The sequence below is a fragment of the Pezoporus wallicus genome, unplaced genomic scaffold (assembly GCF_028554395.1).
Source record: "Pezoporus wallicus isolate ANWC-B61680 ecotype Strahan unplaced genomic scaffold, APGP_CSIRO_Pwel_v1 contig_7502, whole genome shotgun sequence".
NCBI classification, from domain to species: domain Eukaryota; kingdom Metazoa; phylum Chordata; class Aves; order Psittaciformes; family Psittacidae; genus Pezoporus; species Pezoporus wallicus.
The window spans coordinates 33,138-177,316 of record NW_026635625.1 but is presented as its reverse complement, the minus strand read 5'-3'; the positions used below and the strand labels follow the sequence as shown (position 1 = coordinate 177,316).

Below are 144,179 nucleotides of genomic sequence, written 5' to 3'. Positions count from 1 at the left end.
AGACCTGAAACGTCAATTAACCTAGAAGTACACATGAGCATGCTGTTGAAAAAGTTACAGAAAGTTACAGAAATTTCAGATAACCCTGGCAAAGCAACTATTCAATTATCTAGCCCTTTCCTGTTTCCCTGCACATGTAACAGTTGTGTTCTCAATAACTGCCAGCATAGTCCAGAGTAACCAAGAGTTTGTTTTGAGTTACACCACACTTTCCATTTCTGTTTTCACTGGTAGGGGTAAGGCTTTGTCATTTTAGTAGATTTGACAGCTCTAGATTTTCACCTCATTGTTACACTTAAAATGACCTGAGAGCTGATTTTCGAATATCAGTGATATAATACACCAAAGTTTTAGCTGTTACTCAGTGGTACACTGTCTAAAGACTTTTCACTCTCTCATGCTCTGTGAGGAGGGCACAAGAAGCCGGGAGGAAACAGATACGAGATACCTGACCCAAACTAGCCAAAGGGGTTTCATTCCACAACACATCAGGCACAAAATGTAGAACTGGGGGGCAGTTACCTGGAAGGTGGACATCACTGCTCAGTCGGGCTGGGTATCCGTCAGCGGGTGGTGAGCGGTTGTATTCTCTTCCCTTGTTATTTCCCTTATCACTATTCCTGACATCTGAAACTCCCATTCTTAACCATACAGTTGGGTTTTGCTGAAGTGGTTTTTTTTTTAAATCCTGGGCTGTGTGATCTACTGAAAAGCAGTAAGAAAACGTTGATTCAGCATGGGACTTCTAAGAACTGCTTGACAGTAAGATTTCAGTAATTCCAGACTACAATGACAGGGTTCATGTGATTAAAATTAATCACCTTTTAAGCGATTTTCTGGGTGCGTTATGTATTTTTAACTCATATGACTCAAATCTATCAACATAACAATAGCTCTAGAGTTCCCCATTATTGCATTTACTGAAACAAAAGACAAGTCTAAAATTGCCAAGGCTAGTTAATTGCCCAGATTATGTTTCTGAACTTCTTTCCTTCTGTGTAATAAACTCAGTATGCTACTTTGCGTAGGACCTCTTACTAGTGCTGACTACTTGTCTTTCTGTAGAAAGTTCCAAGGGATTTAATTAACTTATTTAAATGTGCTTGTAATTTAGACTGAGAAAGGTCTTCTCATTATTGCCAAAATAAGGAAAACAATTACGGTTTACCCTCCTAACTATCATGCTGTTGCAGGGCATTGTACAGCTGCAGAAACAAGCAGCTTTCACAAGGACTTCAGTCAGAATAATTCATAAAAGTCATACACTACCTTTGCTCAGAAGTGCAATTTTTGGCATGGAGTGCTTCGTTTTCCTTTTTTTAATGTTTCACTGGCCCCTTGCCCCCCAAATCCAAGGAGATCTGAAGGCATCCCTATGTGACATATAAAGGTAAAAATGGATGAACTATGGTGTGTGACTGATTCATGGAAAATTGTAATATTTTTTAAATGTGTGGGCTTATTCCACTTGCGTGATATTTATGTACACTTCTTGAGCTGAATAAAAGTCTGTCTTTTGTTTATTTTTTTAATTTAGAAAGTTATCCGGACTATAACCGCACTTGTACAACAGCCTTGCTACAACCACTGTAAAAGCATTGGTTATTAATATTTACTAATTTTTAGTAATAAAATGAACAACTTTTTAGTTTCACACTCTTTACATTTGTATTCAGCCACCATAGAATAGTGTCACAAAAATGTTTCATCCTGCGCAGCCACCTGCATAATTCATTTAGTGCCACTTACTTCCTCTGGAGTATATTTGGGCTGGAAACCAGAGAGATAATGTCCAGAAACATCTGTTTTTACTGATTCCATGTTCTTAAAATTTTTGAGTGCTAGTCTCCTCACCTGGGCACCTTTTGTCACAAGACCCTGTCTACTAAATTCTCTGTGAAACTTCAGCAGTGTGAAATGCATGCAAATGGAGACACGGGCCAACATTTCACAACCTGTATGAGTCAGTCTAAGAAATGGTCAATCTGCCCGTGCCCACCCCAACTCGAAAGCTGAGATGTTGCTCCTGGGTTCAATCTTCTCCTCTGTGTTGTGCTGTCTTCTGCTTGGAAGGCTGGAAATGTTAGAAGTCTGATAGGAACCCAGATGAAATCTGTCAAGTGCATCACATCCAACAAAATCAGGTGTCAGTCCTCATCATAGAATATTATTATTGTTGTCACGTTTCTTAGAAGTTTAGTGTCTTCACCATATTAACCTTAAATTTTGCCAGCTTTTTATCCTAATTCTTCCTCACTGAAAAAGGAATCAGAGGGTAAATCATCTAGAAAAAGAAAGAAAGGATTTTTTTTCTAGCGCATATAAACCCCAAAGTGTTCCAATTAAGATTAAGAGAATTAAGCTGCACATATTATGTGCAAAAGTAATTAAGGGGTATATGTTACCATACAAGGGAAAATACTCATGAATCAGCTGACAAGCTGCCTTTCCACAAAGGGTGTCTGATCAGCGTGTATTCAGCACTGTTCTCAGGCTGAAGACAAAAAAACAGCACTGCACCCAGCTACTAAGACGGAGAAAAATAACTGCTACTGCTGAACCCAGGACAAGGAAGCATATAGAGAGTGAACAATTTTATTTTGTGTTAAATAATAACTTTAAAATAATTTGAACACTACAGATTTGATTAACGTACTTTTTTAAAATACAATCAGCAATAATGAAATAGCAATATAAACTATTGTTCTCAGTGGACAAGTACACTAAAAAAATGACACAAATAAATTAGATTTTGATCCTATTCTTCCTACTTTTGGCAACAGGCTGAGAAATGATTATGTTTTTGCTTTTTTCAGTTTCTTTGAGCTTCTTGGTGGTCCGAGTGTGGCCAAAAAAAAGCCCAGTACCCGATTTTGCTTTTTAGTTCCTCTACAACAGACTCTGCCAAGAAATGTCCCTCTGCCCTTGCACATCCTTTTAAGGTGTCTGGCCTATTGAGATCATACGGGTCATGCTGAATGTGTGTCATGTCAAAACTTCAAATCCAAAGCATTTTGCTACAGTGACCAATGAGGAGTAAGTGAAAATCATTTTGATAAATTCCTTTTTTTCCAATGACAGGGAAAGAAGATGCAGTGGGTATGGACTGTAGCTCAAAAAGCACAGTTTATTTTGGTCCCTTAAATGGATTACTAAGAGAATGTTCATTGAAGGATCATTTTACAAGGACATGCATGACATGACAAGGCGGGATGGCTTTAAACAGGTGATTTAGAATAGATACTAGGAAGAAATCTTTTACTGTGAAGGTGGTGAGGCCCTGGCACAGGTTGCCCAGAGAAGCTGTGGCTGCCCCATCCCTGGCAGTGTTCAAGGCCAGGTTTAACATGGCCTAAAGGGACTTGGACTAGTGGAAGGTGACCTCATCTATAGTTCAATTTCTCTTATAATTATTTCAGCTGCTAATACTAATAAATATTGCATTCATTTACAACAGTAAATGCATCTTAGTGAGGTAATTTGTTCTCTATTAAGATATTTCCAAATTAATGGTTCTTATTAATGTTAATGGAATTGCTATTTTGCATGTCAATGGCAATGCATGTCAATGGCAGCCTTGGCAAAAATGACAGCCTGTAGATGTCATATACCAAATATACCACTTCACCATATAAATATGTATTCAAATTTAAAAATGCAGTTTGAAGAGCATTTTTTAATTAATTATAAAGTTTCATGATTCTCTTGGGTTCTTTGCTGCACAGTCCTCACACAAAACTCAACTTTGCTGAATTTATTTGTTCATCATGTCTTCACATGCTAAACGATATGAAATTAGTTTGCCTCTAGTTGCTTAAGGGAAGATTTTAGCAATTGTGAAAAGCATGAAGTAGTCTTGCGTATAGAGATAATGCATAATAAGAATATGTGAATGAATGAAGACGTGAGATTTCATAGAGAATTACGTTTAAGTTACTTGCAATAAAAGGCGTTTTAGTCTGGTTTGGTTTTCTTTGCATGTTTTTGAAAAAAAAAAAATCATGCTCTGGTTTTTAAGTACAGTCTCAGAACTTCAAGCCATGCCTCTGAAATCTGCATCTTTATGTATTATTTGTATGACACCATTACACACAGTTTAAAGCCTTTTTTTCCATATGTCATCCTTTAGTTGTAGAGTAAGTCATATTTCACAACAGTCTTGATACCTCTGCTTTGGAAGGAGTCTGCAGATGCCTCATGGTCTGACTGTGTGTAATGGTAAAGCTTTGTATTTACTGGCTAATATTCACTGCCTGTATTTGCTGATGAATTTAAATATTTTACAGTTAAAAAAAAAAAAAAACAACAAAGAACTCCAAGGATGGAAATTACCTATAATATTAGAGTATCTGTCCTTTTGCCTCTGAACATATAGCACACCTGACTGCACAGTATGTTATTCAGTATCATGTTTTGTTTAGGTTTGAAATTCTACCATTTTGCTTGGGTGCATGTTCTGCACACAAGGTAATGAAATGTCATGAATTATCTCTTGTATGTCTTACACTGTTTTCCTCATATCAGCTGACCTAATAGCTTGGAATTACTTTCCTCTATACTATTTTAATTTCATGTCTGTTTTTTGCAATCTAAGCCATTCTCAGACAAGTAGATATGAGGATTACAGGCAACTTTGCCCATCAAAATAGTGAAAAAGTGCTTATTTTTAAAATTCTTTGGGGGAAAGGTATTTTTGGCATTTGTTCTTTCAGTGGCAAACATGGTGAGATTAGACCATAGGTGAGTTCCTACGTAATGCTGCAGTGCAAACTAGTTACCTAATAAACATAACAGTAGTAATGACTTTCAAAGTGGATAGATGTGTAACACAAACAGGAATTTTCCACTGAAATGTTTTTTACATTTCTCTGAGAAAGTTTGACATTAGTGAGTAATACTCAGTCTACAGTGTATATAGCAGAGATTTTGTCTGTCTTTGTGTCGTGGTTTAAACCAAACCAGACAACTCGTTCACTCACTTCCCCCCCTTCTTGCCCTCCCCCTACTCCTGGAGGGACAGAGAGGAGAGTCAAGAAGAATGCAACTCCCACGGGTTGAGATAAGAACAGTTTAGTAACTAAGGTGTAACACAAATCACTGCTGCTACTACCAATAATAACAATGATAAAGGAAATAACAAGGGAAGAGAATACGTCACCTCACCACCAGCTGACTGATAACTCACCCCCCCCAGCCCAACCAAGCACTGACCCATACCTCCTGCAACCCTGCAGTATCCCAGCCCTTCCGGCTAACTCCCATTTACATCCTGGGCATGACATGCTGTGGTATGGAATACCTCTTTGGTCAGTTTGGGTCAGGTGTCCTGTCTCTGCTTCCTCCTGGCTTCCCCTCCTCCCTGGCAGAGCATGAGGCTCACAAAGTCCTTGGCCAGACCAAAACATCATTGTTATCAGCTCTGTTCCCAGGCCGAAAGTCAAAACACAGCACTGCACCAGCTACCAAGAAGGAGAAAAATGACTGCTACTGCTGAACCCAGGACACTTTGTTATTATCCTGAATGTTCAACTGAAGTGCACGAAATCCTACCCAGTGATGTTTGACTGCTGAAGCAAAAAAGTGGGCATGGGAGATTACCAAAGTTCTACCCTTACATTATAAAACATTAAGAGTTCTATGTTAAACCAAATCTCTTCTCCAGTTCTTTGATAATACCTATAATTTACTCATAAGATCACTGTTTTCATGTACTGTCTTTCAGAGAGATGTAATGGTTGTAATCTGTAAGAGGTTATCCTAGATGTGAACTGCTTGATTACATCTGTATTTTTTCTGTAAGAATTAACAATATTGATAATAACAATTATATATGGTATGTTATAATAATATCTTATGCTTTGATTCAGCAGTGACTCATACAATGTTTCCTTTGAATTAATAAGGAACAAACATACAGAGCACATTAAATGTTCTATTCTTTATGATGCACTTTTAAAAAAAGATAACTATATCCTGTAGATAAATGTAGATAAATTATTTCTGCATAAGATGAAATATTATTCCTATTTGATCTCTAAAATAAGTCTAGATTTTTTTCACCATTCACATCCAGAAAATCCTGTAGATATGATAACATCTGATTATACTTACTGCAAAGCTAGATTTACTGCAAAATATAAGAAAAGATTTTTTTGAAAGTATATTTGTTTGACGTAGTAGAATACAGGATAGAGACTTATTTGTCCTAGCTATTAACCCTTATTTATAAGATAATCGGTAAGCTATATATTATAAAGACAAGATAGGCTTAATGTCTGCTTGCGTAAAAAATTCTGTTAAGGGAATGTTTAATAATTGAGGCTTCTTGAGAATGCCTGACACTTTGCTATGAGAAGTGGAAAAATTTGGATATAAAGGGACAGAGTTTATCTTCAGTTAGAACTCCTTTTAAAAGATTCTCCTTTGCTTTCATTTATTTCTGTCTAGACCTTCCTTTAGATTGCCTATTTACTGGTTCTTGCTCCCTTCCACTTTGTAATATAAAAAAAAAAAAGTAAGAATTGGTAAAAGCAAGATGTTATAAACACAGAACTATTCTATCACTGTTCAATAATCATGCAACAAAAATGAACATTTTGGAGATAAAATTTTCTAAACTTGTGGTGACTTGGTTCAACTGTTTCTATAATGTTTGTCCATTTTATTGCAGCCTTTTGGGCATGAATATCTTTAAGTGTTTTTAAATGGCATCAAAACTCCTTGCAAAAAAATTTCCATGTAGATTGAAATTATTAATTTACTCTAGAAGCTACGTGTGCACCAGGACCCCTAGGGTGTTTTTACAAAACTGCTTTCCAGTCGCGTTGCCCCAGCCACTGGTTGACTCCTGAGGCTATTTGTCCCCACGTTCAGGACTTCTTCCCCTTACTGAACTGCAGGAAGTTCCTTTCTGCCCCAGCCTCATAAGTTCTCTCTCAAATATTACATGCCCTGCTAAGGGGTCAGGTCTTGCCAAGAAAGTCTGTTAGAATTTTTGTTCAAAAACCAAAAATTTAAACCAAAATTTAAATCAAAATGGATCTTTAAGGAAGAATTAAAATAAATCCTACAATTAACTGAATGGTCAATTTAAATTCAGTGGGTTCAAATCGACAGTGTTGAACTTGATTTAAAGTGAGCAATACAACTACTCAGTAATGTGCAAAACTATTTTAAATAAAATATTTAACTGCGTTAATATATATTTGTATAATATAGTATAGATTTTTATATATAAATAAAAAAAAACAGTGTTTTAAATAAAAGTTCAAAAGGCTGCTCTTTATTTTACATTCCTTCCCCTCTTCAGAACATATTTAAACTTTTCTTTCCTATTCAGCTGTCCATTTGGCATTCTACTGAATTAAGTCAGCATCTGCTATCTGTTAATTGCAGATATTTTTCTATCCTTTAGAATTTTATCACTCATTCTTTAAAAGGGTTATCTAGGTAGAGGTTGGAGGTCCTTGGATTCTTTTGTTCAGAGAGCATAGAGATCCATCCTTCTGCAAAAAGCCATGTGAAAATCTTGAAGCATTGTGATTAGAGATCTCAGCCCTGCAATCCAAGTGGTTCCTGCATCCTGCTGAGATAAGGAATCTCACCACAGGTGACAGAACATGACTAGCAGGAGGCGGAGTTCATACTTTCCTTTATGTAACAAGTAGTATGCCTTTAATTATGGCTCTGTACCGAAAATTCTTCTGAAATGTAGTAAACATAAGATTTTCGGGTATTTTTCCTGCGAAAGAAAAGGAAGCCTTAAAGGAAGTGAAAATGAAGATGCTATGCTGCAAACTTTTATTAAGTACAAAGATAAACATTAATAACAAATTGTTAAAATGCTCCTAACTGTCACAGAAATTTCCAGTAAGAAAGTGGCATAGATCTTTTCCCCTTAGAAAATACCTCTGGAACATAATGTTCAGATGTTCTTAATGGCAGCTGGTTTGCTGTGGAAAATTCATGTAGACTATTTGTTTCAGTGCCACTTTTGCTAGACAAGACTTGCTGATATCCAGGAAGGTGAAAGTTTGGTGTTCCTGAAGCTAGCTTGAGCTCAGCTCACTCCTAGGATATCTCCCTCCCAGGCTTTTCTTTAAAACTGTTGAGGGTATGATTCTTGGCTATAAGTGGGGCTTAATGTTTCATAAACTATTTATTCCCTTCCCATCACAAAGATTCCTTAAAATTCACTTCTTGCTCCATGATGTTATTTTAATACTGATTGTCAAGGTCCAACTGGAGAAAACCCCAGTGTCTGACCTGATTTACTCATGATCCCAAAAGTGATATTAAGATGCAAAGAACGTCAAGTAGTGTAATCGATTTATTACAAAAAGACAATTATTATGAAAAGGAAATTGTTATTAAAAAGGGGATTGCGATAGGACAGATCAGACAGAAGAAATGAAGCAAGAGCTTGCAGAGAGACATTATGACCACTGTTGATCCAGCGGTGTCCCCGTGGATTCCTAGTCATCACCAGAGGTAGTGGGAGTCTTTCAGGGTCCGTAGTTGGTATTGGAGCACAGATACCAGATGCCTGAGTCTGTAGTAGTAATCAGAGGTGTGTGTCCTCATGGAGATGTCCTTCTGGAGTTGTCCTCTTAAAGGTGTGCTCTTGGTGATGTCTCTTTTGGGGATTACTTTTCCCCCTTCTATAATGAGTTGGGAGACGTACTCTGTTCTTAATGTTGTGTACTACAGGTTCCTGGTGGACCAGTTTAGCTGGCCTTGCAGCCAGATCTTCAACTGCACATGCCTGCATCAATTCTTGGGATGATGGGCAGCAATTTCTCACAACAATCCTTGAAATAATGGAAGGAAGAATCTTAGCTCCTTCCAGCCATCTGTCAGCCAATGGATTAAGAAGTCCTATTTCAACTTCTCACACCCATCTCTCAGACAATTGACATTGGGGTCTTAACTCCTGCCACCCATCTCTGAGCCAATGATCACTGGAATACCAATCTCAGCTTCTCATAGCAGTCTTTGAGGCAACGGACAGTGGAGTCTGATTTCAATTCAGTCTTTTACACTGGTCCACAGCCTATTTTGTCATAAACCTTATTTTTTTTTATTTTTCTAAACTAATATTTATAAAAAATAATGACCTTCAGATTTTCTCTAAAGACTCTCCTAAATTAAGGATTTCTTTGAATTCCGTATTGACAATAACAAAAGAGAACTACTATATAGAACTATATAGTAGTAGGTTTCCTAAACATAGTAACTTTTTTCCCAGTTTTTTTTATTTCTCATTGAAGCACACCGAGAAATAGGTCCTTGAAAAAATAAAAAATCTTAACAAGCTCAGAACAAAGACTTTAGAGATAATTTCATTCATTACCCTAGCAGCGAAAAGGGTTTTTTCGTTGTGCAAAAGTAGTGCCCTGTAAACCCTAATTCCAAATCCTCAAGCACATTCCTGGTTTACTGCTGTATGAGTTGTGATATGCATTTTCTTTCTTATTTGTTACAATTTGCCATTATTTTAATACAAGAAAGAATCCCTTGGAGGAAAGACAGGCCCAAGAAATCTTGATAATATTCAAGGACCACCTCTTCCAGGCTCAGACGCAATGGATCCTGACAAAGAGAAAGTCAGGCAAGAATGCCAGGGGACCTAAATGGATGAACATGTAGTTCCTGGGCAAACTCAAAAAAAAAAAAAAAGAGGCTTACAGAGAGTGGAAACAGGGATGTTTCCATCTGAAACATTCCAGCAAGGGAGGAATACAGAGAAATAGAACAGCCTTTTTCACCTTGGTATTCAACAAGAAGAGCTCCAGTCATGCTGCCTAAGTTGCTGAAGGCAAAAGCAAGGACTGGAAGAATGAACTTACCTACCTCCTGTATGAATCTCCTACCTGATGTATCAATCTCCTACGTTCTGTAGGAGATCAGACTCAAGACCGTGTAAGTAATCTGAAGGTGCACAAGGCTATGAGACCATTAGAGCATCTGAGGGTCCTAAGGAACCTGGAGGATGTAGTCCCCAAGTCATTATCCATCATATTTGAAAAGTCGTGGCAGTCCAGTGCAGTTCCTTCTTCGTGGAAAAGGGGAAACATAACTCCCACTTTAAAAAAATGAAAAAGACCCAGGAAACTACAGGCTGGTCATTGTAACCTCAATGCCCATCAATATCATGGAGCAGATTCTCCTGAAAACCATGCACATGGACAATAAGGGGGTGATTGGTGACAGCCAACATGGCTTCACTAGGGGCAAATCATGCCTGATGAATTTGGTAGCCTTCTTTGATGTGGCCAGAGCATTGATTAGTAAGGAAAGTAACGGTATACTACAATAACACCAACAATTTGAATTTTTTGTTGCATTGGTTGTCTGTTTATTGCATTGTGCTACACACCACTGAAAAAAAGACAGAGTTTTTAGAAATTCAGCTCTGGAATTCCAGGCAGGAACAAAACCACACAAGTTCTTTATAGAAGAGCTATAAAATATGATTAGGAATAAGATCAGGATTTCAGTTTAAGGCATAAGTTAAATGTTACCGAGTTCTGTGGGGGAGCTTGTGATAGTTTTGGGTGTGGGAATTACATTTAAAGCAAAGGCAATATAAGAGCAAAGACAAAGTCCTTCTTTCCTGAGCAAGGGAAATACACTCTTACTATGAGAATTATGCACCATGGCAGGTCACCAGTTTGGCCTCTCTATGACTCTTAAAGTGAAATTTTGAATCACCTCACAGAAAAATAGTTGAAATCTTTACACCTGAGGCAAAGGACTTTGAAAGCTGTAGACCCCAATCCTGCTAACATATGGGTGAGGACCTTGAATTGCAAGGCAACTATTTCCTGAGATTTGTGAAATCCATGTCACAGAGTGATGGCATGGATGTGAGAGGAAGAGTCAAGCATGAATTAAAGTAGGTCCACAGCAGAAGGGTGGCCAAGGCCCAGAAGAAACACGTATGAGCAGTTTACAGGACCTTAATGCATTCCCTTTAATCTCTAGGGACAGATTTCACAAGGGAAGATCTTAATGAGAGTTGCAAACCCTGAAGCTTAGAAAGGTAGGTGTTGAAAAGACAGCAGTACACCTATGTAACAAGTGACCTTGTTGATGGCTCCTTTTTACTTTCCTTTAAATCTGAAGATGTAAATGGAAAAAGGATTATACTTTCACCTTGGGTGCTAGCATATGTTTGTTTTATTGTTACTGGCAAATTTGAAGATGACACTCCTGAGATCTTCTTATAATGCCTGTATTGACCCATGAGGATAAACTATGCAATTCTAGACCATAAGGGATCCTGCCTAAATTTCAGTTCTAATGTTTCTTTATGTCTTTAAGGTGAGCTTAATAAAGCATCTCCCATTTGGTTTAAAATAATATTACAGTAAAAGGCAAATAAAAGAAATAGGAAGAATGTCTTGCTCTGCGGAGCAAGATCTTACATGATCTACATAATTTCTCTTTAGCCTGCCTCCTTCCCAAAGGGTGTGATAGGAAAGGTAATTCCCTTCCCTCCCTGTTCACTGCAGAACTGAAATGCTACTGTATCAAAGCAATTTCTCACAAAATGCACAATAATTTTAGCAATTTAGTGAATAAACAAAAAATATTAACTGGCTCATATCAGTGTCCAGGAGAAGGATGCACATAATTGAGTTGACTGTGAGGTAAAGCTGAATAGAAGTCATAGAGCTATAATCAATTCTATACTGATTTCTTTTGGAAAACCTGGTTATTATTACTTTTTGCTACCCTTATTTCTTTCTTCAAGTACTGACTAATATTGAGGCTACTGAGTATCCCGGAGGAGAAGATCAAGGGTAGTGGTGACTTGATTGCCATGGAATGAGTAGAAACCCTCAAACAGATGATGATGAAACATTAGAAAATAAAAAAAATATTTAAGCCTAGTGAAAAAAATTACTATAAGCACTAAATAAAAACTTACAACTAAAGAGAACTAAATCCCATGCTAAAATCCGCAACCTGCGGATGAAGGACTCTATAGACAGATCCTCACGCTTGCAGGCCCTTGTTCTCATGGGTGACTTCAACCACCCTGACATCTGTTGGAAGGATGGTAAAGCCCAGCACAAGCAATCCAGGAGGTTCCTCGATTGTGTAGAAGGCAACTTCCTTCTGCAAGTAATAGAGAAGCCAACAAGGAGAGGTGCCGTGCTTGACCTCGTGCTCACCAACAGGGAAGGACCGTTGGAAATGTGACGCTCCAGGGCAGCCTTGGATGCAGCAATCATAAGATGCTCGAATTTGAGATCCTCAGGACAGTGAGAAGAGCGTGCAGCAAGTTCACTGCCCTGGACTTCAAAAGAGCAGACTTTGGCCTCTTTGGGAACCTGCTTTGGAAGGTTCCATGGGATGCAGCCCTAGAGGGCAGAGGGGCCCAAGACTGTTGGTTGATATTCAAGGATCACCTGCTGCAAGCTCGGGAGTGTTGCATCCCAACCAGAAGGAAGTGTAGCAGGAGGGACAGGAGATCTCCTTGGATGGACAAGGAACTCCTGAGAAAAATTCAAATGAAAAAAAGAGGCTTATAACAAGTGGAAGCAAGGACAGGTGGCATGGGAAGACTACAGGGATGTTGTCCGAGAAGCTAGGGACCAGGTTAGGAAAGCTAAGGCTCAGTTAGAATTAAACTTAGCTAGAGGTATTAAAGATAACAGGAAGGGATTCTACAGGTACATAGCAAATAAAAAACAGACTAGGGAGAATGTAGGCCCCCTCAGGAAGCTCTCAGGAGAACTGGCTACACAGGATTTGGAGAAGACTGAGGTTCTAAATGACTTCTTTGCCTCGGTCTTCACTGCCAAAGGCTCTGACTGCACCACCCAAGTCTTGGAAGGCAGACGCAGGGACTGTGAGAATGAAGACCTTGGGCCGAGTGTAGGAGAGGAACTGGTTCGAGAGCATCTTAAAAATCGGAAGGTGCACAAGTCCATGGGTCCTGATGAGATCCATCCGTGGGTCCTGAAGGAGCTGGCAAATGAAGTTGCGAAGCCGCTGGCCATCATATTTGAGAAATCATGGCAGTCAGGTGAAGCTCCCGATGACTGGAAAAAGGGAAATATAACCCCCATTTTCAAGAAGGGGAAAATGGATAACCCGGAGAATTACAGACCAATCAGTCTCACCTCTGTGCCTGGCAAAATCTTGGAGCAGATTCTCCTGGATGGCATGCTAAGGCACATGAAAATCAACGTGGTGGTTGGTGACAGCCAGCATGGCTTCACTAAGGGGAAATCCTGCCTGACCAATTTGGTGACCTTCTATGATGAGGCTACAGAACTGATGGACAGGGGTAGAGCAGTTGATGTCATCTACCTGGACTTGTGCAAAGCGTTCGACACTGTCCCACATGACATCCTTGTCTCTAAATTGGAGCGACATCAATTTGATGGATGGAGCACTCGGTGGATAAAGAACTGGCTGGATGGCCGCACGCAAAGAGTTGTGGTCAATGGCTCAATGTCTGGCTGGAGACCAGTAATGAGTGGTGTCCCTCAGGGATCGGTGTTGGGACCAGTCTTGTTTAACATCTTCGCCGGTGACATGGACAGTGGGATTGAGTGCACCCTCAGCAAGTTTGCCGATGACACCAAGCTGTGTGGTTCGGTTGATACACTGGAGGGAAGGAATGCAATCCAGACGGACCTTGACATACTTGTGAGGTGGGCTGATGCCAACCTCATGAGGTTTAACCATGCCACGTGCAAGGTCCTACACCTGGGTCGGAGCAATCCCAGGCACAGCTACAGGTTGGGCAGAGAAGAGATTCAGAGCAGCCCTGCGGAGAAGGACTTGGGAATGTTGGTCAATGAGAAAATGAACATGAGCTGGCAGTGTGCGCTCGCAACCCAGAAAGCCAACCGTATCCTGGGCTGCATGAAAAGGAGCATTACCAGCAGGTCGAAGGAGGTGATCCTGCCCCTCTACTCTGCTCTTGTGAGACCTCACCTGGAGTATTGTGTGCAGTTCTGGCGTCCTCAGCATGAAAAGGACATGGAACTGTTGGAACAAGTCCAGAGAAGGGCCATGAGGATGATCAGGGGACTGGAGCACCTCCCGTATGAAGACAGGCTGAGGAAGTTGGGGCTGTTCAGCCTGGAGAAGAGAAGGCTGTGTGGAGACCTCATAGCAGCCTTCCAGTATCTGAAGGGGGCCTGTAGGGATGCTGGAGAGTTACTCTTCATTAGAGACTGTAGTGACAAGACAAGGGGTAACGGGTTAAAACTTAAACAGGGGAAGTTTAGATTGGATATAAGAAGGAAATTCTTTCCTGTTTGGATGGTGAGGCACTGGAATAGGTTGCCCAGGAAGGTTGTGAATGCTCCATCCCTGGCAGTGTTCAAGGCCAGGTTGGACGAGGCCTTGGGTGATATGATTTAGCGTAAGGTGTCCCTGCCCACGGCAGGGGGGTTGGAACTAGATGATCTTAAGGTCCTTTCCAACCCTAACGATTCTGTGATTCTATGATTCTATGATATGCAATGGGATTAGAAAATGTTGCTTATTGCCAGACCGTAACATTGGAAAAACAGACATCTCAGAATTTGGCACTAGTATTTGCCTTCATGATACCTGAATTTATGAGATAAGATGAAAGTCGTAACATCCAAAAGCAAATTGACACCAGTGAGGTTAAACACTGTCATAAGTGTTTCAGTGTGGTGCAAGGGAACTCCAAGAATCCAGTGTCCTTAATGAACAAAATTAACTGTGAAGCATGTACTTTTTACGTGTCTCTAGCCGACTGCCAGTGTCCAATTAGAAAAGTTTTCATGCAACTATTATTTGTTACTTTATGTCCCTATCTAAAAAAATACCTTGAAAAGTTTAGTGAGAAGTTCTAATAAAAATCACAACCTCACCTAAGACTCCTGGAACATAAATTAAAAAGGGCAAAAGAAGGACACAATTTAAAAGCTGAAAATAGCTGAAATAAAAGCAGAAGCACTAGTTAACTCTGGGGTAGAAAAGGAAATTGACAAGTCTGGGGTATGATCAGGGAGCTAACATTCTGCAGGAGATGTTAGCTGAGGGTGGTGGGGAGGCCAGCAGGGCTATGACTGCCAAGGTACAGATCCACTGTGGACAAACTGCACTGCAATAAGGAAAGCGGTGCAGGGCTGGGACAACGACTGGACTGGCCAAGGGATCTGAGGCCGCTACACCACCCCACGGATGAAGCAGATTTTTCTTGCCACACAGCTGTTTTTCCAGCAGTCTCATCCAAGGCTTCTCCTTGGCAGTGCTGAGCTTGAATGTAAAGCAACTAAACTCCCGTGGCTTAGGGAGAAAACATCTGAGCCTGTTGGTGTGCTTGAGTGCCTGACATATAATGGCTTTAAAAATTTCAGGACATGAAGCTGTTGTCAATTTTCTCTACGTATAAATAGTACAGTCTTGTGTTTTCTAACATTAATGCAGAAGATCCAAGACAAAAGAACTGGTACAGTTACAAAACTGAAAACCCAAAGAAAGATACTTAATGAAGGTGATGGAATTGTTTATCTCCCAGTAACTTTTAACATGCTACACATGGAACAGAATTTATTCAGAAGTGTAAGTTTGTTGTCTTATAAACCTCTTTGTTCTTCTAAGGTGATATTTCCACAATCATAAAACTGGATCAACAGAGTACCAGGTCACTCAGTGATAAAAAACTGACATGAATCAGTGATTGCACTTTTGTAGAATTTGAAAAGAATATGGTAAAAAAAAAATTACAAAATATTTCTTTCATTTTCTTTCAGGCAAAATAAAACTAGCTTTAAGCCTACTTATGCAAAATCTGCAAGAATGTGTTCTATTGGGCCACATACTACACAACTCCAGTATCCTCTGGTCCGGCACAGAGTCTGAGTGATGAAGGAACCATCTTCCTAGCAAGTCAGCATTAACTCCTTTGTTAACCACGGATTTGATGCCACCAGAATCACAGGTAGGTCTTCTTATTCCAGCCTAATGTTAAGTGCCTGTATTTCATTAGTATTAACTTATTTTTTCAAGAATGCATTCTTTTCATTCATATTTTTCTTTTTTCAGTTTTCTGGGTTTTTTTTTCAGTTTTCTAGTTTTGGTTGGGTTTTCTTAATTATTATTATTTTTAGTTTTTAAAAGTTTCTCTTAATTAAGTGTAAGACTTCAAACCTTTTGCAAACCTTTAATCTTAAAGGATGTTGCAAGATGATATCTTGGAAACCACGAACCTAACACATCATGTGTGGTCACTACCATGATGGCTGCATTCCAGTGTAAGAAATATGTTTTATTTCAGCTACTCGTACATTTTATGTATGCTACAAGCAGTGCCGAATGCAACACCAAAGACGCCATTCAGAGTGTGGTGGAAAGCTGTGCTCAAAAACTAGCAGAAGCCTAGGCCCAGAAAAGTACTATTAATATTTATACCTCTTAAAGGCATGGAGCCTCAAAATCTCCTGAAATGCTGAGTCCTTCTGTATTGGCATGTAGATTTCAAACCCTAATTGTGGAGGTATGCAAGGGCATGAAAAAGATTTCAAGATCAAGGTACCTCAGTTTTAATATCTGGGAGGGCTATAAGAAATTCTAAACAGTTTATCAGCGCAGATTAGATACTGAAGTGGGGGGAAAAAAATCAGTGCTAACCTCTGTAAAGGCTGAATCTGTATTAGGCAGTGCCTACCAAGAACTGGTATTGTAAGGAACCAAGACATAGTTTTTTTCCCAGTTGAGTTGATGTCCTGGGTTCAGCAGTAGCAGTCATTTTTCCCCTTCTTGGTAGCTGGTGCAGTGCAGTGTTTTGACTTTCAGCTCGGGAACAGAGCTGATAGCGATGTTTTGGTTTGGCCAAGGACTTTGTGAGCCTCATGTTCTGCCAGGGGGGAGGGGAAGCTGTGAGGAAGCAGAGACAGGACACCTGACCCAAACTGACCAAAGAGGTATTCCATACCACAGCATGTCATGCCCAGGATGTAACTGGGAGTTAGCCGGAAGGGCTGGGAGACTGCAGGGTTGGAGGAGGTATCGGTCGGAGCTTGGTCGGGCTTGGGGGCCGAGTTATCGGTCAGCTGGTGCTGAGGTGTTGTATTCTCTTCCCTTGTTATTTCCTTTATCATTATTATCATTGGTGGTAGCAGTAGTGATTTGTGTTATACCTTAGTTACTAAACTGTTCTTATCTCAACCCGTGGGAGTTGCATTCTTTTCAATTCTCCTCTCCATCCCTCCGAGAGCAGGGGGAGGGCAAGAAAGGGGGGGAAGTGAGCGAACGAATTACCTGACTGGGTTTAAACCACGACAGTTGATGAAACTCAGCGTGGGGTTGCTATTGCAAAGAGTTAAGGAAGAACTGCGTCTTCGTATCATAAGCCTCTGCTTCTCTGCAAAAAGCAGAGAACTGAAGGGAGCTCCATGTACATGCACAGACTTAGGTCTTCATGCTTCTGAGCTAACTTCTGATCAGTGGTTTACTCTTGTGTCAAATTCAGTGTACAACTGCTACTTCTATGTTTTACTGGTGTGATGTTTTGAAGTATAGAAAGAGATTTGTTGCACAGCAAGGTAATTCAAGGTAAATGCAAACAGAAATTAAACCAGTGAGTAAAAATAAAGTAAGAAGGTCCTTACTATCAAAGGTATGAAGGAAATTGCCTTGGTTGAAATTTCTCATAGGTAGAGTAAGGAAGTTGCTCAAAAAATATAAAAACAGTCCATTCTTTCCTTGTCTAATGTGTTTAAGGAACTTACCTGGTCCTTTCCATTCCGCTGGGTCCCTTCCTTTTAATTTTAATGGAGGAGTGTAGACATACCTATCACAAAATTGCCAATTGAAAGTCATCAGCTAATTGTTATTTTGCCTCCCTTACTTGCCTCCCTTACTTTTGCTTCCCTTAGTGTCCCTGTTGTCCTTCTTATATCTACTCTGTTTTTATTTAGGCAATGCTGAAAGGAGACAGAACACACTAGTAACCTAACCAAACCAGAAAATTAACGTGGATGTAACCCAAATTCCTGGTACCTTCAGGATTGCAATGTCTTTATTTGTTTCCACACACAGCTATTGTAATCAGATGTTCCTTTGTTCAACAATAAATGATAAGGTCAGGAAAAATGTACTTAGTATGTATTGGAACTAGAGATATAGTGGAGAGAAGTAGTGCCTAAGTAAGTCATTGTTGCAAGTTATTTTCATCTCTTGAAAAATAAAACCAGCCTTCTGTTGTTAGTACTAAATTTTGTGACCACAGCAGTTGATTGTTCTTCCCTTTTCCTATTCCATTTTGTTGGGAAGTCTGTTCTCAAAAAGCAATAATAGGTTCTGATTAAAATTTCTAGTAGTACAGTACGATTACAGAGAACGGTAGCAAGCGCCTCAAACACAAGTAGAGGCTATATAGCTGTAGGTAGAAGTGCTTCTGTTTCTTTTTTTTTCTGATTTTTCTCTGGGGAAGAAATTTGATGGTGGCAGCTCTCACCTCTAAAGCTGCAATTTCAGCTAAATTGCTAAAGTAGGGATGTCCTCGTTAATTTGCAGGCATAAATCCATTCCCAAATGTAAGCTTCCAAGTGTCTGACTTATTTTGGTATGTAACCCACCAGGGGTCTGACCAGGAAAGCAGACTCTCTGTGGTTCTGAGATTCTGCATATTTCAGGGAAACTGGAGAAACTTCTGAAATAAAGAAAAACAAACAAACACTCTTGCCCCAAGAAGTAGTTTGCTCTCTGCAGCCACACTCAGCATGCAACACTGGAGCAAAAAATATCTGCCTCTAATTTTTCTGATTTTATTTATTTCTTAAGAACAGGGTGAGGAATGAAAGAGAAAAGCCCTTTTTTTTAAAGTTCTTGTTTGCTTCAGATAGGATTTACCCAAGGATACTGAGGGAGCCGGTTAGATGTTATTGCTTTGCCGCTCTCCGTCATCTTGGAAAAAAATCATATGAGAATGGGAGAGGTGCCTTATGGTTGGAGAAAAGCCAACGTCACTCCCATCTACAAAAAGGCAGGAAGGAGGACCAGTGAAATTACCAGCAAGACAACCTTGCTTTCATCCCTGGAAAGGTGCTGGAACAATCATTCTGGAGGTCATTACCAAGCATGTAGAAGAAAAGATCATCAGGAGTAGTCAGCACTATGAGTAAATCTTGCTTGACCAGTCTAGTAGCCTTTTATGATGACATGGCTAGATGGGTCAATGAAGGGGAGAGCAGTTGATGTTATCTATCTTGACATCAGAAATGCTTTTGACACTGTTTCCATAACATTCTTGTAGGTAAGCTTATGAAATGTGGGTTAGATGAATGGACAGTGAGATGGATAAGAAACTGGCTAAATGGCAGATGGATGTAATCAGAAGAGTAGAGTCCACCTGAAGGACTGTAGTCAGTGCTGTTCCTCAAGGATATGTACTGGGTCTTGTCTTACACAACTCCAAATCTTCAATCTGCTCGACCCTGGTTAGGACACATCTGGAGTACCGTGTTCACTTCTGCCTCCTCAGTACAAGAAAGACAAAACTCTCCTACACTCTGTCCTCTGTAGCAGTGGAGATGAAATATAAGGTGCTTCAACTTGCATGTAAGTAATCCTATCTATATTAATTTTTAGTTTTAAATATACAAAGTCAAGTGCTGCAACCCTGGTAGGCAGCAAGTTCGCTGCTTCAGTTACTTACAGGTGAAGAAAATCACTGTCAATTCTGGAAAGTTTGGAGGGGTTAATATGAACAAGAAATCAAAAGGGGTACATAAGTTTTCTGACCCAGGGATGCTTTAAAAATTCCTCTGACAATGGTATCAAGAAAATTCATTCGTGAGGCTGGAAGAAGTTCTCTGCACATTGCTCACAGTTTGAAAGAACTGAAGCTGAACTCCTTGGGCACAGCTGCTCTTTTACAGGCTATTTTATTTCACATTCTTGCCTCTGTACAGTTCAAGTTTCATGGTGACTTCAAGAAGCCTTTATAAACAGCTGCTACATTTTAATAAAAAGGACTCCTTGTTTCTGAGGTAAGACAGACAGCTAATTAAAAAGAAACAACCAACTAAACAAAAAAAAACAAAACAAAAAAATCTCCTAAATAAAGATATGAATTTTGAAACCAGTCTGAGCTAATTGAACTTCCCTGGTACAACAGTGGTATTTATAGCAACCTAATTTTACTTTTCTCTTACCCAAATGGATTCACTCATAGGTTTAGAGAAGTTCATGAAACTCCCAGCAGACTCAGTTTTCTGGTCTAGAAGGCTAATGTATGCTGCTGGAAGACTGGTTTGTGCTCTGAACAGTTCAGTTGGTGTTTGCTTTTCTCTTTTCTTAAATAATTTGCTTGTTCTAAACTGCTCTGGCATTTCAGTCTCTTGGCTGAAATGAATATGTGCTGTACGGCTAGAGGTCTGTGAAGTTAAATAAAAGTTTTAGGCGCCTTGTCACCTTCTCTCTTCAACTACTGGTAAACTTTCAGCTGTTTCAGAAAAGTAAGTCTTGTTGACATTTGATATTTTCAGTCTAAACCAGGAGATTTTTACCGAGTCTTCACAAATTTACAGAAGAACTTTTGAAGTGAAAAAACAAAATAATTCCAGAATGCTCCAGAATAATTCCAGAATGAATGCGAAAGATTTTTATTTAAACATCTTTTCAGCGGTGTTGTGATTTAAGCCCAGCTGGTAACTCAACTCCACACAGCTGCTTTTTCATCTCCTTCTGTTCTCCCTTCCCAGGGAGGGATGGGGAGGAGAACTGAAAGAATGCATATCCCATGGCTTTTATATTTTAGTACAGTAACTAAAATATAACATAGTAGTATTAATAATAATAGTCATAGTGACAAAGGAAAAACAAGGGGACAGTATATAAAACTAAAAAGGGGAAAGATAAACAGAATAGGCACAAATGATGCACAGCACAGTGCTCAGCACCCAATGATGGATACCCCGCCAGACCTGAGCAGGGATCTGGGCCTTCTGGGTAACTCCATCAAGTTTATATCCTGGGCAAGATATGCTGTGATATGGAATAAACCTTAGTCTAGTTTGGGTCTGGTGTCCTGTCTCTGCTTCTTCCCGGCTTCTTGTTCCTCTCCTTACTGGCAGAGCATGAGAGATTGAAAAGTCCTTGATCAGGGTAAGTGCTACAGATCAACAACGTTATCATCACTGTTCTCAGACTGAAGCTCAAATACAGTACTGAGCCTGCTACTAGGAAAAATATTAACTCTATCCCAGGGCAAACTTTTCAGTACTATCTGTTCTAAGGCACCAGTCATGCTTTTTTATTCCATTTTCTTTAATGCTTCCATATTAACAAAGGAGAGTGAAATGGCCATAGTCAATGGTTTAATGATAGTCTTTGTTTTAAGGCAGGGTGGATTACAGTATCACAGTATGCTAGAGATTGGAAGGGACCTCAAAAGATCATCTAGTCCAATCCCCCCTGCCGGAGCAGGAACACCTAGATAAGGTTACACAGGAATGTGTCCAGGCGGGTTTTGAATGTCTCCAGGGAAGGAGACTCCACAACCTCCCTGGGCAGCCTGTTTCAGTGTTCTGTCACCCTCACTGAGAAGAAGTTTCTTCTCAAGTTTAAGTGGAACCTCTTGTGTTCCAGTTTGTACCCATTACCCCTTGTCCTATCATTGTTTGCCACCGAGTAGAGCCTGGCTCCATCCTCGTGACACTCCCCCTTTATATATTTATAGACACTTATAAGGTCACCCCTCAGTCTCCTCTAAACTATAGAGACCCAGCTCCCTCAGTCTTTCCTTATAAGGGAGATGCTCCACTCCCTTAATCATCTTCGTTGCCCTGCGCTGGACTCTCTCCAGCAGCTCCCTGTCCTTCTTGAACTGAGGGGCCCAGAACTGGACACAATATTCCAGATGGGGTCTCACCAGGGCAGAGTAGAGGGGAAGGAGGACCTCTCTCGACCTACTAACCGTCCCCCTTCTAATACAGCCCAGGATGCCATTGGCCTTCTTGGCCACAAGGGCACAGTGTTGGCTCATGGTCATCCTGTCGTCCACTAGGACCCCCAGGTCCCTCTCCCCTACACTGCTCTCTAACAGGTCGTTCCCCAACCTATACTGGAACCTGGGGTTGTTCCTGCCCAGATGCAGGACTCTACACTTTCCCTTGTTACATTTCATCAAGTTATTCCCTGCCCAACTCTCCAGCCTGTCCAGGTCTTGCTGGATGGCAGCACAGCCTTCTGGCGTGTCAGCCACTCCTCCCAGCTTAGTGTCATCAGCAAACTTGCTGATAGTACACTCAATTCCCTCATCTAAATCGTTGATGAATATATTAAATAATACCGGTCCCAGTACTGACCCTTGAGGCACTCCACTAGTTACAGGCCTCCAACTAGACTCAGCCCCATAGACTACAACTCTCTGGCTTCTCTCCTTCAGCCAGTTCGCAGTCCACCTCACTACCTGATCATCCAGTCCACACTTCCTCAATTTAGCTGTGAGGATGCTGTGGGAGACTGTGTCAAATGCTTTGCTGAAGTCAAGGTAGACCACATCCACCGCTCTGCCATCATCCATCCACCGTGTTATTTCCTCATAAAAGGCTAAGAGATTGGTCAAACATGATTTCCCCCTGGTGAAGCCATGTTGACTGCCCCTCATAACCCTCTTATCCTTGATATGCCTTAAGATGGCACCAAGGATAAGGTGTTCCATCACTTTCCCAGGGATGGAGGTGAGGCTGACCGGTCTATAGTTACCCGGGTCCTCCTTCTTGCCCTTTTTGAAGACTGGAGTGACATTTGCTTTCCTCCAGTCCTCAGGCACCTCTCCCGTTTCCCAAGACTTGGTAAAGATGATGGAGAGTGGTCTAGCAATGACTTCCGCCAGTTCCCTCAGCACCCGCGGGTGCATCCCATCTGGACCCATGGATTTATGGATGTCCAGATTGCTCAACTGGTCTCTAACCCATTCCTCATCGACTAAGGCAAACCGCTCCGTTGACCTGACTTCATCTAAGGTCTCAGGGGTACAGGGCTCTTCAGGACTGCCCGCAGCAGAGTAGACAGAGACAAAGAAGGCATTCAGTAACTCTGCCATCTCTGTATCTTCTGTCACCAGGGCACCCATCCCGTTCATCAGTGGGCCTACATTGCCTCTGGTGTTAGTTTTGTCTGCCATGTATTTGAAAAAGCTCTTTTTGCTGTCCTTGACCCTTCTCGCCAGGTTTAATTCTAAGGATGCCTTAGTCCTCCTAGCTGCCTTCCTACATCCTGTAGCAGCGGCCTTATATTCCTCCCAAGTGGCCAGCCCCTCCTTCCATGACCTGTAAACTCTCCTTTTCCACTTGAGCATACCCAGCAATTCCCTATTTAGCCACGCAGGTCTCCTGGCCCTCTTCCTTGGCTTCCTATGTGTCGGGATGCTCCGATCCTGAGCTCAGAAAAAGCAATCCTTGAATGTCAACCAACTATCTTGGGTCCCTTTACTTTCAAGCAGCCTTGCCCATGGGATTTCCCCTAGCAATTGCTTGAAAAGGCCAAAGTTTGCCCTGCTAAAATCCAGGGTTGCAATTCTACTTGGTATTCTACTAGTCTACTAGGATTGAGGTGTTGTACCGTACGGTGAACCGACAAACATTGAAAACCAGCATTGACAGCTAAGGTCACCTTATGTTGAGTAGAAATAAAAATATCACTGGCAAATGTGGGCTGAGAGCAGAAGGTAGACTCCATCTGTGTACCTAAGCAAATGATGGTGTTTTTTAATACTTACATAGTAAGTATTGCTCTCGCTTGAAAAGCTGCGATATGCCAGAGGGAGTCCGAGGTGTCCCAAATGCTGTGGGCTCCAACTCTGAATGAACTGCCAATGCTTTCTGAGTAGTTTTGCAGTTTATGCATGAAGCATATGTTAGGAATCTTCAGGCAAAAAAATCTATTTCTTCCACACCTCCACACACTAGCTGCCTCTCAAAGGTGGCATGCACATCATGAACATAGGTGAGCCAGGAGCTTTAATTAACAAATACCTGCCCAGGAAAGAAGCCTTGTGGAGACATCAGATCTAGACATCCATTTTAGGATTCTCTGCAGTTATAGGATTACCAGGTTTTGTGGCTGAGGTAGTGATTCCCTGTTAGTTACGTGTTAGCAACAACTGTGCAGTAGTGAGCTAGGTAGCTAGTTTTTGTAGAGATTACTACCTCTGTGAGTATATAAAGTGCTTTGACCTAAAACACTGCTTCATAAAGCAGTGATGCATGCAGGGTTATGTAATAAATCAGTGCCTTCTTTCCTCTTGAAAGAGTAGGCTAATTTCAGAAAAATTTAACGATGAAGAAAACAAAACAAAGAGTAAACCAGAATTTTTTTACAAAACCTCTAGCCTGGGACACAGAGGATACATTAAAATACTGCTGGTGGCAGGGCTGTAGTAAGGCAGCATCCATGCCACAAAACCTGGATACTTTGCTAGGGTCTGTTGGACAGCCAGTTTTGTACTTTCTCCACTCACAGAACTGTTTAACTGTGAGTCTTTATGAATCACAGAAAGAGTGCTGTGTTGTGCTTGAAGAAAGTTGATGTGTCTTTGAGTGTCTTTTTATTGTTGATGGTGGTAGTGGTTTGTGGTTTTGGATTTTTTTTAATGAGACCTCTGGTCTACAGCTCTACACTTTCTTGCAATAATCTGAAGATGAAATATTCAGGTAAATTGATTTTAGAAATATCTGGGTTTTTAATCTTAATTCTTGTAAACTGGTTTTCTACAATCTTGACTTTTTATTTAGCTTTTTTTATTTTAGATAGCATTCTTCAAATGATTATGTTATTTCGTACCCTTCCAAGTTAGTTGTCATGGCCAAGGAAGTTGCAGTGGATTTGTAGTCAAACTCCAAACCCAACAAAAAAACTTCAAAGGCAACATAAAATGAAAACTGAAAGGGAAACCTCAGCAAGAGCAGGACAAGAATCCAAAGCCTTAGTAAAACAGTTTAGAATTTTTGTACTATCACTTGCTAGGTTAAAAGAGGTTACTTTGGGAAAAAGGTATCTTGGGCCAAAGGCCAAGATAGGAGGTAAAAGTCTTACTAATAAAATTGATATGCTGATTTTACTTACAGATGCTACAGCTGCTACCCTGCCTTTCCACCTGAAAGTAAATACTAACACTGTGTCTGTTTACCAAGCTGTGGCATTGGAAGGGGTCCATATTCTGTAGGGGGAAGTTGGCCAAATGTGTTTTAAGGGAAATTAGTTTTCTCATTGAGGACAGATTGTTTAATTGAAGAAGTATTATTCTCTTCATGACTTGAAAACACTGAAGAAAACTTATGCTGAATTGCAAATGAGTACGTGGCTGAAATGTATCTAAAACAACCTGTCCTGGGTTCATCGGTAGCAGTCATTTTTCTTCTTCCTCGTAGCCAGTGCAGTGCTTTTTGACTTTCAGCCTGGGAACAACGCTGATAACACCAATGCTTTTAGCTGTTAAATAACAACCCGATCAAGGATTTTTCAGTTTCATGCTCTGCCAGTGAAGAGCGGCACATGAAGCAGGGAAGAAGCAGAGACAGGACACCTGACCCAAACTACCTAAAGGGGTATTCCATATCACAGCACATCAGTTGTTACCCGGAAGGCCCAGGTCGTTGCTTGGGTTGGGCTAGGTATCAGTTGGCCAGTCGTGAGCAACTCTAGTCTCTTCCCTTGTTATTTCCCTTATCATTATTATTGCTGGTAGCAGTAGTAGTTTCGTATTATACCTTAGTTACTGGACTGCTCCTATCTCGACCAGTAGGGTTTACATTCTTTTGATTCTCCTCCACATCCCTCTTGGAGCAGGGGGGAGAGGGAAGAAAGGGGAGAATGAGTAAGCAGCTGCATGATTCTGAGTTACCGGCTGGGCTTAAACCACGACAAAACTATAAACTATCACTATTTGATTTGTAGGAAAATGCTAGCCTTATGTGTGCTGAAAAGCAGGATTGAGCCAGCATCTCCAGGAACACCCAGATGCTTACCAGTATACTGTGGAATCACTTTATTATGAATACATTTGAAAGGCTTCATTTATTTTTTATCTTTGTTCCCATACAGAACCAAATTAAGTGTTAAAAGCTGATGTGGTGCTGAACAATCTCACTTGTGTTTAAGATTCCTGTAGTTGATGATTTCACAGCTGCCAAGATAGCAGCAGCAAGGTGGCAGGACATATGTGCCATCCCCTACTGCATCCCCACAAAAAAGCCACTGCTTTGATTTCTTTTCCTTGATGGCTGTTATTTGCTAGAAGCTGCTACAGCAGTGGAATTCTCTTCTGTTCTCCTGGGGAACAAATTATGCAGCCAAATACATTCTTTGCTTTGGAAGTTGTAACAGGTCATGAAGGTCTAGGATATAAGAAATGGTTAATGCTAGCCCAGAATTTATATACTAAGGGAATTGTCCTAATCTTACAACAGTAAGTGCTTCAGACAGTTAAATCTTGAAACTATCCCTTGACTGATTTATATGTGTGTGTTTATATATGTAAAAATTGACTTTGGGTGTAGCATTCTCCATTAATTTTTATTAATTTTCTCTCCATGAGTGTCAGGGCACAGCTGCTTTCTCTTTGCTTATAACACAACCAGGCCATTAATTAATCATGCCTACCTAGGGTGCCAGGTGTTTGATGTTTCGGCATTCTCTCCCAACATTACATGACTTTCTCAAAAGTCGATAAAAACTGTTTGATTTCTAGTTAGCAAATGGGAAGCTGCTACTAAAGTTAACCCTTTGCAACTTGTGGAAACAAGGCAGTCCCTTTGAGAGAGTAGTAAAGGCGTTCACTGGTGGATGGCTGTCAGTAGTTAACTAAACTCCCAGCACAGCTGAGAATGGACACTCTTACTCATTATGAATGAAATAGGCTATTTTACAGAAACCAGTAAATTTTTTCAGAGCTGGGAGGCTGCAGCTGCTGCAACAGATGAAACAGCACTGGGCCTCAGCCCCCAGCCAGCAGATGACTGTAGTATTCCTTCCTTCCAATCCCAGTAAACCACTAAAGATCTTTGCTTAAAACATTCTGAAATCTTTTTAAAAGGCTGTCATTAATTTAGACTAATTTTGATTTCAAAATACTGCTGTGGGGTTTTTTGTTGCTTTGGTTTTAATTATAATCTTTTTAACCTTTCTGTAAATCTATAACTTGTCCATTGTTTTGACATACTGGATATTTTTCATATAGCTGTCTTTGTTACAGAACTGAAAGGAATTGGCCAAAGTTAGATGAATGTGAATTTTCTGGAACCCATTGCATTGAATTTTCTTGGCTGGGTAGATGACTGAGGTGTTGAGTAACAAAAACATGACTCCAGATCAGTTCATGTGCCACTAGTGCCCATATTAGACTTATACCTATTTGTCTACTCAAAGAAAATACTAATGATAAGCATGTGAAATTCCAGAAAAAAGCTGATCATCAACAGTGAAGCAGGATCCATTTTTTGCACAAGATTTGAAACAAATATCCATATTTTAAAACAAATTTTATAATTCAGCATCAACTTTTTTCTTCAAACCACAGGTCTCACCCCTTGCCAGTAATTCAAGGAATATTGAAATAATGCAAATATGAATGAAGGGAGAAGCATAACATTCAGGTTATTCCATGTACTTCTTTCAGAGTCTAGTATAGATGAGAACAGTGATGTTGCATAAATATTTGAGAAGGAAATCATCATGCAATTCTTTTTAAGCTCCTGGTTAACACCCAAATGGTTGCGTCTTAACAAATTACATCTGAAATTGTTGAATATATTGAAAAAGAAATCATGGCATTTTACATATCATTAAATTCTTGTACTGTTTAAAGTAACAAGTGAACAGCCTTGACAGTGCTGGTTTAGCTCTTTAGCTTTATTTAACATGTAACCAAGTATTCTACTGGCTTTTTTTTTTTTTTGGTGTGTGTGTCTACTGCAGAAATTTCTATGTTATGCTTTGGGAGTTTAAAAAGACACAATTTAACTGATGGGAAATGAAGTTTAAAAAAAAAATTCATAATATTTTAGAACCAGGGCTCTCAAAAGAGTTAGGGTATTTTACCTCCTCCCAAAATAGTCAAGGTGAGCAGTGGAATACTCAGAACTTACGTTGGGATCCAAAGCATCTTGGAAAATAACAGAGAGAACTAACTCATTGTAAAAAGATGACAGAATCATAGAATCAAAGACTGATAAGGGTTTGAAAGCATCTTAAAGATCACTCCGTTCCAAACCCCCTGCCATGGACACAGATGCCTCACACTAGACCAATTTTTAAAGGCCCCCTCCAAACTGGCCTTGAACACTGCCAGGGATAGAGCAGCCACAGATTCGCTGGGCAACCTGTCTCACCACCCTCACAGTGAAAAATTCTTTATATCTAACCATTTATCTCCCTCTTTAAATCTGAACCAGTTCCCCTTGTCCTTTTGCCACAGTTCCTGATGAAGAGTCCCTCTCTGGCATCCTTTTAGGCCCCCTTCAGATACTGAAGGCTGCTATGAGGTCTCCATGCAGCTTCTCTTCTCCAGGATGAACAGCCCCAAGTTTCTCAGCCTGTCTTCCTAGGAGAGGTGCTCCAGCCCCCTTATCCTCCTCGTGGCCTTCTTTTGGACAGCTCCATGTCCTTTGCATGTTCAGGACACCAGAACTGCCCCTCTACTCCAAGTGTGGCCTCACAAGAGCAAAGCAGAAGGGCAGGATCACCTGCTTCGACCTGCGGGTCATGCTCCTTTCGATGCAGCCCAGGATATGGTGGATTTCTGGGCTCTTAGCACACACTGAAGCCCAGCCATATTTAGTTTCTCATCAATCTATACCCCCAAGTCCCTCTCTGCAGGGCTGCTCTGTATCCCTTCTCTGCCCAATCCGAAGCTGTGCCTGGTATTGCCCTAACCCAGCTATAGGACCTTGCACTTGGGTTTCTTGAACTTCATGAGGCTGGCATTGGTCCACCTCTCAAGCGTGTCAAGATCCCTCTGGATGGCTTTCCTTCCTTTCAGCGTGTCAACTGCACCACACAGCTTGGTGTCATCAGCAAACTTGCTAAGGGTGCACTCAATCCCACTCTTCATGTCGCTGACAATGATGTTGAATATGATTAGTCCCAATACCGACCCCTGAGAGACACCACTTGTCAGCAATCTCCAATTTGACATTGAACTGATGACTGCAGCTTTCTGCGTGTTGCCGTCCAGCCAATCCTTTATCCATTGCGTGGTCCATCCATCGGATTTATGTCTTTCCATGTTAGAGACAAGTGGGTCGTGCATGACAGTGTAAACATTTTGCACAAGTCCAAATAGATGACATAAGTTGATCTGCCTTTCTCCATCATTTCTATTTCACTGCCGGCTTCCTATGGAATTACTTGCTAAGGCACAGAATCATTCCATTATTTCTGGGGCAGAAAACCCACACCAATATTTGTTTATTCTTTCTCTTATAGAAATTTCAAAGCAATTTCCTTTCTCTTTACAAACGTTAAAGTCCTTTTTTTTTTTTCCTGCAAAACCAAGGTGGGGGATAAAAAAGCCCAGGTTTTACTACACAAGAGGCATTTAACAACAGCACTAATTCTCAAAGTGTTTCTGCAACTTGCATGATTGAGTTAGTTTCTGTCTGATTTGCTTCCAAATCCTGCAGGAAACAGTTCCAATTTTTTTTTTAATATTACACTTTCACAGTGTTGCCTGCTGCAGAAGTTCAGGCTTTTTCTGACTCCAAAGAGGAAAGAGCAAAACACTAAGTTGCCAGGACTACATCCCAGCCAGTAAGACCAGGAAGAGGCTGCAGGGAAATATGTACTTTCTGTGGGGATCTGAGCCTGGCCTTTCCGCTTTCAAGGGTCATGCACGCTGTCACAGGGAGAATGAAGCTGATGGATGGTTAGTCATTACAGCTTGCAGCCGGAAAAGAGGAGAATAAATCTGCATGCCAATTCTTGCTCTAAGTATCTTTTAGATTTGAGTCATCTGAGCACATACACAAAACTAGACAGCTGAACTAAATCATCATGCAGAAATGACAACCTTTTTTTTTTTTTTTTCCTATTAGTGTTCTTGTTACCTTCGTTTTGGATTAATTCAAATATTTTTCCTAAAAAGTTCCTCCACACCACTCCAGGTGTAGATAATGTACATTCATCCCTCAGGGCTTGAAATCAAGCCTTAGGGAAAAGAATGATATTTCCTATAATTAGGAAATTTATTAATTTGGATAGATAACTTTATTTTTCACAATGACTTCCCTTCCATGGAAGATTAATCTAGCAGAAATACTTGCAACAGAAATGAATTTTTTTTGCCATCAAGATTTTCTGAGTGTCATCTTGGAAATTACTTGGAGCAGTAACACATACGCAGCTTCAGCAAAGGTTGTGGTTCTGTTCAAGACAATTAGAGCAACGAAGCAGATAGTGCTCATTCACAGGACCAAAATCACCATATCCTTTAATGGGCTCCTTTTCACAATTGCCCTATACCTAAGTACAAGGTGCCTTGGTGCTCTGCCTATTTATCATGCATTCAGCTGAACTGAGCCACAACTGCTCAAACCAATGTAAAACAATTTGTGGAGCAAAAATGGGTGTGCTATTCTGTAGCTCCTTGCAGGGCAAATAGCATGAGTCAAGGTAGGTGTAACTTTATCTCTTAAATTATGCATTCAAATGCCACCAGCAAGTAGCTGGTCATTTCATACACATGTAAGAGGCATTCACTCCACCAGCATAAAAAGTTACAAAAGGCCTCTGCATCTGACAATGTCTTTTTTGCATCCACTAAGCAAAGATCAAAAGGGGGGGGGGGGGGAAACGGCTGTGAAAACAGCTTTAAAAAGAAGAGACTTTGCCAATATGCTTGTAATTTAGAAAAAGCTTAATGTATAAATGTCATGGAAACAAGCTATTCTTTCTGAATAAAAGCAGTACTGTGTTGTTTTGTTTTGTTTTTTTTCTTTATCTTTTCAATGCAGAGGATAAAGAAGGCAAATGTTATACAGTTAAAAGCAAGTATTTCCTATTGTGGCAGTCTAGCTATATGCATTTTTTTTCTTTTCTTTCTTTTTCCCCCCAGTCCTCTTTGAATATTGTATGCATTTGTTGCAGATCTTTGAGCAGAAAGCTGTTCTGCCCATCTACTTCAAAGGGGAAGTAGACGTTCACATGGGTGAAGTGTAGGACAGGTGCCTGCCACCTAACACCAGACCACACTTACACTGCAGAGATGACCCATGTCTTCTCCATGGCAGATGTGGACATGGCTTTCAATGGACAGATGTACCCACTGACCACTGAAAGAGAGTCCACAGGCTATGCCAGCTGAGGATCAAGCCCACTCTCTTGTCCTAATTATAGCTCTCTGAAATCTGTGGCAATACTTATTTGGAAAGCCTATCTGCTACTTGCCCCTCTCTCTTCTGCTTCCCTTCAGCAGCAAAAAATATCTGTAATGATGGAAATGCATTTATTTCATACTGCTGTGTTATAGCAATTGCTTCAAATTGAAAATAAATATAGCTGAATCACTGAATACATTTTATAGGCTGGTGAAAACAGTAGAGCAAGGCAGTGAATATAACTGAGAGCACTAAAAGTCTATTTCTTACATACAATCTTTATGTTTCGTTTCATGCACTTGATAATAGAAATTAAGTATGGCCTCATTTCCTACCACTGCACATTTGATATTTATTTAGCTTCCTCTGTGTGTAGACTGTAACTAAAAAGTCTGCAGGAACAGAAAAACTTCCAGCTATTCTTGCATCTTCAAAAGTACCTTGGGAAATAATGGGAAAGCTGCTTCTCTCCATATCTGACGGGATAGTTTGCTGAGCAGACAGTAAAAGGTGTTAGAGCACCTGCTGACCAGGTTAATAGCCAGCAGGGCACAACCTGTGCCACATTCGATGGGCACAGACATTTTTTGGCACATCCATGGGAGCAGCCACGGATAGCTACCCAAAATAACTGCAGATCTCCAAGTGTGGGCGCTCCGCCCAGCAGAAGGAGGCGATTTCACGCTGTGGTGAAACCACAGGTAATGTAATGCACTTGTTTAAGATCATTAGCCAAACTGTGCTTCAAAGCAAGCTAAGCTAGGTGGCTTGCTCATAGTCTCAGGGCTGTCTTCTGAACTCACATGCTCAGGAGCTGATCTGCATTTCTCACTGTCACACAGCACAAGGGAGACTCTGAACTCCATCCAACATAGATATCTAGAAGGGCTGATTGATGCCTCACCTTGCATCAATTTCCACCACACTCCGCCCCCCCTTTTTTTTTTTTTTAAGTAGACTGTAATGTTTAACCACTTAGAAGCTTAGCTCCTAAGCCCCATTGCTTAGCCAAAACACCTTACTAAGTTTTATCCCCCTTGAATCTGGAGAACTTGGGCTGGTGGATCTCAAAAGTAGGCATTTATCAAAAAGGGTCCGAGTGGCACAGTGTTGTCCTGTGCTCACAGCGGAGCAGCAGACTTTGTGCTTTCCTCGTAGCAGGGGCACAGCCTGTCAAAACGAGAGAGGTCTTATCACACTTGAGATTATAGAATCACAGAATGCTTTAGGTTGGAAGGGACCTTAAAGATCATTTAGTTCCAACCTCCTGCCATGGGCAGGGACACCTCCCAATAGACCAGGTCACTCAAAGCCCTATCCAACCTGGCCTTCAACACTGCCAGGGATGGGGCAGCCACAGCTTCTCTGGGCAACCTGTGCTGGTATCTCTCCATTCTCACGTGAAGAATTTCTTCCTAATGTCTGATCTAGATCTCCCCTCTTTCAGTTTGAAGCCATCCCCCTTTGTCCTGTTACTGTCTGTCTTATAAAAAGTCCCTCTCTAGATTTCTTGTAGGCCCCCTTTAGGGACTGGAAGGTTGCTCTAAGGAGATGGGTTAGAAACACATTTTTTTAGTCTGTAAGACCATTTGAGAAGAACATAGTTATACAGTGACAGAGAAGAAGAAGAGTGGTTACATGCCAATGATCTGCTACAAGAGCCATGATCCCCTTCATATTGCTTCTGGCTATCTGCTCTCTCCAGTTAAATGCCCCGGACCAGTGGTCTGTCAAGTGCTCCGTGGACACCTTCATCTTCTGATTAGTATTGGTGGCTTTGTACCATTGTTGCTGACAGAGAAAGCCATTGATCAGCAGCCGCTGGAGGAAAACGCATAGACCAAAGGGCTGCAGGTGGATTGCAGCAATGGAGGGAGTGATGGTGGCATGCACTGTTGAAAGACCTTCTAACCAAAACACATGTGGGTGTGGTGACGTTTGCAAAAATAAAAACTCAGAACTCTGATCATTACTGCAATACTACCCAGTGTGCCACAACTATTTGAAACTGCAGGCAGCTTTTGTTTTTCAGTGATTCTTAAGGCAGATTTCTTGTTCTCTTACACACCGCAGGTTCATCTGCTGCCCCCTGGACATCTCTAACTTCTCCAGCAGGTATCTGGGCTCAGTCACTTTGAAGAGCACTGCCACATGTCATTTTGCACAGATTTGTGCCGCTCAGTACATTGTATAGTTGTATTTTTGTTTGGGTTTTTTTTTGGTAGGGTTTGTTTGGTTGTTTTGTTTTTAAGGGAAATAACGAGTCTGCAAAACTGCTCCTGAAGTATTTTTTGTTTGTTTGATTGATTTTTGCTTGAGACCACTTGAAATCTCATTTCTTTCAATTTTTCTGGAGGGTAGGTGCAGGTCTTTTGAAACACTAATCTAGCAGAAGCTCTTTCAGGTTTCTCCTAATGTCTCCAAAATAATGGAGTTCATTCTTTGTTAAAAAAAATCCTACTTTATTTCTGTGTGATGAACAGCTCTCATATTTCTGTAATTGCTTGACAAGTTCTCCATATAATGTGATAGTATTAAACACAGTGTGTCCTAGTATTAAACACAGTGTGTCCCTATTATTCATTGTCAGAAAATGTAATTGTAGAGTCTTTTACTTCTCACTGATACCCATGACTTTCAGATCTGGAGTGAGGCTTCACTTAAACCTCTTTAACCTCTTAAGGCTCTGAAGCCTGTAGCTTCACCTACTTTAATGTTTTCTTTTAAGTTACTATTCCTGGTGCTACCTGATGTTTTGATCATTTATCTGGACTGGAAACGTTCTTCCACTCAAAAGACCTGCTTTGTTCTAGACATGTAGTAGAACACGCAACTCCTCTTTAGACTGACTTGGAAGTGCAGGTTTGGAAGGCAACAAGAGATCAGAATAGGTGTAATTTTAAAGTAAAACCTTTTAATCTAACTAAATGCTTGTTGCTTGCTTGCTTCATGTATAATTGAAAAGTCTAGATTCTCCTAAATATTTGAAGATATAATTGATTTAAGTGAATCTGAAGGTAAGGGAAGTTAGCATAAAGCATTTTATACTTCACTTTGCCACCTGATGTGGTTACTTGCCTTGCAGCAGGTTTATGTTTGCAGCTTACAGTTTTTCTCACATTGCAGCTGTGTTATGCATTATGCAGAAAGACTTTGAAGTCCTCTGTAGGAGAATCTTCTTTATATAAATGCCTAAAATTATTGGCTTAATGGAGTTTCACTATCATTATAGTCTAGTATATGTTTGTGCTAATTCTGACAACTGCCCCCATTTTAGTTTTCTCAGAGCACATCTACACACCATAGTCCAGACTATGCTGCACCTGCTCCATCCATATACCGTACTACCCATATGCAAGCAATATGGCAGGGACTCAAGTGTCTGCATTGAGCTTGGTGCTATGCTAAGCCATGAGTCTTAAGCAAGAGTTCCATCAATTAACACAACTCTCCTGTATATTGCAATCATCTTGCACATCAGGCTGTTCTTTAGAGGTGGTTATTTTCTCAGTGCTGTGCTAATACAGTGAATGAAACTTGTGCACCAGAGATGATATGCAGATGGTAACGTACTCAGGTGGGTCAGAGTCATGCCTGTACGCAGTTGACTGCAAAGTATCTCTTAACCGTATCTTTTTCTTTATGCTCTCGCTCATGGAGATGGCAAAAAACCTCACAGATACTCACTACAAGGTTTGGAGAAAAAAGGCTACCAGGCTTTACAGCTCAGTCTTCTCTGCACTTTTGATAACAGGTATAGGATGAGATTAATAAACCCTGATTGACAGATGCAGGTTAATTTTATTATGCATCAATAAAGTTCCACAAACAGAAATGGTTGGGTCTGAATTTGTGTAAGCTTCCCCTCAGGACTGTACTGATACAGCAGCACTCTTCCTGTGCTACAGCTGGCTTCTATCTAGGTAGCTAGGAGTGCTGTTAGAGAAAATTTGTGGCCCTTTCTACCTGAGCATTTAGACAGGCTGATGCAGGGTAGGTTTCTGAAAGTGAGATATAGCAGTGCTAGCTCTTTCCTCCTTTCCCCTCTTTATCTGGCTTCTTTTTACCACTTAATACTGTTTTGTGAGGGGGGGACTAAAAGGTCAAAAGGACTTTAAGGACCTTATTCTAGAAAAAGAAACAATACGAGCAACAAAATATTTGGCAGATGGTGAGAACAGACTTACTAATCAGAAAATCTTCCTTCCATAGATGAAACTTACTAAGAATTTTTAATAACTTTTAGTTAGGGGAAAAGAGCTTTCAGAACATTTCCATCTGTAGTACTGACATGGTAATAGATTTTATTCTGAATATTAGACATTCATATTTAACCATTTATTCTTTTATGCTTAGATATGCTTTTAGTGTGTGGCATATAATTTAAATGTTCACATATGATCTGACATGGAAAGAGTCTTACAAACTGAGAGGCAGTATGCCTATTACCTAACTTTGACCTCTAGTGATGATCCAGTCTGGGAGAGCCACAATTTTAAATAGCTCACAATGAAAGGTATGGACTTCCAAAAGGCATTTAAAGTTTCTAAGCAGGATGCTTAGCTTTTATATATTGAAGCTCTTTCTGTATCAGATCCATCTTTATGGGGAAGCAGCAGGCAAAGAAAGGCTGAGTCTCACAAGTATGTCTGGGAAGATCTGCAGCCTTTCAGTAGATAATGATTTACAGAATAAAGAACTGCAGATCATTTGCAAGTATAATATCTGTGAATATATTATTCCAATCCTGCAAAAACTTAAATGTAACTAAAACCTACTGTTTAAATCAATGTACTTAGATTTAAGTGTGGTGAATAGGCCTGTTGGCAATCTTAGATTTCAGTCCTTTCACACAAGGTATCTTGGCTAGGTGTTATTAAAAATGCAGTGATTAGCAACAAGACTCAAAGTAACTGGAAAATGGAATTGATGTCTGGAACGCAGTGTAAAGCAGCTCACTAGCAACCAAAAGCTGAACTTTCCTGTAAGCGAAACTAAAGCAAGAGACACATGAAGCTTTTCAACTGTAATATGATAAACATGGCACACGCTTTAGGAAATATTCCTTGATATTTTTAAACAATCTTTCAAAGAAAAATCTACATTCAACTACACAAGCAGTTTCAGAGATCTGTCATAATGCTACCTTTTCCTTTTGGTGAGCTCATATACTGAACATAGTGAAGGAGCTCAAGCTTTGAAAATAAAAACCAGTAATGGAATTTGTGGTATTACAAAACTCAAACAAGGAAAGATTAAAGTGACTTTTGTATCAGGAGTAAGAAAATCACACCCATATGCTTTGTGCTCCCCTGAATCTCATCTCACAGCCCTGCTTGCATAAAGATGCTGCAGGGTTTCGTGAGTTCAGGCTCCCATCCTACTGTGTAAAAGAAATCAAGAGGTCAAAGACGACCATTTCTCCTTCACATCTTCAACCTTAACTGTGACAGATCGGCAAGAATTTTCAATGTAGAGCTACAGTTATTTAAAAACACAGTTAAAAAATAGGTCTTAGAAATACAGAAAAGATGTAAACAGTGAAAGAGCTAGTTCAAGCTGACAGGACAAAAAGGCATGTATTGAAGCTACAGCAAGTGCATTTCACATTCAATGACAGGAAAAAATATTCTAAATTAAAAACAAACAATGGAAGCATGAACAAAACCCCCCAAAAAGTCTTCAGAAAAAGAATTCTGAAATGTGGCTATAAAATTCCTATATTATTAACCATTACTTCTAATCCTGCCAACAGTGTAAGGCAGGTGGCCTCATGACCAGTCAAAATCTCATGTAGTTTAGGACTGGGCTAGCACAGTATTAATACTATATAATACCCATCTTTTTCTTTGGAAATGAACTTCATAAAAACAAAAGCAGAACTTCAAACACTCTGCATACTGCTTATTATTTCCTGTCACAAAATACCACACACTGCAAACAAGGCACTCCAAGGGCATGCAATTGTCCTGCTTACCTAGTGGGAAAAGTACTGCAAAGTCATAATTTTTCTCAAGGACATAAAAAGTGTTGGGGTAACTCTTCATAAGCAAGCAATGCCTCTGGATATAACGTCTATTCATCTGTTATAACTTTTACTCCAAAAAAGGGCAGATCCTTTATTTTAAATAGGCCAAGAGTGTCTGCTGTTTTTCAGATTATATGTTGGGTTTCGAGAATTTTGGGTGTTGTGGAGAACCGCTCTTCTCTCTTCTCCAGCATGGCTCAGCCCTGACTTTCTGCATCATTGTCTTCCCTGCCTGTTGCTACAGACCAGAACTCACAATATCTCATGGAAAAATCAGCATTCCTTCAACATCCATGTTAGTTACTTCTATGCAGATGCAGTATTCCTTGGAGGCAGTCAGCCATGTCTACTTGTTTTACTTAGTATAGCTAACATGCTAGCACTACCCTTGAAAGCAAAATAGTCTATATTAAATTGTATCTGAAAAGCCCTTATCACTCTTGTCTGTAAACTGGAGGAAGGATGGGACTAGTGTATTTCATAAGTAGCAAGTACTATAAAATACATCATAAAGTCAAGTAATTTCCTGTTCATAATTAGGAATTGTGAAGGCAAGTTGCATATGCTGAACATTTAAGCTTGCTTAGTTTCGCTACTCCAGAATATAAACTAGGTGAAATGTCAGCCAGGACTTTTTCACAAATGTGTGCACTATTCTTTGTGAGTTTTTAAAAAAAAAAAACAGGAGAAATTATTATTTGTGCATGGAAATAAAATCCCACAGGTTTAAATCCACTGTTTAAATCCCACTGTTTAAATTCAATCTACAGCAGTTCTTTTTATAACAGCTATTGGAAATATTGCTAGAAGCGTTTTGCTAAACTCGACTGCATAGCAGAAACCATGGCGACTATCCAAATGTAATGTATACAAAACACTGTGCTGCTATCACACAGCTGTGTATACTGTAACTCTTTGTGTCAGTCATTCATTCCAGAAATATTACACACAAAAAATGGAGTGGAGAAAGGTGCAACCTAACACTTTCAAGACAACATGAATGGGAGCCTTCTATTTTGAAAGTGATGATTTTGTCTGGGCATACTTACCTGGCATAATTATAAGACTGAATAAATGAAAAGGACTTCATCTGTCATTTTTGCATGCCACTATCTTTAGAAACAGCCAGTTTAAAAGATCTTTGTCATGGGCATTGCATAAATAATTTTATATACGTAAGTATATAAATGTATATATATTATCTGTGTGTGTACAAACACATGTTAAACAAAACCCCTATGATGATTTAAAAAACCCATAGCATACTTCATAACTTATTTTTTAGGATAAACTATATTTTTACTTCAGAAATCGAAGCTATTAGTGACCTTTTAAAATGACTATATGTGTACAGGACATTGTCAGATTAATATTGATTTTTTTCCCCCTCCACTGCAAGCAAAGTTTGGAGAGTTAGTTTCATACTGAGAAACACTTATCAAGCTTCAATTTTGCTTCTTGAAAGCTGATAATTAGGCCTTTTGATTGTGAGCTTTTTTTTTAATTGTTAAGTCCAAGTAACCAAGCAACTATGTGCAGAAATTAACCTTTTTATTGTATTATATACTGTAGTAGTAAAATTTGTTTGAAGTGCATGATTAAAAAGTTAGTGAAATTACAGAAGGAACAATCTAATATAGCAGTAATAGGTGCATTCACTGTGCATCTGAGAGGAGGAGGGGGGAAAAAAGAAGACTTTTCAACTCATTTTGGCCTAAAGCATATTCAGGTTTCCAGGATTCTGACATCAGAACCCAGATAACACTGGTTAGAACCATAGGGCTTTACAATAAAAGCTAAAATATTGACCATATGATGGCAAAAAATCTTTATTTTGTGGTTAACTTATTCTCTTCTAGCTACTCTCTGATGAAGTTGGTGGTGCTGTAGAGGATGATCTCCTTCTTCTTGACAAAGATCGTGATCGTTCAGCACTGTAGGCAACATGCTTATCGTAATTTTGTATCTGAGCCTCAAGGAAATCCCTCTGTTGCTGGCTGATAGTCTGGCTAATCAGTCCAGGGAGAGCTTGAATGTTACCAATTAAAGTTTCCAGTTTAGTTTCCAGTGTAACAATTCTCTTCTCAAAATCTTCACTTCTTTCATTTAAGTCAGAAATCATGTCATACATGATGTTTTGAGTCTGAAAGTAGAAGGATATAAGCAAAGGTTTAGAGACCTTGCAAATAAAAATTTTGACAAGCAGCACGACTCTAAAAGGATTTGTAAATACTTTTGCACTTCACAGACAAAAAAAAAAAAAGATACAAACATTATAACAATATCCAGTGTTGTGAAAAAATCTTCCTTGTAGATTCCTGATAAACTTCCTACTAAATTTATCGAGCAGGAACACAATGTGCTTTGAGTAGCACTTTAGTTGTTACAATACAAATGAATCAGTCAAAAGACCAGGCTTTTTTGGAAGGTCAGGTGCTTAGAAAAGCACCATGTATTTGTTTGCAAACAAATTCTTTGTTAACAGTCAATTGTGTAAGCCACCAGGAGACTGAAGGCTCCAAAGTTGTGATCCATCCTTGTCTCTTCTGTATTTCCTCTGATTTTCAACATCCTCATTCTTCTACTCCGTACACAAATGTTTATTTGATTTCTCCTTAAACTGAACAGGTACTCCTGAACTGGCTGTAGCAATAGTAGTTGGGTGGATTGTTTTTGAAATGTAGTGTTAAGGAGGCAAACTTCAACTTCATACTTCCCTGCTTCCACATTCACCAGTCCATCCACCCTTTACAAAACTGTTTGGTTTTAGCAAGTATATAGGGTGTAATTTAAAATGCTATAGTGGTCAGTAAAAATGTGATCTGTTCTGATGAAATCTGTTATTTCATAGAGACTTGAAACGTGTTAAAAATAATTACCGAATTTCTTCCTGATAGACTGAGACTTCAGATTAGACTTAAACTATAGTCAAAACCTGGATGTAATTCAGTAGAAAAACTGGTTGAAGTAATGAAAATTAATTGAATGACTCAGCCTGAAGTATAAAGCACTTCAGCATCAGATGAGTGTTGATAACCCATTTCTCTGCCCCCTATTTCAAGATACTAGCACAACCCCTGAAAGCAAAAGTCTACGTTAAATAGTATCTGAAAAGTCCTTATCAGTTGCCAGAAGCACTAGACTGAAATGTATTTTCAGTAATTGAAGTTGTCAGGTGGTTCTCTAAAGCAAAAGGGGAATGAATACTGAAGAATTTAATCTTTGTTTTGATGCATTTTAAATTGAGGAGGGGTTAAAGGTACATGAAGAGGTGTACAAGAAGCCCTTAGGAAAGGACCATTAAGGCCTCTAATGTAGCCTCAAACTGTGATCAAAGTAACTGTTAAATACTGAGGTCTAATGTGAAACCTGGAATGCTATCACCTCAGCCCTCTAACTCTGTAGTCACTATTCTATATTAATGAAAAATACCAGCAACAGTAGACAAACAGTTTGCAACTGAACAGTCTCTTTTTTTTGGCAGCTATTACTCATTACAAAAACTTATACAAATGCAGACCTGAATTTACTTGCACTGCTGCATAAGACAAGCAGAATACAAAACCAGAAGGTCTAATTTCAGTCTGTGTAAAAGCCTGTGTACTATGGTCTCTCACGGTACAGTCACTATCACTGGGTGGGAAATCTCTTTACTATGCAGCACTACACTAATACAGCCCACTCACAGTTCAGCATTCACCATGACCACTGCAGTCACTTCAGGAGCTCTCAAGATCAGTTTCTCAGCACTAAAATCCTTTTCAAATGTAAAAAAATAAAACCAAATATATATATATATATATAAAAAAAGTGCATTAAAAATCTGGTCAGAGCCATAAACAAGATATTTCATTCAGTCGGTATTACCACGAAAACGCACACATATTTTCATTTTCTACAAATAGCAGATTTGTTAACAATATTTGCATGTATTATGCATGACATTTTCACTTACAGACTCTCCAGTTTGAAAGAATTAATGTTGAAAAAACAGAAATTGCCCACTAACCTTTGCCAGGTCCACCAAAGTGTTGGCTTGATCATTCAGTTTTCTTTGTTCCATTTTTACACTTCTTAATCTAAAAAGTGGAATTTTAAGTCAGTTTTGTGCAAGTGATCATATTAGTATTTCTAAAAGGCATGCACAAAACTTACAGGAGCAAATAAGTGCATGGACAATGCCTTGAGTACTTTGTGTAAAATCAGAATTGGTCATGTGCCTGCTATAATGGGAAGCATGCTTCTTCAACACCGCAAATAAGGGAAGAGCAAGGAAATGTGATGTTCTTGAGAATACCATTTGCCATAGGCAAAGTTGAATTCAAAAAGTGAGATAACAGTTTATCCAGGCTATATGAAAGAAAGCCATAACATTCCTCGAAGCTTCAGTATCATGACAAGTAGATATAGGAAGAAACATAGAAAACTGTTTTTTGTCATTTATGTTGTAGCAAACAAGAATCTTCCCATGCCTACATGACTAGATACAGGTATTAGCCCTGTTCTGTCGGAAATGGATTGGGTTAGCAGGTGTTTGAACCTGATGGAAACACAGTGATAAGTGAGTTTCTCATTACTTTAAACAGAACTTCTATCTGACCAGCAGCTAAATAACCAACATACTTGCCAATACATTTGATTTTCTCCCACAATTTGTGAATCTAAATATGATTACATTTTAAACTTATACATTCCTTTTCAATGCATTATTTAAGCTACAGCATTGAAAAATTATGAAAAAAGCAGCAAAGGTGTATTTTTATATGTTTTTTGCCTACCTCTGTGCATTATAATTATTCATGCACATTCTTTGAAAGACGTATTATATGACCTTTCTTTTCTGTTCTCTTAAACAAAGTTCATGTTTTTCAGATTAACTTCCAGAGGAGTGGTTTGTAGATGTGATTTTCACAAATAAGAAATTCCTTCCTTAAATACAAGTTTATTGTTCCCCATTTCCCAGCACAGAAACACTTGGACTTTCAATGTGTTTTCTGGTGGCTGTTCTAAGCAGGAAATAGCAGTTTTCAAAAACAACATAAACAAATATTTAAACAATGTGTGTTAAAATACTAGTCTACTAGTACCTCAAGGGCCAAGGCAAGCTAACCATTTGTTTAGCTGTCAAGTGAAAATAATTTTGGCAGCATTTTGTGGCAGGTGGTTTGCTAATGCATAATCTGCCTATTTCTCAGGGATGGTGTGACTTTGAAAGCTAGTTTAAAGAAAGCCTTTTTGAAGATACCCCAAAATCAGGAACTTTCTTTTCACATCTTTAGTTACAGGGCATTTCCTTTCTTATCTAAGCTAACCACCATCAGAAAATTAGTTGTGAAGAGTGAAATATCTTTTTAAACACATGGAAATAACACTGTTAAGGTAGAAATCAATTGTTCACATAAAATTGACATTCCAGCAGCTTTTTACTGCTTCCCCTGGAGGTATCCTTCAGAGCACAACATAAATGCAGGTTGTGGGAATGGTGCTTTCAGAGGCTGGAGCTATCATAAAGTAAAAAATACGGAGGAGTCTCCAAGGAATGCAGTTATATCATTACAATCTCACACCTGAAGAATTACTCAAAGGTAAGCATGAATGATTTGACTGGAGAATGATAACCCTACTGTTCTGGTGAGCATCTCTCAAATAATTCACAGAATATATGTTATCTGCATTTCTCAGCATTCACTGACTCATCTGTTTGCCCATTAGTACTTTAATTTTAAAATACCAAGAAATCCATTGTTATTGTAGCGATACAAGTACAAGCTGACACCAACATGGTAATTCCTCATGATAACCAACCCAATACCTATCACAGACTAAAAAAATGTCTCTTTGGCAAGTCTTTAGCTTCAGCAGCTGGATTTAAAGAAAACTGTCGGAATTTTGTTCCTAAATACATTAAGAGAAAATATGAAACATCTTAATACGAAACTTCACTTATCACAGCAAAAGATCATGATTCTGGATCACATTTCCATGGCAGCAATCAGACCACTGAAGTTCACAGATAAAGACTCTATTTTTTGCATGCAGACAGTGGTAAATTCTGCAAATTTAGAAAGGAAGAGCTTATACAACTTACTTCCGAGCTCTATTTTCATTTTGTTGAAATAAAAAGACAAAACAAAAGAAAACAAACTGTAAAATATACTAAAACAACCAAATGAGCACAGTGAGCTCGATTCATCAGGTGGGAGTCCTAAGGAGCTGCTACTTCTTTCAGTCAGTAACTGCCTGAGGTGGAGTCTAATTCACTTCCATTTATGATGAAAAAACCTGCAACCTGCAACAGCTTCAAACCTCCCAATTAACTATCATCTGTAGATTTTTCTATTCATACAGTACACAGAGTGCTTTTTGATACTATAATTTAGAATGATGATTTCACCATCATCTCATTTAGAGTACATGAGAAGCAAAAAAAAGATCCAGAATAGCTGAAGGCAGTTTTAGAGCTGTGACCATGAGTTTGATACTGCTTCCATGATCTGCTGTGGTTTCTTGTATAAAACTGGCCCTGAAACTTCATTCCTTTTAGTTCTGTCTCCAGAGAAATGGTTGAAAAGGTGAAGGAGGGTGACAAACAAAAAAAAAAAATCCAGAAAGATGGAAAAGAGACATACACATCATGAGCCACTTGAGAAAAGTGCAAAAGTGCTAGAGCAATGTTTTAATCCATGGCATTTTCTTCAGCATTTTTAGAAAATTATCCTGGTTTTGTTTTTGGTTGGTTGGTTGGGGTTTTTTTTTGTTTGTTGGGTTTCATTTTGTTATTTATTTTTTTGTTTGGTTTTTGTCTACATAAAAAATTTTTAGAAATGGGATGCACAGAACTAAAGGATAAAGGGAAATTCATTATTAAAATAGCTGTTCAAAGTTTGGCTGGCACAGCTAAAAAAAAACTACTGCTGTCACCTTCTTCACCCCATCTGATTAACGAATTTTTAAGGCAGATGTAGAACAACACTTTACATCCTGTGAAGCTCTTCTGGGCTTGAATGATATATAATGTTGCAGACAGAGCCTGCTGTGCTTTTTAGATTCTTCTCTGAATATGCATACTCTTCTCTGAACATGCATACATACAGACACACCCACAGACACACAAAATAAATAGCAAAGTTAAAATATGAAGAAATAACCTTTGCAATCGAGGATTTAAGTCCAGCAAAGGATGCACAGGGCATGCTCTATTCCAGACCCCCTGCTACTCTTCTCTGCCTCCCAACCCTTTAAGCTAAGAAGGATGACCAAACTGGGAAAATATACTTTTTTATATCCACACAAAAATGCCTTGACTTTTGTCATCTTTTTATTCCTTCCAAGTATTTCTGCAATAGCACAGTAAAATTTAATCCTGTAAGTTTGCTAAATATAATATACTAACCAAGGTTTATAGGATACTTCACACCTAAAGCTTAGCAACCTATTATTTTAAAACATTGCTATGAAATGGAGATACTGTTAGCCTAAATTTATTAACAGCAAATATGATAACCTGGCCTTTCCTTCCTGTTTTTCCTGCAAGATGACATAAAGGTGTTCTTTTCATGATGGATCCTTTCCTTGTATCTCCTCACAGGATGGCTCAGACACAGACCCACACTGAAAAGTTATCAAAACGTCAGTTTGAAATTAAACTTACTTGATTTATCTACATCCCCCCTGTGTTTCATGGGAACTAATTGCATGGGCTGTACAAATGGCTGCCTCAGGCTGGATGGGGCCACTGAATAGAGCAGACTCTATTGTGTCATGGGTCTTGACCATTCCTCAAAAAGTATCTATGGTTCCTGGGGACAAAAGTCTCTTTTTTTCTCCCCTATGTAGTCCAAGGAAAAGTAACTGAATCATTGTACAATTCTGCTGGTTTTGATGTACTTCATGACAGATATGTATTATGAATTTTAGATGAATACTTATAATCTCTCAATACTATAATTCAGCTTAATCATGCTACTGGTTACAATTTGCGGGTTTTCAACCCTAGAAGATTTCAGTGGAGGGGAAGAACTCATCTGAATCTTGTCAGAGGTGCTCAAAGGTGCTAACGTAATGACTGTTGGCATGTACTCCCATTTTCCCCATGTCAGGGGTCATAGCTGACATACCAACATTTGATTTTAGGCACTGAGAATATATGATGGAGAGAGACAACTGCTGGGTATGTCCAACAACACTTGATGCATATTCTTTTCATTAAAAACAACATACCTACTCCTAGGCTCTCTTCTATCACATCATTCTGATTATTAATTATTAAAACATCTACTACTAATGAAACTTTCTTCATTTTCTTCTGTCTGTTGTAGCTTGTATCTTACTACCTGTAAGCAAATGTGCAACAGCAAAGGATCATCTCAGCAACAAAAGACAAAGTCTTAGATAATTCAAGAAGCATAGGAAACTTCTAAAACAACACAAACAAGTTCTATTTACTGTGGACATATACAACCAGCATACTTTTTAATTTTTTTGTAAACAGGTAACATAGTAAAAACTTATAATTGTTTACCCAAGCGAAAAAACAACCTCAAGAGCAATTTCAAGTATAAAGGTGGAGAGAAAAAGGAGGGCGGGAGGGAGCAGGATGGGACATGGAGACTGAGAGTGACTATGAGGGAAAGAGAAAATAAGAGAAACCTGGAGAGAAAAGCCAGAGCAAAATAGTACTTACTGATGAATAGCTTGCAAGAATTTGCGTTGATGTTTCCTTACTTTTGCATGGTCTATCTTTTTAACCAACTTTGTGTTTTTATAAATTAACCATGTTTCCCTGAGTACATTGGCCGCTGCATTTTTCACCTGTTTGATAAAGAAAAACATCAGGCTGTCAAAAGTAGCATTATGTCATGTTTTCTCTTTTCTGGAATAAACTCCTTCTAAAGCACTTAAGACCCTGCCTAACTGTGGGAAATGGATACACAGGAAATGAAACACCGAGGGCAGAAAGAATAATTGGACCAAGGGGACTGCTGAGCAATTTCCATGTTACTTATAAACTTGGGACCAGGTCTCTTTGCATTGAAGAATAATTTCTCTCTTTAAAGAGGGAGCACTGTTTGGTGGTTTTGACAATATAAATTACAGTAAGGAAATACTAATGCTTTATCTATATGGTAAATAAATTACAATGTGCTTAATAGTATCATAAAATTTCTCACTTTCTTATTTATGGTTAGTACCTCTTCAATCTCTTAGCAATTTAACAGTCTCTTAAAATATCCAGAGTGATTTGAATACACTTTTTTCCTTTTTTTTTTGTTTATATTTTTATTCTTGTTTCTTTTTTACTATTTTCCCAGGAGATTTAAAAGATCTTGCGAATTAATATGGCCAGTGTTCTGTTTCATAAGTCCTTTGATTTTTTTTTTAATGAAGCTTTCCATAGAATCTTAAATGTAAGAACCTACAGTTCTTCAGGCCCTCCAAAACTTTCAAGAATGCTTAAGAACATCACAGAACTTCAATGCAATGTTGGTTAAAGTCAGAATAGCTAGTTACTTGCAAAGAAAAACTGTCCTTATTATTCATCTGTATTTTCTCTCCCTTCAACTTTATATCATGCCAGTCACTGCAGCATCAGAGCTAAGTCAATGTTGAATGAAAGCCATCACAAGAATGCCATGCAGAAGCTCTCCCGAGCAAGAGATTCCCACCTTGTCCCTGGAGAAGTGTTGGAGAACCTTTGTCCTGCCTTTGGTCAAAGCACAGTCAGCTTGTGACCTGACGTGCATCTCAGATTTGTTCCCTAGGTTTGTTATTCATGTTCTCTGAGTTTCAGGAGTTTGAAGCTACCCAAGCACCACTTGGATACAATATCAGACCAATATTTATATGAAGAATTGTATTTGAAGAATTTGTATTATGTATTCATATTGTATATGAAGAATTTGTATTATGAAGAACATATAAATACAATATAAATACAATAAACCTTAAAAGGCACAAATGAACACCAGACTCAAAATCTGGTCAATGTTTACAAAACCCTTTTCTTCCCTGAAAGACAGTTTGAACTCAGCTGTCAGATTACCCTAGAAAAGTGCCCATATTAGGAATGAACAAGTTTGTGGTTTAGTATCAACTTAACTAACTGTAAAAGGAGTGCAAACCAACATGCTCAGACAGAGAACTAAAGTCAAAGACTTTTGTACCTATATAAGAACTGTCATCCCACTCATCCTTAGACTTTCCTTGACATGACTGCTTAGGGGAGATACAGGCTGTCAGTGCTGATGGGCACAGAAATGAGGGAACCAGCAAAACCAGAGCAGTCTGCCAGCATAACCTGGAAACAGCTTGTGGAGACATGACACAGCTCTCTGCAGCAGAGGACCTGCAGCAGCACAGCACTGCACTGATGCACGGCACTGTGCTAGGCAGCCAACCTCCTTCCCACATGGACCAGAGACACAGTTTCCTGCTCAGGCATCCATCTCTCCACCCATCAGCAGGGATAAGTTCTGCTGAGTTCTGTTGCAAGGACCTTCCTTTCCATATTGGCTCTTCTCAACAATGAAGATCAAATAAATTGAGAGGACTGTGTAGATCCCACTAAGTTTTTTGTATCCTCAACAGTGACCTGTTTTATTTCAATAAAGGACTTCTATTGACTGTTTGCCACATTCTCTCATTTTCCCAAATGTTACTGTATTTCAAATGATATTTCATTTATATTCAAATACTTGAAGTTACAGTTCAAAAGAAAAAAATTACAATATTTTTTATTAATTTAATGATTTCTAGAGGATTTTAAAAAATATTCCCTTCTAATAATATTATCCACAAATGTTGCTCAAGGTACTTCAATAATTATGTGCTGCTAAGTGAACCCTTTGTTGAGTGCAAAAGGCAGTTGGAAAGACTGTCTCACTCACAATCTATGAATATGTCTTTTTCTTAAGAACACCGTTCATAGCTTGTAATTCCTGTATCAGTCGTTTCACCTATTTTAGCTAGAAAAAAAAATGCCTATTCTTCTCGTATGTGGCATGAAGTTTTTTTAGCTTAACATGTCTTTAGTTTTACAGCATTTAGCTGTTGATTATACCTATTATATTGCAGCTGCAAGAGAATATATTCTATACAGCATATTCAAATTTTCAATATCTGACAGTTTCTCTCAATTTAGAGAAAATCTTTAGGCATTCAATTCCTTCTCCTTGCAAAATCACACCCTTGAAAAATTTCAGTATAATGGAGCAGGAGACTATTTAAAACAAAAGCAGAAATAAATTAACACACATTTCCTTTTCAGTTGTGAATATAAATTGCGACTTACTCTTTTAGTTAGCTGGGTGTCCATCATGAAATTATGCACATGTTTTTCTGCTTTGGTAAGTTCTAACTTCCTTGCCACCACAGCTACCACCAGTGCAGTACACCCAGCACCCTGAAAATAATAAAACAAATCCCCAAGATGTTACTATTTCATTTTGCACAGTTTTTAGTTTCTGTTTCTTCTTTGCTGTAGAAGTGTGGCAGGCACCAGGTGGTTTATCCCTGGTAAATATAGTGAACATGCTAAAGCTATTTCAGTTCAGAGTAATAGGAAAAGTCTGTAATTACTGGCTGGTCTGTCAAGGCATCAAAATATTCGTGAGCAGTATCATTTAAAAGTTCATTTTTTCTTCCTGCAGGAGTTGAAAATCTGAACACATCCCATTTGTAGTCCATAAACAATACTTTTGTTTTGACAAAAACACTTTTAAACCCCAGAACAGTTAGTAAATAAATGCCCTGGTTTTAACAATTGTCTAAAGGTTACAGCAATTGCCAAGAAGAAATAAGATTAGATTAGTATTGAGCATACAAAAAAAAGCTTTTTATGATTTTCTGAGGGTGTAAAAATAGTCATAAATTTAGTATTTACTTACTTAGTATACTTCCTTGTTGTTCTCTGAGTCCTTCAATTATCTTTTCTTACAGTATTGCTGCTTATCTTATTACAATTTAAAATAGCACACATACACAAGACCATTTCTTCAAAACTTGGATGGGAAAAGTGTCAATTAATTTTCTAATTTGTGTTGTGTATATGTATGCAAGAAGAGCTAAAGCCAGTACGTACCTGTCCCTTTGAAATGACAGCACCTTTATCACCATCACAAATTTAAATGTGGTGGGTTTTTTTCAGGGAGGAAAGCAAAGGATGCCAAATGAACTAGGTAATAAGAAGCAACATTACAGACATCTAAAGGTGTCATTTACTTTACACTATGAATAAATTCTGCTGCCTTAGTTTTATTTTTTGTTTTGTTTTGAACAACTCTTTACAAGTTCTTTTTTAAAAAGTACAAAAAGAACATGAAATATGCCAGGCTGTGTTTAACTTGCAGTTTCACCCCAATCTAGTTATTATTGCACCTGTGTCAGCTACTGTCCAGTATAAAGCAATCTCTTGTTGTACACTGAAGTTTACCGCATTTTCATTTACAGAGCTTTCTTCCATTCTTTCTCTATTCCTCCATTCTCCACCTCTGAGTGCCTTACTCTCCAGAAAATCCAGAAGAAATACCTGAATCCAGCTTTCACAATAAAATTCCAGTAATAAACACATAGAGATTGCAAAATAAATTAACTCATTGGAAACCCTTATTCACATAGTGTTCTCAAGAGAAAAAAAAAACAACAACAAAAAAACTGCTTTCTTTGCTTACTTACTGAGGCACACACTGAATTTTGTAAAAGACTCCAAGCAATTAATTCTTCATTCCCTGGTATATTGTTCCAACAAATCCACCTGCTCCCTCACAAACACCTAATTCTCTGCAATTAATTCTCACCTAGCAAAGCATATCCCCAAGGAGCTCTCAACATTTCTTTGAATGAGTCCTTTGTAATTTTGCTGCATTTCCTTTTCCCCTTCAGTGTTAAGTACCAAGCTTTCTAGTTTCTGTTCTTTCTGCTGGTGGACATTTACTTGAAGTTTTGCTCCCCCCATGAGGTGACTCAAAATGGGTCTGTAAGTTCCTTGGCTTCCCAGTAAGATCATTAAGAGTTAAAAAGGCGGCAGATGGACAATGCAATTTAAGGCTGAGCACTTCAGAAATCCACCAAGCCCTCTGAGAAGTCAGAAGATGCTCTACCATATGCCCTACTTCCCCAGAAAATACACAGCTCTCCTTTAGTCTCCTTTCTGTGAAAAATGGCAGAAGGGAAGTGTTGAAGACCTTTGTGGGCAAATAAATAAATGAGTTACCCCATACATGAAGAGAAAAGCAGACATCTTTTGGTCCAGTATGTCAGGATAACCAGGATCAAATTAATGACCTAATTTGAGTTCTACCTGCTTATAGCATGAATGCTAAAACAGAATGAAAGTATTCATAGCAACACCCCTGGCAAAGTGGCACAATACAGCTGTTTATGCCAAGTTACCAGGGCAGAGAAATATTAGATGCCACTTCCCACAGCCCCCCAAAAAGCCAGAGGAATGGTGACAGACCAAAGCAATTTGGTCTGAATTGAAATTATTCCAGCCTTTGCGATGAATGCTTTTCAGAGTGACCCAGCTGTTACAAGGGCCAAACACTGTTAAAACCAGTAGCTTTTTATTTCATATTAAAGACTCTGCCTGCAGCAGCAGAATACTGTCACCAGGAAGCTATGACAACCACATCTGTGGTGTATATGCACAGCAGTGCATATATGTATTCCTTGGCTCTAGAACAGGTTACTGCACCAGCAAGGTATTCCAACATTCAGGTTACCCCTCTTGGCTTTGTGGGGTATGAAGGATCTCAATACATGAAAATGAGCTCATTTTAGCATTTCTGCAAAAGAATGAAGTGTTATACTGTTTGCACGTTTATATTTCACAGTAACTTGAAGGAAAACAATCTACACCCATTATTTAAACAACAGCTTACAGAAATAAGATTGAAATTCCACTTAAAGTACATAATGCTATATAATATTTTTTTATTACAAAGGTCTGTGCTATTTTAGGGCTCTGTAAAGATCTCAGCATCCTTAAAGATACTAATAGAGTGAGAATTATTCCAAACTGCAGAAATGAAGTAGAGGCAATACAGTTACTTTAAATGGCAGAACCACAAGCATCAAACTTTCCATGTTTTGGAATATCCTGATTCAGATGAAAATCAGTAGCATGAATTAATTTAATTCATGCTCATGTGCTCAGGTTTTTTTTTCTTATATCAAGACTATAATGCAGCATCTACTTTTTTATTAAAATCACTTAGGCTAAGCAAAAGCACTATGGCATTAATTTCAACTGCAAGGAGGGCTATTTTGAAAATAGAATTCAAAAAAGTCATATTTGATTACTATATTTTATAATTTCCAACATAATTCTATTTTTCCTGTTATGAGTATAGTAAACCACTGCTTCAAGCTCTTGCTTAACTTTCAGGGGAATTATACATAATTAAAAAAAAATTAAAAGGCCAGTATATATTTTCAAGTAACAAGGCAGCAATTATTTCTACTTGGAATTTGCTCTCTTCAGTCAGCCTCCTGTCCACCTCTTGCATTAGAGATTGTAGTATATTTTGACTTGGTATGCACACTGATTTTAAGGGCACTAAGGACTTGCAGTGTGTCAAAAGTTGAGGGAAAAGAGAATGAAAGAATATTCATAACATTCCCTCATAAGCCCATCACAATTTCAGCTAGATATATATATATCTGAAAGCCACCAACTTCCACCTCACTGAACAGTCCATTTAAGAATGAGTAATAGGACAACAATTATGCCATCTCAGCAAAAAGAGGTGACCTAAAATAGTTTTGTATTATTTGTACTGCATATATTCATAATGCCTCCCTGGCTACTATTGTCTACAGTGGAGTTTGCACCACAGCTAGAATTTTATTGCAACATTTAAACTTCTAATCTATAATGTGTCTGCTACAGCCATAGTTGGTTCTATTATTCCTTTCTCTATGGCATCACATACAGAACATTTGCCCTCAGTTGCAGTATTTTGTAACTCCTGGCTCCTCCTTCTCATGACTCTAGTAAGCCCCTTGAGACACAATCTTTTGCATCGTCTCTTGACTTAGGAAAAACTTCCTGGAAACATGTGCAAAGCTAATGCATAGTTTTCTTCCAAATTCTTCCCCCTCTTTTTAGGATAGCAAAGCCTAGCAAAACCAGTGAAGGTACTTAAGAGTCTGGTATGCCAAGATCATTTGTTCTGATCCTGCATAATGCCCCCTTGTTCCCCACTCTCTTTGCTATATGGGGATGGTAAACTGTTCAGGAACTTGGACTACATGTTGGTACTATCTTTATACAGTACTGGTATCAATAGAATCAGGTGTTAAGAGTCCTGAACATAAATAACAATAAATAATTAAGGTAGGTCTGGATTAACCAATTACACAGTACACATCATAACAGCAGACCTGACTTTGTCTTTTTTTTTTTTTTCTCCTTCAGATCCTGATGAGGTTTGTTGACATAACGTATCAATGTACTTACTACATACTATACCAGCTGAGATGCCTTCAGCAGTCTTATCACAGTCCCTTGTCCTCTTAGCTGATGCAGCCCTGCCTGAACTTTTTGCTGTTATCATCAGAACCACCAGACCAAAGTTGACTAACTTAAAAACTACCACATAGAATTTTACATTATGGTAAACCCAAACAGATAAAGCCATGACAGCTAGAGGGAAAAAGCAGGTGTTGCCTAAAGCATGTAATGAGGGTGAGTCTACGGAGTTTAAATCAAGGCCATGACTTTTGTACTGTTCACAAGTGCCAGGACTGAGGGTTCACACTGGTGCAATACACAGTGATTGCAAAACTGCAGCTTCAGGCTCCTATAAAGTCTAGTACTTATATCTAACTTCCAGGTAAAGGCCAAGTTTTAGTGATAAACAAAATGAGGTGCTTGCAACTTTTCAACTGAAGGGTTATCTAAGGTAAAGAATAGTTAGCACTGGCTGATAAGCTGCACTGAAAACAGCATTTGGTCAGCAGAGAAACCTGGTACTCTAAGTAAATGCCTCTGGCATTTCCACTTGGTTCCTTCTTTGCTAAGGTACCAAAATAACTTTACAAGGCAGCGATGAATTTCTGCAGCTGCCTGGAGGTCATATATATGCCTGGAGGGTGCTACTGGTGTGAAAGAAAACAACACTCCATGTCAGTGTCTCAGCTGAAAATCCCCTGGCAGTTTTGGTTTAGTGGACTGGAAATGAAGTGTGGTCTTTAGTGCTGCAACTGCCACAGAAATGTGGCTGTACTTGCCTGTAACTGAAAGAAGGCATTTCCCGTTTTTCTTTCTCACTTCCCTTGGGATCCACTGAGGGAGTGAAAAGGTCCACTTTGCAGACATATTTTATGTAAAGAAAACTCTCCATTCCATTACCAGGAATGAAAGACCATGGCAATGGTGCAAGGATATATAGTCTACAAGCCAGCAAATAAATATTTCTTTATGATGACCATAAATTTTGAAATTAATTGCAGCAAACTTAATCTTGTATCTAGTGAATAAATTCAGAAACACTCACCATTATTCCAGTGAGTAAACAGACTCCTTTCCCACAGTACGTATTAGGTACCATGTCACCATATCCAATAGACAAAAAAGTTATTGAAATCAACCACATTGCTCCAAGAAAGTTGCTAGTAACATCCTGTTGATCGTGGTACCTGAAAAGAAAATGGTTTTGTTATTGTGAAAACTTTTATTAAACTTTTGTGCTGTCAGAAAGAAATCGTATTAACTGGTCATACAACCATTCTTCTTATTACCTTTTTGAGAGCAGCTATAAGGAAATAAATAAAAATCAAATACAATTACATCAGCAATAAAGAAACAGGAGGTACCACAGCACCAGTAGTAGAGCTACTCAGATGGTTCATAATTTAGTATATTATTATTATTAAAATGTTGCTGTTATTAAAATAGCAGAAGCCTCAATAATTTAATAAAATCTCTTCATCAGGGGTACAAGTCCTGCTAATCCTCTGCAGCAGTGTAAGACACCAGTCTACTATAGTTGCTGCGGTCTGAGGCAAATATGAAAGTCAAAAAAGGATGTGTGAGCAAGCAGACAGTGGAGCATATCTCCATCGCCTTGGCCCAAACACAAGTCTGTAACACAAAACCTGATCAAGAACTATCCTGTAAATGCTTACTTAGACAACCTAAGATCTTCCCTCTCCTTCTACGTGCCCGAGATAAATAGAAAAGTATGGCTTTGCATTTTTCATCAAAAGATCTTTACCAGCAAAATCTTTGTACAGATCTTTGTACAGCAAAACCTTCTTTTTGTATTGACAACTATTAGGTCTAATTTCCTGATGTGCCATTTGTTGTCTTAGTTTTAATATTCTAGTGGAATATATTCATTTTCTCCTTCAAAGAAAAGAACTTCAGATAAATAATCTAGTCTTCACATAATTTATATACTTAATCAACAGGGAAGCCATAAGGACATATTTTAGGCTTAAAACTGTTATCAAGACTCATTCTGTGCGGGGAAGAATGCCTTATTAGGCCTTATTATTATGCCTAAAGTAGGTGGAATTTTGCTGCCCGCACAGAGTAGCTCTGCAACAGAGACTATCTGTGCTAGCTCAAGGTGGCAATAACCCCTGCAGCTGCTGTGAAGCCTTAGATTAGCTAGCTATGCTGTTGGATCCCTAATGGTATTATTTTAGCCAGTCCCTAAATCCGTGTTGAAGGAGTGATTTCTTAAATTAAAAATCTGTAAGTAAAATAGAGACAACCTAAAAGAGGGATGGGAGGAGGGGTGTCACTGTCATGATAATCCCATCATTTCTATGCCAGATTTATAGGGAGGGGGATTGGTTTTGCCTTGGGTTTTTTGCAACCTCATTCATGATTTTTGAATCTCTGTCACTGGTAATTCTGGTGCATGCCTACACCCTTCTGATTTTTGTAAGATTACAGTTGTGCCAGCACACACTTTCAAGTGCTTTACTATGTCATTAGGCATCAGCACCACCTGGGATTCAAGCCTGAATGAGGCTACCCTGCATCCACAACATCTCCTCATTCAGCCAGACAGTGAAAGACAGCTGGAATGTGACACACTTCACAATTCAACTGCCGTTCTCCTAAACTACCATTCATTCTGTATCTGAGAGCACTGAACTCCGACTGGAAAATAACATACTATGAGCAGCTCAGAAACACAAAAGCTCAATAAGTAAAGAAAAAGAAACAATTTCTGCAGCAAGTTCGACACAAAACAAAATACAGTCGCCACCAAACAGATTTCAGAATATAAGCATTTTGTTATTAAACATCAGTTTGAAAAAGGTTTTTATTTTTTATAGCTACTTGTTTTTTTTATTTCAAATCACTACAAAAACATTTCTTTAAATATTTAAAGCCACTACTCTTAGTCAATTAAAACATGCACTAGAAACACTGTAAAACAAACACTAGAAACAGCCATATGTCAATAAAATCTAGTATTTCACTGCATTAAAATGGCAGCTATAAACAGGCTGAATTTCTGGATTATATCCAGCCTCACACTGCAGCAGAACGTAGGATTATTTAGAAAAGCTGTTTCTTCCCCCAGGGTAGAAAACTCCTTGCCTGAAGTCACGCAGGCATTAAGTATGATCTATGACTTCTCTCCTTTGAAGAAACGTGCTAGCAGGCAGGGAGTGGAACTTACTACTCACTAGGCAATACTCATCCTGTGAAACACCCTTATTCACTGCTCTCTAACAAGCACATGTAAGTCCTGCCACTACTCCAATTAAAACAAAAAATAGCTGAACTATTACATTTGTGCAAAAATAGCATGGCTTGATTCCATCCCAAGGCAAACTTAGTGGGAGTTTTACCATTCATCTCAGGAAGACATAAATATTCCTCAGCTGACAATACTGCAGTGGCTTGGGTTGTCAAAGCACTATTCCAGATTCTTTATCAAACAGCAGTCCTTTTCTTCTCTATCAGTACCGTGATTTTCAGTCCCACTTTCCTTCAGAAATATGTTCATATTTGATGACATTTTATTTAATTGGTAAATCATCCTTTTAGCTGCACACAGTTATCACACATTGACATCTTGACACCTAAGACACGTTCATCTTAGATGACTAAGACAAAATCCAGTATAACATGAAACTTGATCATATTCACATTAATTCACACTTAGGAGTTTGATTTGAGTTAATCTTACTCCATGGACAGCCTCTGGTAACTGCCATCTTTGTTTTGGCTTTCTTGAACAATTCAAGGAAAGAACTAAAAAACCTCTTTTTGTAGGGAAGAAAATGCTTTTACCATAATCATCAAGAAATTCCTAGTCTGCACTTCAGTGGCAATCCAGGCTGAGTTTAGTTTTGTCAAACCTTAAAACTTTTAGACTAATAACAGCTGGAAACCGGCCCATTAAATCAGAAACTTGCCAAGACTGTTGAGACACTGATAGATCTAACCAGCCATTAGAGCTCTCCCACAGTATCAGGCCATTCTGTTACTATGTGCCTTTTTACTCTGAGTTACATGGTAGGTACTGGCAGCTTTTCATCTCTTAACACAGATAAAAATAATAGACAGGTGATGATAATAGACAGGTCTTCTTATTCCGTCTCTCTTCCTTTATCCCTTCTCACTTATTCAAAAGAAGGAATATAGAAGGAATGGCGGGGCTGACTCCTAATAAAGACAAGGGAATAAATTTTGGCTGCCTTGATGAGTTAAGGATCAGAAAGGAAGCTTGAAAAGTGCATGCCATTCCTTGTCTTTTTTTTTTGACGTGCCTGTTGACATCCCCCAAATATTTATGAACAGCAGCACAAATGTCGCCATAAAAAAGCACTAGGAAAGTGCAACACACTATGGCCACTGGATATCATACAGACTCACATCAGCAGCAGTTCAGAACCCAACCAAAAGTAATGGATGCGAGTAATCTGTCTGAATTGCTTCTTCGCGGTCAAAATGTTAATGATTTTTCTATTAAGCACATTTGTGGACTATTTATGGAAAACTAATAAATCTAACAGAGAAATGTTCAGTATCTTTACATAAGCAGCTTGTGTTATTCTGTTAGCTAAGATGGATAGAAAAATAATCTAAAAGAAAACAAGAGGACAGAGGAAAGAGAAATCAACACACACACATAAAAAGGTGAGATGGCATGTTTTAAGAAATTTTATACTTATATTCTTTAATATAAACTGCAGCTAAATATAAGTTTGTAGGCATAAAACTATTTAGGCTCCTAGCTGCTGTCAGGCATCTACTTCTCAATGCCTGGGCAATGACTAACCTGCCAGCAGAGAAGGTTTAAGGACGAACTGCCATTTTTTCAAAGGGTACCAAACTTTCATTTGACCTCCACTGGTAAAGGTCTTCTCTTGTTTTCCTGGTGCTGTGAAGAGCTGACGCTCTGCTAAATTAGTACAGTTGTCTGCAGTCATGGTAGATGGAAAGATTTTCCATCTTTCCAAGAGAAGCCATTCATCTATAAACATAATCTAAAGATATCAAAGTTGCTGAAACTCCTTGAAAGAGTTATCTGACATTTTCTTTTAGTTTTGTTTTGGTTTTTTTTTTAACCTGCATTCAATAATTGTGTAAGAAACTTAAAGAGAATCTGTTGAATCAATTCTACAAGTATTAGGAAACTAGGAATTGGAAAACCTTTAAATTTGTGATACAGCACTCTACTAAGAGGAACAGCAGCAAAGATAAGAGCTCTCAGTATCAGTTTCAAGCTACATGTAGTTCACTGAAAAAAAATCCTTCAGCAATAGAAGTTTTAGAAATTGGAAATAGAATTACTCATAATGAACTTAAAATTAAGCTCATCTTTTTTCTGACATAAAATGGCAGAACTAGGTAAATGTTAGCCTTTCTTTTTTCTTGTATGTCGAAAAAGCGGGGATAAAAAATGAGGAGGGGAAATTATACAGCAAAGATGGTGCTGAATCTCAGAGACTACTTTCTGACAAATTGAGTACTCTGAAGGTATTCTTCTTTCATGGAACTAATTTCGTTTATCAAATGCAAATTACTATTTTTTAATATCTTGGTTTTCTACAGCAGAAGCTGATGTATTGCCTTCCATAAAAAGGAAGGAAGTAAAAGCTCATGGCCATAAAACCTGAGGTTTTTTTCTGAACAAACTCTGGATCAGAGCATAAGCATGTGGTCAGTGCAAAAAATTTCCATTGACTGCTTCAGATTTTGGACTAGGCTCACACCGTCTATTACGAACACTGCTGAAGCCATATGCTTAACTTAAATCAAGCTAAAGTATACTTATTCCTTGAATATATTTTAGTTTACTTTATGAAAAGGAAAAGCCATATTGAGTTTAGTTTCTGTTAAGTCACACTGCTTGAAACTGGACAGACTTTACTGAATATTCATAAAGATCATTTCAAAACCATACTTTGTGTCCTGAGAGTCATCTGAAAGTTGTGCCAGATTTCACTATGAGTTTATTTGTAATGTACTAGGGACAGTCAGTACATTTAATATTATGAAACATGAAGTACAAAAACATAACTATATATTGCTGTATAGCAAATGAAACAAGGAAAGCACTTGTAACCTGAATATTTTCCACTTCAATTTTTATGTATGAAAGTTCAGCATGAGGCTGTCAATACTTAAAAAAGAAAGTGTTCTCATTTTTAAATTTTATTCTTTTCATCAATCCAGCCAGAAGGCTAAGAAAATCCTTCAGGATGAATTTTTGTGGTTAATCTAGAAATGTTCCTTTACTCCGTAAATTGATTGAGAAAGGTTAAAAACATAGAGGACAAATTTCTGTGTCTCTGGTGCTGTATGCCTTACTCTGGAGTGAGTACATACACGATAAACTAAGGGATGAACTTCTGCCACAAGTCTCTCCAAGGTAAACTCAACAGGATACCATAATTCCATCAGAAATGTAATACAGCTGTACATAGTGCTTAACTCCTGTAATAATGGTAAAGGCATATCATCCTCATTTGCACACATCGACCTTTGCAGTGACAGATTAGAAGACAGAAGTATTGCCCAGCTAAATGCTCCCAAAAAGAAAATGCTTAAGACACCTTCACCATAGTATGTTAAAAATACCAGATGCAGTTAATGGTTTTCTTTCCTTTGTTTTAGGCCTAATTATTGAACATGTTGGAAAATCCTTTAAAGAAACAGAAATTATCTGATGCCTCTTGATTGTCCTATTGGTAATTTCGATGCAAATCATACCATAGATGTGTGACACATCTATTTGACTTTCATACTTAACTCTTTGGTCATGATTGAGGCAGGCAAGCACATAATCATGTTTAACTAAGGATGCACAGGACGGGACCATGTGAATTTGGGACTGCTAGCCTGATATGAAAACTAGATTTAAATCCAACTCTTACTAATTATTCTTTTCTCAGACTGTGAAGTCATTCATAAAGGCTATCAACATAATTAGTATTAATTTGCAACAAAGAGTATGAGGTGGAAGATGAAATGTTAAACAAACTTGAAATCTAATTTGCAGTGCTCTATTGGCCCTAGAAATGAGACAAGCTAACTAACGGGAGAAACATGGGGAAGTGTACAGAAGCAGGTCTAGCTCTACTGAGAAGAATGCTGCCCTTAGGGAGCTATTAATTGTCCTTTCACTCGCTTAGCAGAACCGGCCTTCTGCAAGACTATACATATACAACAGAAACTGAATCCAACCGAACAAACAAAAATCACAGGCATTTGTAGAATTTCAAATGTGACTGCAGAGCTACGACTTTTCTGGTTATCTTAACTGTTTCAGCTGCTGTGCTTCATAAAAAGTAACTGAGATTATGATTTGAAAGCATCAAAGAAGGTAACAGAAAGAGACTTCCCCCCCAACCCTAACCTCTAACCCTAAACCCTAACACTAACCCTAACTTTAACTCCTAACCCTAACCTAAACCTAATGCTAATCCTATGAGTAATGACTACCAGGTTACAGGTCAAAGACATCTTGTTCTGACAGCAAAAGCCCATGACATTAAAGAATAAACAAGTCAGGGATACTCAGAAGAAAGATGTTCAGTTTGGGAGAGGAAAAACAGGAGCAGACAGTGAACTGTAGATGTGTGTTATTCTTGTAGAGTTCAAACCACTTTATTCCTAAGTGTTATTTCTGCAGCTACAAAACATTCATTATAAAAACTTATAAACAAGGCATATTTAACACAGACTGAATTATAAGAGTTCAACTACACCTGAGTGCTACCTTTCATAGAACTCAAGAAAAGATGTGACTGAAAGTAAAATTATCTTCCACCTTTAAAAGAAAAAAAAACAGGTTTCTCTAGATTGCAACTTTTGAGTTCAAGAAATTCAGTTACGAGACCCCAAAGGCAAAGAGGACAGAGACTTCCATTTATATGGATTAAAACTCCCTTGAAAATACATGAGATCTACAGTCTTGCTTTCCCATGCCACCCAGCTTCAGTCAATTTCTCCTTTAGGTTCAGGAGTTGTGACTGAAGAGAAGCAGGTGTAGAGCTGCAGCAGAGCTACACAGCCTTCTGCAGGAGATAGTCTGTTTTCTGAATATCTTCCCCCAAAGCATGAGAAAGCAAAATGTGAGCATACAGAATTAACAGCATTTTCTGTATTTTCACACCCCTCCGTTTGCTCCTCAGAATGGGTATAGTGAGGTATCTCTACCGGTACAATAATTTTAAACAATATAAAAGCATTATAATTTAATAGGAATTATTATAATTTAATAGGAATTAATTATAATTTAATAGGAAAATTCAAAACATTTTGTTTTTCAGTATAAGGACACCACAGCAAGCAACAATAGCTGCATGGAATAGACACTGAATTTAAATGACTTTGTCCAAGGTCACAACAGAACTGTAGGATAGATTTTCTCTGTCATGCTTTAATAAACAGAACATCCTCTATATCATTAAATAATGCTTTTTTCCACCAAAAATTTCCACTTTTTAATACTTTTATAAATTTATAAATTGTTTGTATACGTTTCACATACTTCTGTTGGTATACTAAAACCTTCACTTCTATGTGCTATATACTACAAGCAAAACTACTGCGGTTACCTGAATAACAGCAAAGCATTAGGGTTGACCCTATTAAGACCATGCTAACATTATTTTAGTCTGATTTTTTATTTCCCTTTGAAGGAAAGTAAAAATGGACTGATCAAATGTGTAGTCTCTAGTGCAGATTGTTGCATCTCCAGCAGACAACAGAGGCCATGGCATCTGTTTCTTGGCCAACTAGATCTCATTTTCCAAAAAAAATTCAAGAGAAATCATACTCCTTGATATCAGAAATACAATCATGGAAGGACAACAGTGTCCTGCTATGGCATACCGATTGTGTCAGCAGGTCTGCCTCCCAGCACAGAGAACAAGGAAGGCAACCAATGTGATCTGCTAACACGGATATTCAACTATTGGCGCAAATACCACTCTAAAAGCAGTATTATCGAGAATTATCAAGCACAACTTTTGTTAAATGCTGTTTTGCTTGGGAAAGGAAGAAAATGAATGCTGCAGGTATGACTGAAAGCTGACAAGCATCTTTGGTATATTAACTAAACGTAACATATAATTTGCTTTTGAATACCTTGGAAAGAATCTACTGTGAAAGGCTTCAATTTAACACCAAAGTTTAAACAGTCACGATTACAATTTTAGAAACTCATTAGTCAGAAGGTGTATGATAATTTTCTGAAAATAGGATGATTAAAAACAAAGTCAAAAGGAAAAGATATTTGGGCATGAATACTTGGTCTGAAATCTCACTACTTAATTTCAGGCAATGTTGTACCTCTGTGATTTCAGGTTGTGGGAAGCTTTGCAGGTCACATCTGCTGCATTCTTTAAAGCGTAGAGTAACATAAGAGATCACCTTTAATGCAAGGAATTAGAACATAAAGTATCTTCTTTCTGAAACTCAGTGAAGTGATAAATCATTTTTATTAGAAGACTATTACTTAATGCAAATCATTTTTGCAAGGTCGTTTCCCACATATGCTGTTGCATGCCCAGAAATAACGCAGTTCAGCCCCTGGACTGACACTAAGGTCAAAAAGGAAAACATTCTGGGTAACTCTCAGGTGAAGCCAATTACACCATGTGTCTACACAACCGATGAATTTAGCTTATTCAGGAAAAACTATGCAGTGGTTGAAAGAGGCGGGACAAAGATTAACATCACTCCTCTGTAACTACCAAAAGCAAGCCTGAAACAGAACCCTTATCAGAGTAAACTCCTCATTCTCCAACCACTACCCCACTGCAAACCCAGCAGTTGGTGTACAATGTTTTATAAACCCATGTTTAAGTTTCCCCCTCAGATGTACAACAGAATCAGAGAATCAGAGAATGATTTGACTATAAGATCATCTAGTTCCAAATCCCTGCCATGGTAAGGGATGCCTCCCACTAGACCATGTCACCCAAGACTCTGCCCAACCTGGCCTTGAACACCGCCAGGGATGGAGTGTTTACCGCTTCTTCTCTGAGCAACCTGATCCAGTGCCTCATCACCCTCACAGTAAAGAACTTCTTCCTTATATCTAACCCTGTTTAAGTCAGAACCCATTCCCCCTTGTCCTCTTGCTACAGTCCCTGATGAAGATTCCCTATACAGCATCCTTCTAGGCCCCCTTCAGACACTGGAAGGCTGCTATAGGGTCTCTACCTTATGGGGCCTTCTCCAGGATGAACAGCCCCAGCTTTCTCAGTCTGTCTTCAAACAGGAGTTGTTCCAGCCCCCTGATCATCCTCATGGATCAATTCCAGTGTGTCAACTGAACCACATAGCTTAGTGTCATCAGCAAACTTGCTGAAGGTGCAAAAATCCCACTGTCCATGTCACCAACAAGGATGTTGAATAGGATCAGATCTAACACTGACCCGAGGGACACCACCCGTCATCCATCTCCAGTTGGACATTGAGCCATTGACCATAACTCTCTGAGTGCAGCCGGCCATCCGGCCAATTCCTTATTCCATTCTTTTGATGGATGTGTGGCCTATCCATCAAATTTATGTCTCCAGTTTAGTGACAAGGATTGCATGCCGGAGCACAACAAACTGCCAAATGTAGCCAAATACCTATAAAGCCATTGACTTGTCTGACATGACTGATTATTAACCAAAATACCTTCCATGCCTTCTCATACCATCCTTCCATACCATCTTTCTCAGTACAGAGCTGGACTGAGGGAAAAGCTCCTCCCCTTTAGATTTCATGTCCTATATCCATACTATACTATGGATAGAGAAATGGCATCAGTAGAAAACAAGTCAAAACATATTCAACCAATATTCTCCTCTCCCTTCAATCAGCATCAAGCTGCAATGGAACTAAAATTTTTTTTTTTTCCTCAGTTTACATCAAATACTTTTAACATTACACAGCTGCTTAGCAAACAATGCCTTTTGACTCCTGGTTATTTTGTTTCATTCTCTTTCATGGACACCCCCTTGTCATGGGGAAAGAGCCTGCACGCCTTTGTGAGGTTGGGAGCTATGCCACGTGGCACATGCCTCCGGTAGGGTCTCCCATACCAGACAGGTCTCAACTGAAGGGTCAGAAAAAGCGTGTCCATGGGCAGGATGGGTTCACTAGCCTTCGAGCAACCATCCTAGGAGAAGGACAACTCTAATTTCAAACCCGGGCAGATGGAGCTCATATAGCCCTGTAAGGCAATCCATCTAAGAGAAGGTCACTCTAATCAAACCTACAACCCAAGGACTTTGCTGTCACTGGCCAAGCTCGCTAGGCCCTGGCAGATAAACCTCAGGTGTAAAGGGTGGGGCCAGTTCTGCGGACGCTGTGCCTCACCTAAAAAATCCACTGCGCACGCCTGAAGGGTTTACCCACACTTGCAAAGCCCTCTAGAGACAGGCGAGGGACAAAACGGCAGGTGATAAGGTGCACTGGAAGTCACAGACCTAACCCTGCATGCAGGTGGTTCAGGACATTGGTCTCTCAAGACTGATCCAGGAGATGACAGTCTTGTTCGGCAACATCCTGAATGACTGAGCAGCCTTTTTTTCAAGGAGAGCACTGCTTGCTCCATATGGAGAGAGGCCTAGAAAAGGTGGCCTAACCAAAGCTCATCTCCCCCTCCACTGGTTGGCTAGCTGTGGCCAATGGGCATCTTCTGTTGCGGTCCATTAAAGACAAAGAGACAAAGGCATATACCTGCCTCCAAAGGTGTGTCCAGATTGACACTTGCATGTTGGAACATCAGAACCATGCCTGATGCAGCAAACAGCGGGCGTCCTGAGCACCCTTCTGTGCTAATTGCCCACAAATTGTCATGACTTAACATCAGTGTTGCTGCTCTCGGTGAAGTTTGGCTTCATGAGGAAGGCAGCCTTAAAGAACATGGTGCCGGCTATACACTCTACTGGTCAGGCAAATCCAAAATTGAAAGTCATCTTTCTGGAGTTGGCTTCATGATTAAAAACTCCATCATCTCTAAACTTGAAAATTTGCTGATAGGTCATTCTGATCGTATTATCTCTTTACATCTTCCACTACACAGTAAGCAACATGTTGTTCTTTTCAGCATATATGCTCCAACTCTGCAAGCTGACCCTGCAGAAAAATTCTACTCTGACCTGCGTCACCTCACTCAAAAAGTTCCTATAGAAGATAAGATCATAATCCTTGGTGACTTCAACGCCTGAGTAGGTAAGAACTTTGAAGCCTGGAAAGGACTAGGCAAGCACGGTGTTGGCAGCTGCAATGATAACAGTCGCCTCTTACTAGAGTTCTGTGTAGAGCAACAGCTTACCACCACCAACACTATTTTCCAGCAGAAAGAGAGCCGGAAGAAAACCTGGATGCATCCTTGATCTAAATATTGGCACCTTATTGATTATGTCTTAGTGCGCCAGAGAAATATTCATGATGTCTGTCACACCCGAGTGATGCCTAGTGCAGAAAGTCAAACAGACCACCGTCTTGTGCGTTGCAAGCTTAATTTCCACTTCAACCTCAAACCTAAGAGGGGTGGCATTCCCAGGAAGAGGCTCAATGTTAATAATCTCCAAATAGCTGCAGTGAGGGACAGCTTTCAGGCTAACCTTCAAACTAGGCTTGAAGACCAGCTTATAGATTCTTCTCCTGAAGCGCTTCGGCAACATATTAAAAATAGCATCCTGCAGTCCTCCATAGAATCCATTGGGTTCTCCTTAAAGAAAAACAAAGACTGGTTTGATGACAGCAACCAGGAGGTCCAGGAATTGCTGACAAAGAAGAGATCTGCTCATCAACCAGAACTCACTCAGCCACTTTGCCATGTAAAAAAAGCAGCTTTTCGTCTTGCATGTACCAAACTCCAACAGAAACTTCAAGACATCCAGAACAAGTGGTGGCTCAACCTAGCAGAAAAGACTCAATTATGTGCAGATCTGGGTGACCACAGAGGATTCTATGAGGCTCTGAAGGCAGTGTATGGACCCACGTTTCAGGGTCAAAGCCCCTTACTTAGTGCAGATGGCCAAACGCTTCTTAAAGATAAAATCTCCATCCTGAATCGTTGGTCTGATCATTTTCAAACACTCTTTAGTGCTAACTGTGTAGTCCAAGGTGAAGGAATCCAGCACATTCTACAACATCCGGTGAAAAATGAATCAGATTTAGCCCCTACCATGGAAGAGACTCTTAAGGCTATACAACAGGTGAAAACTGGCAAGGCAGCTGGGGTTGGTGGAGTCCCACCTGAAATCTGGACGCACGGAGGCCTAGCACTTCATGCTAAATTTCACGAGCTAGTTGTGCACTGCTGGGAACAAGGTAAATTACCATCAGATTTTCATGATGCAATCATCATCGCTCTATATAAGAAAAAAGGTGTAAGGTCAGACTGCTCAAGCTACTGAGGTATAACTCTGCTCTCTGTTGCTGGAAAAATTCTTGCAAGAATACTATTGAACAGATTAGTACCTCCTCTCACAGAAGAACTTCTACCTGAAAGTCAGTATGGTTTCAGAGCTAATAGAAGTACCACAGACATGGTGTTTGTTTTCAGACAACTGCAAGAAAAGTGTAGAGAACAGAATATGGAGCTCTATGTAACTTCCGTTGACCTCACCAAAGCTTTTGATGCTGTGAGCAGAAAAGGCCTATGGCTGATCTTGGAACAATTAGGTTGTCCCCCCAGGTTCCTCAAAATGATTATTCTGTTACATGAGGATCAATAAGGCCAAGTCAGATATGGCAATGCACTCTCTGAGCCCTTTCCAATAACCAATGGTGTGAAACAAGGTTGTGTTCTCGCACCAACTTTATTCACAATCTTCTTCAGCATGATGTTCCAAAGGGCTACAGTAGGCCTTGATGAACAAAACAGCATTTATATTTGATATCGTACTGATGGTAGCCTATTCAATCTAAGGCAACTGAAGGCCCACACTAAGACCCTAAATCACCTTGTCCATGAACTGCTTTTTGCTGATGATGCCGTCCTTGTTGCCCACACAGAAGCAGCTCTGCAGCGTTTAACATCTTGCTTTGCGGAGGCAGCTGAGCTTTTTGGGCTGGAAGTCAGCTTGAAGAAGACAGTAGTTCTCTACCAACCTGCACCACAAGAAGATTACCATCGTCCCCACATTACCATTGGCAAGTCAGAGCTTAAGTCAGTTCAGCAGTTCAGCTACCTGGGAAGCATTATTTCCTCAGATGCCACGATCAACAAAGAGATAGACAACAGAATAGCAAAGGCATATAGAGCCTTTGGAAAACTCCGTAAAAGAGTCTGGTGCAATAAACACCTGAAGAGAAGTACAAAGATCAGTGTCTATAGACCCATTGTACTGTCTACTCTTTTATATGGGTCTGAACTAGACTTTCATGGCTCAGTTGACTTAGCTTATGATAGCATGAGATCACCTGGTCGCGGCTTCAACCTGTATCATTTTAACAGCTGAGCCCCATTTTTTTAAAGATTTTTAGTCACATCTCTACGTAACTGTTTGCTCAGCTGACCAGAAGTATATTTCTTTGAAACTGTGTCCTTTATATCTTTGTTGGTCTGCTATTGACACTATGAAAGAAACAGCCAACCAAAGATACAAGGACAAAATAAAATGGAAGATCAGCTACTCTGCTTGAGCATCATGGTGCAAATGTTCAATTTTCTGCAAATGAAGAACATGCTCCAAAATGGGTATGTATAAGCTAGCAGTGCCTTGGGTTATAATCACTAAATTTTACTGTAACTAGAAGGAACTTCACCCTATAATGGAAAGGTATGAAGTCCTAAAGGGAAAAAAAAAAGAAACCAAAAGCCAAAAAACACCCCCCACTCCCCCCCCCCCCCCCCCCCCCCCCCCCCCAAAAAAAAACAAACAAAAACAAAACAACAGAAGGCGAGTCAGGCTGGTTGGTCTGGCTGGGGCCAGGGAGGATCACCTATCTGTCAATGTCAGCAGTGCAGCAGGAGGTGGCAATGCAGCAGAGCAAAAGACTGTCCCTGGTTGCTGTGGACATCAGACATTCACCACCTACTGTCTAACAGGGGTGATGAGTGTCCTTACATTAAATCTAGTACATCACTAAACTCCAGCTAGATTTCAGGTGTGTTAGTAAGTAATAACTTACTTGCATGCTTTCAAGTTCTGCAAACCCTGCTTGCAAAGTCTCTTTGCATCTGCTGAAGATGCCCAATAACCTACCCCAAAAGAGGGATCACAGAATTAGAGGCAAGGAAATAAAAGAATAGCTGTAGTAAGTGAAAACCCCTGGACTGCAGAGATACTAGGTTTTAGTTTCTTAATCATCTTACACAAAATCCTGATCTTTGAAAGAACATGTTCATTTGTTAAGCCCACACAACTCTCAACTCCTATGTTTTTACAACCTTTCTGCTTTGTACTCCAAAGTTTCCTACAAGTCAAAATATTTTTAACGTAGCCTGTGCAACAGACACAACAAATACAATGTAACTACATGTGTATCTGCTCAAGTTTATGATTATTAAGAACACTCTTTAAGATGATCACAGCCTGCTTTATTATATCATTACAACAAAATAGGCAATGATTAATATTATTGCACTCCTAAGCCTGGGACACGATCCTGCAATCCTGGCATACCCACAGTAGGAATTCAGTTTATAATAAATGAATAATTTATTTACACTTCTAGGGGATCATGATTATGACAGAAGAATATATTAACATTAATATGAATAAAAATCCATCCTGTAGTTACATCTTTAATCATTCTGTCATTTGTTTTTTATGCATAACGATATGTTTCATTGTTTCAAAGACAGCATACACTGTTTTTTACTGCTGTTTTCACCCTGGAAGTAGTCTTCTACAAGTCAAAGTTATTTGTGAATATTTAATGAATTAATGGAATAAATAATTCTTTTGAAAACAAGACAACACAAAACCCCTAAAATAAATATCTGTTTTATTCATAGTTATTGCTAGACATCCTTCTCCCTGTTTCTCATATAAATGCATATTGACATAGACAGATGTTCCAAGGTGATGAAAACACATCACTTTTCATGCACGCTGATGACACTAACAATGGTTGCAGATTTTTCTGCCATGCATCCCTATTTCCTAGCATTGCAAAACCTGTTTTCAGACCTGCATGTAATTCCTTACAACTGATACTTACGTTTTTACCAGAGGTTTACCTCAGCAACTTGGCATGATTTGCGTGATAACAGAGTCAGGATGCAATCATTCAAGCTCTGTCATCAAAGATTTTGAAGTCAATGCAATTCCAGTGGCTTTTCCAGATTTTGCATCAAGTTCCAAAACAGACAGTAAACCCCATGGCAAGGACACCATCTCTTACTGTTTCTGCTCTTACCAACTGAGGCAGCTGCTACGCTGGGAGATTTGGAGTAATTTTTACTCTCATTGCACCTTTGTAATGATGGGTCTCTTTTGCTGCCAAGCTTAGCAAGCAAGTATAGCACAGAGACCTTAATTTAGTGCCAGGTCATTCCAACTCAAACCGATGTATGTTCACAGCATGGTGCTGTGCACAGTGTTCGCTCACACCTAATAGGAGTATAATTAACTGACCCTACTATCTAGTGGCTTTTAAGGTCCCACTTCAGACTGGCATGCACACAGCTTCCCGTCCGCAAGAGAGACTACAGAGCCTCTCACCCAGCCTTCTCCAATTTGGACTGTGAAGTCTGCAGAGAAAACAAACCAGCTAGCAGGGTGTTATGGCTGCCTGGGCAGTGTTCTCAGCACAAGCTGTCAGCATGATTGGTATTGATCAAAACTGAACAATTTGTCTTAAACCACTGTATCAAAGCTAAAGGCATTTGTCTTCACCTAACCGCAGCAGTTTTCACAAGTGATAGCTTCCTCCTCACTAGAAATTATCACATTTACTGTTACTGCAATGTCATATGTGTGTTATTCTTGGATACACTTTGCTAAGCAGTGTGCAAACACAGAACAAAAGACAGCCCCTGACCCAGAGTCTTGCAATTTAAATAATCTCAGATACTTGTCCAATTCACACTGCACTGATAGCTTCAGTTTTCTGTAACATTCAATGAACCACACTTGTGGAAACTCATAGAAATTTTACCAATGGATTTCATTTAACATAGAACAAGGCTTTAAAAAGAAATATTGCCTATCAATCTATTTTAGGGAAAAGAAAAGAAAAAAAAAAAAAAGGAAGGTAGATTCATGTTCTATTTTGTAATTCAGGAATGTTCGTGACTGATCAGCCTACAAGCTCTGAACTAGTATAACATCACTGGTTTTGGAAGTATGAGTGTAGGTGATTAACACACACCAACACTTGTACAGTATAAAGATTAAGAACGAAAGTCACGTATCATGGCCCTAATTCCAAATTCCCTGTTAGGGAGCACTATGTGTCTGAGAACACTGAGAACTCAGGAACCCATACATGCCCCACCGCTAATGAGGGAGGAAAAAGGAGAACAAGGGTTTTGTAAAAACAAATCATAATGCACTCCTTCTGATTGTTTCCCAAACAAAAACGTCTAAAGCATATTACAAATGTTAGAGTGTAATGTATTTTTATTAAAATATTTAAAATATATCAGTGTGCTGGCTTTGGCTGGGCTACAGCTAATTTTCTTCATATCAGCTGGTATGGGGCTGTGTTCTGGATTTGTGCTGAAAACAGTATTTATAACATAGAGATGCTTTTGTTGTTGCTGAGCAGTGCTTAAACAGAACCAAAGCCTTTTCTGCTCCTCAACTCACCACACCAGCGAGCAGGCTGGGGGAGCATGAGGAATTGGGTGACACAGCCAGGACAGCTGATCCCAACTGACCCAAGGGATATCCCACACCATATGGTGTCAGCAGCAGCATGTTAAGCTGGTTTAAAAAGGACAGGGAGATGTTCAGAGTTATGTTTTTTGCCTTCCCAAGTAACCGCTACAGATGACGGAGCTGTGCCTTCCTGGAGAACGTTGAACATCTGCCTGTCCATGGGAAGTGGTGAATGGCTTCTTGGCTGCCTTTGCTTGTGTGTGTGCAGCTTTTTTTTTTACCTATTAAACTGTCTTTACCTCAAACCCTGACTTTTCTCACTTTTACCTTCTGATTGTCTTCCCCCATCCTACCAGGGGAAAGCGAGCAAGAGGCTGTGTGGGGCTGAGCTGGCAGCTGGGGTGAAACCACGACAATCAGTACAAATAAAAGTGAAAAGGGTTTCTGGGTTTCAGTCCAGAAATATCATTGAAACTTTACAGAAATACTAGTATCAGGGTATGAGAATTTCTGTGTTTTAGGCCAAAATGGGGAACAGCCTTCTCATTTGCATGAATTTAGAAAGCCGAATATTCTTCCCTCTACCATTTTGTCACTTTTCCTTTACCTAACCATCTTTTTTAATCTATAAAACCATTTAAAAATAAATTCTAAGGTTGAGTTCCTTGGAACAGAAGGCGAGTGAACAGATGCAGCTTTTGGTCTGACTCGTCAGGGAGCACTGTGTACAGCAGACCATCTCACTGCCTGACACCAGGGTGTCACATCAAGGTAAGTCTCCCTAAACTCTGCCATGCACATGACTCCAGTTTGAGAGTGCCTATTTCTTACAGTCAGCAGTGCAGAACGAGTCATGCAGGCAGAACTATGCCCTCTTCTATTCCCACTAAGAGAAGGAAGCTGCCATTTCTAAACTCAATACTGATATGGTATCTTAATAATATTCCACAAGGGCTGGTGATGGGACCTTTCCACTCACTGGGCACTGGACTGCAGCATGGCAGAAAATTAGTGCTCTCTGTAATTGCCAGTAAACTTTGTGGCAGGTTTAAATTTCATATGTTTCCATAGGGATTATCAGTTTGTGTACATACCCAAGCTGTACTGAAGGAAACATTCTGGGGGATCTTTTGAATTAAGTAATTTTACTGTAAGGCTTTTTCAACTGTGCATAAACAAAACAGTTCCAAATTACCCAGGAAGAACTACAGTTGCAAGCATGTAAAGCTACAGGAACTACCAACAGCAAAGATTTGTCTGGCAAGCTGGGCAACCCACGTATGTGGTAACTATATTGGGACATCGCACAGTTACATCACTAAGCAGAAGTTGAAGAGCATAGTTACATCATTAAACAGAAGTTGTAAGCATACGCTGGCCACTACTGTGATGTCTCTACAATACTTACAGACAATTTGCTACAAAACGTACCATCTAAAGAATAACTGTAACGAAAACTATAGCTGATTTTGAACCTCTTAAGGCAAAAAACTATCCAAGGAAAAAACAAAACCAAAACCAAAACCTACATGTATTGTGACAGCAAAGGGAAGGAGCACAGAAAAGGAAAATAAAGAACATGCAAAATATTTAAAAAGAACCTTCTAATTTTTCCATCCATATAACCACTTCTTTAAACTGTGCAATTCCCCTCACACTATCCCGTATAATTGACCTTGAAGACTTGAATTTTTAGGACTGAATTATAAATTCTCAATAAAAGAAATTCTTTAATGTATAAGGTCAGAATTCAGTCAGTATATCGTCCATTCATTAGCACTGAGGCGGCAACCATAACCCAAACTCCTCACTGTGGCCTGATACCCAGATCAAGAAGCAAAAGAAAACCAATAGTATAGCCTAAATCCCCATTTCAAGGTGCATTTTTCAAGGGTGTTAAGCTACTGGAGCAAGAAATTTTATTTTGAAGTGACAAGAAACTGATTTCTGCTTCATTATGACCATATTTTCTACGGACCGTTTTTAAGAAATTATGGCAAATAGTTTTGATTCCTCTAGCAGCAAAATATTCTGAATAGTTTAAGGTGTTTGTTAAAATGGGGAGGAAAAAAATGAACTACTGCATTAAAAAATGCAAAGACCGTAAGATATCTCTTTGTATCCAGTAATGAAAGAATAATAAAAAAATCCATAAATTGCTCTCTGATCTGAAAGAATTTGGACTGTGTACAACCATTTTTGCTGAACAGTAAAAAGACTGTTGCCTGAATTAAGTTTTACAGATTCAAGATTAATATGAAAGAGAATGAAAAAAAGGCATTTTGTCTCTGAATGCAGATAAGTCCTCCTTTGTAGGTGTTCTTATTCTCTTCAGACTTTTGAATTTAGAGAAACAGTCTTCACTTTGCTCACCATTCTTATGAGACATTGGAACTACACATGAGCTTTTCCATTCCACTGTGTTCTCATACAAGTGTTGTATGTATAAATCCTCTGTAAATAAAAGGGAATTTAACCTAAACAAAACTTTTCCTGCTCTAGTTAGATGACCCTAGAAAAGAATATATTTTTTAAATAAGCAAGGAGAGTTTTTTGTGCTTGTTTTCAACTTTTTGTCTTTTGCACTCCCTTCCCCCAGTTGGGTCTAGTATTTTTGGACTAGAAACCACTCTATCTTGGCTTTATAAATTTTTGTGAGGGGATGACTACACCCATTATTGCACCAGTTATTATTACTTTCCATATCTATAAGGCTAATTCTATAAATCCAAACAAACTGAAAAATACGTTCTTATTTGTATTCCCAAAATTCTTTTGCTGAGAATACACAAACAACATTGCTCCAAAGAGAAGGAAGATCTGAATTTAGAAGAATACAAATCAAGCTCTACACACATTAGAATAAGTGCCTCTGCTTCCTCTATTAAACTTCAGCTATCAAACAGCTGAAAAACCCATCATTTAACTATTAGTGTTTCCAGATGCACTTAGGAAACCAATTTCTTATTTGGATCAATAGTTCTTTTTTTGGATTTGGTTTATGTATATAAGACATTCTCTGTTGTACTTCTGTAACAGACTGCCTTATTGCCTTCATTGTTTGATAAAACAATAGATCTGTTGTCTGTCAGTAGCATTTGCAATGAAAATACAACCAGTTATATCAGTTTTTAGTTATGAGTTGCTTTGAGAGATAAGTATTATAAAAGAACAGCTTAACATTTACTGTTAATCTATACTCAGTCTGCAAAACCAGGAATTAAGGCTAGAAGGCAGAGAAGCATTCATTCATAGCACAGCTTCCAGTCAAGATGATGATGGGTCATCTTTGATCACTCCTGTATTGAATATGTAACAGTTAACGTCTGCTGCCACTGGAGAAACACGACTACCAGTAGTACATTTTAGATCCAGCGAGCCAAGAGAAGGTAAGAAACTGTGATCTACAGCCAGCATTATCAACACATAAACAATTTTTGATCTGTTGACAGCAATTAGACATACTGGCTAGAAAAAAAAAGATACGCCATTGCTTCAGCATTTGGGGGCTAAAAATGGATTTAAACTAAATACTCAGACTTGGGTTGGTTGGTTGGTTTTGGGTTTGTTTTTTTTTTTTGTTTTGTCTTGGTTTTGGTTGGTGTTTTTTTTAACTACCAGTAAAAATACGCACACTGGCACTGCAGAAACTGTTAAAGGCAATTTCCAATGTAGTGAAGTGTAGCCTTGGGATTATGCATACAGTGTACAGTCTTAAGATAAGGTCCTCAAGCCAAGCAAAGAATTTAAACACATACTGCAAGGAAACCAGATTAGCTAAGAACTTTTTTTCTCCTGCATGAATTACAACTGAATTACAAGCAGATGCATCCACCTTCTTGTATCAAATAAATACTTAACATTTGCCTAGCAGTTTTCATGTGTGACCTGCTTACTGAAAGTTTTGTCAGGAAATGGTATTTCCAAGAATTAAGACAGGTGTTTACTTATTTGTGGAAAACAAGAATGCGCAGAGAGCAGAAAAGAATTTCACGTTCACACACAGATGGATTTGTGTATATGTGTTTTGTTTCTTTGGTTGGTTGGTTTTGGTTTTGTTAAAGCAAGGAAAGAATACATATCACAAGCTGATGGGCAGAAGAAAGGATGCCTAAAAGAACTGCTCAGTCTAAACTGACTTCATTGTCAAAAGTTAGAGAGTGGTACAAACAGAACCAAAAATGGTGCTAAAAATGTGCTGAGGAAGCAGAAAATCAATTTCTGTTCCCAGTTCTGCTGCTGGAAATCCACAGTAACTCCAAGCACACGACATGAGCACGTTAAAGCCATGTTGTGCATTCAGAAGGCAAAGTACTTTCTTCCTTTGCACAGAAAAAAAAAAGATAAGCAGGAGAGACTGTCTTCTACATAACCTAGAAAAGCAACATGCTTCTCACAGGAGAGACAGGCCTTCTCCAGAAGAGCAACGCAAATTTACCAATTTTCAATGATATAATGCTCTACTTTTTTCTTTTTTATAAGCCAAATATTTCTATTTTAACAGCTATAAACAGCTGACGACATTGCACAGAGCTATCTCAGTAACAGGATCAGTATGGGAAACTGCAAAAAGTAATCTGCTTACAGGGCTCGTAATTCATACATGAAAGTAACATATTCGTAAGTGCTCTAGATAGCGTGCCTTGAAAATGTTATAAACACAAACACCTATGGAGTTAGATCCAATAAAAACTCTGATTTTCATTATTAAGCACACATAAAACAGACAGCAATACACTGATACCAGTAATGAAAAGGCAGGTATTAAAACCTATGTAAATTAATCTTCCCCTCAAAACAAACATAGAAACTTGAGCAGTAAAACAGGAACAGCTTCTGGCATTGTGTGCACAGCAACAACTCGTACTTTCCCACCTTTTACTCCCAAACTCCCTCAGCCACATTACTCTGAAGCCCTTCCAACCCGTTTATACTCATCTGGCTGTCCACCATCATTATCTGAATTATATTCTGCCCTCATGGATGACCTTAAACTGCAGTCCTGGAAAATACCTTGCTCACCAACCCACTTGCTATAATTAGCATTCTGAGAGCTAACAGTACAGCCACTAAGGCACTGAGAAAGACACATGTCCTGCCTCAGCTCAATGCCTCTCAAGTGATCAGTCAGATGACCATTAAAACAGTGAAGTCTTTATTCAAATGGTCAACTCGCCTGCCTCAACCCATAAGCTGTCTCTGTAAGATTTTAAATAGAGGCATGGATAATGATGCTCTTTCATGTTACCCTCCTCACTATGAATTGGGGTGCTTCCAAATCTCCCTTCCTATTCCCAGGACACCCTGCAGTAAGTTGAAGATGTTCCACCTGAAGTAAGAAGAAATTCACTCCAGATCTAACAGTTGTCCCAGGCACTAAATCTTTCATAAAAAATCATTCTAATTGTCCTATCTCATGTTCCTAAGCAATCCCATCCAATCAGAAGCTCATTTCTTTTTTGTTAAAGCTATGTTTGAGAAATGAAATTTCACGCTGTTAGCAACTGTTAGCACTTCACCTCCACTGAAGTCTGTAGGAGAGAGGGTAGAAAACTACCTGAAATTAATGAAAATCTGTCTCTCAAATGCACTTGTTCTGATTTTTAGTGGACGAAAAACGTTGTGCTACTGCAATTGTTCTGCATGTTCTCTTTTTTTGATCTTGCCGACTCCCCAAGAGTATTTTGCATTCCCTTTTTTTTTTTTGACAAACTCGAATTAGAAAAAGCAAACAAGCAAACAAACAAAAAACAACAACCAAAAAATCCCTCATATTCCACTGGAGTTTTACATGGCTATTTTACCTACCTTATCCTCAATAAATTTAACTTACACAAACAAAATAAAGCAGAATATCAACAACTACTTTTAAAGAAATTTTATGCTATCCATCCACTGTGTTTTAGCAAACATGCCTAAAGTTATACCAAAACACTGATATCAAATTGCAATGCTACAGTAAACGGCATGGCAAAAACCTCACTGCTGAAGTCCTTCAGATCAACAGGCAAAGCATTCCTGACAATTATGTGACAGAATCAACATTTGTAATATCAAGGACCTAAAAGTTCTATTCCATTAAGTATTTAGGTCCCCTGACTTCAACAAAACTGAAGAGTAAAAAAAAGAGAGAAAAGAGACAGAAAGAACTAAACAAACAAAGCAACCTTACCTTTCACAAGCTCGGACAGTCCACGCAGCAATTATCCATAATGAGATACTAAAAACCAACAGTACAGTTCCTGGACATATCGTCATGAGAGTCTTCATAACAAAACGGGTATTGAAGTTTATCTTATTTAATGCTCCAATGCTTCTAGATGAGGCATCAGTGAAAAGTTTGCTGTGCAAAAGCATAACTCTGGCAATAAGATAAAGTCTTAAGAACATTGGTATAGACAAAATAATATCCACATCAGCTGTTGTTGTGGATGGAGCGTAAGAAAAGGCGAGCCGGGCTGTCCATGTAAATGTATAGTTCCCAGGTATGGGATGTATAGCACACACCAGTATTTCCAAGCAGATAAAGAAAATACGCTCATAAGTCATGGCTATTCTCCAGTCATCTGCTCCATTGTCCACCATGAACAACTGAAATAATAAAATATAAAGTTAACTTTAGTAGGTCATTAAAAAAACTTGTTATAATGCTATTTTAAAATCTCGTAATTTTCAGAGCTGCCAATGACCACTAAAAATAAAAATAAATATGCCATTTCAGAAAACGACATTACTACATCACGATGAAGGGAAATATAATGCTGGTTAAGACAAAAAGAATTTTTCATGCACTATTTTAAAAACTAAACATGAAACTGAATGTTCACATATTATTTACTGAGAATTCTTCATATTTTCTTTAATTGTCATTTTTGATAAAACAAAACTCTGGATCAATTAGGCTTTGTCCCTTCAAAATCAATTACTTACTCTACGTTCATAAAATTGAGAAAAATTTAAGAAAGTGTGAAAGTGTTTGTAGAATGGATATCTAAATTACAAACTGAAAATACTTTCTATGATGCGACATTAAGCCTGCCCTTGCGCACACCCATGCATCAGCTTGTGTAGCATAATGCCAGCTTTTTTCAAGCTTCAGGCACCAATACAGATCAATGTAGGATGCCAAACTACATGAGAAACTGCACAAAGCCTAAAAAAGGTATCTCATGGTGAAAAACTGAAAAACAAAGGCCAGTAAACATCCAAGCAGCCCAGGCAGCCAGAGAACATCTACTCTGGCTGTATTTGAAAATTAAATACACATGTTGGTTCTTTCACAAAGGCCTTCGATTTGCCACGCAGGAACAAAAGTACTGAAACATTTCACACTGTTCAGTAAATGATGTTCCTTATGACTTACTAAATAAATAAAACAGTATTTGTCACTAGTAGAGTATAGTGGTACGCAAGAAGTTGCAAATACTAAACAAAAAGGAACACAACCCATACTGACAACATACAATTTCAGTGACAGGAGAATAGTTTCTTATCACTTCAACTATAGTTCGAATCTCAACAAGGCCATTCAGTAAAAAGGCAAGAGGAAAATAATACTCTGTCAGAATGTTTAAAATTAGATTATTCAAAACTAATGGGTGAGAAGGAATAGTACACAAACAATGCGCTTCTCAAAGTAACGAAAGTATTTTCAACATATGCACAGCCAAAAAAAAATTACTCATCTGCACTGCTCTTTGTCCCTTTCCATCTTGCAAGAGTTTAAATATATAAGCCTGATCTCTCTGTATATATATTTTTAGAGATCAAAACCACCCTCTACATTGTCCTTCCAATATGTTCAGCATGTCTTTCAGAAAACTGCTCTAGTCATTTGTCTAGGAGTGATAACCACAAATAAAATTTACTGTAGTTGAGCTGATACTAAAATAAGGAAGTTAACCATGGTAAGAAACAAAACTGATTCCTGCATTTGTGGACCTGTTTTTCATTTCTTTACATTATTCCCCTCCATCTGACTGTACTGTCAGTGACAAGGCTTTGGTACTGGAGAGGCTGCAGCGGTAGTGTCTGCAAGAAGAGGACAGGGCTGTCCCACTCCAGGAGATAGCTGAGCTCATCAGAGAAGCTGGTGGTGCTTCTGCAAAAGCATATTTAAGAAAGTGCAAAATGCTGCCTAGGCAGTGAGAACTGAGGGAAAAGATGTGTGAGGAAATACAAAGGTCAGAGAAGAAGGGGGAGGAGGTGGTTCAGGCACCAGTACAGAGATTTCCCTGCAGCCCATGGAGAAGACCATAGTGAAGAAGGTACCTCTCTGAAGCTCATGGAGAGGACCATGCTGGAGCAGATACCTACACTCTAGACCATGGAGTACCCTACACCAGAGTAAGGTGAATATTTCCTGAAGTAACTGACACCTACAGAGAGCCCATGCTGGAGCAGATTCTCCTTCCAAAAACAAATGCCTGAGGAGGACCCATGCTGAAGCAGGTTTATCCTGAAGGGCTACAGACCAAGGAGATGACCCACACTAGAGCTAGGGAAAAGTGTGAGGAGGAAGGAGCAGCAGAGAGGAACTGTCATGGACAGACTCCTATTCCCCATATCCGCTGTGCCATTCATGGGGGAGAAAATAGAGGAGCTGGGACTTAAGGAGAGATGTTGAGCATGGGAAGAGGGGAACAGGGCAAGGTTTTTGTTTCTTGCCATCCTACTCTGCTTTTACCTAGCCATGAATTATTTTTCCCCAGTTAAGCCTGCCAGTGCTGGTAATTGGTAAGGGATCTGCCTGTCTTTATATTAACTCATGAATATTTTCATCTTATATTCTCTCCTTGTCTTACTGAGGAGGAAAAGTGAGAGAGCAGCTGGGTGAGGGTCTGGTAGCTGGCCTAGGTGAAGCCACCATACTTACCTTCCTGCAATGGCATACTATTAAAGACAAAACACAGTGTTGAATTAAGCTAAAGAAACACTCAGTGAATTCAATGTAACATGAGCACATACACTTCTTTTAACTTTTGTCATTCTACAAACTTCAATTACTAGATACATGAATTGATACTGGAAAGCCACATTATACATGTATGTAGGTATGTATTACCAAAAGAGTGCTGGTTTGCATTTAGCAAATGTACTATTTGGTATGAAGGGTCAAACTTTTAGTGTACAGGAAGGCTCAAGTGCATTTGATTCTTGTGATTAGCCTGTAACTGGTATCAGTCCTATCAGAGAAGTGCTACATCAGTTTATGAAGAAGCCCACATATTTAGAAACCCCAGAACACAGATGAATAGTAGCCAGCTTGACTGAGATAAGAGATAATATCAAATTATAATAAACCTCTCAAATAATATATATATATATAAAATAATATCTCTCAAATGCTGTGTGGATTTCCAAAGAAAAGAATAAATCAAAAAAAAGAGCTAGTATTTTAATTCTCAGATATATCTCAAATACACGTCAAACTGGCAGTGTATGAAAATTTCATTTAAAAAGAAAATTTCAAAATCTGCTGAAAAAAAGCAGTGGTCTTTTGTGCTCCCTTTTTACCTATCATCTTCACACATTTCAGAAAGAATTTTATATGCAGAAAGGCATTTAAACAGTTCAATTTAAAGATGAGAATGGAAGAACACCAAGTTAGGAATTAAAATTTGATCTTAGAATTTTCATAGGAGATAATTTTATTTAATAATGGAGTTTTTAAAAAACTTTGAGATGTCATTATGGAATAGATACTTGATAATATATTCACCTGTCAGCAGAGGAAATCCTAATGTGCTAGAAAGAAAGCAGTTTCTTAGTAGTGCTTACTAGAACAGGTTATGTTTGCAGATACAAAAGATTCCTATCAACTTCCCTTGACCTCAGCTGTGACAGTTTTTTCTAAGGAAAATAGTATTTTAAGGTGATACTATCTTCAGCTGTCATATAATGAGATTTAAGGAGTGAAAACGCGGAAGGTACGAAACACCAAAAGCCACCATAGACTGCAGACCCAGTACAAACATTTCTATCTCATAAAAACATTAACATTTCAAACTAATATTCATAAGGAAGAATTCCTTACAATACCGTGTCTCTAAAATAAAATTGTGCTGGTTCTCAAACACTCTGGAACAAATATGAGCCTCTGAAACAGGCTGTAAGTAATAATTAAACTGGGACATACTAAGATGACAGAGAAATTAGTACAGGTTTTCATGTACATTTTATATCCTCGTAATTATGCAACCCACTAAATGCAAGTTTCACTTTTCATTTGGAAGACGCAGATGTATTTGTGCATTTCTACGTGCTTGGCTAAGTTCATTCTCTATTCAGAAACTGAGGAAGGTAAATGAAGAAGAAGAGAAAGAACAGCTGAATAGAACAATTTTAATGGTATGCATACACCCTTCTAGCTGCTTTCAGTCAATCCCGTTATAACCATTCATTAATTTCAAGATACAACTCCCTGTTTGAATGGAGAATGATGGCAGCAATAAAACTAGAACGTAACAAAAGAGTAAGCAAACTGTTCCTATAGAACTGAGTCTTTGCACCCCATAGAGAAGGCCAAAGTCCAGTCAAGGTCAAAGATGTTATGCCTGTTCATAGCTTTCAAATGTCTTATAATTATTCAGCACTGAAATCTAACGCAAGTACTTCATCAGTGTTCTGCAAGGCTCTCCAAATGGAGAACTAATTTTCAGAATGCATTTTCAAAGAAACTTAATGGTCTGTGTCATATTTTTCACCATTTCGAGCTCCTCTGAAATAAAGCAACTGTGATTCTACAACCTTCTTGCAGAACAAAAACTACCTGGGGAGAACTATCCACATTCCAATATTTTTATGTTTTAATTTTAAATTAATTTACAATTCTTCAGTTAGGGGCTTTTTCCTTCATTCAGTACTGAAAATAATCTGTTCTACAGATCACTGCAAGAAGAAACGCAGTATCCCAAAACATCTGCCATCTGTCACTGTTCCCACAATGAGAGAGGCCACACCCTCTTCAGGATGATCAGCTTCATTACTCCTAGGAAAACTGGAACCAATTAAAAAAAGGCAGCATTTTCTGAAGAAATTTGCAATGCTTTTACAAGTGAATAGAGGAAACAAAAGTTGAGGGAAGAAACACTAATTCCGATGCTACATCAAATGAGCTAACTCATTCATCCTGCCAAAGGAGTTCACCAGCGACTCTAAACTTAGAAACCTTTTTTAAGGGCTGACTGGTAGCAACACATCATATACACAAGAATCTGTCTTCTCAGCTCCTCCTTTAGTGTTCACTTATGACATAATACTTCAGGAATTTTGGGAAGTTTGTGTGTTTGTTTTTAAACTGGATAAAGTTTTATTTAACTGACAATGGGTGAATACACATCGGCACCACTGGAATTGTACAGTCCCTATAGTTTTCTTACTTTCTCAGAAACACAGTTAAAGTGGGAACTTCATTTAGGGATATGTTGAAAATAGTATCAAATACAGACATGCAATATCCAAGCATTTAAGCGCTGTCCTAAAACAAAACCACTTAAGTAAGGGAAACTAAGAATTGGGCAGCAGCAGATGCAGAGTGGAATCAGACGTACTTGTGTATTTAAAATCCTGAGAAATGTAGTCAACACACTCATCCTAAGTGTATAGAGACATTCCTGCAAGAACTGCCTCTGTAATTCACCTTGGTAAGTAAAACTGGGAGGGAACAGTAATAAAGCAGCTATTTAGTTAGTATCTGTTACCGCTGAAGGCCTATAGTGGGCTTCTGACTAAACCACATAGCAGATAAAGTCTTTACACTGCTTCAAAGATTAAGTTAAAATATCTTTAAGAAGGGCAATTTTCAGTATCAGCTTAAATAAACACAGGCATGAGTTTCTTTACAGGCATTTATATACCTGTATTTCTCTATAAGTAAAATACTGGTTTACTTGATCACTACTAATTACAACCGCAGCTACTTCCTCAGAAGAAAATCAAAACAAAACAAAAAAGCAAAACAAAACAAAACGAACTCCCCAGAGAAAATCAGATCCAAGTATATCCTGTCAAACAGGCTGAGAAAACTGTTCAGCATGGCTGAGAAGACTACATGATGACCTCATAGCACCCTTCCAGTATCTGGAGGGGGCATACAAGGATGCCGACTGAAGAAGGACTCTTAATCAGGCATTGCAGCAACAGGACAAGGGATAATGGGTTCAAACAGGGGCGATACAGGTTGGATATAAAGAAATTATTTACTGTGAGGGTGGTGAGACACTGAAACAGGCTGCTCAAAAAAGCTGTGGCTGCCTCATCCCTGGCAGTGTTCAAGGCCAGGTTGGACAGAGTCTTGGGCGACATGTTCTCGTGTAAGGAGTGCCCACCTGTGGCAGGGGATTTGGAACTGTATGATGTCTAAGGTCCCTCCCAGTCCTAACCATTCTATGATTCTATAAAACACCTCCTACCATGAACTGTACTTGTTGCTGTCTCACTACTTACATGAATGTTACAGCTTCAGCAAATCTGTCTAATTTACAGCAGCACTCTCAGGTCCTTAAAGCCCTGTCCTTAAAGCTACTTCTTTTTCTAAGAAGTTTGCAGACTAAATACATGAAACAAGTTTGCAGTAAGTGCTGCCAATCCCCTTATTGTCCACAGTTTCAGCATAAAATTTCTGTTCAAAATGTTTTAGAGAACTTTATATTCACAAACATTACGCTCAACAAGACGGCAACAAAAAGTCTGGTGTCTATCAGTTAACATAGGATGATACCAGCCACAATATACATGCAAAAGTCACCGGTGAAATGCAGGAATTATAAACTTTGAATGAGCTGACATCTCTGATCACAGGCTGGATATAAAACACTTGTTTACTTGTTTTATTTTCTTTCCAAGTGCCAAATGGCAGGGGAAAAGAATGGTCTGCCAGCTTACAGCCACACTTAAGATGCTCTGCTGCATCCCGTTTTCATACTGGGATGTAGACAAATATCTATTCTTACATGTCTGCACATAAAGATGGAGAACCAAACATTTTCCTATCTGATAACCACATATGGAAAGCAGACTGGCCATGCATAAGCCATCGATTCTATTTATTTTATGGGGGTTTTTTATACATTTTGCCATTAAACTGTCTTAAAACCATATGGAAGCTGAACTAGGAATACATCAGGCCCAGCACACGTCTATCCTACAGCACTGATCTAGTTATTCAAAACTGCAACAATGCACACATCATGACAGAATGCAAAATATTGGCTTTTACCATGAAGCCCAAACCTGAATGAGAAGAAAAGGAGGTGGGCTTAGTGTGAAGCCACTTTACCCATGACACAATTAAGATGAGCTGTCATCGGATACCTTTTCTTCTATACTGGAATGTGGATGGACAAGAATTTCTCAAGAATACAAGAATATATCAGTCCATTCCTTATGCAGAGCCCAAAAATGACTCTTGGGCAGCATTCTATGAAAGAATCTACAATTAAACGAACCCACTACAATCCAGATGCAGTACCTGCAAAGCCAAAACTGAATTTTACAGCTGTCGCAGAGAGCCCTTCCATGGGCAAAGGAAAAATAGGTAAAGCACAGTCTTGGTTTAAACCCATCCAGAAACTAAGTACCACGCAGTCATTTGCTCACATCCCTCCTTTCCCCCCTATCTTGAGTGAGATGGAAAGAATATAAAAGCCATGGGTTGAGGTAAGAACAGTTTAATAACTAAAATAAAGTACTAATACTACTGATAATAATGATAAGGGAAATAACAAGGGGAGAGAATATAAAACTAAAAAGGGGAAAGGAAAAAAAAAACCAACAACAACCAGCAGTGATGCACAGTACAGTTGCTCACCACCCACTGACTGATACCCAGCCTGACCTGAGCAGCTAACAATCCTGTCCAGGTAACTCCCCACAGTTCATATACTGGGCATGACATGCTGTGGTATGGAATAACCCTTTGGTGAGTTTGGGTCAGGTGTCCTTGGCTTCTCATGCCCCTCCTTACTGGCAGAGCATGAGAGACTGAAAAGTCCTTGATCAGGGTAAGTACTATTTAGTAGCAACTAAAACATCCATGTGTTATCAGCATTATTTTCAGACTAGAACCAAAACACTGCACTGTACCAGCTGCTACGAAGAAAATTAACTCTATCGCAGCAAAACCAGGACAAAAGCATCCTTAGCTTATTCATAATTCAGTGGCTGTTTAAAAGTTTCCAAATCTTCTTGAAAAGGTATTTTAATTACAAAGATGTTAAGGATTGAATCCTTATCATACAAGGATGATGCTCTAAACTGAAAGGCTCTAAAGATCCCACTAATTTAGATACTCACAAATACAGATCCTCCTCTAAAGTTGAGGCTCACCTCAAATGTGCATGACTGGTATAAAAATGGTAACTAATTAGAAATTAAGTGAGAATACTTTTGACAAAAAACTTCATTAAACCTAGGTGCTATTAGTGAATGCTCACTAACCATTATTGCTTAGTTGCATTTATTATATTTTTGCTGTCTGTCCACACCTGAACACTCAGTCTTTCTCCCCTTTCCAAGGCTGAAATCAGAGTTCTGTGCATGTGATTTTTATGGATGCAATGGTATAGACTGAATCAAAGCTACTATGCAATTTTTATTTTTAATTAAAGAGATGCCTCATTCCCTGGCTGCAACAGCTCTTATTCTTAAAAGCACAATGACTGTCCCAAAACAAGAAATGCCCATTCACCACCTGGGATGAATCTTTGTTTTGTTAAGAGACTGAAGATAAAGCATTACTTCATAATGCATTATTCTAAGGAAAGACACTACTGTCAGTTAAGAGACTGAAGATAAAGCATTACTTCATAATGCATTATTCTAAGGAAAGACACTACTGTCAGAGGTCAGGGGTAAGGCAGGTGCGTCTGCATACACTTCTAGTGATGCTACAGATGTTGCAGTGGTATGACAGCTGGAATAAACAACTGTAATAAGAATAAAATGTTTCATAAAGATTCCCAACAGTATCTGATCAGGACATACTGTGGAGCACTGCACTCATTTTACATTGCAGTTTTGTGATACCTGCTAAAGCAGGCGGATAATTGTTGAAAATTATAGACGTAACAGGATGACAAGTGTCTTATTTAGATGACAAAGGACAGATCTCAGCATAACACTACGAGATATGCAAACCTGAGCTTTAAATGTAGCTACAAAGTCTTTCCCAGATTACTTCCACAGCACTTGAACTCTCAGTCTCAGCAGTCCATTTAGTAAAAGCATCATTTAAGTGACAGAAAAAAAAGGTGAGAATTTGTCCAGGTAATTCCCTTTGACAACAAAAACTACAATAGAAATGCTTGTTATACATGCATTTCCTTCTTTTCAGGCTATGTTACACCTACTCGTCAAACCACTGAACTGATATCTATCTGTTTATGGAAGACATAGCTACACAGCAACAGTATTTATTGCAGACTACAGGTAAGAAAGCTCAGGAAGTTCTCTACCCACAGGTGACAACAAAATCTATGGATATTAAATCATATATATTTATTTCTCAGTAATTTTTTATTTCAAATATGCTCTTTTACAAGCAAAACCTCTTCCTTTTTGCCTCTGAAACCTTCTTCTGAATACTGAAGTTAGGTCCCTTCCTACGGATACATCCTTACCAACAGAAGTGGTTTTGCAAGACAAACTGTATTTAAGAGTTACACATGTACAGCCTTGTAACTCTTTACATACGACCCTCATGGCTCCTACAGTCTTCACTCACTTTGTGGTATCTCTTCAACTAGAACTAAATAAACAATTCTGCTGGTCTATCCCACAACCACAGAACCCAGATCTCCCCTACTCATCAGGATAGCTCTACAGTATTAATATGCAAAAAGTTCAGAAGGTGCCACTTTGACAGAGCGTGTTTTTCTTTTAATAAATATTTTCTTTATGTTTCTTTATATAAAAATATATATAAAAAAATAAAAAATTCTTTATATATAAAAGATTGTTTCTGTATGGAAAAAAAAAACAAAACAACAAAACAACCAAAAATCAAACAACACAGACCTAATTACTCTTCAAAAGACCAAGAGTCACAATTTTAAAATATAAAGATAATTAAGGTCTCCCCTTTGTTTTCACTTTCTATGGAATTCACAGTGGTATTTCCATCTGCCATAAAAAGGTCTAGTATTTCCTCAAACAGAACTTAATTCTGAAAGGTCCATCAGTCCCCACCAAAATGAATGAGATAAAGAAAAACCTTAGAACATGCACACATCCCTCTTCAGAAATCATGCCTCTTCACTCCTTCATGGTGTATCTAACATTCACATCCTTTTGTTTTTAAAACACCAATTTTAAAATGTCAATATAAAACTATGTTACTTAAGGGCAGTTTTCACACAGACGAAGGAGAAAAATTGCAGGGACCATTCAAGAGGGAATAGATGAATGAATCAGTAATGTACAGACTTATGATTCCCAGCAACTGTATTAAAACAGTATTATACACAGTATTTATGCATGATATTAACTGAACATTTTTAGTTGCAAAGGTCTGGGTTCAGATACACCATTTTCAAGTATAAAAGGTTCATGGTTTATCACTCCCTTTACACAAGAATTCTTTATAAGCTGTAAAACATGTGCTCATGATAATCCCTTCTGATCTTCTGACAGCTGTAAGAGGAAATTACTTAATGTACTTTTCATTAAAATAATGGAACAAAGTTCCACTATTTTACATAATAGAAGTTACACAACTTCATTAAAAATACACTATGATAGACAGGTATTTCACTGGTCTTGTTCAACATCTTCGTCACTGACATGGACAGTGGGACTGAGTGCGCCCTCAGCAAGTTTGCCGATGACACCAAGCTGTGTGGTTCTGTTGATATGCTGGAGGGAAGGAATGCCATCCAGAAGGACCTCGACACACTTGTGAGGTGGGCTGATGCCAACCTTATGAAGTTTAACCATGCCAAGTGCAAGGTCCTACACCTGGGTCAGAGCAATCCCAGGCACGGCTACAGGTTGGACAGAGAAGAGATTCAGAGCAGCCCTGAGGCTAACCATATCCTGGGCTGCATCAAAAGGAGCGTGACCAGCAGGTTGAAGGAGGTGATCCTGCCCCTCTACTCTGCTCTCAGGAGACCTCACCTGGAGTATTGTGTGCAGTTCCGGCGTCCTCAACATAAAAAGGACATGGAACTGTTGGAACAAGTACAGAAAAGGGCCACGAGGATGATCAGGGGACTGGAGCACCTCCTGTATGAAGACAGGCTGAGAAAGTTGGAGCTGTTCAGCCTGGAGAAGAGAAGGCTGTGTGGAGACCTCACAGCAGCCTTCCAGTATCTGAAGGGGGCCTACAGGGATGCTGGAGAGGCACTCTTCATTAGAGACTGTAGTGACAGGACAAGGGGTAACGGGTTAAAACTTAAACAGCGGAAGTTTAGATTGGACATAAGAAGGAAATTCTTTCCTGTTTGGGTGGTGACGCACTGGAATGGGTTGCCCAGGAAGGTTGTGAATGCTCCATCCCTGGCAGTGTTCAAGACCAGGTTGGATGAGGCCTTGGGTGATATGGTTTAGCATAAGGTGTCCCTGCCCGTAGCAGGGGGGTTGGAACTAGATGATCTTAAGGTCCTTTCCAACCCTAACTATTCTATGATTCTATATCACTTTTTTGAATGGGAGGTTTTCCATTCAATGTAATATATTTTATGTTACTGGGGAAAAAAAAAAAAAAAAGAGACATGAAAAAAAGTGATATAAAATTATTTTTGCGTGTGTGTGTTGTCCTGATATGTAACTTTTCTCTTTTCTACAGAACAGAGCAGTGGAAACTTCCTCACAAAACTACTTGTTTTTCTGCATACTTTACAGTTTATTTTCAGTTAATAGAAGAAACTTTAATATATCCATCTTACCGAAAAACTAATTACAAGATCAGTTACAGCCTCTTCTCTTAGGCATAATTTACATCTTAAGAGGAGCTGCACAGGCACAGAGAAGTAACTTATCCTCTAGTAAGGGGATTTACAACAACTTTCACCATCAAAATCACACGGGAAAATGGCTGACTGAAATCACATAGAAGCTTCTGCACCATTTTTTAATTCTCCCAAGTCTGAAGCAGCAGTCATTCCTGTTATGATCTCTGCTCAAAACAGACAGAAACACAAGAGCCTTCAGCTACACTTGGCACATACTCATTGAAACTCTGGCAAACCCGAGCTGCAGTACCTGGCAGAATTTTATGAAGTCCCCAGAGTTGAAGGATCTAATATACAATACTTTCATATTAAGATGAGAATGTAGAATGGCTCTAAGATCATAGACCACAGTACCCCTGTTGATTTCAGCTAAACTGCACAATTAATACAAATCCAGCATCTGACCTCTGATTACAAATGTTCTCCTCCAACATGGGCAACAACATACCTTCTCACACTTCATTATGCACTAATATATCTTGATAAACTTCTAACAGCCTCATAAAAAAATGGCCATAACAATGGTGTATATGAATACATAGTCCTAGGAACGGCAAGGCCAATCGCTCAGTGTTCTGAGCATCAGGTTCAACCTCCTACATTCTAATGGAGCCTCTTGGAAACAGAGAAAATCTTTTACATGGAACTTCAGTGCAAAAGGCCTCAGATCCTTTTGGAGGCTGACCAACATTAAAGGATTTTCTAGCCTGCCTTCTGTACCATATGCATTACAGTGCTGCATTTCAGCGACACTGGGCACCTTCCTACATCCACAGGTTCTGCAGATGCAGTCTTTCAAAAATTTATTGAATGGAACTAAACCTAAGTATTTTCACAAAAATATTCTAAAGTGGTTTTAATTTGACATATACGGTATCCTTGAATTCCGACCTGATTTCCTGCTGTTCAATACAAATACGGAATGTGTGTTAAACTTGATTAGTAGAAGGGAATTTTTGAGTCTGTACATTGTTATTGTGCCCTGAATCAAAACTGCTACACAGTGAGTTGTTGTTACCTGATCCAAGGCCTATTAAAATAAACAGGAAAGACATCACTAAATCTCAACAGGCTTCAGGTCAGAATAAATTACCCATTCAAAGTTTATTAAATGATTTCCACCCATTATTCAGCATACTTGTTCTCTGTGCTCTTAATCTAACTCATTTGTTTCTGCAGCAGTTTGACAGTCTGTGTGTGCAAGCCTTGACATTTCAAGCCAAGTTAAGACTCAGCAACAAGACTGCAAAGTTAAGACTGCCAACAAGACAGCTAATAAGATGCTAACGCTAATGAAATGCACATGTACCACACCAGTGAAAGCAAAACAAATAATCTGGCCTGCAGGGTACCCATTACTTCATAAGTCAAGAAACTGTAAGGCAGTTTAACTTCCTATTTGCTCATGAGTGCATAATTCTTACTGCAGAACTTTCCACTGATGCCAGTAAGATAATGAAACTCGCATAAATGGTGTTTATTCCTACCACGCTTTATGGAATTTATTTGCAGGTCAAGATATGTATTTATTATCATTCTTTTCTGTTTCTTGATACTGCCTGTTCCATTTCTTTAAGTTTTCAGGAACAGGGAAAAGAAGAGAAGATTCATGATTCTTGCTCTCAACTGTGATCACTTTCTATAAAGTTAATGAAGACTCAAAGTGTGTCACTCCACATCCATCAGTAGCCTATTATTTTCCCACCACTTCAGAACCATCTAGGGACTGAAGGTGCTTTCTCCTTGGAGCCCTGATAGGCTCTGCTGTGAAAGCAATGGCTTAACCTTAACTCTGGAGATTGCAAGACTTTCCACATGCTAGTTCTAGTATGAACTAGCAATACATTTTTGAAATGGTTAGAAATCTCAACTGACATAGAGAAGAAAAAATACTATTAACTTCTACCAAATACCAACTGCTTTCATGTTTCTCCATGAGTGCAAGCATCTTATCAGGGAGAAGAGGTTCAGATTCTGTCCCAGAGAGCACAGGTTAGCATTACTCAGGATTTAAATTACTATTATTCAGGAAAGGCAACAGAAGAGCAATGTTTATTTACAGAAGGGATATACTAAGTGGTCCAGCATCAAAGGAAAAGTGTTCCAATGGGTATATTTCTCCAGTAACCACGTCTCTCAAGAACTACCAGACTGCAGTGGAATGCTCAACAAAAGACATTAAAGACCTCCTACTGGGAATCTCAAAGAATTTCAACTTTTTGCTCTGAGTAACACACAAAAGTGCCAGTACAATTTGTACTTAAAAAGCATTTCTAGCTCCAGCAGTGCTAGAGAGAGACAGAGAGGTCTATTTTTCAATAAAAGTAGGACTGCAGCTTTACCATGTGAACTGCCACCCAAAACTTTCTTAAATACCACTGTATTCATTAATCTAAGAGCAAATTCCACTAAACACATGTGGAATGGACAACAAATTCTCTAGGAACTACTATTTTAACCAAATTCCACACTGTTAATTTAATTATGTAATATAGTATTAAGTAACAAACTGTTTATGCATGAAGTAGATAATTTATACATAAAAAATTATTATGATAATTGGATCACACCACCCTCTTAGCTTTCTATCCTCCATCTCTTCAAACTCTCAACTGGAGTAACAGTCAGAGAAATACCTGTTCTGGGCTGGGATAACGATGAATCATATTTTTCCCATTGATCTTCCAAACACAGGGCACTTACTCTAAAGAACTGAACCAACAACCACACAAGCCTGGAGACAGAGCAATGCGTATTTCATTATCTGCCTAGAGTGATGACTTTAATAGCATTAGAGGCATGATAACAATGGACCAAAAAGAGCACACAGATTTGGGGTTGTGCTATTCTCAGCTCCAACATCATTACTGTTGTTCATTAGGAGGTTTTTTTTCAAGAAGAGGGAGGGATATGAAGAAAATCTGCTTGTAATCTTTATCTTCTTTTATGAAAATGGTAATGTAAGCTATAAATTATCATTTAAACCCAGTTGGTTTCACCTGACTTTTATTACAGTCTTAACACTAACTCACATCTACTAACTTAAATTACAGCTCACACTTTATTCTTATAGAATCACATAACATCTTTGGGTTGGAAGAGAGAGACCTTAAAGATCATGTAGTTTCAACCCCCTGCCATGGGCAAGGGACACCTCACACTAGACCAGGTTGCTCAAAGCTCTGGCCTTCAACACTGCCAGGGATGGGGCAGCCACAGCTTCTCTGGGCAACCTGTGTCAGTGCCTCACCACCCTCATTGTGAAGAACTTCCTCCTTATATTTAACATAAATTTCCCCTCAGTTTAAAGCCCCCTTGTCCTGTCACTACATGCTCTTGTAAAAAGTCCCTCCCCAGACTTGTTGTCAGGCCCTTTAAGCTCTGGAAGCTGCTCTAAGGTCTCCCTAGAGCCTTCTTTTCTCCAGGCTGAATGAGCCCAACTCTCTCAGCCTGCCTTCATAGGAGAGGTGCTCCAGCCCTTTGATTATCTTCATGGTCCTCCTCTGGACTCACTCAAGCAGGTCTACATTATGCAGAATATTAAACAGAATAACTAATACAGTGTGATCACTGAAACCATATTTGATAGATATACTTCAAAGTTTCCAGTATCACAGCATCCATACAGCTGTCCTTGTCTAAATACTGCAGCTACACCCTTCTGGGGACCCTGGTGTATCAGATGCAGAGCTCTGGGCGAGTTCCAGGGAACTCAAAACAAAAATCCACATGGCTTTGCAAACAAGACTGAAAGCACGGCCAGAGGGATGCGGGTGTGACAGGGCGGCTAGCCTGTGCCGGGCCGGTCTAATCCAGTCCAGCCCAGTGAAATACAACCGGTCCAATTCAGTCCGGGTCCCGTCAGTCCGCCCCGGGGCGCTGCGCACGGCGCTGTCTGCGGTGCTGCAAATACGACGGCAGAAACCACCCCTGCCCCGGAGAAACTGAACGTGCCCCAGCTCTGTCACCACGTATCAACCACAGCCCAACTGGGGAAAGAAGCTGAGAATGAAAACTCACTCCTCTCACCTTGATGTATTACTGACTAGAGTCACCTGCTATGCTGCCATGCAGTGCCCCACTGACTTGCTTGCAGCATGACTATTTGGATTTCCTACCAATAAAACAAGGTCACAGACTACTGAAAAGCATGAGAAAGATGATTTCCATTTGCCAGCATTTTAGGTCATCAGAAGTTGCTAAGTATTAAGCCTGCAATTGCTGATAATTACTAAACTGTCAGCTTTTTATTTCTCAACATGTTTTGTCTCATGCTTTGTTAAAAAATTTACTTATGTTTAGGTTGGTTTGCTTCTACTACAGTATGAAAAATACCACACTGCAAGCAGATTACATTGACCTTCTATTCTACAAAGCATTTTTTCTCTCTCAGTGAATTCCTGCTTAATTACATCCACTGTTTAAGTATGCTTCAGACAAGAATTAGAAAGGAATGTTCAAACTTGAACAGGGTTGACAAATAGCTGGTGCAAACACAGGACACAACCAAACATCTGTGGGCATGATTCTACAGAGATGATTCATTCTGCTACACACAGCAGGATACTTGCTTGAATTAAAGGCATGTGTGCCTTCAGAAAACTGTCAGCTTTAAATATTATTTCAAAACCATTACATTATCACGGTTACACAGTATTTTCTTGTTCCTGGGGAAGACACCATATATTCCTAAACCAAAGTATTTTTAAGGTACTTCTTGTTTTCAGATGTCAAGTGTAACACGAATTTACCACCTCAGATAGATGTAATTTTTGCTCTGCACATTCTTCATCTTATTTTTAAAAGTAAAGCATCTGAACAAAACCAGACTACACCTAAATTAAAAAGCTATCAGATATCCAGCAGCTAAGGATGGTACTATGCCCTCTCCATCTAGCAAGGTCCTTGAAAAAGAGAACTTCCTTTTCAACATGAATGATAAAGCTCCTTAAAACTGCAGCTCACTCCTAGCCCTGCCACGACTACTGCAATTTTCAATGTCTCTCAGACTAAACCAGAGTATTGATGTCTTACAGGCAGTGCTGTCAGGCAGCAATGAAAGCTACATTAACCTTGATTAAGTCACGTCATTGCATAATTCTCTCCATGTAGTCACATACATGAGAAAGTTCTTTAAAGCAATCAATAAAAAAACCAACCAAAATGGAATTACAACTTTTTTTTTTTTTCTGATTTGTAATACACTCCTAAGGGAATTAAAAATTTGTAACTCTTTACCTGAAAAAAAAAAAAAACAAAACAAAAAAAAAAACCAAATCTTGGAGTAACCATTATAAGCTGATGCATACAGGGACCTACAACTACTTGGTTATCTTGCATAAAATTTTCCACTTAAAGTTTCTGGAAAATTAATAGAGTAATTCAAATGTTTACAGAGAGGTTTTTTCCCAGCTTTGCTCTTCATGCCTCAAGCACCACTTATGGGAAGATACACCAGAGAAGGCAGTTCCCACACTGCAGCAGAGCCACTTACTTATTTTTATACAGATTAAAAAAAACTCCTTATAATAATCCATGAGTTTATAGAGAAGCTCTTTCACCAGAACACTTGTTTATTGAGTACAATATCATTAAACAGCATTCAGTATCTTTTATACTGCAGAGAAACTGGGTTCTGAGCCAGAAATAGAAGTTTTGCATGTGCAAGGACTGCACAACAGGATTCAATTTTGCAAAGAGTCTTCAGTAACATAATACTTCTCTAACATTACCCTAAGTGGGTGGCTATGGTACCACTTCACATTGAAACTACAGCATTCATTTGCACAGAAGCAGGGTACTATGCAATCCTTATTTTATCCTTTTTTTTAACTGATTGGTACCAGTGGAAAGGAAAAGTCTTCTATGCCCTTGAAAGCTGTCGCTTTCCCTTGAAGCTCAACATATTTTTCAGTTAAAGAAGCTGAAAATGTAAAAGCACTGATGTGTCTACAAGTAAGGCATTTTCCCCCCTCAAAACTCTGAAATCTGTTGTATGTTTCAGTTTAGCTGAAATGCCAAGTATTTATTTCCTGGTAAAAAAACAAAAAAACACCAACAACTAAAGTCAGAGCTAAGTCCCTTGAAGAGATCCAGTGACAGTATTTGTGAGACTTATTACATCTTCGATCACTGCATTCCTTCTACCTTTAGCCCTACCTTTCTTGGCAGTTCTCTTCCGTCACAATCTTAGCAGCTATGCAGCACTATATAAAACACAGTCCTGGAGGTATTTAAAACACACGTAGATGTGGCACTTAAGGACACAGTTGAGTAGTGGACTTGGCAATACTAGGTTAATAGTAACTTCTTCAACCTAAACGATTCTATGATTCTGTGATTTTTTATCTCTTCCCCCTCCTCTTAAACATTCTCCTAAAGTACACTCGTGTCTGAGACAATCCAGTTAAGATTACATACCTTGCACAGGAAAAACAATTAACCTTGCCATCAAGAGAAAATGCGTAGCATGAAATTTAGTCATTGGGAAATAAAAGACTGTTGCCGTACATCTCCTACAGAAGACGTCAGGCATGTCACCAAGAGTGTTATAACCTCAGAGCTAAGCAATCCTATAGCATAACCACTAGCAACAGTCCCTAGCAAGCAGAGCTTCCTAGCACGTAACATGCCTACCGTGTTCTTCCCTGGGGCCGGAGGTCCGTGCACCAACGGCAGGCACACAGAGATAACTTTTTGCTTTCTGAATTGTCAGGAAGTGCCAAGTACTTACCACCACTATGTCCTTCGAGAAACCGACTCAGCCCCCCTCCCTCGAGCTACGCCAACAACGGTCACTGACCCACAGAAGGAAACATTACCTGTATTTCCCTTGCATGGTACACGATGATGAGCCCGAGCAGGATAATCGTGGACAGGCTAATAAGGCATTTCAGAGCAAGGGAATACAGCGACTCCTGCAATAGAAAGACACCACCATCCCTCAGCTACAAGGGGCCGCTCCCGCCCGACGCCACCCCGATGACGGGGCCCAGGGCACCCCATCAATGCCGGGGGTAGAGCGCCTCGGGACGGGGCTGGGGCGGGGAACAAGCAGCCCCGCCGCGCTGGGCTGTAAGGGGCCAGGGCGGCCTCTCCGCTGGGCCGTCGGAGCGGCTGCCGGTACCTTGGTGTAGGCGCCCCAGGAGAGCTCAGTCTCAATGACCATGACGACGATGCCGAACATGCCGAAAATGAGCGCGTAGTCGCTGAGGCGCTTGCGCTTCTCAAAGAGCGCCCGGCGGTGCCCCAGCTTGTACCCGATGTTCTGGTTCTTCTTCTTGCTGGACTTGCCCCCGCCGTTGTTGGCGCTGCTCGGGCCGGGGCCAGGGCCGGCAGGGCCGTAGAGCGCCAGATTGTTGGAGTTGTTGTGCTCGGGCTTGGAGACCACGATCTCCGGAGCAGTGGGGGTGCCCGCGGTGGCGGCGGCAGCGGGGCTGGCGAGCGGCTGCGACTCGGAATCCAGCTCTTGTAGGTTCCGACGGGACGAGCTCAGGTTGCTGAGCGGCCGCATGACGCCGCCGTTGTACCTGCAGCTATTCATGGCTATTTCGGTGAATGGGTTGCTCTCCCGGCGCTGGTGGTGGTGGTGGAGATGATGGTGGTGATGGTAGTGGTGGGTGCTGCCGCTGCTGATACTGCTGCTGGGGCTCGCTGCCTGCTGCTGCTGCTGCAGGCTGTGGCACTGGTGGTACTGGGCGTACTGGTGGTGCTGCCTGGACGCGCCGGCATGGCTGGAGGGGGTGAACTCACTGACGTTCAGCTGGCTGCCCTGCCGGGAGGAGGCAGCGGAAGACAGGGGTGAGGAATGAGTCCGGAACGTGCCCGAGTGGGGCGAGATGGTGCGGAGCAGCAGGGGCAGGTTATCCCCCGCGGCGGCCGCAGCAGCCCCATAGTAGGCGCAGTTGTTGCACTGGAGGCATGGGGACTGCTGCTGCTGCTGCTGCTGCTGCTGCTGCTGCTGCTGCTGCTGCTGCTGCTGCTGCTGCTGCTGCTGCTGCTGCTGGAGGCTCTGCTTGTCCTGGACGTGCTGCTGCTGACAGTGCGGCAGGCGCTGCTGCTCTGGGCCGAAGCCCGCCGGAAACTGCTGCGGCGCGTCCATGCCGGTGCCGTTAAAGCCGCAGGAGGACCGGGCGGTGGTGCACGCTGCGCAATGCGTTATGGTCGGCAAAGGAGAGTCCTGCTGCCGCCAAGAAAGGCCCATCCCGGCACCCGTAGGATCCAGCCGCTGCGTTCCATTGGTTGGGCGAACCAAAATAATGGGCATCACGTCACCTGATGGGGGTGGACCGGCCACAGCGTAAGGCGGTGGGGGCCCTACAGGGTCTCCCCCCCCACCCCCCGCTGCCCCGCACCGTGCAGGGAACCCGCCTCCTTGCGCGCTCCGCGCTGCAGGTAAGGGCTACTTTTGACCCTTGCTCCCGCCCCACCCGCCGCGGAAGCCCTGGACCTCCTGGGGGTCCCCCCGCCGGGAAGAGGCCTCCGCGGCGGAGCTCCCCAGCTCCCCGCTCCTCACATCTGCACCGTCTTCGGAACATGGGCGCCCCGCTCCGGAGCTGTCCAGCAGCGCCTTCCGTCTGTTTCCGCCTCCGCCGCCCTGCAAAACACAGAGCTGCGCTCGCTCCGCTCCGCCGCCTGCCGCTGGCTGCCGGAGCAAGCCGGCAGAGGCAGTGTCCCCGCGGGCTGCCGTGAGGCCGGATAGCGGACAGCCCATCCCGGCACAACTCCGCCTGTCACCAGGATCGGGAGGGCCGGGGACTGCCCCTGCCTGCCGGCCGCCACCCGGGAACCCTGCTCCGGCTGGAGCTTCACCGTGGAACAGGGTGGGTGTCCCTGAGTGGCTGCCGCCCCCCCCCCCGCAACAGTGCGCTGGTCGCCCGCTACCGTTCTGTCTCTTCCCCTTCTGCTCCCAGCTGTCACCATATAATTCATTCCCGCAGCTCCCTGTGGCAGAATAATGTCTGCCACCAGGCAGAGTCTCTGCATTTACTTAAAGAAAGGCTCTTTACGGGAGCAATCGTGAACTTACCTTGTTAAAGGTGTGCCATTCCTGTCCCCTAGATGATATTATAAAAGGTTTTGTTTTGTTGGAAGGTTTCGGTTTTGTTGGCTTTGTTTTGGGTTTGTTTTTTTTTTTCTCCAGTTCTCCAGCACTGTTCAAGCAGCTTGAAAAATCCACTGGGAAATTTGATAATGTGGAAAGTTTCTTTACATCTTCAGCTTCTTGCTAACGTTAAAGACAAAACTCACCAAGCCCTTCTAGGATAACAGTTTACGCCCTTAAAATTCCTATGTCGAACACAACATCCAGTTTCCTCTGAAACCCTACACCCTTGAATGGCTTGCAGATTAGAAATATGGGTGAAGCATTAAGAGTTTTAAAATATACTCAGTTATAAAATTCCACTTTTTTTCAAAAGTGTACCTTTAAATAAAGCACATACAGCACACACGCAAACAACCCTCGCTAATATAGTGTCATGGTTGATAGATTACATAGATAATATAGATTATTTAGAGACTGACCAATACAGCCAAGTTGTGAATGAAAATCCACACACACATTCTTGAGTGAATGATAAAGCACTTTCCAAGTGCTTCAGTCTGTTTTTAAATTACGTTGAAGTGTATTTGGATGCTCTCCATTGCACTCAGTTCCCCTGAGCATCAAAGACAAAGAAAAAAGACATTTTTAATAATAAACAGGCTGTTTGACACAGCTTCAGATATTCCATTGTTTGTTTGAAAAAAAAAAAAATAGTTGCTATAATTCCATCTCACTGTTTCAATCTTGCCTGTGTTTTCAAACACATACAGATCAAACGGATCTTCAAAAATGAGAATCTCAAGGAACCTGGGCTTTTATCACTCTGTAAATAAAAGTCCTGCATAAGAGTGCTGTTAAAATAGATGTTTTGTGGACTAGTTAAAGATTTAGATAAGACAAGGTTTCATCATCCCTTTTCTGTTCATGCCATGTCCTTAATGTTTGCTTAAACCTTGTAAGTGTTCTCCTTAACAAAAGTCCTCAGGACCTAGTTTACCATGAGGAGCTTATTAAGAAAATCGTAAATCTTCATATTTTATTTAGAAGTCACTGAGGCTTTGTCCTGCAATTTAATCTTAAGTTTGAAAAAAAAAGTGTCAGTTGACCAAAATATATGGTAGCTGTATTCTATATGGGGAAATGATGGCATTTATTTTTCTAATTCATATATAAAACTTACAAGCCCCTCTACTGCTGCTAACCTGTTGATTTGTAGAAATGGCAAGAGGAGAGCTGTTACCAGCTTTCAGACTTTTCATGTACTTGCATTATGCAAGTAAAAAATTAATATTCCTGTGTTTAACACAAGAGGTCATATTAATCACACAGCATGTTATAAAATCGATCAGCTAGGGGTTTATTTCAGTTCCATTGTGCAACCTGGAGTATCTCCCCACAGTTTCAAGGACTAAAATATGAATGATTGAGAGTTTGCATTTTCGCAGCTAAGGAGGTAAATTTTCCTCTCTATGAAACTGATTACTGAACCAGAATAGAAAAATGTGGTTTAACATCTTCCCTTGTAAAATAATTTTGAAGTTTACTTTTAAAAATTAATGTATTTGTTTTCAGAAATAAAGTATATTCTTCATGAAAACTGAATTGTTATATTCCTTTTTTAATCACACATTAGCATTGTTAGCTCAGAATTGTTAAATCGTACTAAACTGGTAACAACCCCTGTAAAACAAACATTATCTATTTGGGACTGGGGGCTTTGGTGTTTTCCTACATTTTCATTATATACTGGATGGAACTGCTCTTGCTGATTATTATAGGTCCTGCTGCTGGTTTATCAAAGAGACTGTTTTTACACGTGTATGTTTGTGTGTATGTACACATATGTGCATGTGCACCTTTGTATAAAGTAACAGAGACAGTTGCTGTAGAACTAATTTGATAATGATGATTATTGGAGATGTTTGGGAAGCGGATTTGTTTTCTAAACCCACAAAGTGAAAGAACAAGATAAATACTGTTGAGCAAAACTATGCCAACAGCAGGACAGGAAGCTCAACAGGCACAGGAAAAAATAGATTTCTGAAAGGAAAAAAAAAATTACAAAATATTTGAAGTTACAGCTAATGAGAAGTCATTTGAAAAACCCACTGAACGACATACACTGAAGATGCAACACTTACTTATTGCCCTACTCCAGTTTAAATCTGGCTTCAATAAAAGGTATTAGAAAGCTGCTTGGACTGTTAACTTATTGCCAGAGCCAGACTCTGGTTAAAATCACTGATATTTCTGCACTCACAAAAATGTTAAAAAAAATGTAGAAAGAAGGAAACAAAAAGGAAGCAAAGGGGAGGAGGATAAAAGTGTAGGAAATTCCATTCTGTGATGGTAATTTGAACTCAAAGTATATTCTGCACAAGGCCTAGAAGTTTCTAGAAAGCCGTACAGCAAACAGCCTTGTCCAGTTAAAAAAAAAAAAAAAAGGCAAGTAAGTACAGAGCTCAGTGTGTATATAGAAGGATGTCACTCATTGAAAGCAGGGTCACATTAATAAAGGTGGAGGTGACACTGGCAGCAGTAGAGATCATTCAGGGGTATGAAAGCAAGATCATTCAAGGGTATCCATGCCACAATAAAAATGACAGCCGTACAGCTGCCAAGACAATGGCATGGAAACTACCCATATGAGCTACCTGTGTAAATTTACCTTTTGCATAGCATCTGGCAGGGCTTTTAACCACCAGATGTCTCTGACGTTCACCCCAGCAACTTCTGTTCACATAGTTTTATGCACTAGCTGGACTCCCACACCTGCTGGACCTGCACTTCAAAGAGTTTTTTATAATGCATATCACTAATAAAAATGAAGATTCACTCCAGTTCAAAACCTTTGTCTATTATCTGGAACACGTAAGATACAAAAGATAAGGACACTGGATTGACAGCTCTAAAATAGTAACCAAAGTTTTCAAAAGTGGTGATACCTTAATTAATGGGAGTGCAGCTTAAGAGGTATCTAGGATTGCTGCATGCATTTCCTCTATTCAACGTGCTTTCCTCAAGAGATGGAGTTTTTTCAACATTTTTTTGCTAGCAAGACTTTTTTAAATATTAAACATGTTAAAAGTGTTGGGTTTGGTCCACAAAACAGCTGGGGAAAGTATTTCTCCCTTTAATTCACTTTTCCATCCTTTCTGGATATTTTTATAGTACTTGGAGATCACACAAACCTAATGATTCCTTTCTGACCACTGCTTTTTTCTCATTTTCAAAGGATACTGCCACCTACAAAAAATTTCTTAGCTAGCTAATTGCATCAGCATTAATACTATTTTGCTCAGCCAGTACAGGTGCTCAGCAGGTGACTACTATATTGTGTTTAATCAGGCTACCTTTTATTATTCTCACAAACTGGTGCAGTATTGTAACAGAACTTTAACTCGGTGCGATTACTGAAATTACAGCATCATGCAGTATTTTGATTTCAGCCTGTGTGAAAGCAAAGAGTGCTTTGAGTGTGTGGTGGGGTTATCAAGAATGAGGGCTCATTTTTAATTTTGTAGAATCTGGTATTTGAAGAATTTTGATCTATTGAGTCCAGTGAGCCATTGTTTACATCGAAATATAAGATCATACCTTTGAAAGTTGATAGTACAAAAGATGAAGATGTTAGCAGTGCTGTTCCTCTCCATAAAACGTGTAATTTCTGATTCAGGTAGCAACTGATTCTAAATAATTACATTCCATTTGCCTGTGTTTGAAAAATACGTATTTTTTTCTGTTGGTACTTACCTTCTGTGCTTCTATTTTACCATGAGAATATAGTTACTATAGATTTGCACTGGCAGTGTTGTATTTAAAAAATGCATTCTTGGTTACTGAATAACATGATCTCTTATTAGTCTGTAAAACATGAAAGGTGAACTTTGCTTTTATCAGGTGGAAATATGTGGTGTGTATGACTGCTTTCAAAGTTTAAATCTACTGTAGGTTGTTCCAGTCAGTAGCCCTCCCAGTTCAAAAAGTATAAAATGTAAGGTTGCCTTTTAAGTTGTGTTTATTGGGCTTTTTTTTTTTTTTTTTTCTGCAGTCCTGATACCATGAAAGACTCTACAACTTCCACAGCACATTCAAATCTCATATCTGGAAGTCTGTCTGTTTGTTGCTGTCATAGCCATACCTGAAACCTTTTGCATTCATTCCTAACACACACAAAACATCAATGTATGTCATGGTCCTGTTTGCAGAAATTGTATCTCTAAGTCTGAAAAATTTATACACTTGCAGAACAAACGGAAGCAGGGAAAAGATGAAAGCCAATGTCCAGTTTTATGTTACCTGCAGTCCCACTTTCTACTCAATATAAGCTTAATCGTCTTTGTATGTTTGTTTTTCTAATTTATGAGGTGGCTAGGTCAAGAAATTAATTTGGGACAGAGGAATGGGGCAGTTGCTAAGGGAAGCACATCTCACTCCTTCCTTCCTAGGTGGGAAGGAAGCAGCACCTTCTTTTCTTCACTCTGCATAACCCCTCCTTCTTGCCCTTCCCTGTTGTAAAGGAGACAGTACATAGTACCTGACAGCACCTCTGGGTCAGGAGGTGGAAAAATAGCAAGTTATTCAAGCTATCTGTGCTTCAAGCTGGCCCTGGCCTCATAAGCTCAATGGTATTTCAAAAAGTTCTGGGAAGTTTTATGAATTTTTCATTCTCTGAAGTATATTTTTTCAGATTCTCTCCTTTATCCCTTACATTTTCATACTACTCAACAAAAAAATAGCTGTGTTTTTGAGGAAAGGGCTAGGCAGTTTTAATTACCAAAACTAATTTTAAGGGGAAAGGGCTTAAGACTTTCACACAGCCCATAAAATTATCCCATTCAGAACACATTTCTATAGAATTAAACGTACTTCCTTCCATCTGTCTAAAAGCCATCCCTGCAACCCAATATTCTGTCTGCAACTTCATGCATTCAAAACATTTTCTACATTACAGTGGTCTGTAGCATAAATGGGAAATATATGGACGGTATAGTATCTTCCTGATCAGCATTTTAGATTCTTTATCTTTTTGGAAGATCAAAACCAAATTTGAAATGGAAAAGATCTTCCAGCTTTAATTATGAAATCTCTGTTGTAACTATTGTAAGGTATGTCCTAGGAGCTCTTTCTCAGACTAATTTTCATAATACTAAAAATGCATCAGTGTTCAAGCTGGTCTGAATATAACTAGATTTTACATCTCACAGAAGCCTATCCTCTGGAGAAGAAAGCCAGGGCATGGTAGGAATCCTTTTTCCCCTTTGTGAACATTACTGCAGAACTAACAAGGCACATAGGTAAGAGATCTTCCCATATTGTCTTGGGAAATAGCAATGCATCCCATAGATGTTGGACAGTGTTGAGAGCAACAAATTATCTAATTGCTACATATTTCTCAGTAATGCAATTTCTTTTTAAGAGCAGAAATCCAGTATTCAGCCAGCCATATTCTCTGAAGCAAGATGATGCAGCATGCACCTGCACCTCGAGGCACCGTATTCCTAGGCATCTGATCCACACTGCAGAGCTCAAGCACATGGAGGAGAGGGATTAGCAAACCAGTGTGCAGAGCTTGAGCTAGTCAGGAGTGTGAATTGTGGGTAGGCACATGAACTCAAGACCAACACTTTACTGATGCCTTTCCTGTTCAGAAAAATGCTGTCCTGATGGGGTAGGAATCTAAGAAGCATTTTATTTTAAAAAATTATTAGCCATTTTGTTCTCTTAAATGTAAGATGGATGGGTCTGGGTATTTCTTGTCCACATAAACACAGTAGGGAAGGAAAAGTGATTTTCCTTTCTGCCAGCCTGGATGGACTCACACACATACTCCATCTCAGAGAGCAGGTCCTAAAAACCAACTGTATCTTAGCTGGTGGAAGGAACAACCAATCCTTCCCCTAACAGTTGTCCACCCATGAAATGTGAGATGATTCATTGGGTCAGGCACAATGAGAGTACACAAGACACATGCATTGATCTAGCCAAAAAGCAGTCATACTCTTTGGAGTAGGAACAGGGATACACCCCTAGAAGATTAAAAGAGACCCTTTCAAGGGCCCCTCTCCAAGACCAGTGTGCAAATACCCACCAAACCCCAACATCTACTGCTGTCCTCTTTGGGGGACCCACAGGAGCCAGCTGGCCATCTCCAGGCTTTCTCATGTTCAGGCTTCTATGGCTGCTTCAGTGCAGTAACAGTGTTTGAATGCTCTGACGAGCATGTAGCACTTTGAACCCCAGATTTTAAAGCTTATTTCATAATTGTCTTGAGGCTTAAAATGGCATTTGAAAAAAATTTCCAACAATTTGTAAGTGTTTATTCTGACCTTCAAGAATCACTTATACTTTACAATACCCCAAACTGACATCACCATTAATCTTGCATGTGGAATTCAGCAATTCACAGAATAATCAATAAAGCTCATCTTTGCTTTCTCAAATAATCAGCTATTTTTCAGTGACCCCAGTTCACGCCCTTATAAATGCTTTTTTCTGTGCATGAGGACTGAAGTTTTTGTATTTCTGCTTCTGAGGCAGTTACATTTAATGTTAAAAAAAGTCACAGAATGCAGTCATGCCTTTGAAGTCTGGCAGCTAAGACTTCTTAGAATCACAGAATGGTCTGAGTTGGAAGAGACCTTAAAGCTCATCTAGTTCCAGCACCATGTAATGTGCAGGGACACCTTCCACTAGACCACGTTGCTCAAAGCCCTGTCCAACCTGGCCTTGAACACTGCCAGAGATGGGGCAGCCACAATTTCTCTGGGCAACCTCTGCCAGTGTCTCACCACCCCCACAGTGAAGAATTTCTACCTAATGTCTAATCTCAATCTCCCCTCGGTCAGTTTAAAGCCATTCCCCCTTGTCCTGTCACTACATACCCTTGTATAAAGTCCCTCTCCAGACTTCTTGTTGGCCCCCTTTAGGTACTGGAAGCTGCTCTAAGGTCTCACCTGAGCCTTTTGTTCTGCAGGGTGAACAAGCCCAACTCTCTCAGCCTGTCTTCAAAGCAGAGGTGCTCCAGCCCTCTCATCATCTTTGTGGTCTCCTCTGGACTCACTCGAATCGGTCCACATCCCTCTTATATTCGGGGCCCCAGAGCTGAACGCAGCACTGCAGGTGAGGTCTCACAACAGCAGAGTAGAGGGGGAGAATCACCTCCCTCAACCTGCTGGTCGCGCTCCTTTTTATTCAGCCTAGCAGCCTGGGCAGGTGGCTTTCTGGGCTGTGAGCACACACTGCCAGGTCATATTGAACTTGAAGGTAAACACCATAATTTCTGCCTCTGCAGCAATGAAAAGCTGTCTGTCCAATGTAGAAAAATACCAAAAGGGTAGCACAAGAATGTCTTTGCTCAGAACATCTTGTGCTGTCCTGTGGTGCTGGTCCCCCAAGCAAAGCCAGAATGGGATTGAAAGTTTGCAATGTCCTTGGTGAGTTAGTTTAACAATAGGACTGCTGAGTCAGAGAGAGAATACTGTCACCTACTATGAAAATACATGTTTTTTAATCTATTTTCCTTTTATTGTGACAATGAAACTACCTTTTTTTAAATTATTTTTTAATTGTATGATACTGTGGGTTGAGAGTTTCTGGTATCATCAGGGAGGAAAAAGAACTCCTAAATCTGGTTCGATGTTAACCTAAACTTTCTAATTACCCTGCTGAAAAATGAATTATTCACAGGTTTACTCCTAACTTCGCTCAACTTCAAGTGTCATGCTTTCGTTTCTACAGGCAAGTATTTACACAGACCAAATGTGTGCGCCAATGAACATCTGCTCATGTCTTTCTACAAAAGTATGTCTTTCCAGATGTAAATGTATATCTTGTAGACATAGTCTGAATGTTTGCTTTTGAAAACTGTCCTAAAATACAGTGACAGATATAATTGCAGAATCTAGGTCAGGATGAGAAATCCACAGCAAGTGAAATACAGGAAGCATTACTAAAAAGGCATACATTTAGGTGTAATCTTCTAATGAAATGTAATGGCTTACATTTGCAGAAACGTGTCTGCTGTATGGTAGGCACAAATTATGCCTGTATGCTTTCTTCTACATGTGTACCTGTGTAACTTCAGGGCTGCAAGCAGCGAGAGAAGTTAAGTGCTAAAGTGTGGGAAGTGGATGCACAGTTCCCACGCTGGAGGGGAGAGCGACCCTTCTGCCTCTTATGAGGCAAAACATGAACCTGCATAAAAATGTCCTGTAATTTGCCCATAAACAATTTCTTCGTAATTAGCTAAAAGCCATTCAAGTGGATCAATGTTGGTTACTGGTCTGTGATCTGTAAAATCAAAGTAACACATGACAGCAGAGCTAGAAATGAAAACAAGACAGCAGTTATTATGGAGGAAAACTGGAACTGTAGAGATGATCTACATGAGGTGGAAAGAATGGTAATGAGGGTTTCCAAACCTAACTATTCTGTGATTCTATGATAAAAAAAAAGATGCAATTCCAAAATAGGTGTGACAGCAGATGTTTAAAAAAAAAAATTAGACATGGGGATTGAAAAGTGTAATTTCAAGAACAAGAGGTGACGTTTTGGCAGAAATACAATATACACACAAAAGAAATTGTCTAAATTCGATGTGTCACCAGCACTGAATTTCTTTAAATGCAAGAATGTTAGTAATTAAATGCCAGTGATGAATTCTGGGATTTTATCCATATGGAACACAAGTATCATTTTGGCCTAAGTCCTGAACAACAGAAGTTGGCTTGCTGATATAAGATCTGTGATCTTTGAAGAACAGTTCTACCAGTGAGAAGATCTTGTCACCCTTACAGACTTGATCTCTCATCAGGCAGAGGATGTGGTTGACATGTTCTTCTCCTCATGCTCAGCAAATAAGGCCTCTGAGCACTAGGACTGCCTTTCTTTGTAATCTGTGGAGAGAAGGCAGTGCCCAGGCTACAAGTTTTGGCACATTTCATATCCCTGACAGGATCTAATCAGATTCAGAAGATGGAGCGTGCTGTGGACCTGGCAGTAGATACAGGAATAATCCACCCCCTTGCTGTTGCTTAGAAGGGCAGTAGGATGGAGGATACGTTCAGGCTGGGGTGATTTTAAGTTACTTCTTCTTGCATGCTTGTGAGTGATCAGTACTGATGGTCATTCTTTGTGTTCTCACTCTTCAGGAGACAGGGACTGCTCTGACAACGCAGTTTGTTTTCACCATTATTTCCCCTTCTGTTAGTTGTATCTGGAATACAGGATCTGTGTCAGGCCCCAGATAACATCAGCTGCAGTCAAAAACTATTCACACTTCACATGCAAGAATGTGCCTTCATTTTATAGCCCATCTAGTAAACAGGAACATACTCCAACTCAGGTATAGATGCAGACCAGGACTTGTGATCCCAACTGCCTGAACACAGTTTTAAGAAGTGTTACTATAAATGTCACAGTAATATAATACATTTTAGTGTGTTGGAATACAGTACGTGGGGGTCTGTGGACATTTAAAAAACAGCCCAAATAACTAAAGCCAATGTTCTAATAAAGCAGCTAAAAACACTTGGACTGAGAGCATGTAACAGTGCTCAACTCAGCATTCATACGGGAATGTTTTTTTGGTTTCGGGATCTAGAGAAGCTGTTCACAGGTGGACAGATTTCTACAGAGGTTGAAGCTCTTCCAGCCACATGGAATGTGAAGGGAAGTGAAAATTTTTGCAGAAATAATGTGGGTGTCATTTATCATTTGCTATATTTGGGTATAAAGTTCTGTTGAGTAAAGCAGTTGCAAGTAGATGGGGAGTACCTCTGTTGCTATAAAGAGATGCAGATGGTGAAACAGAACACAAGTGTGAGAATTAGCAAAAGTGTTTTAGACACTCCTAGGACCTCATGAGCTACCGTGGTCCCCACTGCTGGATACCACTCACTAACCAGCTTGCTGCAGTGAGGCTCAAAATAAGTGGCAGCTGGCAATAGTGGCATTGAGTGGGAGCTTGATGTATTGGGTTTACATGGCAAAGTTTTGGTAATGGGGGTGACTGCACGGAGTAGCTTCTGTGAGCAGATGCCAGAAGCTGCCCCCATGTTGGACAGAGCTAGTACCAGCTGGCTCCAAAGCAGACCTGCTGCTAGCCAAAACTGAGCCCACCAGCAATGTTGCTAGTGCCTCTATATAATAACATACTTGAGAAAGGGTGAAAAAATGCTGCGCAACAGCAGCTGGATTAGAGGACAGAGAATATGTCAGAGAAAGTCTGCAGACACAAAAGAAGGAGGAGAGTGAAGAAAGAGAGGAGAAGGTACTCCAGGTACCGGAGCAGACGTTCCCTTGCAGCCCATGGTGCAGCCCATGGTGAGGCAGCTCTGCCCCTGCAGCCCAGGGAGGTCCTTGGTGGAGCAGATTACGCCTGCAGCCTGTGGACAACCTCATGCTGGAGCAGGTGGATGTGGTTTAAAGGAAGTTGTGATCCTGTAGAGACCCTGTGCTGGAGCAGGGTCCTGGCAGGAGCTGCAGCCCTGTTTAGAGGAGCCCATGCTGTTCGTGAAAGACTGTACACTGTGGAAAGGATCCACGTTGTAGCAGTTCTTCAAGAACTGCAGCTGTGGGAAGGACCCCCACTGGAGAAAATCATGAAAGACTGGGAGAGACACCGTGCTAGAGCAGGGGAATAGTGTGAGGAGGAAGGAGTGTGTGAGGAGGAAGGAACATGTGATGAACTGACCACAATGCCCATTTTCCATCCTTTGTGCTGTTTGGGGGAGGAGGTAGAGAAGTTGGGAGTGAAGCTGAGCCTGGGAAGAAGGAGAGGGGGCAAGGTGCTTTTAAATGAATCTTACTGTTTCCTACATCTGATAACATGAACGCATGAAGGGTAAGGCCTGAGAGATGTGTAGCCTGCTGGAGTCCAGTTCCATGCACCCAGATCCAGCCCTCCACTGGCCAGCTGGGCAACAGGCACAATGTTTGTGTGGGGTCTGAACATGAACCCAGTGGTGTCAGGCCAGTCCTTGTCAAAATAAGATGTCTTCCTCTTAGGGAAGAAAATATATATTAACTGAGCTTCCATTTTGGAAGTTTCATGCCAAATCAGTCCAGATGCTGAAAAAGCCACAAAAGCTAAAACACTGGTGGTTCACTGTGATGGCAGAACTGCTGTCAGTGGGCATAAGCTTTATCTCCAGGAGTGTGAATGAAAGTTGCTGGTGACTTTCTAAATTAGTTCTACAAGCATTTAGGGAAAAGGAAGGCTGTTGGTGACAATGTAGCAGGAATTTCAAATGACATGGGACTTAGGACCTAAAATCCATGCTTTGAATTATGCTTGAAAATGGACTGGTAGCCAGTGCATTTGAAGACCATGTTTTCCTCTTTGCAAAGAATCATGCAAAGCAAATGAGTGCTAAAGTAGCTCATCCCAAAATAATTAGCTATAGCTGTACTGATTCATATACTGTTGGGGACTGAGCTCCACAATTTAGAATGGATGTTAAGGTACTTGAATGCATTCAGAAAAGAGCACCAAAACTGGTGAAGGTGCTGGAAGGCATGTCCTGTGTGCAGTGGCTGAGGGCTTTGGGTTTGTCTACTTTGGAGAAAAGGAGGCTGAGGGATGACCCCCTTGCTGTCTGCAGCTTCTTGAGGAAGGGAAGTAGAAAGGGAGGTGCTGAGTTCTTCTTCCTGGTACCCAGTGACAGAACATGTGGAGATGGCTCAAAGTTGCATCCATAAGGGGAAGATTTAGACTTGATATGAGGAAACATTTCTTTACCGAGAGGATAAAGTTCAAGGGCCAAAGGCCCAGGGGACATGTCTCAGCTCAGCCTGGGGCCTTCAGTCCCTGCCTGAGCCATATTGTAGTTGTGCCTGTCCCTTTCCCTGTCTCCTGGATGGGCCTGGGACCTGCACTGCAGAGAGCTGCTTTCCTGGATGGACCCTTAGACCTAGGGCATTGCTTGTCATGCAAAATTGTAGTCATAACCTAGTCTAGTCTAGTCTGGTCTATTCTACTCTGCTACATGCCATTCCATTCCATTCCGTTCCCTATGCTCATCCTGAGCTGAGGATGAATGAAATTGTAATTTCCTGGTAATGCCCAGGGAGTTTCAGCTCCAAAAACACTTTCAAGAGCACAAATCACAAGGCTTACAAGTTGAAACAGGATTTATTTTATGATTTGATTTTATTTGGTTTGGTTTCTATTATTCTATGATATTTTATTTTATGTTACTTTACATTATTTTATGTTACTTTATGTTGTGGGGTTTTGTTTGTTTTTCTGGTTTGAGTTGGTTGCTTTTCCTAATCTGTTTCAGAGCTGATGCTCACAAGCACAACACAATGCACATGTGTAGCCCGAAGTAGGCTGATGCATACTTCAGGTCAGCTTGAAGAAACATCCATTGCAGTCTGGCAAAAGAAAGCCACTGAGCCATGGAAAGCAGCATCAGGAAGACAGGCCAAGCAGCTTCTGTCTACTGAAGAGTGAATATGAAGAATGACCATTTAGTATTGACCACACATGAAAGTGAAAGGAGGAGGAGAAGATATGGTACTGTGGCATATTTCCCAAAGCATAACACCTATCGATGACGAGCACACTTTTGTCTTCCAAAATTTGCTTGGCCACATTGCAAACTAGACTAACTTGGCCAGTGATGCATGGAAAGTGCTCTTGTGACTGCCCAGCACTGGTGTTGCACGCAGGGTGAGCTGGAAAGTGGCAGCTGCTGACAGGGCAGCAAGAGAGCCTGTCCAAGCGCAGGCTGCTGTGCACAAGCAAGAACCCCAGGGGAAACGGAGCCAAGGGAAGAGCAGAGCTCACTCCCACTCTGAGCTTGCACTGAGCAATGGAGCCAGAGACAGCCAGGGCACAAGTGAAGAACTAAGGCCAAAGAGCCCCGGGGAGGACTGACAAGGGGCTGTGCTCAATGCTATGCAGGACAAGCAGGCCCCTGAGGGCCATCCAGGGGTCACTCTGGGAGTCTAGAAAGCTTTCTTTCTGCAGATGAGGCCATGAGGGCTACCTGTGAAGAGCAGAAGCAGCAGACTTTGGGCCAAAATAGCCAAAGCAGCCATATCAAGGGGCTGTGCTTGCCTGTGGAGGAAGGCAAAAAGCCCCTAGGGATACTCACAGGCCCTCTGGGGGTGGAAAAAGCCTTCCTCCCCCCAGTTGCAGGGCATGAGGGGCAATCTCCATGGTGCATGAGCATGAGGCAGTAACCCAGCCAGAACGAAGAGGAGGAGCCCTCACAGGTGGTCTTGCTTGGTGCTGTGGAGGAAGGTGAAAAACCCCTAGGGACCTGTGCCAATCTGTTCTGGCGGAAAATTCCTTCCTGACCTCAGCACTGGTAATCAGTTACCCCTCAGCATGTGAGCAAGACCTGCTCCTGGTCCACAGGCAGGTCATGCCTCCCAGGAGATGCCCAAGCCCCCTTCTCTCTCAACCTGGAGCCACCTTAGGGTCTTTCAAGGGTGGCAAAAAGCCCCTGTCCTGATCAACCTTTAGAGCAAAAATCCTTCCCATGCCTGGTGGGGCACCAGTGGTGCTCCAAGCACAGGAACCCCTGGAAACATCTCTGTATCCAATTTCTGGCTCCCTGGAGATGAGGATGGTTAGCTCTGCAATGCTCCTCAAGAAGGCATTTCTGTAATCTGGCCATGGCTGTTCAGCTGAAAAGGATTGCTATCCTTCAGATGAGTTTTGAAGGTTGTGCTGCCAGGAGCTGGCCTTGCAGCGAAGAACCTCCAGCAGCCTTGTCCAGCCTCTGGTCTTCCTCCCTCAGCACCCCCCTAAGTAACTCCACTGACTCCTCAAGGATTTCCTCTTGGATGTCTTCAGACTGCCCTGAGACATCCCTGTCAGAAGGACTCGTACTTTGGCAGATTTTGTAACTGCTTTGTTGTCAGGTGGTGGCACTGTGACATGGAGGTGATGGGCCCCCATGTGCAGCCCTGCCCTGTGCCCCTCAGTCGAGCATCCTTCTGAGGAAGGCCTTTGAGGTTTGATGAACTGCAGTTATGTCCATTAAAATGGGTGATGGGATCTAAAACTGTCACCTCTCAACTTTCTCTCTGAGCTCCACCACACCTTAGAAAACATGTGCGGTCAAAAAGGAGGAGGTGGTAAAATCTGGTTCGTGTTGGGAAGACTAAACCACTTTAAAACACTTTTACAGGATTTTGAAGAAACTCAGTAAATGTTTTTCTACCTCTTACTTGGAAGCATAGATTTTCAGAAATTGGTCAAAGTAGTGGTAGCCTCTCTTCATATGTCAGTTGCACTGAGTAGAAAATTAGGTTCAAGCAGAATTTATATGAGTAAGCTTGGACACTGACCAAAATGTTAGAAAAACAAGTGACCACAAAGTAGAGTATTCTAATACCCACAACACTGTTGAACACTTACTTGGTGTTAAGCTTTAAAACTTCAAAGAAACTAACATAGTTTTGTGGGCTTATTTATAAGCTACCAGATTCTACTCATTTGCTCTTCTGGCTTCTTATGGCCTCAAGTTTTCCAGACTGTGAAGCCCTCTTCTGTGTCCAGGGTATCCAGGTGATCTTGAGAGTGTTTAAGTATGGCTGTCATGAGCTGCAAACAACTTTCTGCTGTCTCTGACAGGGTGCACCCATCTGTATGTAATATCGCTCTGGGTCAGGTGTCCTGTCTCTGCTTCCTTCTGGCTTCCTATGCCCATCCCTACTGGCAGTGCATGAGTCTGAAAAGTCCTTGATTGTAGTAAGCATTACTTAGCAACAGCTAAAAACATCAGTGTGTTATCAGCACTGTTCTTAAAGTCAAAAACACAGCACTGCACCAGCTACTAAGAAGGAGAAAAATAACTGCTACAGCTGAACCCAGGGCACACTCTAAAGCAGAATTTATTAAAGCTATACAGTCTTGGCTATGAAGGAAGTGCACAACTATTTTGAAGGACCTTCAGTATATTTATCATTTTACAGAGTATCAGGCCAAACAAGCTTGCCTGAAGACATCCTGATGATGTAGACTCTACTCTCCCTGCAATATCACAAGTGGTTTAGCAGAGACACCAGTTGAACAAAGCAGAGAGACTCTAGAGAAATCAGTAAGGTCTGGAGGAGGAAGAGAGGCGATGAGTATGAAGGGATGCTCTGGTGCTACCTTTATTTGTTTGCTCTGATGCTACCCTTATTGTTCTTGCTTAAGAGCCTGATTCTGCAGCTATGTGTTTTCTCTGGTGCTGTGGGAGCAGTTGTGTGAAGCAAGTGCTCAGCAGTGTAAACCTCCTGCACTGCTGCCTTTACAGACAAGTATCACTTTCCTCTTCAGAGTGACTCGTGATAAGAGCAGCCCTCTGCCATAGCTGCTTCTCCTCACTAGTCCTCTTGATGAGTAGTAAGCTATTTGCATTTTCTTTTTCCTTATTACATGTCTGCTTGCCTCAGAGAGCTCTGCCAATGCCACAACAAACCCCAAGCCTGTAGCAATACTACAGGCTCTGGGAAGAGTGGCTGGAAATCTGCTCAGTGGAAAAGGACCTGGGTGTGCTGATTGACAGAGCCAAACGTGATCCAGCTTGTGCCAAGGCAGCCACAAAGGCTGGCCTCTATCAGCAATGGTGTGACCAGCAGGGCCAGGGCAGTGATCATTCCTCTGTACTCAGCACTGGTGAGGCTGCACCTTGAATCCTGCTTTCAGTTCTGGGCCCCTCACTGCAAGAGAGACATTGAGCTGCTGGAGTGGGTCCAGAGAAGGGCAGTGGAGCTTGTGAAGGGTCTGGAGCACAAATGTGATGAGGAATGGCTGAGGGAACTGGAAACGTTTTCTGAAGAAGAGAAGGCTCAGGGGAGACCTTATTGCTCTCTGCAACTGAGAGGAGGATGGAGTGAGGAGGTGGCTGGTCTCCCAAGTAACAAGTCTCCCTAGGACAAGAGGTAACGGCTGCAAGCTGCACCAGGGAAAGTTCAGGTTGGACATTAGGGGAAAAGTATTTACCAGAAGGGTGGTCAAGCATTGGAACAGGCTGCCTAGGGCAGTGGTGGAATCAGTGTTAAAAAACTGTGTAGATGAGGCCCTTTGTGACACCATTTACTGGTGATCTTGGCCTTGCTGGGGTAAAGGTTGGACTTGAAGATCTTTGTCTTTTCCAGCTTAGTTTATTATGTGTCTCTGTGACATGTGTGACAAAAGCCTGGTGACCACTGTGGCAAGATCAGTCCATGTGGAGAGAGGGACAGCCATAGCTCTGCTGCTTGTAGGAGCCCCTTTTGAGTGCATCTCCACCATGCAGTGGGTCATCAGGGCGGCTATGCCAATTTGGTCTCACCTCTGTCCCATAGCATTTTTGGCAGTAATGGCTGTGAGATTAATAGGGTGAATCTCTCTTTTGAATCTCTCTTCCAAAGTCTCTTATTTGAAATACCAGATATAAATCTAAATTGATACCTCAGACACCTTCTAATCTCTCTGAACTTAAAGCTCAGGTTTACCAATACAGTAATTTGCAAAGGTTTACATTTTATGAAAAAAGAATCCCATTTAATATTCTCATTTTGTTTGCTTGCTGCTAACATTTCTGGTAGGAGAGAGAGCAGGTCATATTCTGGTTTTCTGTAACACGCATTTTATTTTTAGGCCCTTTTATTTAAAATACAATTTTTATAACTTTGTGGAGCACAGGTATTTAGAAGCCCACTCAAAAAGCCTAAGAAGTGAGGATAGTATGTAGTACTTATTTTCACAATGTCTTCTATGCCTGGCAATGGAAATTATGCCTTTCTCAGCCTCCTTTAGCACTGAAGTGCTCTTTTTGAAGGAGAATGTCCAATGCAAGCATTTCAAAGAAGGCTACCATATTGCCTTCAAAGGGAAATATGAGCATTTTTATAACTTACCAAGGGAAATATGAGCATTTTTATAACTTATGTTAAAAAATCCTTTTGCATTGTCTTAATTTTCTTGGAATTACCTGCATTACCATGGGATCTCAGGAGTGAACTTTCTAGGGGGCAATTTTTGCCACTAAATTGCTCATCTCCAGTCAGCTTTTTCCAGTGATTCAGTTGAGCACGAAGTACATGACCAAACTGGGATGAAGGTGTATCATAATCTTGATACTTGGGAAATTATAAAGGATTAGTAAAGCACCATGACCGGGGCAAAAGAAGAAATCACTAGAAGAGAATCCACACGTGGAGGCTGACAATAGCTCGCAATCTTACCTTTGAAACCGTATTTTCTCAATTTTAGAAATAATTTGAAAAAGTGCTCACTTAAGGTAGAAAAATGCCATGTTTTGCATAGCTGCTCTGTAGCTACTGGTTCCAGAAAATTTCCTAGAAAATAGATTTCTTGATCATGGTTTACATTAACTATTGCCTGAGTATATCTTTACAATAATTGCAAAAAGCGATGAACTCTTTTACACTAGAACATCAATTATATAACGCTAATGCATTTAACCAGTGATACTGCTCACTACTGAACACCCATTCACCTCCACAGAGCAACATTTAACCTCTGTGACAAAAAATAAAGGTTCAAATGCGGTGCGCCACAACAGAAGTAAGAATAAATGCTCTATTTCTCAACACTATAGCAGTCCTTGGGTACCTAGCCACTAATATGATCCAGAACCTTCACTTGCTGATTACAGCTTGGAACTTTTACATATTACACTGTAAGAGTTAGCCATCTAACAGTGAAATTCAGAAGCAACACATGAACCTGATCTATACAGTAGACAGCTGCCATCTGAGGGACAATGGCACATCTTGAAAATAAGATGCTACTGTACAGTACAGAACATAGACTCCCAGATCCAAACTGTTTTTTAGGGCAGAGTATCCATCACTGCTCCCTGAAAAATGAGGGGTGTTAAAAAAAAGATAAAGAGGATCTGGTGGTGTCTGTGTCACGTTTTACCTGATCAGCATGCCCCCAAGATGCAGAATAAATACAATCATTATCTTTGATTGCTTGATTATCTTTATGTGCATCTATTAGCTCAGCGCTTTAAGAAGTAATCTAGAGGGTTTTCCAAAGTGGGACTCTTAGTAGAATACACTTTAAACACTCATTAGTACAGCGACTGGAATCCAAGCTTCTAAGTCCCAAATGACTTCCTCAGACATTAGTCTGTAAAATTTTGCAACAACTGGTTTATTACTCTCTTCAACAGTAAGAGTAATTGAGAAAACCTTACCCTACATTCTGGGAATTAGAGATTCCAGAGGGTTTTAAGTATTTTTACAGACAGGAGAAATCTACAGCATGATCTCTTCCATGCTAGGAGACAATCCTGGACTTTAAGATTATTTAATAAATGAATTTGTTGGGTGTATATGTAAGATTTACTCCTGGGCATCTTCAAAACCAAGTGACTTGAGAATTTGACTAATAGAAGGGAAAGTATCTGTACAGTCAAGGAGCAGATGTGATAGAGGCCTCAAAGCCTTGAGTTATGATCCTTTGTGTATGTCACATAAAGAAGATATCCAGATGGAATTAAAGTTCAGTGGTGGTAATATAAAAGGGTAAAGTACAGGCTCACCCAAATTGTCTTTACCTTTGTAAAGCACTGGTACTTCCATAAGCTGTTTCAAACCTGATAAGATAAAAAACTTAATGTTACATAGCACAAACTTGCAGGTTTTGGGTAGTTTCAACATGATGATGGATAAAGTTATGTTTGAGAAAATAGTGATTTTGCTACTATATGCTACTAGTTTGTGATGCTTGCTCAGATAGAGGGACCTGATCTGCAGTTCTTGTCATGTGTCTGCAAATGTTTCAGACCCAGCAGTTAAAATTTGAGTGGAATTTTAGAACAGCTCATGAGTCTGTTAGCCATTTCTAACTTGTCCTAGGTAAAGGAAGGAACAGAACTCAGCTTGGCTGCCCTGTTGGAAAGGAAGGGGAAGAGGAGTATTTCCATTTGCTTGGTTGTGCTCTAATTCCCAGCCTTACAGTGTGTTGCCTTAATATTACAATATTTCATCAGTGGCACCTGCAGCGTCAGCACAGCAGATGGTAACATTCATAAACCATGTAGACCAAGCCCTCAGTGACATGGGTTAGTGGGTGGCCTTTGTAGTCCTGGGGAATGGTTGGACTTGATGATCTTAAAGGTCATTTCCAATTTGGTTGGTTCTATGAATCTATGGACATTTTGAATCCTTATCCCCTATTGATTTCTCAGTAAAAAAGGGTATGAGGAAAATAAATAGAGGAGTATCAGCCAGTATTTACCTATGCATTTGAATCACTAAATGAGTCACCAAGATACAACAGCTGAATTGCTAACCGCAGTATATACAGCTTCATGCTCAAGACTAAATATCGACGTGAGACAGTTGCCAAATAGTATGGTGCCAAGGTTCCTGGGAAGATAAGTAATTTTACATACCAGTAAATCTGATCTCAGAATTGCAAAACTGAGTAAGAACTATAATAAAAGGTAGAAGTAATACACACTTGGATTGATATGATTTGGGGAAAGAACTTTTTTTCTTCCAGTTTAAGAGGGATGTCTATCTAAAAATTTTATCATTTTTTCTTTGAAGAAAGTAGAGCAGTATGACAGACCTGTATTTTCAAAAGGGACCCTGACATCAAATTATCTCTGCAGTAAATAATAACTTGTGGCCCACTGATTTTTCTTAAGTGTTAAAAACGATGGCTATATGGCAAGGTCACAACACTGAAATTTACTAAATTGTTTTGTTTACTGATGCAGAATAGTAACTCAATTTAACTAAACATTTCAAACCCATTAAATCTAACAGTGTGTGTGTGGGGGGTGTGTCTCTATGTATATACACTTCAAGATTATATTTGCAAGTACTAGGCGGCTAAGTGTAGTACTAAGTCTTAGCAGCCCTGATAATCTTACTGCTCTTCCACCAAGGTCTTACAACATATTAATAAAACAAAGGAAAATGGCATCTGAATAGCAACAAAATTTGCATTAAAATACAGCATACCTTTATTTTGCTTGTTATGAGGGTGCAAATCATGTGGCAGTAATACCTCTGCTAAGAGGTGACTAGTCAAGGGGCAAAGAGAGAGACTCCTCCAGTAAACCATTCAGGGAGCTACATCCTGAAAAACCTTTTTTTGCTTTGACACTGGGGGAAGATTTTTCCCATGACTGATTTAGCTGGATAACCAGAGCCATCAGATTTTAAAGTGAAACATAAATAGCCTTTTATCAAAAGATTGATTTCATCTAGGATAATACACGGAAAGGTTTCTTTTCCTCTTTTGTACAGTGTATTTTTTAATCTCTTTTCCAGCCACCCTGTGTGCCTGTAATAGTAGTAGCTTGAGTTTTATATATAACTATATGCAATCACAGATTAATTTAATTTAAAAATAATGGTTTGGAGGTGTGGGGGATTAGAGTCCTTGAGTCATTTCTTAACTGACTCAAGGTCAATACTTTCCATGCAATATTTTTCTGCACTTTCCCAAAAGGAATCGTGTACCTGAAATTTTGTCATGGAGAGAAAAAAACAAATGAAGCTTCAGATTTTAGTACTTTTTTCCTTTTCCATTGCACTTTACCTATCTCCTTCAGTAAACTAGATTTTTGAAGCATTTTTAGCTGACAGTATTATTATATGGAGAGGGGAGATACAGAAGGATTGTTAAAAGAGAAAGAGGAAAAGAGGAACAGTGTTGAGAAATCCTAGTCACGAATAGAGAAGTACCACTGTAACGGAGATATTCAGCTAATGAAAGATAAGCTAAATCCTCTTTGTGTACAAACTTCTTTGAATTCTCTTTCATCTAACACAAGTAGTTACTACACAAAAATAGTTACGCTTAGCTGGTAACCTTCTAAATATAAGAAAAATAAAGGAGAAATGAAGACTTTGAACCTCAGCATTTGCAGCTGGACTATTAATATCCATTCTATAAATATGTAGGACATTGTTTTGTACTCCCTCTGTTTTATTGTACTGCCTCATGTGGCTAAGCCAAAGGCAATAAAGGACCTATTTTAGATTTTGTTACAGCTTTTGAAGCACTCAGTATTGCAAAAAAAAGACTGCTTTCTACTACAAAACTGCTTCCAATAACATTTGTAATTTGCAGATGAGTTACATATGCTTTGATTTCAATATGGGGAAGAGGAATTGAAAATTACTGAGGCATCAGAGAACTGGATAATCCTTACAGGTCTCTTCATAAACTGAGTTGAGGTATTGATGACACAATACAGGTTTGTCCTGGATTCAGCAGTAGCAGTCATTTTTTCTCCTTCTTAGTAGCTGGTGCAGTGCTGTGTTTTTTACTTTCCACCTGGGAACAGCTCTGATAACACTGTTGTTTTTTGTTACTGCTCAAATATTTAGTCTGACCAAGGACTTTCTGAGTCTCATGCTCTGCCAGGGAGGAGGGGAAGCCGGGAGGAAGCAGAGACAGTACACCTGACCCAAACTAGCCAAAATGACTCCATACCACAGCACGTCATGCCCAGGATGTAAACAGTTACCTGGGCTAGTTCTTTGCTGAGTCAGGATAGGTATTGGTCGGCGGGTGGTATTGTGTTCTCTTCCCTTGTTATTTTCCTTCTCATTATTATTGGTGGTAGCAGCAGTGGTTTGTGTTATAGCTTAGTTACTGGACTGTTCTTATCTCAACCTGTGGGAGTTACATCGTTCCGATTCTCCTCCCATCCCTCCGGGAGTGGGGGGGAGGAAAAAGGGGGGGGAGTGAGCGAGCAAGACTGCGTGGCTGAGTTTAAACCACAAGGTTTTTATCCCGTATTTGTAAGCATACCTTATGTTAATTTGCTTAATTCATTGGTCTGCTTCCTGACAAGCGCTTTGCTGAAGAATCTTTCTGTATCTTCCTCTACCTTCTCTGTATCTATCACATTTAGCTTGCTACATGAAGCCACTCTGGTACATAGAAAGGGTTTTGTGTATCTGGATTGCTGAACACTGCAAAAACCTGACTTTCAGGTGCCTTATGCTCCTAGACTCCGTGTGCAGAGGAAGGAGGGGTTTCCAAACATGATCCACAAGAATTGGCTAATAGGTAAGCACAAGTGTAAAAAAATGTGCTTTATATAGGGCCTGTTCCCCAGGTTAGTCCAAATCAAAGGTGAATACCTTTCTCCACTTCAAATTCAGAGCCTGAAACCTCTCCTCAACACATCAGTATAAAAGCAAGCCAGAAACAGGAACAGCATCTTCCGCCCTACATCTAGAAACTAATCCTTCTTTTGGAAACCCTCAAAGACTAATAGTTTACTATGTGTACCTCTCTCCTGCCAAATCATTTAATAAATTCTTTGACACAGAAAAAGAGAGAAGGGGCAGGATTACACAGTTTATGGGCTCCAATATTCAGTGAAGCAGGGATTCCTGAGGTCTGCTTCCAGCTGTGTTTTGGAGAAAGCAAACTCTGTGGTTCTGTGCAGTCCTGTCCTTGTATGGGAGGTGCTCCATCTCCCTGATCATCCTTGTATCCCTCTTCTGCACTTACTCGAACAGCTCCATGTCCTTATGTTGTGGACACCAGAGATGTACACAGTCCTCCAGGGGTGATGTTACAAGAACAGAAGGGCAGGATCACCTCCTTGAACCTGCTGGTCACACTCCTACTGATGCAGCCCAGGATCCAGTCGGCTTTCTGGGTGGCAAGCACACACTGAAGCCAGCTCATATTGAGCTTCTCAACAACCAACACCCCTTCTCTGCAGGGCTGTTCTGAATCCCTCCTCTGCCCAACCTGTAGCTGTTTCTGTGATTGCCCCACTCAGGTGCAGGACCTTTCATTTTGTTTTATTGAATTTCATGAGGTTGGCATTGGCCCACCTTTCAAGCATGTCAAGGTTCCTCTGAAAGTCATGCCTTCCCTTCAGCGTATCAACCGAACCACACAGCTTAGTGTTGTCTGCAAATTTGCTGAGGGTGCGCTCAATACCATTGGCCATGTTGCTAACGAAGATGTTGAGCAAGATCAATTCTGTCTTTGCTGGTGTAATACACTCAAGGTTGCATTTTCAGTGTTGTCCTGGGTTCAGCAGTAGCAGTCATTATGTGTATTTGACTATATTCATTCTTCTAACCACTTCTCTTTTTTTTTTCTTTCATGAGTGTTTTAGATCTGTTAATGCAATAGATACAGATTGAACAAACAAAATTGTTGAAAAGGTAATACCTTCACATAGGAAGCACGAATTACTTAGCCAGCCAGCTCAGATGCATCCTACAGACTTGTTCCCTGCACTTATGGTCTCAAGGTAAGCAGTAGAAAGAAGCAAGCCCAAGTCTCTCTGACCCCATTAGTGTAAAAATGCCTTAAGTCTCACTGCTTTCTGAGGCTTCTGTCTTAATCAAACCTCCTCTTATTTACAAAGAAAGCAAAAGTCACTGGAACAGAATTAATTAATATTTCTTTGTTTTTTCTTTTACAATTAATTACAGTAAATGCATTTAAAATTTTCAATAAATTAAGAATACCAGCTTGAATACACAAGTTAGCAACTACTGAAATTGACTATACATATACATATATATGTATACATATACATATATATATGATGTATAGTATCAGCTGGTGAAATAACTGCTTTCCGATTGGTAAAGGAATTGAACCTTATCATCATTGCCAAATGGAAAAAAGGTTAGTAATTGCAATAGGGCTAGATGGGTATAAACCATGACTGAAGCTGGAGAGAAATCTGACAAAATGGAAAAAAATCCTGTTTATGCCCTCTATACTCCTTTCCCAGCATTTCTTTACCCTGACAGCCATTAACAGAAACAGCAGTTATATCCCTTTTAAACACATCTGGAAGCACTTGTCTTTAAACATGGCCTACAGCTCTCTCTTTGAACCCATTGTTCGTTCAGAAATGACAAGCAGGATTACATCACACCCCAGCTCTGCAAAGAGGTAGGCACAAAACCTAAGCCTGAGCTAAGGATGTGCAAGTGACCCCTCTAGCTCCATAAGGCCTGCTTTAAACTGTGTTGGTTTACAAACATCAGTGTCAAAGCCCTTGAATTTTAGTGGCTTTTCAAGTATAAAAAAGACAGCAGAGCACAGAGAAAATAAGGGGGTCCAGTGCAAATGGAAAAGTTATTTATATTGGTAGAGCTTAAAATATACAACTGAGGAGAACATATGAAAGCAAAGACTCTACTAAGATTTAACTATGGGATCAAGTCTTAATTAAGGATGAGATGTATTCCTGAGTAACATGCCCAGTTTTTTCTTTTTTTCACAAACAACCCAGTATATCTCTTTGTTCCAGCACTTTACTGCAGCACATGTAATTGAATTTTGTGTGGTAGGTTTCCACAGACTGTATTCATCAGGCTTATATAAAGCTAACAGAGTGCCAAAGAACAATCTAACCAACGCTGGCTTTATATTACAGACAACTGGGGTGAAATTGACCTTGATTGTCACACATTCAATTACCTTAGCCAGTTTCCTTCTGCCATTCCTGACATTAGTTTGTCTTATCTAAAAGCCACGTAGAAGGGAAAATACATTTCACTCCCAGACAATCTCCTCAAAGGCTAAAATGAACTTAGCAAGCTTTGTAGAGAGACAAAAGACAATAGGTGCAATCTCTTACTTTAGGGAGGGTGTTAACCATCTCTCATATCCTTTCCATAAGCGTTCTGCAAAAATACAGTCCAGGTGGGATCTACCATCTAACAAACATAGGCGTGGTTAGAAAAATCACAGGGTAGTTCTTAATGTTTCACCATCAAACTGTAAAAAAATATCAAATGTGTTTTCACATTAGAGATACAAATCCTTGATTAGACAGTGCACTTAAGACATTTTGTGTGTGTATGAAAGAGAAAAGATTGCACTCACTTTTGGCAGAGAGTATTTAAAATTATCTTGACAAGTCAAGGAAATAATCTGTGCATGATATTAAGTTTCTGTGGGAATAACTAACTGTAGAAGTTCAACCTGAAGAACATCAAAGCACCAGCTTTACAGGAAGAGAGCTGGAGATGGAATGAGTCACAGACCAAAGAGGTTTCACCAGCTCATGCTTGCGCAATATGGCATCATCTGACACAGCCAAGACTATGGAACCCACATGAGTAAAAGCCTTACTAATGAGAATCCTTTGTTCTAAGTACCACAGTTTAAAAACTGTTGTATTAGTGGAAAGCTTCCAGAGGAGATTAACAGATGGAAACATAAAGGGCAGGGTGGGTGGGTGAGCTGGAGATGGCAGGGCTATTCATTTGGTCTAGGGACTACACTGCAATGAGCAAATTAATAAATATTTTCCTTTATCCTGGATGTAGAAGAAGAGGCAATAATACTGCACTGCATACATATATATTAGGTGTCTTTAATTGCTTGGACAGTTAAGGGCAAGAATGCACCATCTAGAAAAGATTATAGAATCTTCTAGAAAAAAAAATGTATTTGGAAATTTTCAGGCAGAATTCCTGAGGTGCAGAATGAACTAGATAATCTTTATTCTGTCTGTAAGTGTTAAGAATTCACCTCCTGCTCTTAGCTAGTTTTAGAGAAGCTCGTGATACATTCTTGGTCCAATGTATATAATGACTAACCAGCTTAGATCATGTTTCCCCACTGCAGAAACAATGAGTACAATTCATGCTGTACTTACCACAGTCAGTACAGCTGTCTCTCACTGACCTCTCCAGCACCACCCTCAAAAGACTATTGTTTCCTGACCTACCTAGTATTTGTATCCCTGACACATTTCTGGAGGGCAGATGCCTTTTCCAAATCCATTCCTCGATGATTTTTAATCAAGATTAGTATTTTTAATCAAGATTAGTTTTTAAAAACCTTCACTTAAACCCCACAGGTGGACCTCTGGGGTTTTCTTCAGCTCCAGTGCTGCAGTGGTGACACAATTGAAATTCCACCTACTGGCACACAAATACAGAGGGTTCTCCTTGCTCAGGGTTTCAGTACTCTGGCGTTATGCCAATGCCATGTGATGCAAGCCAGAGCAACATTGTCTTTGCATGCCTACTGGAGTGCAACGTTTGGTGTGCCACAATGCCATGTATCAGCTTTTGTGTGCTGGTACAATTGATGGCAATAACCCCTTGAATTTAATGCATCAATGTATCGGAACAGTGGATTGTGTGGTTATTTTTTTCCTATTTCCAGTTTAGAGGAACAAATGATTTTTATTTATTTCAGCTATAGTTAGTGCTGGTAATAGAGTTCGACTTATAACCACAGAAAACAATTAAAACAATGTTGTGGGTTCACCTTTTCCTCTGTTATTGCTGCAGAAAAACCCCCTTCAGATGGCAAAGGAAATCTGTCTGATTAAAAAAAAAAAACAACCAAATTTAATTCTCCTCTATTCCTGCTATCCTCACAGAATTATCTTCAATAACACTTTCCGACCTCCATAGCAATTTGCATAACATTGCTGAGAACAAGTTCGTGTCCTAATTTACAAGAGTGATCCTTACTTTGGCTGAGGGAATGACGATGTCCATTGCTGGCAAACTTTACTCAAATCTCAAGCTTGTCATCCTCTCTGATTTTCATACCAATACTAGATACAGAAATTTCTCCAATTACTGCTGAATCTTCTACCTCACTTCAGAAAAACATTTACATGATTTGGTGGTGGTCTTGGCAGTCCTGTGATAATAGTTGGACTTGATGATCCCAGAGGTCTTTCCAATCTAATTGATTCTATAATTCTGTGATTCAATGAAAACTAAATGCAGGCATCTTAAAATTAGTCTTCAGCATGTAGATGTCTGGAGATGGCAGATTACCTCAAAATCCTGACTGGAACATGATCTGACATTAATGTCCCAGATTGTCTTAATTTACCAAAGAGGAATGAAACTTAACATATCACTAAATCAAGATGATGGGGTGGTTCTAATAGCAAAACTGTGCCTTTATATACCCAGCTCACTAGAAACTCTCCAAAGAGAACCTGTTTGCAGAGATCTTGCTACATGCCTTCCCCATGCAGAGCTGTGTTAAACTTTGCATCTGAAAAGTGCACAAATCAAAGAATAAAAATGTAAGAATAGTTTGGTTATTGTATGATATGCAAAATATGTCTCAGTTTTTCCATGTGAAGCTCTAGTTTGTGTTTGATTCAGGTTTTTTAAGATCTGGGTACTACAGCTATACATTCCTTTTCAGGAGTCCTCTTAAGACTACAGCATTCTTCTGAAACAAGGCAATGCCCACAAGTGAAGCAAGCAAGAAACAAATTAAAAAATACTTCTCTTTAAGACCCTCAGGTGTTGAATTTCTTGAACAGATAACTCTTCCTGCATTGCAGAATTTTGCCTGTAGAAGTTCTTCTGACCATAACCACGGAAGGGGAAAAGAAAAAGGCATGCATGACGCAAGCTAGAGTACCACCTAGACTGCAGTGCTTTCAGAAATTTGCTTATGGAAATGGTTTGGGTTGGAAAGCTAATCTAGGCTACAATAATTTCTAATGAAAGTTAGATGCATTGGCACTTCCAACAGGCTTAAGGAGTGGCCAAGCATTTAAACTTCCACATGCTGACAGTCCCTGCAAAAGTTGCAGAAACTATAGTGCTTGGACTGATGCCTAACTGTGTAAAGAATTCCCTATGGCTATTACTTCCTATAGAAATGACAGAGGTTTTTTTTCCTTGCTGACCAAGAACTCTCATGATTTCCTTTCCATAGTAAAATAAATTAAAATAATTTCACAGATTATGTCAGAAAATAACAGTGGAAATTCTGTCAGGTCCAGGATGAATTTTATCTCAGAATACATATATATTCATCTGAAGAAGTTTTGGCATTTATATGCAACATGGTAAAAAAGGTACAGGATTTATTGCTAGTTGGTAGAGACTACACTTGAACCAGGGTTACATTTATGAGTTTCTCCCATAAGTTCTCCTGTCATGCTATCTAAGTTATTGATTCATGCCACCTAACTGGGGTAGAATAGGGGTGTGTGATGAAAGGGCTTTGATTTTTCCCTAGCTAAACTCCTCTGCACAAAATATTTTGGTTCTCCGAAGAGCTCATTGAATAAATTGTTACACACTTTTGGAGAACAAAAAAAAAAATGCTCACATAGAAAACTGTTTTAGTCTTCTTTTATAACTCCATTAAATCTCTGTTGATCCAAGGCAAAAGATGAGCTACCACTCCATCAGCATTTTTTTAATTTTTCCAATTCACTGATTGCCAGTGTTCAATATTTTTCGAGAAGCCATCCTTTTCACCTCCGCAAACACTTTTCCTCACTCAAAGGCTATGTATATTACATATATATATGTATCCAAGCCAGTGTTTCAGACTCCCTGTATATAAAGCAAGAACAACGTTTACAATGTTTACACATGTCATAGATTTGTTTTAGATATCAGAGATTGGTTTTAGAAGAAAACAAACACTCTAGAAATTTTACTCACCTTTTGTTGCTTAAAATATTTATAAAACATAGTGCCTGTAACATCTTCTATATAAATTACCTATTTAACTACCCTTGCATTCTCAAATCATCATCTGAGGTATACTGCAATAAAGATGCTAGTAAAGGGTGGTAATGTGGCCCTTATGATGCATATGTGCGTAAGAAAATTGTTTAAACAGCACGCTCTGAAGAGTAATAAGTCATTTTTACAGCAAAGTGTCTTGTGTCTCATTAGACTACATCAGAAGTAACAAAATATGAGGTTCTTATGGAGCTCATGACATAACAGCAGACCTGATATCAACAGACTACATCTTATAACTACTGAGAAAGTGGTAAGAAAATGATCCCTTGGGATCTCATTCAACAGTAATACCTATGAAATGCTCAAGAAAACCCAAAAAACTTTGCTGAATACCCAAATATTTCCTGATAAACCGCAAAAGCCCCTGCTCTGAATTAAAATGATCCTTTGGCGTTATTATGTTCCATAGAATATATTGGAACTTGCAAGTAATTCGATTATTATAATCTTTAATTTTAAAAAAGCCAAGAAGATAAAGAAATGAGGGGTGTTTTTTCCTGATAACTGGAGAAATGCTTATACAAAGAAGGCTTGAGGGAAGGGATTTAGAAAAAGAACAAAATCAGTTAAGCTCAGCAGTACCTAAAAATGGAGTGTCAGAAGGAAAGAACAGGAAATCATACTTCGAGTTCTAATTTTTTCTGTTTGTAACTTAGAGCCATATGCAACAAAAGCATTTTACTAGTGATCAGAAACAATCTTAAGAACATAAGACCTGTACAAATGCCTTGCCTTCGAGTGACAGTGACAAACTGCAATTTTCTGTTCTTTATGGTAGAAAAATCAGGGAGCGGAAAGAATTTTACCTGCCACTAAGCTCACAGCTCAGAGACATTATATCAAATACATAGAATGTGCAGTAGCTTTTGGTGTCAAGTTGAGGATGTCACCACAGTGACAATTTCACTGAAGTCTGACAAGGAATTATAGAGTGTTATTTCGAATCCAAATTCTGGACCATTAACACATTCGGGAAGAGTCCTCATATGCCACATACCTCTTCTTGTGAAAAAATCGTCATTTTCCCATTAGCAAAGGGCAGCATTGATTCGTTATCTGGTTCAAATCCCACTTCCTCCAAAGCTGCCCAAAGAACCAGAGGCACATTATTCTCTCGTAGGTAAATTTCCAATTATATGTTTTTAAGTGACATTATTACTTTGCCCATGTCGTTTCACTTTTATTTTTATTATGGGTTTAGGTGACATTATTTCCATTCAACGTATGACACCCTGCTTGAAGGCAGCAATTATTCCATGTGTTTTGAGAAAGAAAAACAAAATCACCAGTCAGCAGTTTTGAATCATGCTTCTTCAGAAAAGAAAAAAGTTTCCATTGGCTCATAGAAAGGTTTCCAACACAGCTGGTTTTCCTGGAGCTTTGACAGTAGAGCCTGTGCCTGTGAATTGTAAACATAGCAGCTGTTTTGGCCATCAGAAATTTGGTTTAAAATATAAACCCTGCTGAATAAAATAGGCTTGGACTTTAGTACCTTGTGAGTTACTGGAAAAAGATGCAGATACAAGTGGAATTCATTCTTTCCCAAATGCTCAGAAACCACAGCAACAATAATTATATTTCCTTAGGTGCTTTTAAACTCACTCCAGACTCCAGTTCAATGATTTGTAGGCTCTGCAAAAGAGGAGATGGTGTGCTTTGACCACCAGTTATTTTACTAGCCAATTTTATTTCACTTTTGTTTTGTATCCTTTTTCCTGCTTTGTTGTATCTGCTCATTTTTTTCAGGTTAGTATTTAGTAATTCTCCTATGTAAGGATAGTTTCTGTGTTGTGTGTGGATGGTGCCTAACATAGAATGGCTCTGCCCCTACTCAAGTCTTCTGGAAGCAGAAGTTACACACTAATCAATTTTTAGTGCGATGTGCTATTTTCAGTTACTTGAGATGTAACTTCAAGTGTTTCATTACTGTAATATTTGCCCAGTTAAAACACCCACTAGACAGAAAAGTGCACTTCACTTGGTGGATTTCAGGAAAGTATCTAAGAAGCAGCAGAAATAGTGTGAATGATTGTCCACTTAGCCTTCCTCAGAAGAAAAAATAAAAATGAAAGGTCATGGGCAAAGCAAGGAAAACTGTTGACAGTCCTGTCAGTGCTACAAGCAACAGGTAGGAACTGAGGAACCACAGATGTATTCTGAGAAGTAACAGAGGTCCACTAATCCTCAAGTCACTAATGCTGACTTGCTCTGAAAGCAGTTAACTACCTAACTGTAGGCAACCCAAACCTTGTTCTACACAGAAAGCAGGGTGTGAGTAACAGGCAACAGCCCTATAGTTCAGTTTCCAACCAGCAGAAACAAATCCATCTTTTCTGTTTTAAAAAATTTTCCTCAAGCAAATTATTCTGAAAAAAACAAACCATGACTTTTTAAAGCGTCACTGGTTTATTATTCATCTCTCTTTTACTGCTACTTTTCAAAACCATTGAAGATGTGATACAGAGATGAAGAGCAGCTGCTTCCTCTTGATTAGTCTTCATTTACTTAAAAGCACACAAACAAAAACCCACCAATATGTCAACTTTGATCGGCATTTGCACTACACTCACCACTGGAGAGTTCAATCTGTACTCGTTTTCTGCTACACAGCCTATGTATGCAACTGCCTCTGTATGCAAATACATCCCAGCATCATAATATATTGCTGTTGTAAGATTCACCTGTTCCATTTGTGCATTTTAAGTAAAGAAAATAAACATTTCTGAGTTATTTAAAATGGAAAATCTTTGTAAATTGCTGATCAAATCAGCTGAGTGTGTTAAGCCGACTTGAACTGTGTTTGCTTAGGTACTTTCTGTGGTTTTGAGAAGAGATTTAGATATTAGAAAGACTCTTCACTATGAGGGTGGTGAGGTATTGGCATAGGTTTCCCAAAGAATCTGTGGCTGCCCCATCCCTTTGCAATGTTCAAGACCAGGTTGGCTGGGGCTTTGAGCCACCTGGTTTAGTGAATGGTGTTCCTAAAGCAGGGGGATTGGAACTGCCTGAGCTTTAAGGTCCCTTCTAACCCCAAACCATTTTGATTTTATGTTTCTACGTTCAAGCATAAATGTGCATCCTTTTGTGAAGCAGTAGCATTACAGTCTGGTGGTTGAGAAATGAGAACCATGTGAAGTAGCAACAGCTGCCCTGAAGGAACATGTTAAAGGTCACTGTTGTAAGCTACAGTACATATCTGCATGGGTCTCCCTCCCAGTCAGAGCAAGATTACGATACCTTCTGGCACAAGTGTCCAAGCACCCAGACTACCTCAGGGGAGAGGAAATGCAGGGAGATGCCAGATGGCAAAGCCATACAAGAGAAACCTCAACAAAAGTTACCCAAACTGCCACCAGCCAACAGAAAAACCAATTGCAAGCTGTCACTTCTCAGTTTTTGAAGACTGCTTATTGTTGAGAGCCACCATAAGAGCTCCACACTCAATTGTCTACAGACATGTCTGACAGCAACAACAGCAGTAAGAAAGGACTTTATTGCTAAATAACTACACTAGGTAAAAGCCAGCCAAGATAAAATATATAGAATAAGTCACAAATGCTATTTTGAGTAGAAGAGGCTGAAATGGTAGTGATCTAAACAGAAGGAATATAATGTACAATGCAAGCAGGAATACTAACGATTAGACAAAAGCTGAACACACCCTTTAGAAGGACCTCAGAGATCTGTACAAACCCAGTGAGTCTGTGTGCATTCGCTATCACTGCTTGCACCACAGTTGTGCCAAAGATATTCTAAAGCACATGGAACTTCTTTTGCAGGCAGCTACTGCTGAACCCAGGACAGCATTGAAAGGAACAGCTTCAATAGGATTGAGTAATAACAGTTCCTCAAGAGAATATTTTGTAACTTAAGAGGTAAAGCAGCATGGGAGATACGGGGTGAAATCATGGTCTTTCAAAAGAAAGAGTATCCATGCTGAGGTACATTATCGTAAAGTGAATTACTAAAAGAGGCACTGGGTCACATTATCTTTTGTTTCAAAATAAATGCCCTTGATTTTTTCTGCTCAGGAAGAAAGGATAGGTTAAGAGGAAGCTGAAAAATTTACAGCAACTCTTTGAAACAGAAATTGACTAATGAAAGCTTGTCAGCGATAACAGATGGTTTGTCGAATATTTTAATGCATCGTGGAAATACTTTCTGAAATGCTGATTCACACAAGCCTCTAGAATAGATTTTTATTCCTAAAGCATGTCCAAAAGATCTTCTTTCCCTTACTGTGCTTTTAAGTATGTATACATACACTAAGACTGGCAATTTACATGGTATATTCCTGAAAAATTAAGAAAGAAAGAGTATTTGAAAGAAAGCAAGCATGACTTCTACAGTAAACAGTAAAAAAATAAACTGCCATTGTTCTCTGAAGTATGAGTTATAAAAATTTATGTAGTCAAAGTTTCAATTGTTTCTAGTGTAATTTAGTTTTGGGATGTTCCAGATTGTGTTTGGGTTTTAAGGTTTCAGATACCTATAAATTATAACTGCGGAGAAGCGGATTCAGTGATGGGAAGAATGAGGTGTTAGTTCTGTTTTTGGGATTATGCACTTTTTGATGTTTGTCTAGACTAGTTTAATTTATTCTTCCAATTGTACCAGTGCACTGTACTTATGCTGCAGCAAAATCTGACTGAGACTCAGGAAGCGTGGGCTTTGCATAGGCACCAAAGCTGATGCTAGTTCTTCAGGAGAACTTACTACCTGCAGGAGGAAAGAGATATATGGACCGCGGCTAGATCATTTTTTCAGCTGTAATTGAGTAATAGTATAGAGAGTTTGATCAGGTCACAGTGTAAAAGCAATGAAGTGGGAGAGGACTTCCCAGCTGAGTCAGCTGAGCAACAGGCTTGCAGATCAAAATCCATAGTTCTGACAGTGAGATGTGAAGCTGCCTCAGAGCCAGATCCCAGGCTTACAGATCTTAATGTATAGAAAAGTTGTTAACTGAGGTGATATGGAGGCTGTGGAGGAAAGAAAAGGGGGAGAGGAGAAAAGTGGAACAAAACTTCCCCAATTCCCCACATGCCTTCCACATTAAACATAAAAGGAAGCAAACAAACAAATCACCTTCAAACCCCAGTCCTTTGAAGAGGTATACACCTGACACATCAAACGTAGTTCTCTGCAAAGTGCAACACCAGTTTAAACATCTTTTTTTTTCTAACAATAATCAGGACTACATTTGCAGAGTGGTGATTGGATTACATCTGGATTTAACTTCTGAACCTGTGCATGTAGAGATATACCTGTCAATGCTGAAGGATTACAAAGATGAATGAAGCTATTTGGGATTTCACAATTTCCCGCTTTATTCAGAGAGTTCAAAAACGCTTCACAAAAAGGAACGTGTACACTATTTCCATGCTTTAATGGAATTAAATTAATGGAATTAGATCCAGGATTACATGTGGATTTAATTGCTGAGTCTGTGCATGTAGAGATATACCTGTCAATGGTGAAGGATTACAAAGATGAATGAAGCTATTTGATATTTCACAATTTCCCACTTTATTCAGAGAGCTCAAAAACACTTCACAAAAAAGAAAGTGTACACTCTTCCATGCAGAGTCAAATCAGAAGAACATACTGCTTCATACTTAATACAGGATTAGTGGTGTTTTACTCTGCAGATGGCAATTGGTTTCCCTGAAGTATGGGGCAGGGGAGCAGTTCTGACTTATCCAAAGTCACAGACATCTCTTATTATCTGACACCAAGTCTTTATCACAGGTTTTCTTTAGCAGTGTCAGGAACTCAGCTTGGCCTGTGTTGTTAAGGACACGAGCTGCAGCTGCATGAATGAAAGGCTGCAAGCTTATGATCAACAGGAAAAATTTGCCACAGCAGAACAGAGCTCCTAAAAAAATATGGATAAGATCGTCTTGTACCATTCTGTCATTTTCATTCTGTAAACCCCAGCCATGAAAGCTGTAACTTGGGTTCACCCTATATTTTGTTTCCTTTAATTCCTTCAAGGACAGTTCTCTTTTTTTCAAGAAGGAGAATGTTCTTAAGGTAATGTTAACACAGTGTTTATGTGACAAGAAGCCTCCAGATTGTGTCACTTTCGACAGCCGCAAACTCACACCTGATTTTTAAGTATCATAGGTATCTTTCAAGTTTTTCACAAAGTCTCACACTCGATTCAGCCAACAGGCTAGATAAAATAAGTACACACACAGGGCTTCAAAAAAAAAAGAAAAAAAAAAAAAAACTGAATAAAAATCACATTGGCATGGACAGGAATTACAGGGTAGAATTATTCTGGGCTTTTTGATCTGTATGAGCTACTCATTAGAACAGAGCAAGTGTGAATGTACTCTGGCATGTAGCTGCAAATGGCCACTGACTATGTCAATTATCTTGTCATGGTGTACGTATCCCCGCAAGCACAGGCAAACCCAGTGTCGTGGTTTAAACCCAGTCAGGTAACTTGTTCACTCACTCCCAGTGAGTGGTGCCGAGCTGACAACAATCGAGGTCCGTGTCCCCCCGCCACTGGGGTTCTCCCCCACTCACGGAGGAACGGGGAGGAGGATCGAAAGAGTGCAACTCCCACGGGTTGAGACAAGAACAGTCCAGCAACCAATGTACACAAATCACCACCGCAACTATCAACTACAACAATGATAAGGGAAAATAACAAGGGAAGAGAGTACGATACCACCAGCCAAGAAGACGAGTTCCACCCGGAAGCCCCTGTCCTTCCGGGTAACTCCCAGTCACCCCCCACCCCGGCCATGACGTGCTGTGGTATGGAATACCTCCCTGGCTAGCCCGAGTCAGGCACCCCATCTCTGCTTCCTCCCGGCTTCCCCTCCTCCCTGGCAGAGCATGAGCCTCACAAAGTCCTTGGTCAGGGTAAACATCACTTAGCAACAGCTGAAAACATTGACTTCACCAACACTGTTCTCAGGCTGGAGGTCAAAACACAGCACTGCACCAGCTAGCACAAAGGAGAAAAAAAAAACATGACTGCTACTGCTGAACCCAGGACACCCAGTTATTCTGCTATCAGGCATTCATTATGAATGCCCCATAATTTCAGGATCTCTTTGTTTTAGCATGTGTGTTGTGCCCTATATTTCCACAGATTTTGTCAAGGTACACAAATGGATGCACATTTATGAAACAAAGGCAAAGAGATGAACTACTTTTGCCTCATGCAACTTTAGCTGTATTTCAACATTTTCAAGGCTGCTTACAAAAAAAATGTTTGACATTGTTAGTAACGCAGTACAGAAAGTTGTTGATTGGTGTAAAGCTTGGAATTAGATCAGGCCATGGAAAAGTGGCAACACAATCAAAATAAGTTTGGTTATGTTTGGTCATGATTGTGCTGAGTCTACAAGACAGAGTGTATAGCTTAGAGTTAGAGGTGATAATCCTGGAATACATGCTAATGAATTGGAAATATCTAAGAAATACTGATCAAGATTTCACAGTAGAAGTGGCAGGAAAAGCAGAGACATTGAACTTTGCAAGTAATCCAGGGATGACAATTTCATCTGGTTTTGATTTTGAAACAGTGTTCCTTGCCCAAACATCTCTATCAAGGAAATGCGTGTTGCTCTTTTTATTCATAACAGTTCGTAACAGGTGACGTTTCTTTGTTGCTTTTCACAAGAGAAACTGGAGAGAGCTTTGGAAGTTCCTGTCTTTGCTCTTTTGAGCAAAACAGAAGTCTCATGCGGAAATACAATATAAAGGACATTTTCCTTCTGCCACTTTTATTTCATAAAATTATATTGTCAAATCAGATGTCACATTAGGCCAGCATATAGATATAATACAAATGCAATGTTCAGTATTTAAAGTCAAGCCATACATTTCTAAGGTTTGAGAGGTGATTTGATCAAAAGTAAAGATCCAGAAAACCTTTTTTATTTGTATTGAATAACACCCCACAATATAGGTAGCCCTGTCCACGTCAGTGTGGAGCAGAAACTTAGAACTGGAAAAGGAAAAACTTGCATGCTCAAATTAAATGACTATCAGGTAACTGAACAGCTGGAGAAGCTTAAAGAAAAGAATATTGCTCAATACTAAAAAGAGTAAAGAAAGAATTATATAATCTGGTTCTTGTATTATATAATCGCAATAAAATTTCTCACTTGTTTGATATTTTTGCCTTGGAAAATTATTCCAGCTCTTAAAAGCACCTAACTAGCAAACAGCATGTTTCCCACAAAATCATTCCTCAGCTTACCTGTTTCTGTCAGCTCAGAGTCCAGTTCTGTCACTTAGTCTTTTGCTGACACCAGCTGCTGGAGACTGTCCCCAAAGGTCTTTTGGTCCTAGGATGTGCTAACTGTAGGCTGTGACCGCCACTACTACTCACAGTCTTCCTTGCTTGTGTGAGTGGGACCAGACCTGAGAAGTTATTTCACTCACTTTCTATTTCTAGTTGATGCAGTGTCCTGTCAAGTCGTGAATCTTCAAGGTGGATAATGCACCAAGTGAAGGAGAAAATTGTCATCTGTACAAATAAATCCTAGCAGAGTTTTCCAACACATAAAACGACCACTTTCAGGAGAGTAAACACTTCAGTTTCTTCTACTGAGAGGAACTGGGAAAAAAAAAACAAAACAAAACAAGCCTCCCACACCCCTAAAAAACCTCCAAATAAAAAAAAAAAAAAGGAACTTCTGTGCTTATTGGAGAGATGAGGAGCTGACAGGAGAGCAGCTTATTTAAGAGGTGAGGATTGGATACAGAAAGAGTATGATTGGCAGCCTGGAGTACCATTTTCCTTTTGATCCTTTTTCTTTCTTCTGAACAATGAGAGGGACACCTGGGTACAGAAACGATGCCTTCAAAAGATTAAGGCTATTTGCCTTTGCTCCAAGAAGCAGGCATTTCTAGGTGTAGTTTTGCTGTTCTCCCTGCTGTTTAGTATTTTGCATGTCATGAAGCATACTGAGTTTTAATTGTTTCTGTTTTACGAAATAACGCCTCATTTAACTATAAAACTTTTCCTCTTTCTTTAAAAAAAAAAAAATAGTTGCCTTTGAGCAAGCCTGCATTTCTGTTTCACTGGAAAAAGGTTGACTAGTGACCAGAAGTATCAATGACATTTAGTAAGGGATGGGTTTTATCTTTCATTGTCACTCTTCCTCTGTTGTGTCCTCAATGATTTTAGTGGGGATTTTTAATCGATGAAAATCCTCTGTGGACAGATCATGTGAGCTATGCAGTGTCTGGCCATAAGCAGTTATTTAAAGCTAGAGGAAAATGTTATCTTAAGGTCCAAAGACCAGTCTGCCATAGAGCTAAAATTCAACTGATGCTTTAATTATCCTCAGCTAAAAAGTAGGCAGGATTGACAAGGAAAATAAATTTTTTTTTTCTTAATTAATTTTAAAAAATCAGTTCTTGATTTCCTCAACAAGTAAATAGAGATTGTTCTGATTTCACTGAGTTTTCACTGAGTTTTGTAATTTCCCTTTTCACTTGAAACTGGTCTGTACGAAGTAAAATCGTCAAGTCCTGTCAATGTTGTGTAAGGTTCAACAGCCATTACTTTTCAGGTAAGATAACAGCCAACTTTCTAGAGAAAATTGTTAACAAAATACTGCTTAAAGATTGAGTATTTCAGTAAGTCACAAGTGCTTTTTTTTCCTTTTTTTTTCCTTTTAAATATAAAGGGTTTTATTTTCCACAGCAATTCATAGATTCATTAGTCTTTGACTCCCATCCCTTTTTTTGTATCTTAGAAAAGCAAACTGCATTTGTTCCCTCTGGGTAGTGATTCCAGAGAGAATCAATCTCTGATGATTTTGGAGCAGTCTCATCTGGCTTTGCATGTTCCTTTGCTTCTTCCTTAATTGTATCCAATTGAAAGTATTGTATCATTTGAAAGTATACTGGACATTCAGAACATGTTCAATTTCATGTCTCAGCGCACATCCTTATATCAAGTGAGATGATGGCCTGCTGTTCTTAAAGAATTAATAGCTTGATACAGTTTTGATGGGACAATCACAGTTGGACGTGGGAGCAGCAAGTAAAAAAGAGAAATGAATGATGTAATTTATACCTTTGGTGGAGCTTAGTTATGTAGAGTTATGTATTACAATGCAAATTCCCAGCTCCTACTGCACTCCCAGTCTCCTTGCTGGCACAGCAGTATGAGAAGCTAAGGACTATCTGACAGTTCTCAGCAGCAACTAAAACATCAGTGTGTTATCAATATAATTCTCAGACTAAACCCAAAACACAGTACTAATCTGGGTTAGAAAGAAAGTTTGATATTCTCTTTCAAATTCAAAAATACAGAGAAAATCAGGGATTTCTTTGTGCCTACATGCAGATTTAAAATACAAGCATTTGACTTCAGAGCTAATGGCTAAATTGTCATATGGCTGCCATTTGTCCAGTTCTAGTCAGTACTTTGTGAAAAGGAGTTACAGTCCCAGTCTTCCTGTCATGTCACTTTCTGCTGGGTCTTAACAGAAAAGCATGTACCAGGTCAGGGTGACCTCCTCAGGTCTGAGACTATTAGTCTGTCCGTCTGCACAGACACTTGTTCTCCAAGGTTTTCCAAACACAGGCTTTGGCCAACCTCAGCAATCTATGTAGGGCTCCCACGCTTTGTCATGGGAAGGCTCTTCTTATCACCTAATCTGAATGGTCCTTCTTACAGATTTCATCCCATTGTCCCACCAGAGATTATCAACTCAACAATGGTTTTTGCAGTTCTCTGTACATATGGAAAGGCCATGTCCTCTTTCTTCACTTCATTTAACTACTCCTCAGAGCTCATGTTTGCCAGAGATGTGATCAGCATCAGTGATCTCCCCGGCCTGGATCTCTCTGTGCACTCTCTAATCTGCCAATGCCTTTGTTTAAGAGCTGTACCTAAAACTGCACAGGACAGGGCTAGGGAAGCCTTGTCAGTGCAGTAGTGTACCCAGTGCCTCGTAGTGCAGCTTCTGCAACTGTTTATGTGGTCTGTGAGACAGAAGGATGCTACAGGGTCTGAGTCCTAAAAATTACTTTTCCCCAGACATAACTTCTTTGCACTTGCAGCTAAAAGTCCAGTAACAGCAAAGAGGGCATTTCTGAAGTCAGATTCTGTCCTCTGAACATCACTGCAAGGAAAAAAAATTACAAGATGCAGGGACAGATAACTTACTCCAAAAGCAGCACTCCTGGCACATTAAGAGTGTACCAAGAGATGGAAGACAATAGGAGTATGAAAAATCTTGATTCCTATGCAACCTCCCAGCTTAATTTCCCCAACACAGCAATGAGAGGCATTGTACTAAGAAAGCCATCAGCCTGACAAGTTTTTTTCACATTCATTTAACACACATATTTTGTGTCACTTGCACTGTCTGAGGGCCAGAGTTTAATCAAGCAAAAAAGGAGGTCAGATGGGAACACAACTCCAAGGATATCATATGAAGGCAAGGGCAGTTCCAGTGCCAAAAGGGCATGAAGCTAAAATCACAGCGATTTTCTTCTCAGTAAGGAGACAGGAAATGCAAATAAATTTTCAGTGGGGATCTAAGGCATTACATTAATACGTCTTTGTAGTTTATTAAATACTTCCATACAGCTGTAGTTATATGCCATGGAAACGCTCATACATAAGGTACTTGAAAACTGCAGGAGCAACAACCAAGAAAAACATCCAGATTGCAGCAACCATTTCACTTAGGAGCAGTCGCATTTCCTCCACTACTACTTTGTAACTCCCCTTTTCTGACTCAGAGAGTTGTAATTTATGCTTCACTGAATGACTAGCCTTTTCCATGCTTTGAGAAAGACCTTCCCTGCGATTCCAGCAAAGGGTCTAATCACCTTGTCAATCTAAATGAGTAAGCCTATCTACTTCCTTACATGTTTTTATAGATTGAGCTCTAATTTTTCTGTGCTGTTCAGAGAATCGAGGACATTCCCATTAGTACTCCTCTGTGAGATTGAAATTACCAGATATTCTGTTTGTTTAACCAAATATCAACCATATCCCAACCAGGGAAATAATACGCTTTATTAAAACAAAAATTTTCATTAACAACTGTAATGAAATAGTGCTTAAGTGTTTAGGATTAAATGTAAACCATTCATGTTAAGTTCTGAGGAGTTTTAAATGTGTAAATATCCAGACTTCTCTTTCAGGAGGACATCCCTTCTCATATTTCCTCTCTGCAACAATACCTAGTGTAGATTGGTGACCTTCTAAATAGTTCTAAAAATCTCATCAGCATCACCAGTAATTTAGAATAGGTCAGGGCACCCAAGAGTTTTCTTACTCAGCCTGTACACGCTGCACACTTTATTCTCACTGGTCTGGGTAGGGTAGAATTTTAATCAGTACATAAATTTTAATCAGTACCTAAATTTCTAGTTTAATTTATATTCTTATGGGGAAGGAGGTGTACATCAGAGAATTTTGCCAAGTACAAAAAACAATCCTAAAACAATGAAATGTATATCCTGTATCAGTTTAAATCATGCATAATACTGACATATTTAAAAATGGATAAAAGGCTTATAAAGTAAATACAAATTAATTCTGAGAATAACACTTACTAAACTTTAGAATTTTGGTTTTTTGAATGCCAGAAAGCAATCTGCTTTGAGATCATTTGCTGGCAGCCAAAAATATTACTTCACGTCTGAATTAGTGATACAGATAACCAAACAATTGCTGTTCATGACTATGATAGTAGTCCCAATTTAAAACTGACATCAATTTTACTCGTAGCTAACTCTAATAGCTATCTTCAGAGATAATTTTATAAAAAGAATCTAAGAAAATCTCCAAATTTATCTGCTAGATTCTCATTAGCAGCCACCTCACTGAAGGTAACGCAAGGTCATAACCACTGAGAGTCTTAGGTAACTAACAGTTCTGCTGAAGAAGAATTAATCACAGCAGATACAACTGCATAGGAGATTATGCTGAAGGGGAAAGAGCGATAGTCTTTGTGTAGGTGTTAATCCTTCCTTACTGTTCTGCTTATGACAAATGTTGACTGCAGACAAGTTCACTGCTCATACTACTGCAGCTGTAGGTGCCACAAATAGCTATTTTCAACCCATCTTAATATTTTTCTTTACTTTCTCATTTTGTTTATCGCATCTAAAATAGACACAAATTAGTGGTCAAAATCCAGGGACACCAAAATTCAAGGAAAACATAGTGGACTTTGTGCCTGTAAAGCAGACACCCATTAGTACTCTGGAGCTTAGGAAGATATATAGAACATTGTTTTATAGTTAAGTGAAACTTCATCCATGAGATCTGCTGACAGTCTCAGATACAGAAACACCTTATTTCTCTCAGATGTGCAAAGGAGTATCCATGAACGTGCATACAATTTTAGTTGGGGAAAACAAGGGAAAAAACAAAGGTAAACACAGGAAGACTTTAGTTTTAAGACCCTTGCTATCTGTGCAAAACTGACCTGTATAATACTCTGACCATCCATTTCACTGTTGCTCAATAAGGAGCAATTCTAGTATAGGTGCATGCATGAACAGACTTATATGTATGAATAACATAGCCCTCTCTTTCCCCTTCAACAGGGTTTTCCTACCAAAGGAACATGCCGGTGAACACTACAGTAGAGGGGCCAGAACGCCCTTTTTGGCATCTCAGCTTTCTACTAAGCAGGTGCTGCAGTCACATATTGGGCGTGTAATAACTAATCTATGCTGCCTCAACAAATCTTCAACAGAAACTCTGGAATACAAGGAATTAGAACTTAAAAGAAAAAAGTTTCCTTTGCCCTCAGGCTTAATATCTTTCCAAGGGAAATCTCAAGACTAAATTATAATGAAGGATAACATTTCTGTTTGCATATTCCCCGTTTAATATCTCTTCTCTACCTTCTAAAAGCTTAGGAAAAATGTAATAAAGAAAAAGCCTTAAAAGAAAGTTCACTTTTTTCATATAATAGCTAGGTCTCTAAAAAGTTCCAGAGGCAAAAAATAACAAAGACCCCCACACAACAAAACATTATGTGGCAAAAAATATCAGAATTGAAAGTAAAATCTTTCTTGATACACATGCATTACTTGTCCGATGCTAAAGAAGAACTGTCAGAAAAATAATAACATGGATATCATTCTTCTGCCCTTTAGATTTTCCTAACTGAATGCTTGTGCAGAATGCATTAATAAGCACTTCTAAAAAATGTTCACTGCTTTAGGCTGATTCAGTTTTCTTCACATGGATCGGGAAGCAAAGAGGGAAGGCTGCTCTGCAAGAGAAGGTGATGACTGAGCATCACAAAGACGGCACAGGCAGCGACTCTGACAAGTTCATAATGTCTGAATGAGACAAGCGAGAACGAGAAAGGTCTTCAGGTGGAAGAGAGACCTGTATCTGCCACACCAGAGGTCTTCCTGCACTCTTCTCCAGGATGAGCAAGAACAACTCTCTCATCCTTTCATCATAGGTCCCTATCCTTCTAATCATTTTTGTGGCATTTCCCTGGACCCTCTCCAACAAGTCCAGTTTCCAGTTTCTTGTGCTGAGTACTCCAGAGCTGGACAGAGTTTTGGACTTACTGCTTATTCCTGCTGTATTCTCAATGGCCATGTTATACCCATAAAAGTCTGTATGGGAAAAATCCACAGATAACCAAACTTACCAATAGTCCCATTAAAAAGATGACTAAAAAAACCTCTGCACTTAGGGAGCAATCAACAGATTTTCACAGCTTCATTTTATGCGGAAAGAAATAGCAACACCTCCCTAAACTGACTAAATTTAAACCCCAACTACCCGGGAGGTCTCACTTTTGCAAATACAAGAACGGAAGTGCTCTGGGAGCATAAACTCAAGCCTGCTGCAGAGTGTCAGTCTTAAGACACTGTTGATCTTCTACAGTAAGAAGAAATAAGGGCTAGATGGTGAGTGCGCTTGAAGAGAATTTCAGAATTGCTTCCCGCCATGCAGATGGCAATTGGTTTCCCTGAAGTATAGGTCAGGGGGGCAGTTCTGACGTATCCAATGTCACAGGCATCTCTTATTACCTGACACCCAGTCTTTATCACAGGTTTTTCTTTAACAGTGTTACGAACTCAGCTTGGCCTGTGCTGTTAAGTACACGAGCTGCAGCTGCACTAGTGCTAAGAGTAACAAAAAATGAAAGGCTGCAAGCTTATGATCACTACGAAAATTTTGACACAGCAGAACAGAGCTCCCGAATAAAATATGGTTAAGATTAACTGGTACCATTCTGTCATCTTTGTTTTGTAAACCCCAGCCATGAAAGCTGTAACTTGGGGTGTCGTGGTTTAAACCCAGTCAGGTAACTTGTTCACTCACTCCCAGTGAGTGGTGCCGAGCTGACAACAATCGAGGTCCGTGTCTGTCTCCCCCCCCCCCCCCCGCACCGGGGCTCTCCACTTCCCCGCTCCCGGAGGAACAGGGAGGAGGATCGAGAGAGTGCAACTCCCACGGGTTGAGACAAGAACAGTCCAGCAACAAATCACCACCGCTACTATCAGCTAAAACAATGATAAGGGAAAATAACAAGGGAAGAGAATACGATACCACCGGCCAAGAAAGCGAGTTCCACCCGGAAGCCCCGTGTCCTTCCGGGTAACTCCCAGTTACCCCTCACACCGGGCATGATGTGCTGTGGTATGGAATACCTCCCCGGCTAGCCCGGGTCAGGCGTCCCGTCTCTGCTTCCTCACAGCTTCCCCTCCTCCCTGGCAGAGCATGAGCCTCACAGAGTCCTTGGTCAGGGTAAACATCACTTAGCAACAACCGAAAACATCGGCTTCACCAACACTGTTCTCAAGCTGGAAGTCAAAACACAGCACTGAACCAGCTACCACAAAGGAAAAACATGACTGCTACTGCTGAACCCAGGACATTAGGTCACCCTGAATTATCAGTTTCCTTTACTTTAATTTCCTCAAGGACATTCCTCTTTTTTCAAGAAGGAGAGTTTTCTTAAGGTTAAAAATTTTAACAGTGCGTTTATGTGACAAGAAACCAAATAAATTTTATGCATGCCTCTCAAACTTCGTATTCAAACTTCAGGCATTTTGACACAGAAATTTTTCCTATTAGAAGGAGAAGTGGATGCGAAGGGGCAAAAAGAAAAGATGTCTCTTCAGCTTTTAGAAATTAGAGAAATTGTAATCAACACTAACTTCTGCTAATAGCATCATCTGTTTAATTGACGCTGATGTACAAACTGTCACCGTATTCATCATTTACACCTGCAAAAACCTGCAAAACAAAACTCAGTGTAAATTTGATCTTATCTGTCATTACAAGTCCTGTATAGTATCAAGGGATTTTGCTTTCAAGATGTCTCTGATTCTCCTATGCCATGCTCACACTGTTTAGGGCTGCCTTCATCCAGAGAAAGGCTTGGAATACCCACATTAATAAAACGTTTATTGATAATTACTATTTTTCATTTTTGACATCAAGTGTTTGAAGTGTATAGCTCCAGGGAGCACATAAATTCCAGTTTCAAAAAATTAATCATTATTTACAAGACTATAAAAATATTTCACACTTAGCTTTTACTTAACCACTCAAAATTCACTTCTTAGAGACCTGGCATTCCCTCAAAGAAAACTTTGTTAGCTTAAGAACACAGGCAGAGCTGTTGTCTTTTCTTTATTTCTCCTACAGGTACTTTGATGAAAGAAGCTGAAGTGTGAAAATGCTGGCCATACAGAGCTGGAGATGTGTGTACTGCTGCAGAAGACAACGAAACCAACAGCCTAGGGCTCTTATGGGAGTTTAAAAACTGAACTTGAAAATACACTAGATGTAGCGAGTGGTCAGAAAGCTGGTGATGCTACTATTTTTCGAAAAGCACTTGTCAGTCCCCATAGTGATTAGTTCATGCAATAGCCGTCTGTGTGACTATTTAGGTTATTTTCAATGATGTTGTGTAAAATACAAATATAACACCAGCGCTGAGGTTTTTCATCTGAAAAAGTAGGGCCCACTACATGCCAAAACCATACGTCGAAAGATCAGACAAGTATCTCAGTGAAGTTTTTACTATTTCCTGACCAAGAGTCTTTCTTGCACACCAGATTCTGGTCTCTTCCAAGGGCCACAAACTCCCACCTGAATTTTAAGTACATATGCATCTTTCAACTTTTTTGCAAAGTCTTGCACTCTCTTCAGCCAACATCCTAGATAAAATAGCACCCTGAAGCTATAGGAAAGCTTTTGGTATATCCATTGCATTGCTGAGCATAACAAAACATTAGAAGATATCATGCCTACAATGGAAGAAGAATGTTTTGGCAGAAGGAGGCCTAGAAGAGGAATAAGTAATTGAGACAGTAGAAAATTACTACATGGAAAGAGGTTCAAAGATCAGAGCAGAGATGTTAAAGCCAGGAAAATAGAAATAAACAGAGAGTGAAGATTAATAACTGGACATGAAGCATAAGGAATAATTCCACCAAAAAGTGGAAATGTCTAGTAAAGACAGTAGCTTCCAGCACGAGTGTCCAGATTTTCTGAGGTCAGTTAATGTTTTGTGACGGAGAACAGAACGATCTGAAGTTTCATACCTGGAGGTTTGGTCTTCCTCTGAAGAGTGCCTGTTTTCATGGTAGTAAAATGTTCTTGTTACAGCAAAGATTACACTATTGCACTCATCTGAGCGAGCAGCAACAAGAATGTCCCAGTAGAAGTTGAAATAGTACATTAGTGTATCAGGTATATAAAAAAAAGTGTTCAAAGTTTAAGTAAGAATTCGCTATAATTTTGTTCTACATTAGGCGTTGCACTTTATGTTTATTTATATATACATACATCAGTGAGCCAATGTATCATTTTTGTTAACAGTTTGCACATTTTCAAGGTTTTAGACAACTGCAAAGGATTGCAATAGGAGGAAGGCCATTAGTGTCAAGCTCATCTCTAATCTGACATGAAAAGTCTCTATCTCCTTATTGAGAGAAGGGCCTAAGTTGTTTCTGCATATTTACTCTGAGGCCAGAAACTAGCTTTACTCCCAGCCAGAACATAGGGATGCAAGACAGTGAAAAAGACTATGACCACCAGTGTAAAACCTGCTACAGTTCCAAAGTCTGAAGACTTTAGCCATTACCTCAAGCAACTTTTTATAGGCTGCTCAGACAGGATGCGTCAAAGTAGGGTGCTGCATCTAAATCCCACT

The 144,179-nt window shown here is 39.8% G+C and overlaps 1 protein-coding gene across 3 annotated transcripts; it reads right to left on the bottom strand.

Annotated features, from left to right (window-relative positions):
• Positions 1-38,627: 38,627 nt before the first annotated feature.
• On the bottom strand, positions 38,628-97,096 carry KCNN2 (potassium calcium-activated channel subfamily N member 2). 3 transcript variants are annotated; one of them, XM_057397172.1, is made up of 9 exons: positions 97,033-97,096; positions 95,644-96,791; positions 95,339-95,434; positions 76,739-77,157; positions 53,853-53,994; positions 48,644-48,754; positions 46,037-46,164; positions 41,363-41,432; positions 38,628-39,496 (listed from the first exon to the last, which is right to left on the bottom strand). In XM_057397172.1, the coding sequence occupies exons 1-9, from the start codon at positions 97,052-97,054 to the stop codon at positions 39,209-39,211; spliced, it is 2,424 nt and encodes an 807-aa protein (XP_057253155.1). In that variant the 5' UTR covers positions 97,055-97,096; the 3' UTR covers positions 38,628-39,208. The 3 variants fall into 3 exon arrangements, with proteins under 3 accessions (XP_057253155.1, XP_057253154.1, XP_057253153.1); XM_057397170.1 differs by lacking the exon at positions 38,628-39,496 and adding an exon at positions 44,858-44,964 and having other exon boundaries at positions 97,033-97,085; XM_057397171.1 differs by lacking the exon at positions 41,363-41,432 and having other exon boundaries at positions 39,330-39,496; positions 97,033-97,085.
• Positions 97,097-144,179: the final 47,083 nt, after the last annotated feature.

Bases quoted from the DNA above. Each gene is read 5' to 3' on its own strand.
- KCNN2 (XM_057397172.1), bottom strand. From the start codon at position 97,054: ATGTTCCGAAGACGGTGCAGAT. The intron at 48,755-53,852 runs GTGAGTGTTTCT...TATTATTTTCAG, and splicing joins GTTTACTCACTGGAATAATG to GGTGCTGGGTGTACTGCACT. The intron at 41,433-46,036 runs GTAAGTACTATT...TCCACTTTTTAG, and splicing joins TTCTTGCAAGCTATTCATCA to ATTAAGAAGTGTAAAAATGG.